This window comes from Castor canadensis, chromosome 4 (genome assembly GCF_047511655.1).
Source record: "Castor canadensis chromosome 4, mCasCan1.hap1v2, whole genome shotgun sequence".
NCBI lineage: Eukaryota > Metazoa > Chordata > Mammalia > Rodentia > Castoridae > Castor > Castor canadensis.
Genome location: NC_133389.1, coordinates 139,421,988 through 139,566,166, shown reverse-complemented (window position 1 = coordinate 139,566,166; position 144,179 = coordinate 139,421,988).

Below are 144,179 nucleotides of genomic sequence, written 5' to 3'. Positions count from 1 at the left end.
CTGGAGGGGGCTGAGGTGGAGCATATCTGGAGTTCCATATAGTTCTAAGTGTGTCTCCTGAGTGAGTCAGAGAGTGGGGGAAATAAACAGAGCACTGATCTTTGCAACGGAGAGGAAGAACTGAGAAAACCTAGCACCCTGCCTGCAGCCTCCCCTAGCGTAAACCACCCTGCAGAAGGGAGAAGCTGGTTAACCAAGTGATGTATTAGAGCTGGGCTCAGGCATTTCAGTCCCATCTAGCAGCAAACCACACATGGCAGGAATGCAGTGCTGTGGGCCCAGCAATCCACAGGCTATGGAGTCAGAGTTCTTTGTCTCCCCAGTAATACAGTTCAATGCCTTGTTCCTTGCCACAGAGAGTGGGGACCCTGACCACTGTAACCTGCACAGCTGAGCTACCTGCTACTCAAACTTCTCAGACTTTCCACATCTGACCTCTTCCCCTCCATGACTGCCTCTCCTAGCTATAGTATATTCAGACACTGTGGCGGGGTGTCCTCAGTCTCTCTGACTTCTGTTTATTCCTGGTTTTCAGATCCTCAGAGTAGGCCAATCTCAAATACTATACCTCTTCTCAAAATGGCTCCTTGCAATAGCACTCGGAGACTATATGCAATGGATTACTTCTGCAGTGCTGGTCCCCAGGAAGGAGAAATCACTGTCACACTCATGCTCCCACCGGATTTAAGGTTTCTGAGAACCGTGGGCTTCTCTGTAGCTAGCACTGCTAATCTGCTGTCATCAGGATAGCCTGCCTTACCTGCTGCTTTCTCCTCCCCTTCCCCACTCAGTGTTGGGGTTGTGGAATGTTTCTGGGTTCTCTCTGTGTCACCTTTCAATTTCTTCTTCCTGTTTAGCTGTCTTGTGGCCTCTTTTTTGATTCCCTATGTTCTTTTTCTCCTTCTAACCTCAGGATATAGTCTCTCATTTGTTATGCTGACTCTCTTCATTTATAAGGTTGAATGGAAGAAGTTTCTAATCCACCATTTTACCATGAATTCTTTTTTAAAAATGAGCTGTTGTGGTCTTGAATTGTACACAGACATGAAGTGAGATTCTTTATCTGTGAGAAATAAAGCATAATGAGTCTCTGGACAATGAAACACCCTTACAATGTATGGCTGTCCAAAGCAGAAGGCAATGTACTTTTTTAGGCTCTCATCAAAATATGTGGTGTATTTTAAGAGAGACAGTGGTCAGAATCCACATGCTGATCATTACTTGGCATAAAAGAGGTTGGTTCTGCATTAAAGGTTTTTTTTTTTTTTTTCTTTTGTAGAGCTTGCATTTAAAAAATTGTGCCCGGTAATTATTTTCCTTCCATCTTTCTAAAATTCAAGATAAACAAAACTTGAATATGATTAAATAATAAAGTTTAATAAATATCTCAAACCATCAACTATATTAGAGTTTATGCTTTCCTTTGTGTACAAATAATCCTTTTAGTACATTGGGCACTTTATTGCAATTATTTGGCTAGTTTAACAATTTTAAGTCTTTAGTGAAATGACTCATCACAACAGGTACCTGATGAGCTGGAATGTCAGAATTTTCCAGTATTTGCTATATTTATTAATTCCATCTTTGTCTAGCAAATAGAAAGAGTAAACTTATGCTCTTAATACAGAGAGCTCAATGACCAGATGAAGTGCTAAATTTCCATGTTTGGATCAGCAGTTAGCAAGGGGTGTGTGTGTGTGTGTGTGTGTGAGCAATGGAAGATATATTCTTTGGTATTAAACATATCTCCTGAGAAGAGTGAAAGAAATTACAACATTTACTAAAAATTCATAGTTAAAATCTGGGAATATCCCATCAGAAGAGTTAATTAAGCCTGCATTTGATATTTGTTATCCCCAGATAAGAGAAGCAAATAAGGATATAAATGAGAAAAAAACCTGAATCTTACACTTCATCAAAGCAGGATAATCCCATAGGAAAAGGAATAGTAGGTATGCTTTAATTGTTCAGGAAACAGTGGTTAGTAGGGTCTGTAGACAATTTTGGTTGGAAACTTCATTTGACCTGGGCCATGAGGGAGTTAAATAATAATAATGAGCACTTTTGCACATTACAATGCTTTTTATGGGACAGGTATTATTCTAACTAGGTAACACTCTGTATATGCATAGTCACTTATTGCTCAAAGCAATTCATTTGTTTGGTCCTGTTGGTATACTTTCTGTATAAATTTTGATCCTTAGTATAAATAATGAAAAATTATGGTGCTGGGCTTGGTGGTGCATGCCTATCATCTCAGTTGTGCACGAGGCATAGGTAAGAGGATCAGGGTCCAAGGCTGGCCATGGGCAAAAAGACAAGAACCTATCTGAAAAATAACTAAAGCAAACAAGAGTTAGAGGGCTGGCTTGAGTGGTAGAGTACCTGCCTAGCAAGTACAAGACTCTAAATTCAAATCCCAGGACTATCAAAAAAATTATGGTAATGAGAGATTAAGAAACTTGCCTAAGAATACAGATAGTCACAACCGACCATGTAGCTGATTTCGCACTAATGCTTTTCATTCCACATCTAGTTCTTAGATAAATGAATCAGCACACAGCTCTGCTAAAAAAAAAAAAAAATTGAACATTATAGGTAATGTTTCTTAACCATTAATCTGTTCCCTTCCGTGCTCTGAGACAGAAGTAAAGAGGTGAACCATGGATATCAATTTAGGACTTTGTGCAAAAGCACAAGCTGAGCCAGTGAGACTCTTTTTTTAAAAAATTGAATTAAGAAACACATGGAGAATAGGCCAATGAATGGAAGAGGTTAAAAACTAACTGTTGTGGTAAAAATAAGAACCTGAAGGATCTATTGTGACTGTGGACAGAAAATAAAAATAGGGTCATGATTTTGGTTGTCAGAAAAAGAGTTTAGAGAACACAATAGACCAGTCGGGAGTCAGAAACACCATGAAACAGAGCTGGAGAGAATAGATCATTCCATTTCAGATAATATGTAACCTTATGATACAAAAAGAAGTTGAGAGTAGGTCTGATTATTTTTGGGTCTTACCCTGAGTTATATCATTGAGCATTTGTGAGAGTTTTGCAATAGAAAGATGAAATTATGTGGAAGTTGATAAAATATGACAAGTCAAACAGAGGATGTTGTTTGGAAGGATGAGACTAAGAATAAAATATTCATTGTAGAAGTATGGCTACATATACATTATAGAAATATGACTGTATAGCGATAGTCAAGATGAAAGAGTAATGTCATTAAAAGTGGATCAGAAAGTGAGTATAGAGACATACATGGCTTCTTATATTGCTAATTCATTAATTCACTAATTTTCCTGGTCAGCATACATTTGTTACTATGCAGTTTCTAGGAACACCAAGTTGAATATCTGAGTCTTTACCTTCAATGAGTACATTTATCTAGTAACGATGTAGACTATTACCAAACACAGCAGCAACTGTCCTACAAGACAGTGCTTATGATAAGAAGTAGACAATAGGAGAATAGTTCATCAAGAACTTCTTTCTAGGAATTTGAAAGTTTGTTGAGATGGGGAAGTGAGGTAGATGACCTGAAGCATGGGTAGCTTATTATGTTAAAATATTTTCAAATTGACAAATAAAAACAGTGCACACTTATTATGTACAATATCATGTGTTGAAATATTTACACCCTGTGCAATGGCTCCAGAAAGTTAATTAACATTTACACTACCTAACATACTTTTATTTTTGTGATTAGCATACTAAAATATATCCTTCAAGCAGTTGTCAAATATAATCCATTGCATCTTTACCTTGTCTCCTATTATAAGATACTTGAAGGAGACATATGCAATGATTTAAGGACTAGCAAATGAAGGTTATTATTGGATTTAAAAAGTCAAATACCTGTATAAGGCTAGAAAGGATCAAATAGCATACTCCCTGCACTTATCAAAGGCAGGCCTAAGTTCTATCAGGGAAATGACTATTTTGGCTTTAAATGTACTGATCCTGTTTCTGATGGAGAAAAAAAAAACATTTAAATTGACAGAGAATAAGAATATGAACATGAGAACTAGAACAAGAAGGCAGATAATTTGCTTGAACACCAAGGCCTTCTCATGCCAGTCCCTCTCAGTCCAGGCTACCTCCTAGAGAGGACCACTGTTCTACCTACCTCATCTTACCAGTACTGTGGGAGAGATAGTACAAAGGGATTAAAAATAAAGGCCAAAGAGAAGTTTGTTTAGCTTATAGAGGCAAGATTGCCTGTCCTTAAGTAGACAGAAGCCAAGGAGAGTGAGAGACTGGATCTTAGTTCAGCAAAAAGCAGCATTCTTATCTCCCTCACCTTAATCGCCTCTCAAAAGTTCCTGATTTTTGGACATCAAGGAATGACGTGCATTTCAAAAGCAACAATTTCTAAATGTATTGGAAACAACCACATACCTCTTCAAGATCCTCACTTATTCTAGCATAGAAAAACACTAAAAAGTCCCAGAATAAATATACTTACTATTTTTCAAAATTCACTTGATAATGAACCTCATTTTCATGTTAACATATTAACATATGACAGAAAAAACTTTGGGAAATACTGCTATAAAGGAAGAGATCATACAAATTTCGCTGGGCTTTTTCATTCTAAAATAACATATATTCTTCATAAGTATGTATTTCTAGAGATAATATTTTTATCTCAAATTTTTATTTAGTACAAATTTAGTATAAAAGTGGGGTGAATCAATATCATTTTATCTGTAACACACATTTCTTATAGCTCTATGAAAATTGGGGGGGGCATACTCAAATTAATACTCCATAAATGGGTGATCTTAGAGCTGAAAATAAATTTACTTCTCATAATTTGTTAGGGCCAAATGACCTCTAAAACTGAGACAAAGGAAGCTTAATTGTCTCTCAGCTTTAGTAGCAGCGATGATAGTTTGGATTATACACTGCATTTGAATGTATGTTAATTCTTTTAAACTTTGAAGCAATTCTTGATTGATTCTGTTCCCTAATCCTTACAGTTCAATCGATCAGGAAATATTGCTTATTCTATCCAAATGTATTTGAAATCCATGGACTAATTTTCATTCTGCAGACACTGTCCCAGACTCCAGCAATAGACTTTGTATTGGCCTGTGATTCTATTAAAAACTCTTCACAAAATAGCCAGAGTGCCACTTTCTAAAAATAAATTTGATAGCTGCTTCCTTGCTTCAAGCTCTTAAAATACTCTTCCATTGCTCTAGAGTAAAAACCAAATTACTTTGGCCTACAAGTCTGTGCATTGTTTACTCGTAATGTCCTAAGACCTAACAATGTTCACGCTGCAGAGAAGGAGCCCAGGACTTTGTTTTGTTTGAGATGGTCAGTCATGACTGAGAATTATTCCCTTCCTCAGTGTGTGTTCATACAATTCCTTTATTTCTCACTTTCTCAGCAATGGATTCTGCTGGCTTCAAAGTATTGCTGCCTCCTGGCAGATACAGAAGATTGGACCATGAAAAACACTGTGGTTGAACTTGAAGACTTAGGTCTCTGCTACATCTTTTTATCTCATATGCTGAGCCTGTTCTGAGGCTATTCCTAGTCATTCTTATGCTACTGTTGTCATGTGGTCTGTGCTACTAGCATACCCACCATGGAAATTCTATACTTTTCATTGCTATTCATTTTCACAGTTGGGAGATGCAGTCAGACCTTGGCAGAAACGAAATTATATCCTAGTGCATGTTTCCAAATTTGGGAACTCAGTATCAAAGGCTAATAAATCATCACCTTCCCACAGCATGTCATTATTTCTCACGCAGAGTGCTGGTTGTCTGATGGTGACTGTGGTTGTAGCCCTTGAAGTATTCTCATGTGCAGAGAGAGTTCTATAACCCCGAAACCCTTCCCAACATACACAGATATACATTCATTCACCAGTGTATATGTATATGTTTATTTAAACATATTCTCTAATTATCAGAAGTATTAAAAGTACTTTTACTTTGAAGTATAGATGATAGCTTCCACCATTTTCAATAATAAATGTAGAATCTATTCTTTGGAAATGGTTGGTAGTAAAGAACACCCATTTAGAATGAATATGAGAATGATAATGATGAAAGAGTTAGTGAAAATGTACTTGACTGTAGCATTGGGGTAAGCTGTTGACCTAGGTTCCTCAAATAAGGCAGACTCCTCAAACCAAAACCACATGTAAACAGGTAGAGTGAGGAACAAAACAAATGGAACAAGGTGTCACTGGCAGTGAATTTAAGTAAATAAGTAGGCAGGCAAGCCAGGTGTTGCAGTTCATGTCTTTAATCCTAACATTAAGAAGGCAGAGAAAGGCCAGCCTGGGTTACATAGTGAGACCTTGTCTCAAACAAAACAAAACAAAACCAGGGAAAAGAAAGAATGAAACAAAAAAAAAGCAGCATGGCAAAATTCTAAAACTCTCTTATGACCGCTGGCTTCTATTTTGTCTGTATCTGTGTAAGCATAGTTAACAAAAGGATACTGTAGGTGTCCCGGACTATGAAAAATGAAAAGAGAAACAGGAAATAGATTTCATAATTCCCAGATACTTAAAAATTAAAGCAAAAATATTTTAATTTTAGATATTGGAGATAAAAATTTTGAAGAAAATGAAAAATGTCAGAAATGTGAGGCAGTATAATGTCCTTTATTTAACAAAGCAAATGAGTTTTCTACCTCTTTGATGAAAATAATATTTAACACATATAATTTTGTGTATGAATATTAATATATATTTTATAACTAATCATAATGGTTATTTCAGCATATGACTAATATGCTAATATATATTTGTAAACTATCAATTTTAATGTGTGATTTATATCCTCTAAAAGTCATATGGATAATTTCTTTTTTTTTAAGTTATCCTTTGAATTTTTAGAGGTCTAAAATTTTCAATATTGCTTTAGGGTTTTCTGCATATTTTTTATCCAAATCCTACCAGAACATCTATTCAGAATTCCCTAGGACTTTCATTTGTCATTTATAAACATATTTATGACATCAATTTGATTAATGATCTTTCCTTTCTTACAGTTTAACAGAATAGGATGTTGAAGAGGTTCTTGATTTTGGGATAAGACATGCTAATTATATTTTTAAGGTCAACAGTACATTTTTAGTCATATTTTGTGATACTTTTATTGGCTGGTTTTTTTAATGCTCAATTCCTCAACATTTTTCACTGTAATGATGAAATAAAATAGCTGTAATTGCTGCAGTTGTCTTTGTTGGCTCGGATTCTGACATTAAATCTATTTATGTTCAACCTCTTCTGGGGAATGGAGCCTAAACATGGTCATTACTTGCAAAGCTGAGTGATATGTAGTTAAACTATGTATTTTTCTCACTGCTAGAGTTAATTTTGTCAAGAGACCATATTCATTTTAATAGTTTACAACAATACTCCTGATTATAAGATAGTCTTGAAGAACTTTAAATTTGAATAAAGTTTTCAAAAGTTTACAAGCTAAAAAGGTCATATAATTATCTGTCATTTCATGACAAACCTATTAGAAAATTTTCTCCATGTACCTACCAAATTATCAATGTTACTGTAATATTAATTTTGATAGTAACAGTAGACCACGTTCAATATTATGTTCTCAGGTATGTGGTACTTACCAATTCTTACTGCCAGAAGCTTTTTTTTTTGTAATTTCCATGATAATGCAAATAGAGAATAAATACTGAGAAACAAACAGGTATGTCAAGATTGAGTATGAGTACTCAAAGAAATAAAAAATAGAGGTTATAGAGATATGATCAAAATTATTCTCATGTAGCCTCAGAATATATGGAAATCTAGTTATGGAAATCTGTTTCACATAGCAATATAACTGATAATATTATAGAAAGCACACTGAAAAGCTTTTTCTTATAGCACAAATTTTCAAATGCCCTCTGTTTTCCATTCTCATAAAATTGCCTAATATGGACAAGGCTAGTTAGTGTAGCTCCCTATTTTTGTTTCATTCACATGTTGCTCACTTTGAAAAAACGTGTATCACAAATATCTTAGACACACACATCCAGCATAGACTTCAAAGGTACATCTGGTTCAATATTTTTATAATTTGTGAAAGGAAACATTTTTAAACCAAATTATCAGGATGTTGTTTTCCATCATAGGATCAGCACATGAGGACACTACTTGATTGATGAACTTTGGGGAGAGGCATGAAAAGTTGCCTCTCTCAAATTACTGTATTGAGGATCCAGTGTTGTAATGTACGCTTGATGTTCTAAACAAAGAGTGAGAGGTGTAAAATTTTACTTTAATAACCTATAAATCTGGCAGAAGTGCCTAGCTATACTTAAATTTATCAAGGTAATGGCTTTCAAGTGCATGATGTAGTAGTGTGAAAAACAGACATGGTTAACACAAGTATGATATAAATATCTTATGCAAAATATTAAAAAGTAATTTTAAAAATTACTCAAAATTATTAAACTAAGTCTACATTTTAAAGGAAATTAAATTTATTTAAGTTTGTGAACATAGGATGGGAGTACTCTAAAAAAGAAAGCTTTCTATCTGATTTTCAGAATAAGAGAAAATAAACAAATATATGTCCTGGGCTAAAATAAAATGTGATATGGTCAAAGTAACCATTATATTTGAAGTAGGTAAAACAGTATAGTCTGTTTTTTTTTTCTATTTCACTTATTCCATGCTATATCTTTCAATGTAGTGTGAATGTGGGCCTACTACCTGCTTGTGATGAGTGAAAATAAGGTAAGTATTTATCCTTCAAGATATAGCTTGCTGGGCACTGGTGGCTTATGTCTATAATCCTAGTTACTCAGGCGGCAGAGATCAGGAGGATCATGGTTCGAAGTCAGCCCAGGCAAATACTTCTGCAAGACCCTATCTCAAAAAACCTTTTCACAAAAAACGATTGGTGGAGTGGCTCAAGGTGTAGGCCCTGAGTCCAAGCCCTAGTACCACACACACACACACACAAAAAGATATAGCTTCAATTTGATATATAAAAAGAGAATTTTTGCCTACATATGAACACATGAATAGCCATCAAAAATTTTATTTATTTGTCAGATGATATGAAAAAGTAACAGAACCTTGCTAACATTCATATAGTTAATTTATCAAGAATTGTTTGATGGCCATTTGTTTTTGATCATGCTCATCACTGACCCTTTCCATTTCCTCAGTTATATGCTAAATAGTTGTCTAAAAAAATTATAAAGCACAGTTTTTGTTTGTTTGTTTGTTTTTTAGTATCTGCTAGATTCAGCAGAGCCAATATAAGTCATGCCAAAAATGGTATAGAATGGTCTTGGTTTGATGCTTATTTTCTGTTGCAGACCCCAACATAAAGACAGATAAATATCATATAATCACATCCAAAGTCTATACCAAGCACAAAATCAGTTGGGACTTTCTGTGAGCCAGTATTAGAATTAGAAATGCAAAGGAATTAGTGAGACTGAAGCCACTGGTCAGAGGGCTCTGGGAATCTATGGCTTTGGTCCCTTTAAGATAATGACTACAAAAATCCTAAAGACATGATTGGTGGTATCCTGAGTTAGGACCATTGCTTACAGCTTAGGCATGGGTTGACTTGAAGTATTCTACTTACAAATAAGGCTGCAAAAACACCTGAGCCACTTCTGTTTAGGAAGCTGCTACCGAGAGAGGCAGGGTGAGATGGAGAGTGGAAGAAAGGTTTCAGCTTTGATTCCATCAATTGAGTCAAGTGATATCCAGCAGACTGAATATGTAATATCCCAACCATCACATGAAACTTTAGGTGTAGTTGTGAAATAGGTATAGAGACTAAAAGATATGTAGAGTAGGTGTGGCAAAGAAAACAAAGTAACAGTCCCAAATCTGTAAAAAAATAATCTGAAGAGTTGAAATTTTCAAACACATGACAAAATTTAGTATAAGTGAAATTTGCTAACAAAATAACACGAGAGGACATGTAACAATTCCAGAGGAAATCAATCTTACAAAATGATGTGATGGCAATTTTAATATAAATATATTCAGAATATGTAAGGATCAGTCTAAAAGGAATAACAGTCTAAAAAGAATAAGTTATTAAAGACCAAGAGAGGAAGAAGTATTACAAAACATTGGCAACAAAGAAGATATGAAAATAATAATCCCAGAAGTGAAAAAGTGACTGTCAGTGAGATTTTAAAAAAACAGTCAATATCATACAAGCCCTGAGATTGACATGTGTGAAGGAATAATTAGTCAACTGGAACATATCACTGACAAATTCACCCCGAATGCTGTTTAATAAGCAAAGATTAAAGAAGTGACATGAAAGTTAGATGAAATAGTTCCTGATTCTATCCAATATAATAAAGAAGCATTATTTGCATGGATGTTAGTTGCAAGTAATTCCCAAATTGAAGAAAGTGTGCTATTTGTATAAGTGTAGTTTGAATGCTTGAAAACTTTAAATAAAAAGTCCACACTTAGACTCATAATAAGCCTATATAACTTTATTGTAAAGAATAAAATTTAAAAGCAATAGGAGAGAAAATGCAGATTATATGAAATAATACTAAAAAGAAAAACAAGAGCAGATTCTTCCTACACAATAAAATGTGTTAAGGGAGGGTAGAGGCAAGTCTTCAAATTGTTGAGAAAATCCAAATTAATCTAGGATGATGTGGCTCATGAGCCATCTTTCAAGTGTAAGAACAACATTTTCAGAAAAAAAAAAAAGTAAGAATATCCATTACCCAAACATATTCATTAGAAAAACTATTTGAATATTCAGCATTAAAAAATAAAAGAAGCCAGAGGAATCTGTGTAATAATGAAACAATGGTGACCATAGAAGTTAAAATATCCTTTAGTAAACTCAATTACTTTTTGACCAAAAACATAACTAAGTTTCATGTTAATCAAAACACAAATAAGACTACAGATGAAAATGTCAAGATTGAAGGGCTACACACAAATAATTAAACATGCTGAGCTCCATGTAGTGTTCAGGAGGGGAAATAAAAATAGTGGTTAGCTTCAGATAATAACAGAAGAACTTATAGTTAAGAATGTATATCAAAAATCTAAAAGTAACCATGGAAATACTTGCCTCCAAGTATCACAAGAGGAAGAGGAATCTATAGAAAACTTTTATGATCATGTTCAGAGAATACAAGAAAGTAACAAAAGCAATAAAAAGAAAAGAATGATAAATAGCAACTAAAGTATATAATAAGATGAGAGAATAAAGCCAGCATATTTGAGTAGAGAAGTATTTCACTTATCTATTAAGTCAGAGATAATAGGTAAATTAAAAAAATAAAACCCTGTAATATGCTGCTTATACAATACCCATTTGAAAGGTCATACAGAAAGTATAAAAGTAAAAGAATAGAAAATATATAGCAGTGTTCTAAAGCTAAAAATAAACAAACCACCTGGTGATTAAATATGGAGTCTGGAAATGACACACATTTATATGGTAATTTGGTTAATAATGTCCATGATATGAGTGGATGTGATGATTGGGCTAGTGTTATTGCATGCATAGTACATGTTGGTATTTATAAATGCTTTCTGTACTTAGCTGATTTTCAAGACAACCATAACTATTTTAAAATCTATATTATATTTAGAGACCATTTCTTTTTTTGTGCAGAAGCCTTTTAATTTAACACAGGCCCATTTGACAATCCTTTCTCTTAGTTGCTAAGCCATTTACATTCTGTTTAGGAAGTCATTGCCTATGCCTATTAATTCCAATGTTTTCCCTGCTCTTTCCTCCACTAGCTTCTAAGGTTCAGGCCTTATATTAAGACCTTATATTAATCTATTTTGAGTTGATACTTGTACAGGGTAAAAGACATGGATCTAGTTTCAATTTTCTGCATGTAGATATCCAGTTTTCCCAGTAAAATTTATTGAAATGTCTTTTCTCTATCATTTATTTTGGCACCTTTGTCAAAAATCAGGTGGGTTTAGCTGTGTGGATTCATATCTGGGTCTTCTGTTCCACTGGCCTTTATATCTGTCTTTGTGCCAGTACCATGCTGTTTTTATTGGTACGGCTCTGTAACATAGTTTGAAGTCAGGTATTGTGATACCTCCAGTCTTGCCCTTTTTTGCTAGGTATTACCTTGGCTATTCCCAGTCTTTTGTGTTTCCAAATGAACTTTATGGTTGATTTTTCAATGTCTGTGATGAATGTCATTAGAATTTTGATGGGAATTGCATTGAACATATAGATTGCTTTTAGTAGTATAGCCATTTTTACTATGTTGATTCTGCCAATCCATGAGCAGGGGAGATCTTTCCATCGTCTGCTCATTGTTAGTGTATAGAAAGGCTACTGATTTTTATAGATTGATTTTGTATCCTGCTACATTGCTGAAACTATTTATGATATCTAGGAGTTTTTTGGTGAAGTTTTTTTTACAGAATGGGAACAAAATTTTGACAGCTATACATCTGAAAAGGGATTAATAACCAGAATCTATAGGGTGCTGAACTTCCCCCAAAATCAATGACCCAATGAAGAAATGAACAAATGAACTGAACAGAGCTTCTTCAAAGGAAGAAGTTCAAATGGCTAAAAAATACATGAAAAAATTCTCAACATCCCTGGTCATAAAGGAAATACAAATCAAAACCACACTAAGCTTTCACCTCATTCCTTTTAAAATGGCTATCATCATGAACAAAAACAGTAACAAGTGTTGGCAAGGATGTAGGAAAAAAAGAACCCCTATACACTGCTGGAAAGAATGTAAATTAGCACAACCACTATGGAAAACAGTATGGAGCCTGCTCAAAAAACTAAGAAATAGAACTGCTATATGATCCAGCAATTCCACTCCCAGGGATATAACCAAAGGAATGTAAGACTGGTTATAATAAAAGCACCTGCACACCCCTGTTTATTGCAGAACTATTCACAATAGCTATGCTATGGAAATAGCCAAAATGCCCACTACTGAGGAATGGATTTAAAAATATGTATTTATATTCAATGGAATTTCACTCAGCCACATAGAAGAATGAAATTTTGTCGTTTGTAGATAAATGAATGGAACTGAAGAGCATCAACTTAAGTGGAGTTAGCCAGGTTCAGAAGGCCAAAAGTCACATATTTTCTCTCATATGTGGAATATAGACTTAACACAAGTACAGCAATATTATGAAAAACTGGTCACATTAAGGCCAGGTCACAGGGGAGGGTCAATGAAAGAAGTTAAGAAGGTGAATATGGTTGATGTTTTCTCCATACATATATAAGAATGAATATAGAACTTCTAAACCTGTCAAAACCACCATAAGAAAGGGAGAAAGGTAGAAAGAAGAAAAATAGAGGACATGAACCAATTTGGGTTATAATGCATATATACATGGAACTGTCATAAGAAAACTGCTTGTGTAGCTATCTTAAGCAAATAAAAATGTCATTTTTTTTCTTTTACAAAAATCAGAGAACAGGAGATTAGAATAAGTCCTGCTTGGAGGGATGGTACCAGTGTGGGGGGGGGAGGAGGTGGGAGGGTGAATATGGTGCAAATACTGTGTAAACATGTATGTAAATGGAAAAATGATACCTGTTGAAACTGCCAGGAATGGGGGGAGGAGGGAGAAAGGAGAATGGTGGAGTGGATGAATTCAAGTACGATATTCTTGAAATATTAGAAGAACGTGTGCAAATCCTATAATGTTCCCCACTCAGCACAATAAAAAAGCCATATTATAAATTTTTATATGGTGCTTTACTTGATATAAATTGACACCTTTGCTTTTAGACCTTCGGTATTTAAAATATGCAAAGTGCTTTAAAAAATCAGACTGTCAGCTTGATAAAAAAAATAGTCTATGAGGCCAGATTCCATGGTTCACATCTGTAATCTCAGCTGATGGTAGGCATAAGTAGGAGGATGCAAAAACAAAAACCCCATCTGAAAAATAACTAGCAAAAAAGGCCTGGGCATGACTCAAGTGGTAAAGTGCTTACCTAGCAAGAACAAAACACTGAGTTCAGAACTGCCAAATAAATAAATAAAAAAGAAAGAAAGAAACAAGAAAACAAAACTATTTTACAAACTGGAAATACACACACAAGAGGGAGACAAGGAGGCTGATAAATCCACTAACTAGAAGAAGAAGGCCTGGGATGTGTCTCAAGGGATAGAGTGCCTGCCCTGACATCACACTTCAGCACTCCAAAAAAAAAAAAAAAAAGGGAAAAAGAAAAAATACTTTGCAGAATAAGAAATTACTGCTTTATTCTCATCAGCTTATACAATGTCATACAACCCATACAACATTAAATTGGTACTGTCACTTTGGAGAAGGCACAAAGTAAGTTGTCCTTATACCTTACCAAGCAATTTCATTTCTAGGAATACAACCTACAGAAATGCTTGTACATGATATCAGGAAATATATACAGAAGATTGCTCACAAAATCAATGCTTTTCCTAGGAAATGATTGGAATTAATTTAATATGAATAAACCTCAAGCGTATGAGGTTTATATAGATAAAGAATAAGATGCATACTGAAAGACTCTGTTTATAACTGCATGCAAATCAGTTAAGTTTTGTGTCAGGACTTTTATATTAAAAGTATAACAGGAGAATGGCAGCAATGAAACAAATTTTACGGTGTGGTAACTTCTGGGGTACAAAGTAGTTGGAGTACAGTTTTTTTCTGTAATGCTTTATTTTTTAAATGATGCCAGCAAATATATGAAAGTGTTAAATTACATTAACGCTGAGAGCAATGGGTACATAGATATTTGTTAAATCATTCCTTATATTAAAGGAATGGAAAATATGCACCATAAAATCATCAGAAGCACTTTATAATATTTTATAATAAGATAAAATAATATATTAAATAAAATAGATTTATAATACAGTTAGTACTTCCATGGTACTTTATATGCTTCAAACATATTAGCTCTTTCCCAATTGTCTCAGTGTTACTTCTGATTAGCATGAAACTTAACAAATATCTTAAATTCAGTATCTGTTCATTGAGTGAGAGAAGGATGGACTGACTATTACAGTTCCACTCATACTGAGTGTATAAATAACCAGCAAGAGTATACACTAGGTAAAAAGAAACACAAATATAGAAATTCCAGAATGTACTGTTCAGACATTTTCACAGGAAAATATTTTACCTTTTTAGTGTTTTTTCTTATAAAGTGTTCTCATTTTCTTAGAAATAGACTTTCACATATTTCAAAAAGTATAATAGATTATTTTATATTCAATTTGTTATAATCAATATAAATAAAAATTATTTTTAAAAAGTTGAAGAGTAATGTGATTGTATCTGTTTTGAAGGTTATATCAATATCTGTGGATCTTTTCTGACAAGCTAGAACAAATGAGAAACAATTTAATTCCACCTAGTAAATGAGCTCATTAGGAAATAATACAGTTGAAACAGCTACTGATTATAAATATGAATGCACCGGACAATTTAAAGGAACACAATTCAACTAAAATGGTAATTTAAATCATATTAATTATGCAGTGTAAGTAATATATAAATTTTAAAGTATTACCTAAATAGGACATTTTTCACAATATGATGGTATCTAGGAAAACATTTAATAACATAAATTTCATTTATTGCTGTGATTTTACATAATAAATCTGTTTTTCCTCCCTTCTCATACCAGTCTGGGGACAAATCTATTTTCCTCTGCCCTTAATTTAGTTTTGTCATTATGATTCAGTGACTTAAAGAGCATCTGAATCTGAACGAGGAGTTATACACTGAACCAAAGTCACAGATATTATGAAGCAAGCATACCAGTTTTCAGCAAAGAATCAATGTAAGTGACAGATGCTGCTCTCCTGTGAGCACTGATAGATAGGGTGAGGTCATGCCATGTGGCTAAAACTACTCACAATGACTCAACCGTGGTGTCATATGAAGGCATTGGGAAAAGACATTGAATATAATTTTTGCCATTTTTAAGAAAACACAATTAGAACATAACTACTTATTAAATAGCATAAAGTGACAGATGATATTAAATTATATAGAAGACATGGAGCTAACAAGATTGTATGTAAATTTGCTGGTTTTTGCCTTTTCTCCTTTTTAGTTTTTTGGTGGGACAGAGATTTAAACTCAGCATTAAACTTGTAAAGCAGGTGCTCTACTGCTTGAACCACACCTCTGTCCATTTTGCTCTGGCTATTTTGGAGATGGGGGATCTCAAAAACTATTTACCCAGGCTAACCTTAAATCATGACTCTCCTCATCTCAGCTTCCCAAATAGCTAGGATTACAGATGTGAGCCACTGGAGCCCAACGATGTGGCTTTTCTCTTCATACTAAACTTAGAGCTGACCCGAAATGAGGGAAAAGCATGTGCTTCTGAGGCACATAAACCTGCAGGAACCCTCCTCAGAATGTAGGAGGTCTTCAGGTATGTGTGTGACATTGAAAGGAAGCTGAGGGTGGGAGTGTTCTGTTCATGGGAGTCACCCATGAATAAGTTAGGGAAAGCTTTTTAAGTATGCTCTTTTTTTTTCTCCCATCCAAGTACTAACCAGGCCCGACCCTGCTTAGCTTCTGAGATCAGAGGAGATCAGGCATGTTCAAGGTGATATGGACATAGACTTTTTTTTCCTCTATAACTTAATCTTGGACAAGTTATAACCTTTCAATAAATACAATGAGACAAAATAAGTGTATGCATGCAGGTAGGTATGCATAAATACATATAAAATAGACAAAATTTATACAGTGTTGAGTCAGACTCCCTTAAGGAACTGGAACTGAGATAATGATCAATCAGACCACTGGCTTGACCAAGATGACCTCCCTGTCAGCTATGTAAACACTAACCCTCTACTTTGTTTGTTCTTCCATAAAATCTCAAAGTTCCTTTCAAAGAAAGATGTGGTGCAACCGAACCTCAGCCATTCTTCTCAATGTTGTCACATTGGTTAAAGCTCCTTTTTATTTCTTCTAAAAATAAATAAACAAAATAAGATAGACAAATATCTTGATGAATGATAATTATATTGATAATACAGAGTAGGTTAAATTAATTATAAATAATTGTAACAGCATGATAAAGACCATCTAATTTCCAAAGAGAATTGAGCTAGAGCAGAATCTGTGGGTAGGAGCGTTTTATTTTCAGAAAAGAGCTTTTTCATTGCCAAGTTCCTTGGGAAAGTTTTCAATGTATTGTAATATATTTCATGGAAGAGCTCATTTTGACACTGTTCATTTCAGGATGTGTCATTATAGGCTGAGGGTGTAGCTCAATAGTAGAATACGTGTTTAGCTTGTGTGAGGCCCCAGATTCAAACCCCAGCATCAAAAAAAAAGAAACACTGTGGTATTACTATTTGATCAACTTGCTATTCAGTCATTTCTATAAATTTATACCTTCCAAACTTTATTTGAGGAATTCTACCAAAGGAACATTTTAGGATGAACTACAGCAAAATGACCAATATTGATGGACTTATTTAACTTATTGAAAAGTGGAATTTAGTATTAATTAATGCTTCACTCATTCTATCAAAAATCATGATCTAATTTTTATTTACTGGTACTAAATTACTTTTTTTGTAGGAATAATTAGCCAGCAGTTTCATTTGTTTTTTTATACTGCCTTGGGTTTTGATAATAAACCAAGCCATTGACATGTAACACTTACTTTTGTCTATTTGATATTGGATATTAATCTTAAATATGTTGTGAGTTACACAGACATTTTAAAAGCAGGAGTGAGGCTAATTCATTCATCATAATAATTTTTATTGCAGAAGCATATAAATGCAACTTACAGGGATGATGTGGTACAAGCTCTGTTGATGCATTAATAGCATAAGATCTATATGTGAAGACTGCACTGTACATGCTGGAGGACAGTGAAGATCTATTTGTGGAATCATGATGAGATCAATGAGCACCATGAAGGACTCATTCTATTATTAGCTATTATCTTGATGAGATGCCAGAGAAGTTAGACACAGTGGTGGCATGTTTGTATCTAAAGTCTGCTTGCTTCTCATGAAAGACATTAAGTTGAATGATTCATTCTTATAAGAATGAAGCTTAACTACAAATATTAAGGTAGTATTTAACATATTAAAGCTTTTATAATTTGGAAAGATAAAGATTTATTTTCATGTAAATAAATTTGACTATAGTTTGGGAGTGTCTTAAAAGCTGATAGAAGAGTTTAAGTATGAATAGTTTAAGGGGAGATTAGAAAAATTATTAAAACCAAGAGTTCCTACATTTTGTTATTTCACCTTAAGGAGATTATGCATTTATTTTATTTTTTCCTTCTTTTTTATTATTGTTGTGCTGGGTAGGGTACATTGGAGTGTTTGCAAATGTTCTTACAATGTATTGAATATATTTTACTGAATTTACCCCCTCCACCTCTCTCTTTCATCTCCTCTCCCTTGGTTCCCGGAACAGTCTTAACAGGTATCATTTTTGCATTTATTTATGTGGGTATACATTATTTGTGCTCCACCCTCTGCTATCCCTCGTCTAGCCTCTGGGCAGAACCTGTTCTGCCCTCTTGTTCCCAATTTTGTAGAAGAAAAAACATAAAAGATAATAAAAAAAACATGACGTTTTGCTAGTTTAAGGTAAAGATAGGGAGATTCCTTGTGCTGTTTCCATGAATATAAACATTACAACCCAAATTGGTTCATCTCAACCAGACCCCTTCACTACTCCCTAGTCCCCTTCCCATAGTGGCCTCTGTCAGTTTAAGATTACTATATTCGTTTCTATACAATGAGCACATCAAACACCTTCAGGTTTTTGGTTTCCTTCTCTTGCTCTATCCTTCCTGTGCATTCTCCCCTTAGTGGGACCTATGGCCAATAATATTACTGCATTTGTTTTAGGTCTAAAATCCAAATATGAGGGAGAACATGTGATTTTTAGCCTCCTGAGCCTGACTAACTTTGCTTAAAATGATATTCTCCAGTTCCATCCATTAACCTGTGAATGACAAAATTTCATTTCTCTTTGTGGCTGAATAAAATTCCATTTTATATAAATACCACATTTTCATAATCAAGTCATTGGTAGTGGGGCATCTTGACTGTTTATAGCTTGCGTATTGTGGATAGTACTGCGATAAACATAGGTGTGCATTTGCCTTTCTAGTAACCTGAGTCACATTCCTTTGGTTATATCCCTAGGAGTAATATTGCTGGATCATATGGTAGATCTAGTTTTAGTTTATTAAGAGACCTCCATATTATTTTCCATAGTGTTGTACTAGCTTACATTCCACCAGCAGTATATAAGAGTTCTTTTTTCCAGCATTCTTGCCAACATTTTTTGTTGGTGGTGTCCTTGATGGTAGCTATTCTAACAGGAGTGAGGTAGAATCCTAGTGTGGTTTTGATTTGCATTTCCTTTATGATCAGGGATGGTGAGCATTTTTTCATGTATTTTTTAGCCATTTGGACTTTGTCCTTCGAAAAAGCTCTGTTTAGCTCAGTTGCCTATTTCTTTATTGCATCACTGATTTTTTTGGAGTTTAGTTTTTTGAACTCCCCGTATATTCTGGTTATCAGACCCTTGTCTGACGTATAGCTAGCAAAGATTTTCTCCCTTTCTGTGGGTGGCCTCTTGAATTTAGAAACCATTTCTTTTGTTGTGCAGAAACTTTTTAATTTCATGTAGTCCCATTTGTCAATCCTTTCTCTTAGTTGCTGACTAGTGAGTTTTACTGAGGAAGTCCTTGGCTATACCTATTGCATCCACTGTATTCCCTGCTCTTTCCTGTACTAGCTTCAAGGTTTCAGGTCTGATAGTAAGGTCCTTAATCCACTTTGAGATGATACTAGTAGAGGGTGACAGGCATGGATTGAGTTTCAGTTTTCTGCAGGCAGATAACCAGTTTTCCCAGCAACATTTCTTTAAGAGGCTGTCTTTTCTCCATTATATGTTTTTGGCACCTTTGTTTAAAATGAACTGAGCATAACTGCATGAATTCATATTTGGGTCCTCTATTCTGTTCCACATGTTTGTTTTTGTGACAGTACCATACTGTTTTTATTGGTATGGCTCTGTAGTATAGTTTGAACTTGGGTATTGTGATACCTCCAGCATTGCTCTTTTGGTTGAGTATTGCCTTGGATATTCCCAGTCTTTTGTGTTTCCAAATGAACTTTAGGATAGATTTTTCAATCTCTGTGATGAATGTCATTGGAATGTTGATGGGAATTGCATTTTACATGTACAATGATTTTGGTAGTATAGCCATTTTTGCTGTGTTGGTTCTGCTAATCCTTGAGCATAGGAGCTCTTTCTACCTTCTATAGTCTTCTTCAATCTCTTTCTTCAGTGATTTGTAGTTTTCCTTGTAGAGGTCATTTACATCCTTTGTTAAGTTTATTCCTAGGTGTTTTTTTTTTTTTTTGAGGCTATTGTAAATGGAATTGTTTTCCTATATCCTTTCTTTGTCTCCCCATTGTTGATGTATAGAAAGGCCACTAATTTTTGTAAGTTGATTTTGTATCCTGTTACTTTGCTGAAGCTGTTTATGGTATCTAGGAGTTTTGGGGTGGAGTTTTTGTGTCTTTAAGGTATAAGATCATGTCATCTACCAATATAGTTAGTTTGGCTACTTCTTTACTTATTTTTATAGCTTTCATTTCTTCTTCTTGCCTTATTGTTCTGCATAAGAATTCCAGGACTATATTGAATAGGAGTGGGGAAACTGGGCACCCTTGTGTTGTTCATTACTGTAGGGGAAATGGTTTCAGCTTTTCCTCATTAAGTATGATGTTGGCTATAGGTTTGTCATATACAGTCTTTATAATGTTGAGGTACATTCCTTCTATTCCTAGTTTATGCAGAGCTTTATCATGAAATGGTGGTGAATCTTATTGAAAGCTTCTTCTACACTATTGAGATGACCAAGTGGTTTTTGTCTTTGCTTCTGTAATATGCTGTATTACATTTAATGATTTGCTTATGTTGAACCATCCCTACATCGCTGGGATTAAGCCAACTTGGTTATGGTGAATGATCTCCCTGATATATTGTTAGATTCAGTTTGCCATTATTTTATTGAGGATTTTTGCATCAATCTTCATTAAGAAGATTGGCCTATAGTTCTCCTTGTTGGGTGTGTCCTTGTCTAGTTTTGGGATTAGTGTAATACTGGCTTCATAGAATGAGTTAGGCAGTGTTCCTTCCCTTTCTATTTCATGGAAAAGTTTAAAGAGAGTTGGTATTAGTTCTTCAAAGGTCTGGTAGAATTCAGCTGAGAGTCTGTCAAGTCCTGGACTTTTATTTTCTGGGAGACTCTCTATTGCTGTTTCAGTTTCATTAGGTGTTATAGATATGTTTAGGTGATTATTGTCCACTTGGTTCAGTTTTGGATGGTCATAAGTATCTAGAAATTTGTACATTTCTTCTAGAGTTTCCAATTTATTTGGATATAGGTTCTCAAAGTAGTCTCTGATAATTCCCTGGATTTCCTTGGTGTTTGTTGTTATCTCTTCTTTTCCATTTCTGATTTCACTAATTTGGGTCTTTTCTCTCTTCCTTTTAGTCAGATATGCTAGGGGCTTGTCTTGTTTATTTTTTCAAAGAACCAGCTTTTTGTTTTGTTGATTCTTTGTATGGTTTTTTTTGGTTTCTATTTAATTAATTTCTGCCCTTATTTTTATTACTTCTCTACTTCTGCTTGTTTGGGTTTAGGTTGTTCTTGTTTTTCTAAGAGTTTGAGATGTAGCATTAGGTCATTCATTTGAGATCTTTCTATGTTTTTAATATATGCACTGGTTGTTATAAACTTTCCTCTTAGGACTGCCTTTGCAGTCCCATAGGTTCTGATATGTTGTGTTTCCACTTTCATTAAATTCCAGGAACTTTTTGATTTTCTCTCTTATTTCTTCTATGCCCCACTGATCATTGTGCAATGTGTTGTTTTACCTCTAATTATTTGCATATTGTCTGCATTTGTTGCTGAGTTCTAGTTTTAGTGCTTTGTGATCAGATAGAGCACAGGGGGCTATTTCAATTTTCTTATATTTGTTGAGGCTTGCTTTGTGCCCTACAGTACAGTCTGTTTCAGAGAAAGTTCCATGGGCTGCTGAGAAGAATATATATTGTGCTGGTGCAGGATAAAATATTCTGTAGATATCAGTTAGTTCCATTTGATCTATGGTGTCATCTAGTTCTAGAATTTCTTTGTTGATTTTTTTGTCTACATGACCTATCTATTGGCGATAGACAAAGTCTACTTTGTCTGATATAATTATTGCTTCTCCTGCCTGTTTCAGGGTTCGTTAGCTTGGTAAATCTTCTTCCAGCCTTTCATGCTAAGCCAGTGTTTATTTTTGTCAATTAGGTAGGTCTCTTGTAAACAACAGATTGTTGCATTTTCCTATTTAATCTGGTTTGTCACCTGGTATCTTTTGATGGGGTAGTTGAGTCCATTGATATTCATTGTTAATATTGAAAGGTATATGGTGACTCCTGTCATTTAATTGTTTTTGTTTTAAAGGATTTTAGTGTGTTTACAGCAGAATCAATGCTACTCTCTGATTGCCTTTTCTTCTCCTGAGGTTTATTACTTCCCATCCTCTTATGATTTTGTTTGTTGTTAGTCTTCTGTATGTAGAATTCCTTTTAGAATCTTACGTAGCGGTGGCTTGGTGGTCATATATTTTTTTAGTTTCTGTTTATTGTGGAAGACTTTTATTTCTCTATCAATTTTGAATGATAGCTTTTCTGGATAGAGTATCCTAGGGCTGTAATTATTTTCTTTCAGTGCTCAAAATACCTCAGTCTATATGCCTTCCTTGCTTTTAAGGTTTCTGTTGAGAAATCTCATTTTATTTTGATGGCTTTACCTTTATGTGTTATTTGTTTTTTTCTCTCTTATGGCTTCAATATTCTTACCTTATTCTTTGTGCTAGTTTTTTTGAATGTTAATATGCTGTGGTGAAGTTCTATTTTGGTCAAGTCTATTTGGTGTCCCAGAGACTTCCTGTAACCTAAATAGGCAATTCTTTCTTGAGATTTGGGAAATTTTCTGCTATTATTTTGTTGAATATATTATGTTTCCCTTTAATTGCACCTCTTCTCCTTCTTCAATGCTTATGATTCTCAGGTTTGGTCTTTTGCTGGAGTCTCTGAGATCTTTCATATTTGCTTCATAGCTCTTGATTTGTTTGACAAAGTGTTCTTCTGTTTTTTCTTTAACATCTATTTTATCTTTGTACTCTGAGATTCTATCTTCTACTTGCTAGTTCTAGTCTGCTCCAGTGGCTTTCCACTGCATTTTTCATTTGACTAAAGGGACTTCTTATTTCCAGGATTTCTGTTTGATTCTTTTTTCTGGGTTTTCCATATCTTTCTTCAACAACACTTTCATATCATGTGTTGTCTTCTTTATTTTGTTTATCTTTTTTTTAGTCTCCTTTGTTTCACTTTGGTGTTTGTTGATGTCCTCTCTGAGTTCATTTAGTTGTTTCTGTGTCTTCTCAAGTTTTTAAGTTGTGGTGTCTTGATATTTCCTGAGTGCATCTTGTACTTTCTGTTTAACCATGTCTTGTAGCTTCTGTATGAGTTCCTCAGTGATCACATCCATAATTTCCTCTTTGAGAGACTTTTTTTTGAGTGTCACTGAACTCATTAGTAACATTTACCATTGTTTTGTTCAGGTCAGGAACTGGATATTCATTTTTTCATTTCCCACTAAATCCTCTATTGAATTTTTTTTTCAGGAGTGCAGTTTCCTTGACTTCTTTTTCTCTCCATCATTCTAATTGGCGCTGTGCAACTATGTTCCTGATTGGCTTGTTGACAGTTTTAATCCCTGTTTTCTCTCCCTTGATTTAATTTTTGTATTGTGATTGGCTTAGTTGTTAGCTAGGTTGATGTCCCTTTCTGTCCCTGGCCTGTAGGTGTAAATTAGCAATACCAAATCCAAAAGTTAATGCCAGACCAGTTCTTTACATATTATATAGAAAAATCCCTTTGTGATGATATATATAAACAGTAGGAGTTGGGGGCAGGTAATGGTTGTTTGATTAGAGATAGTAACTTGGGTAATTGGTAATGTTGGTGCTAAAAGGGGTGGGAATAAATGGAGGGTAGGATTGGTGGGAGAGGAGTTGTAGGAGCTGCTGGGTTTTGGGGCACTTGTGTGTGTTTGGGTGTGGTTCCACTGCTGTAGTGGAGGTGCTCCTGTCAGGGATTTCAGGGGGCAGGAGGTATGTACAGTTGGTGCAGTAGGCTATTCATCAGGTGGTAAATATGTATGAGGGAAGGGTAATGTGGTGACAGGTTGGGAAAGGCAATTGTAGGGCAGATACAGGGGGAGAGAGTGGATGAGAAGGGGCAGAAAGAATAGTTGGGGGTAGAGAACAATGGGTCATAACACAAGAAAGAGAGAGAGAGAGGGAAAAAGAGAGAGAGAGAAAGTGAAGGGGTTAAGAATAGGGATGAGAAAATAATAACAGTAAAATTAATAGTAGAAAAAAAAAAAACCCGGGTAAAACAATCACAAATGTTCAGTCATCTTGGCAAAAGTTCTGGACTTTCTCATTTGGTGTCCTATCCTGGTGATGGTGCTTGGTATTCTGGGCCATGTGGGGAAGGGTGCTGCCCCTCTGTCCAAAAGCTTGGCAGGGAGACAGCTGAAGGATTTCTTCCCCTTCTTTCCTTGGTCTTATGGGCTATCTGTCAAAAGTGGGAGTTCTGAGGTGGTCTCCTCAGACTGCTGGCTTTTGAGCCATATTTGGTTCCTTCTGTCCACTGGGCAGGTTGCAATTGGGACCTGAGGTAATTCAGTGCCAGTTTGTGTAAAGTGGTTCAATCCACTGTTGTTTTTGCCAGGTGGCAGCTGCATTGCTCTACCACTGCAACTCTGTCTGGTCAGCTCCTCCCCCAGCAAGGTGGGGCAATTCAGTTTTGAGTACTGCCCTCAGTCCCATTGGACTAGCTCAGGGATCTACCATGGCCCCAATGTGGGAGGTTGGCTTGTCGCCAGCCCCTGCTCTCAGTGCTTGTTCCACACTCCACCTTCACTAAGTGAGAGTTCTGCTCCTTGCCACACTCCTTTTCTCCGAGGTTTGTTCAGCAGTCCACTACCCCCACTGTCAGTAGTAGATTACAATTCACTGTTTTTGTTTCTCAGTTTTGTTCAGGGGTGGGGGTTGAATCTTCTCAGGGGCTGTGCTAGATTATGTTTCCAGGCGGTGGGTGGGGGAGTCACTTGTGGTGCATGGTCCTCACTTTTGGGTCAGCAGATTTATGCAGGAAGCTTTGAAACTAGCTAGGGCATGGGGAAATTGTGTGCCACTTTTCTCAAGGTACTTACTGGGACTGGGTTCAGCTCAGCAGGGTGTAGGAAGGCTTTTCATGGGTTAGGGTCCAATATGTCACAGGGTTTGGTTTTGTGCTTTATTTTCTGCTTTTTGAAAAAAAGAGAGAAAACAAAAAAACGAAAAAAAAAAAAAACAAAAAAACAAAAAAAAGGAAAGATATGGCCAGAAGGCTTTCTCCCAGGGCAGACACACCCTATTGGTTGTACTACAATGGGATTTTCCCGACTGTTAGGCACATGTAAAAGCTTTTTTAACAGTCAGTCACTGAATTTTATGTGCACCTAATGTCCTGGAAGTTATTATTTTGGCTAGAAGTAATCAGAATTACCTAAGTGTAGCTCCCACATCTTGAAGTGATCTCTGAAATCACGGAGCTCAGAAATTCTTGAAATCCATCTTGGATTTCTGAGATTATACATTTTAAAGTAGATAAGACTACTGAATCCAAAGCTTTGGAAATCCAAAGAGATCTTCAAAAACCATCAATTTGAATAAATTACCTAAAAGAACAAATAGCAGTTTTCATTGTGAAAAGATGGCTTCCAAATTGAACATTCATTCTATAGAGACTGAAAACAAAGACTTCACTTGCTATCTATTACAATAAAATAAATTTAAGTCATTTTGTGCAGTTTATGAGAACCTTATAAGTATTTTAAAATCACCCTATTTGATTTCATGTTTTTCTTTTCTTCTTGTTAGTTAAATCTTACTTCCAGGCTGGGCAAAAAGTTAATGAGACTATATCTTAATTAGTAAATTGGGAGTGGTGATGCACACCTGTCATTCAGCTATTTGGGAGGCTGTAGGAGGACTGCTGTCTGAGGCTAGTTCCAGGCAAAAGCATGAGACCCTACCTGAAAAATAACTAAAAGCATAAAAGGGCTTGGGAACATAGTTTGCTGCCTACAAAGCCTGAGGCTCTGAGAGTAAAACCCAGTAGTTCCAAAAACCAACCAACCAAACAAACAAACAAAACCAAACCAAAAGAACCAAAAAACAAACTTTATCTCATGGAAATTTAAGCCAGATGGAACTTAAAAACAAAAACACAGATACACTGAGAACTAATTGTGTGGTGTGGAAATACTAACTGTACTTTCCTAGGAAAATGTGAGACTTTCAGTTAATTTACCAAAGAATGTGAAAGAAGAATTAATGACCAGGTATAAAAATATACATGGCATGCTTTCCAGCACTTTCTCTCAGTTAGCTGCTCTTAGAGCCTCGTGATATATGATGTAATTATACCATGTTAGGGAGAGAGGTTAGTTGGGAGAGTTCATTAGTTTTATTGAGAGATTTAGCATATTTCAACTATGCCAGCAGAAAATGGTGGAGCCTCTTTAGTAACTTCTATTTTAGGCAAAGATGAAAGTAAGATTTTTTTTAATATAATGTACTATGGAGTCTGAAAGATAATATTGCTCTAAGAGTCAGCAGAAATTGATCTAGGTGAACTAGGTATTTAAGGTTCTAAAGTGTGATACTGGCTGGGCTTTTTTGAATCAACTATTGGAAACACTCAAAAAGGTTGAATTTTACCTTCTTAAGTCAATGGTAGTGCTGCATAGATCACAAGGTATATAGGAACTGATTGAAGACATTTAAAATTATCAAGACATTCCACTGGAAATATTATTTTGGCACTTGAAACTTTAGTATGCTTATTATTTTCAACCAGAGACACCTGTGCTGTCTTGGCTCAGTGTCTCAGCTGTAGACATAGAAAAGTTTAATAACACCTCTTTCCCACCAAGGAGAGCTCAAGGGTCCTTCTTGTCACTCCATTTCTGATGTGAATCAAGGATACAAATAAGGTCTGGGGATATTGCTAAGTGGTAGAGCACTTGCTAGCATACAAGATCCTGGGTTTGAACCCCAGCATTAAAAAAAAAATACAAATTATCTGGGTTTCTAGAGTGAGAAGAGGGACAAATAAATCAAGGGGTACTCTTTTCAGATTTCCTCTTTTATATTTGCTTCCAGTTTGTACAAGTACTCATCCATGTCTTGTAGCAAATGCAATAAGTAATCCTTCTCTGAGAGGGAAAGAATCCTGAATCCCTTATCCTCTATCTTACTTATCCTTTGCATTAGAACACATAGGAATTAAGATGGGGGCATATGGAGCAATTGTTCCACCTGCTCCCAATCTGCAGGCACTAACTCCTTTCCTGTGTTGTCTCCTTCAGTTCATCAGATTTTCTAGAGGACAAGAGCTGTGGTGGCATGGTCTGAAGGCAAAGAAGCTGGACTTAGGGTTGTGATCCATCACTTTTCCCATGAGATATTAGAAGATAAACTCTTTTCCCTCTCTTCCCTTTGTTCTTTTACTCCAGGTATTAATATAGCCCTTTGTTTGCCCTGATAAAGATGCAGTGAATTTTACTTTTAATCTGAAATTTTCCTTTATGAAATAAGTGACTGGTGTCATGGGGAAGGCACTTTATTGCTGTATCCTTTGATTTATCTGCTTCTAGTCATGACATTGATTGATGTTTATAAAATCCCTAAGCTTCTACTAGCAACTGTGATTATTATCTTAGAGCATATAATCAAAGAAGTGTGGGTGAGATTATGCAAGAAGGAAATTTTTCTTGACTTTAAAGGAAATTTGTGCTAGTAATGGCAATTATAAATGCAAGAGAAACATTTGAGAAAATAAAATTTCTTTTCTGTAGTTCTTTAACCACAAGTTTGCTTTGGGTAACTTTTTTTGACCTGCTAGCTTGCCAGTGTTTTAGTACCCATGTTATTAGCTTAATAATAGATTACTATTTGACTAACTCTGATTATCCTTCTACTTGCATTAACAGTGAAAATATATTAAAGATCTATTCCCTTTACATTTTTAGAAGTTCTGTGATAAAGCATTGAGATGGAGATATCAGCTAAACATCAATCATTTTAAAAGTTGATAGTCATATTAATGGCAGTCTTAACAGAATGTTCTTTCAAAGATAGACTCATGATCATATACTTTCTAGGTATTAAAATCACAGCTATTAAATAAACATTGACAAGGGAATTCCAATGGTTATAAAAATATAGTGTTCTTATCATCAGTCAAATAAACTAAATTCTACTCTGTTAGGTCATTTGTTTTCCTGTTCAATCATTCCAGAATGCAAAGCCAAGCAGCTGAATAACATTGTAACGAGCCATACAGTTATAGTCAGCAATAACACTCCAAAAACAATGCAGTAAAAATCTGTGCTAAATTGCAGCAAAGCATAAATTGTGTTGAATTTTAGAACAAGTAGGATATGAACATAAAGGTTTCTATTTCTTTTCAAATTATCTCTACAACAAAAAGACAAAGTGGGGCTTAGAAGTAGGTCAGTGATACAGGGCTTACCTAGCATGCACAAGGCCCTGGGTTCAATTTCAGCACCAAAAAAGAAAAGACAGAAAAAAGACCAAGTTAAGATTCATCAATATTCTGGGGAAGGGGTACTGGGAATTCTGGTTTACAGCTAGGTTCTCCTTGCCAGTTAAACCTGAGATAAGCTCTGGTTGCAAATTCCTTCCAGTTCCGGCCCTCATTTATAAAACAATTGGGTTAACTTTGAGACGTTTTGTGAAGAACTGAGCAAAACTAGTGAACTCCACTCTGTACCTACTGCTGATGTACCAGATTACTCCTAGATTGTTAGTATACACTGGCCTCCAAAGAGAAAAATGTATGGTTCTTTTTCAATCCTAATCAAGAAATAACTATCACCTTTATTTCCATCTCCATTCTCCCTATTTCAAGGACTTGGATTAACTCTGGAAAGGATAGGAAGAGTCATATTAACACTCTCAGGGATTTTTCTGGCCAATTAATACCCACATGGCAAAATTTAAACTCTATAAATGAAGAGCCCTGTGTAGTTTGTGTAGGATGCTGGTAGACCATTCTTCCAGAATCTGTAAGACATCACATTGTGGTGAACTGCTGGAGTTTGGTATTACCATTCATTACTTGAGCAACATTTTAAGATTTTTAAACAGTTCTCTGTACAAACATAACACATTTTGTTCCTCATGCTGTGAAATAGATTGAATGTTAATATGCACCTCACAGATAATTATAAGTTTTAAATGAATTATTAATCAGGAAAAGTACTTTAGAATAGTGCCTGTTTCACCATAAATTCCCCCAGAAGTGATGACTGCCATTAATGTTTATTATTGTTGGAAACAGCCCCACATTTCATGAAAAATAATAGGTATTAGTATTCACTGGTATATCATGAATTAATATCATGAAATATTTTCCTTTTGTATAATGTTTTTCCAAATTTCTAATTCTATAATAGGGAAAGTGACAGTCATGGGGAATATTTGGGATTCATTTAAAAATACTTATTAACTGGAGCAGTCTATTCTGTAAAATGTGGAAGGAAAAATATTAAAACAAATAAGAAACAATGCTCAATGACATTTCTATAGTCTCAGAAAAAATCATTACTATCTTGAACAAAAGCTATCATTGAGAAGTGTCCTGTGTAGTGAATACAGGGGAGCTTTATTTCAGATAATTTGATATTAGAACAGCAAGTTTCAGATTAAGCTAAAAGAATGTCTTTTACATTATGGGATTATTTTTAAAGATAAGAAATTATGTGTTTCTGTTTGACACCTACCATGCTCTATGTTAGCTCATTTCAGAGACTAATGATAGAATTAATTCATTCATTATGTATTTAACTTCTATTATACAGAAGGTGTTATACTAAATGAATGTAGACATCAAATTTCTCACTTCATTCCTACCTCTCTGGTTTTAGAATCAGCATAGATATAGTCACACAACTACTTTTAAGAAACATGGTATGAATAGTAGCAAGCAAACACAAAATGGTGTTACTCAAACTGAGAAAGGAGGCACTATTTTCAATTTTAACATCTGAAAAAGCTCATGTAGACAGTAGTCAGCTGGGCAGATTTTCATGTGGTCATCTGAGGGGAAGTTCTCTCAGCTCAGGGAAGAGAAGTTTGTGAGCAAAACTGCAGAGGCAGAGAAATACGTAGAGTTGTGTAGACTTTCCAACTAGTAACCAGCTGGCTTAGTTTGGCCTACAGAAATGTTTAGTCTATCCTGAATAATAATTAAAATTCTTTAGGATTTTAGCCAACATTAAAAACAGGAAATTCTGGGTTTCCAATTTCTCATGAAAAAGTGAAGATCTATCTGCATTCTACATAATAATTCTCCATCAGTCCCACACAACAACTTATTTAGAGCTGGGAAGTCAATCCTTCACTTGAAAGAAGAAATCATATTTCTTTCTGCAAATAACCAACTTTTTGCTTTAGTGTTTTTGCTTCATTCCTATAATTAAATTAGTTGCCCCTGGCCAGAATTACAAAGTTAACTTTGTGAGATATTAATTGTTGTCTTTGTTTTAAAATGTATTAAAACAATGAAAATAATAAATGTTCCAATGAAAATTGAAATAATTTTTGAAGGTAGATTAAAAATAGTTTTTTCAGATCTAAGCAAATCTGTATTTTAGTTTATATTTTTCTTATTAACACTAATAATCAAAATGGAGTTTTAAAAAAATCTCCATTTTAAAGGCAATTCCAGGAAACAATTACAGAATGTTTACAATTGCAGATTTGAAATAATCAGATAATTTGGTACAATTCATACTATTGATTAATTGACTGAATATGTATTTAAAGTAAAGACAATGGGTAAGATATGCTTTTATAATCTGATATGTGAATATCCTAAAATGAAAATTTGGGGTATTACATATTCCCAAATCTGTTTGTGCAAAACAAAACAAAATCATTGCTGTTTCTCTCTTATATTTCAGCATAAGGAGATCAGTAAGAAATTTTGACACACTTAATCCTCTCTAAGACTAAAAAATGTAGAATTATCCTACATTTGGTCATCCTTTTGCCTGTCACTTCTTTAAATCTATGTTAGGAATGACAGTGAAGAGTTCCGTCTAAGCTAAATTTAACAGATATTTGCCCAAATAATAACTCCACAAAAATGATTAAGCAATATTTACCAGGCATAAATAATGTAATTAAATATAATCATATCTTGAAGCCAATAAATTATACTGCTGCTTTAGGGATTAAAAATGGTGCTTAAGTATAATGCTCTATCACTCAGCATTTTTCTTACCTTCTTTTCTTCTTCTCTTCCTAATTTTCTCCTAAATATGTGTAGATACTCAGATTTTTATGCAATTTAAAAATTCTCATAGGATAGGTAAGACACCTAAAAAATTAGCTAGCATTTGTTGTCCTTAATGCAGAGAAACTAAAGCACATACCTTAAAAGCAACTGAGGCCAATAGGAAAAGGGGACCAGGAACTAGAGAAAAGGTGAGATCACCTTTAAAAGAATTAACCTAGAAGGTAACACACACGCACAGGAAATCAATGTGAGTCAATGCCCTGTATAGCTATCATTATCTCAGGCAGCAAAAACCCTTGTTCCTTCCTATTATGGCTTATACTCTCTCTACAACAAAATTAGAAATAAGGGCAAAATAGTTTCTGCTGGGTATAAGGGGGTGGGGGGGTGAGGGAGGGGGCAGAGTGGGTGGTAAGGGAGGGGGTGGGGGCAGGGGGGAGAAATGACCCAAGCCTTGTATGCACATATGAATAATAAAGTAATAAAAATAAATAAAAATTCTCATAATGAATTTAAGAATCTTTTATATACTATTCTTATGAAACTTAGTCTTCTTTAATTGGAAACTAAATCTATTTTAAATATATATATTATGCCCCTCTCAAGTTCAAATACATATTTAGGTCATTTCATTTAATAAGCAACTCCCAAACAGCTAACTACTTAGAATACATTGCAGATTAAAACTAGTAATATGAAATAATTAGTAACAGTAACTAATAATATCTTTATGTCTCCTAATGCATATTAACACACAATATTAACTGTCTATTTGCACACTTCACTGGAAAAGGTAGGCATTTAGGCTTAGTAAATAAGACTCTTTCTGTGATACGAAACTTCATGCCATATAGATGTTGCTGCCTACTTTCAAGTTGTTTCATAATTCTCATAAACTGTGGATTTCATTTCACCATATCACTATTGGGGCTTTTGAAATTAATAAATATATTCAACCTCTATAGTTCTTTTTTTTCTCATGTCACAAAGGCTACTATTTATTTAGTAATTTCTATGTGTCAAGCTTTTGTCTAAACATTTGCTATAAATTAACTTTTGAACCATCACGATTCCTTGTGATGAACACATTATTTATAACTTTGTCGTATAGATGGGGTAGCTGAACCAGGGAGAAGTTAGTTTATTTAATATGGATGGATAACATGTGGTGGAACAGGGTTCAGCTGCACATGATCCACTCGTCATTTCTTAATCCTGGTTATGCAAACTAGTGTCATCTCTTTAGCCATGTGCCAATGCTGATGACATTAGTGTAATTCATCATTCTCAGAAACACTAAAACTCCTAATGCTATGTGAGATGACCCTGCAAAGCTATTTCTAATGCTCTCCATTTTTAACACATGTATCTAAAGGACTCATAACTTTTTTTTTGATGTACCTTCAGCCAAGAGTTAAAGGGCAAGTGTTAGATTATTCTGTGCAAGAGAGATCACAGTTGGAAACAGTGATGAAATATTCTTAAGTTTTAAATTTTACCTAATGCCAGAACTGTAGCAACAGAGAGGATAAGTCACCTGCCCAGAGCTGTTAGGTTTTGTATAATTTGAGCAAGACTAGGTTAAGTTTGATAGGAACCTCCTCACTCCAGTACAGCAACCTGCTAAGGGAAGCCAAGGGACCTTCCACATTAGAGTTCATGCAAAAGATGCTCAGTAGGCCACCTGAAGATTCTTCAATATACAGTATGATTGTGACCACACCTTGGAATAGCCAGTTTCAAAACCAATCAGCAAACCAGAATTTTCAGCTGGACTAGGGCTCACCCTGAGCTAGTTCATGACTGCCCATTTTCACAGACATATCCTGACCCATTGTAATTTACTCTTCTTCTTTTCAACACCATTTCTCAAATATCACCAGTGAATTCTGAATTCTGTGAAATTAAGTGCACTACCAGGAAGAAGACTTAAGGGTGAAAACATAAGAAGATAAAAAACCTGAATAAAGGACTGAAACTAAACCCTCAATAATTTTAAAATTTTCTTTGTGCACTAAAATACATTTGGACTAAACTGGGTCTATCTGATAGATATTTATAGCTAACCAGACCAAAGTGAGCTTTGTGTTTGTGTTTGTCAGAATGACATTGGCTCATAATTGCTCTTTCATTTTCGTATGTATGTAGAAAGACCCTTTATGTCTGTGTTTCTACCTGTTCATTTCTCTCTCTCTCTCTCTCTCTCTCTCTCTCTCTCTCTGACTGTTGACTTATACACCTATCATCCTGGATACCTGTCTCAAGGATTTAGGATAATCCTGAATTTTTGGGGGAACAGTGAACACCCATGCTGTACTATGCTTCAATTGTCAACAAAATAGAGTAGATAAACTTAAAATATATTAATGCTCAATAAATGATTATATAGACATCTATATTTCTATAGTAAATGATCTCAGTACAAAATTATATACTCCCAATAATCATGACTTACACCCTAAATTAAGATTATTAAATTTGTGATGACATACAACTATTTCAAAAATCGTAGTTACTTTCATTATTTTAATTGTCTACATGGCCTTTGATTCATATTGGGATGGCTCTGAGATGGTCTTTTAATATATTGTTCACTAAATCAAAAGTATTTCTAAACAATGTGTAGTATGTTTCACTTTTTTCTAAAACACAAATGCTTTTTCACTCCTGCACTTACTTTTCTTTAAGCCTGTCCTCTCATTCTGTCATACTTTGTAATAAGGCAGAATTATATGAAATTAGCACCTGTCATTTTTTGACTTAGAAATGCATTCTGGTTTCATATGTTTCCATATGAAAAAATAACTATAAAAAATAACTATAAAATATTTATCCCTAGCTGAAAATCCACCTTAATGTCATAGTTCATATGAATTTTCTCCAAATTCCCTTTATATGAACACAACTGTGTAAGAGTGAAAAGTAGCAAGAGTCCAGATAAACAGAACTTAGGTGATGGGAGTGCTGTCACAATATGTAGCTGTACTTCTGATCGGTGGTTCTAGATATATGTAGAGATGACTTCAGGGATTAGAATCAATTTAGTGGATTAAAGAAAATTGATAAGTAGATCTATAAGAAATCAAGACAAAATGTAAACTAACCCCCAAATAATTTAATCAATTTGTTATAAAAATCATAAATACTGATTCTCAAAGGTGAAAATGGAAGAACACATTAATTTTCTTTAAGATTTATACTAAGTGTCCTACCCTTTATGGATAAATATGCAATATGTGGAATTCCAAGAGTGTCATAAATCTAATTTAACACTAGAATATACAGAGGGCAGGTTTGATTATCATTAAGTCCAGTGCACTATAAATCTTTCCTGTTTTATTTCTTAATAGAATTTAAGCTTAATAAATCTCTTAGGATTTCCCTTGAAGAATTTCCAGGTATCTGAAATAAAAGCTTAAAAGATGATTCATGTAAAAATGTAAAACTATTAGATTAAAAATGCATATGGTAATAGATTTTAGAGCTTGCTCTTTGTTACTTTGTAAATGATCACTGTTCTCTCACACATAATTGAAAGTCATTCATTACTTATTATATCAACAGAGAATGATGAATGTCAATAGCTATTTATATGTAGCAAATCTCCCTGCAATAGTGATTAAAATCAATAATATTTATTTTGTTCAGGAGTGTACAACTTGAGCAGGATTCTGTAGGAATCACCCGTTGCTGGTCTACTCAGTGTCATGTAAGCTTGTTTACTCAATTTCATGTGAGATAGTTTGAAAGTTAGGGACCAGACTTATCTGGGGTCTGATATAGTGATATGACTAGGAATTCATGATGCTATTTACTGGAAATTTAGCTGGGCCTTCAGCAAGAACAGGTCCACATTGTCTTTCCATGTAATTTTCTGTTTTAACAAAACAGGGGTTGAAGAGCAACATGAGAGAGAGAGGGAGCCAAGCAGTACCTATCCTTCCTAACTTACCCTTGAAAGACACAAAGCTACAAATACTGACCATTCTATCATCTAGAAGCAATTAATTAAGTTCAGATTATTATTTAATGTAAATTCTACTCTTTGATGGTGCAGGTACAAAATAAAATGTGGGTTATATTTTTGGCAGCATTATTGAAATCCAGCATACAATAAAGTGCGTATGTTCACAATGTAATTTATAGGGATTTACATATGTGTTAAATAACTGTCACTACAACCAAAATTGAATTAGCCATAACTCCTGTTTCCTGCATCTTTACAACATCTCCCCTTAAATCTCTCAGCTGTATATAAATATTAATCTATGTGCTGTCTGTCAATATATACATATATATAGTTTATTTACTTATGCTGAGCAATATTTCATTGATGGATATGTATAATCATTTCTTTTCTTTTGCTTTTCTTTTGGGGGGCTGGGCAATAATGAGACTTGAACTCAGGAACTTACACTTGCTAGATAGGTGCTTTAACTTAAGCCAGTACACCAGCCCCTTTACCACAATTTCTTTATCCACTTATCCACTTAACTGGCATTTGGGTTGACTCAAGTCTTTAGGTATAATGAATAATACTGGTATGAACATTTTGTACCAGTCTTTGCATAGATATTTCTTTTCATTTTTCTTGGACAAATACTTAGTAGTGGAATGCCTGGATTATACAGTAAACTCATATTTAACTTTTTAAGAAACTGCCAGAATGTTTCCAAAAGTGGATAAATCACTTCTGCTTTTCAGGTCTATCATGCAAGGAACCTGGAGGCTGTTACTTCCATCCTTACAAAAAAAGCTCAATTACTTTTCTGAGACCCATTATAGAACAGATGCCTCAGAGAAAACCACTCAGTGAAATCTGAGGAGACAGGTGAATTTAGAGAGAAGCAGTATCCAATATTTGATCCTCTACACCATCCATTGGTAGGATCACTTGGATATTGCCTGGTAATTTTGAAGAATTTGTGAAGACTGAGTTCAGGATAGTGTGAGAGTGGGTAACTCCTAAAAGCTGCAATTAGAAGAGGATTATCATACCTTCACAGGCTTTCCCTCCAGGAAAGGGTCTCATGGTGAAGAGTTGAGAAACAGCTCTTGGCCCTGAAGGTAGAAGGGAAAGAATAGCCATTGTGAAACCCACCTACATCTTTATTTTTAAAGAGGGAGTGTTTTACCAGAAGGCAATGCTAAAACCTGTCCCAATTGGCAAGAGGAAATTTCATTCACTCCAATGTGCTCTAGTCTCTCCATATCACTAAAAGGAGGAACTGAAATATGGTAATCAATAGGAGAAAGGGCTTTATGGCACTAGATTGAGAATATGTACATAGGAAAGGAGTATAGAAAAGAGAGAGCAAAAAATCTATACTCCTGAAGAAGGAACAGAAACAGAAAGAGCTTCTTTTGAAATACAAGACCACAAAAACATTGAGACCTAAAAGAAAATTATCGCACAGCCTCTCCCATCATCACACTTAGATGGGAACTCTTTCTAAGGAGCAATAGGAAGATAAAGCTTAATGCCAGGAGAGAAGACATGAACAAAAGCACTTCAGGAATTTGAGGGTTCTCATGTCCATAGCTACAAAAGCCATTAAACACAGCACATGTTCTAACCAGATTCACAGAAGTCTTTACTCTAATGTTTTATTGCCTCAGCATTTAAAATACATCCAGTTTTTGATAACAAAAGTATATCTTCTGAAAAGTGCAATAAAACATCGTTTGAAGACATAAAGAAATCATCAGAGACTCACACATCACACATGCATTGAAATTATTGATGATTAATATATTTGTGATTAATATAGTAGAACTCATAGAGCAAAAAACATATTATTAGGATGTCAATAGAAAGATGGAAACCATTCAAAGAGCAAAAGTACATGACAGAAATCAAACATCGTAATACAAAAGAATTTTAACAGAATTATCAGCAGACTTAAAATAACTGAAGAAAGAATTAACGAGTTTGAAATACATCAGTAGAAACTTCTCAAGATGAAATGCAAAGAAAAAGATAATTTACTTGAATGTGGTTGATGTGATCACTGTACAGGAATGAATACAAAAATCTTAAATTGGCTGGGACCACAAAACGAAGTGGACTAGGGAGGAGTGAAGAGGACTGAAAGAAATGAACTAGCTGGGGTTGTAATACATGTATGTATGGAAACAACACAAGGAAACTCCCCGAGTACCTATCTTTACTTCAAACTAGCAAAAACGTCATGTTTTTCTTTTTATGTTTTATGTTTTTTCTTCTACGAAATCAGAGAACAGGAAGGCAGAACAGGTTTGGCGGGTGTATTGACACTGGTGGCAGGGAAAGGGATAAGAGAATGAACACAGTGCAAATAATGTGTACCCATGTATGTAAATGCAAAAATGATACATGTTGAAACTCTTCCAGGAATTAGTGGAGGGGGCATGAAGTGGAATGATGGAGGGAGTGAATTCAAGTATGATATATTTGATACATTGTAAGAACCTTTGTAAATACTACAATGTACTCCCACCCAGCACAACATCAACAACAAAAAGAAACATAATGAGAACACCCAAGAACTCTGGTGACATTTCAAACAATGTAAAAATATGAACAATTGGAATACCAGAAAAAAAGACATGTTTGAAGTAACAATGTTTGAGAAGCTTTCCAAATTAATGATAGACAAAACCCAAAACTAGTTAGCTTTTTTTTAAAAAGCAAGATTAATATTTCAAATAGGTTTCTTTGTTCTATTTCATATAAGTATATGAAGTCCATCAACCATATACCCCCACTTTAATCTCCTTCATTCACCTTCTCCCTCCCATTAGTACCCCTACCCACCCCCCACGTTATCTATTGTACAGTCCTGTCTTTCATTATTAACATTTAAGTTGATGTTTGGAAGGGTATCCTCCACTGTGGGTATACTTTACTTTGGTCTATTCAACCCCTTCCATTACTCTCCTCTACCCCTTTACTCCTACCCCCCCATTTTTCAACAGCTTTCGATACACATCCTTATATCCTCTACCTTCACAGATGTTATGCTTTACAATAGTACTGATGCTTCTAAATATGGTTTTAACTAATACATGAAAAAATAAACATATCAACGGGCACCATGTGATATTTTGATACATACATACAATGAATTATGGTTAAGTCAGGTTAAACATACATATCTCCTCAAACTTTTAACATTTATTTATGGTGAAGACATTCAAAAATCCTTTCTTTTAGCTTTTTGAAATATGCAGTGCATTATTGTTATCCATATTTCCCATCATGCAATAATATATCTTGACTTTTTTCTATCTAACTATATCAAATATCCTGATCAACATTTCCCCACCCTACTCCCACACTCCCCAGTCTCTGGTAACCACCATTCTATTCTAACATCTATGAGACGTTAGAATCCATGTATGAATGAGATCATGCAGTACTTATCTGTCTACTTCTTGTTTCACTTGATGACCTCCAGTTCCATCCATGTTGTCACAGATTGCTTGACTACTTTCTTTACCATTGGTAAAAAAGACACAGTTGTGTGTGTGTGTATATATATATATATATATATATATATATATATATATGCCATGCTTTCCTCATCCATTTAGCTGTTTTCCATTTCTTAGCCATTGTGGACAGTGTTGCAGATATCTCATTAGCATTCTAATTTCATTTCATATCAAATGTAGGATCGCTAGATCTAATGGTAGTTTTATTTTTATTTTTTGTGGTACTGGGATTAAACTCAGGGTTTTGTTCTTGCTAGGCAGGCATCCTACCATTTGAGCCACACCTCCAGCCCCCTATTTTTAATTTTTTATGGAGCATCCATAAATGCTACAGTAATTTACATTCCCACTTAACAGAGCACAAGTGTTCCCTTTTCTCCACATCCTTGCCAGCCCACGTTGAATGAAGTGATACCTCACTATGGTTTTGTCTTACATTTCCCTGATGATGAGCAGTAATGCTGAGACCTTTTCATATATCTGTTGGCCATTTGTATGTGTTCTCTTGGGTAATGCCTATTTACAGTTATTGCCCATTTTAAAATTGTGTTATTTGCTTTTTTGCAATCAAATTTTTGGAGTTCTTTTTAATGTAGTCTAGATAACAACCTCTTGCTTTATGAATGCATTGCAGATATTTTATCTCATTCTGTAAGTTGTTTCTTCACACTGTTGACTGTTTCCTTTGCTGGGCAGATTTCTAAATTGATGTAATCCCACTTGTCTTTTTCTTTTTTCTTTTCTTTCCTGTGCTTCTGCGGTCTTTCCCAAAAGTCCTTGCCCAGTCCATTTTTCTGTGGTTTTCTCCAGTTGTCTCATCCTCTAGGTCTTATACTTATGTCTTTAACTCATTTCAGGCTAATTTTTTTTTTTGGTGAGATTGAGGTTTGAACTCAGGGCTTCATGCTTGCAAAGTAGGCATGCTACCACCTGAGTCATACCTTCAGCCCTTTAATCCATCTCAAATTTAATTTTGTGACTGTTAAGAGATACTTGTCTAATTTTGCTTATTTGCATGTGAATTTCCAATTTTCCAGCACCATTTTTTATAGAGGCTACTGCTAGCCCTTTTGTCAAAAATAAGTTGGCTGAAGATGCATGGGTTTACTTCTAGGCTCTGTATTATGTTCCATTGGTCTACATGTCTGTTTTAATGCTAATACCATGTTTTCTTGTCTATGGCTTTGTAGTATATTTTGAAGTCAGGTATTGTAATGTCCCTTGCTTTGTACTTTTTGTTCAAGATTGTTTTGGCTACATGGTTGATTATTATTACTATATTTTGGTTCCACACAAATTTAAGGATTGCTTTTTCTAGGTCTCTGAGAAAAGTCACTGCTTATTTTCAAAGTTCTTCATGTGGAATCCAAGGTTGTGGTTTGAATTTTCAGGCTTGTTTTCCATGAGGATCTACTATAACTTTTACCAATTAATTCTAGTTAGTCATCATGTATATAAAATAAAAAATATCCTTAGTATTTGTTGCCATTTGTCTGCATTCTAGTCATATTGCATTTGACACTGACATTTAATTTTGCACTGTTTGCCTTGTTCCCATGGGGTTCAGACCTGAGCTGAAAGAACTAACCTAGAATCCTGGGTCATCTAAACATTAATCTACATAGGGATAAGTTTTCAAATACCAAATAGGGTTATACTCATATCCTCCTAGACATGGTAAATGCATTAAATAATATATAATTGAGGTTTTACTCCCTTACTTCTAGCTTATAGGAAAACCTTCATAGACAGGATTCAGTGCTTTGTGTGGCAGTTGTAGGGTTTGAATTTAGGGCCTTGCGTTGTGCTTATCAAGCTTTCTACCACTTGAGCCATGCCTGCAGCTTTTTTTGCTTTATTTGTTTTTAAGACAGAGTCTAGCACTTTTTGCCCAGACCAGTCTTAGACTGTGTTCCACCTACTCAGTCCTCCCACATACCTGGGCTTACAGGTGGGCACCACCACACCCAATTTGCTCTTTTACCCTATCTAGCCTCAAACCAAGATCCTCCTATCTGTAACTCCCAAGTACCTGAAATTACAGATGTGAGCCACCATGCTTGGCCACATTTGCATTTTTATTTTATCAATTTTTAAAAATTTCATTATTGTTCCAATGGTTGAAATCATTAAAACCACAATTTAGCATATAGTAACTAATCACTCCTCTCTGTTCACATTGATCATATTTAATTGTTCTATTATGTACTTATTTCTGTAAGTCTAATAGTATTTTAAAATATTAATTAAAATTTATCCCAGGAAAATTTGTCCCAGGATTATTCAAAGATTTTCCTGCTCTATGATAAATAATGTGGAGATAGTTGTGTTTAACCAGTATTTTACCATTGCTGAATAGGAATCATCTGTGCTCTAAGATATATCCACATGGTACACAGAATCTTGAGGGAAGGAAAATCCTCCCACGTAAGTGGCTTGAAAAGTCCAAACACCATGACCAAGCCAAAATTGTCCCTTTCCTCAGTTATTTTGTCATCATGTCATTGTACCCTTTCTTATAAAATTGCATGATAATGTTACTGCAAAAAAGTTAGTGTCTTGCTTATATAGCATGAACTGAAGTGATATTTGTATTATGAATAGTTGAAATCTTATTTCATCTGTCTTTATTGAAATAAAAAGTCAATGTATTTGTTCTTATTTTTTCCCTAATCCATTTTAGATGAAAATAAATTCCTTAGGAAAATATTATAAACTATATGATGTTATTGATATACTAAGGAAATAAAATGAAGAACTTGGAGATCCACAACCAATTTTGAAATAAAATATTGCAGGTACTGTGATACAATATTTATCCTGAAATTATTTTGCTAAGTATGAATCAACTTAGATGAAAAACAATCAGGTTCTTGAAATTTTGCATGCTTGGATGAGAAGCATAATCTTTTCTTTGACTTGTTTCAAGGCATATAAAAATTGTCTTTGAACTCTCTATATTAATATATGGATTGACATTTATGATTAAATAATTGAAAGCTTGAAAATGCTAAATGTATTGTCCCACTTCATTTCTCCCTATCAAGCTAGGAAATTCTGGCAGAACTTTGTTCTCATAGTCATGTTTACATCGATGCATTATAAAACCAGGACTTGTTTCCTCCTTGCAATTGGAAGATGGTAGTGATTTTTTTTAAAAAAATGATAAACAATAGGCATGTTGCATGTTGCTCATATTACCATCTATTAGAATAATGGGTAAGAAAAGCCATTAAATACTTTAAATATTAAAATTGGCTTAGCTTCTGGGGCAATAGAATTTTATATATAGCTGCATTTTGCATAACTATTTGATTTTAGCACCGTTTGAAGAGAAAAATATTTTTGAGTAAGAAAGTGAAAATGGCCATAGATTTAGATGTGAAATAATAGCTAAGAAAACTAAGAGAAACAAGAAAAAATCATTATATTTCAAGGATCAGACAATGCTTAAAATATGCAAGACCAAATAAAGCACTGTGTGCTACTCTTAAGTAACCAGCTCGACAGCTGTTCAGTATATCTTTGAAATCTACAAGACTAAGACAACATGTACGTAGTGAAAATGAGTAGCCACATGTAGAAATATTCAGCTTTTCTTCATAAAACAAAACCCAAAACTTCATAGACTGACACTCAAGTGAGATCGTCTTGTGGAGAGATGGATGAATGATATACCAATGTTCATTTTCCTTCTTCTTGGGGTTGCTTATTACCAATGCCACTAACAAATTTATCTCAACATTGCACTCCCCTTAAATATTAGGCTTTGCCCTTGCTATATTCATAAAAGCTACAGAATTGAAGCTGATATACTTTCATTCATACAACTTTGGTCACAGAGGTAATATGGCCACACTGGCTTCTTAAATTCATTGTTTAAATAATCTGAAGCAATGTTTATGGAAAGCATGAAAATAAGTTAGTTTTCTTTTAAAAATACAAAAATGCTTAAACATATAAACAATAATTTATACATTTCAAAGAAGAGAATTTTTGCCTTGACACATGGATAGTTTTTTAAATTTATTAGTATGCAAATGATATTCTAAGTTATTTAGATGGCATAAAATTGGCTACTGTGTCTGTTTTAGACAATCTTTTAAAATAGAAATTGAATTTCTATAGTTTAAGCATTAGATAATGAAATATAGTTCTAGATGCAGTTTTGTACAGAAGTAACAAAACATTAGTTATACATGAGCTATCATTAGAATATATTGATCATCTCCATTTATAGAATATAAATGCATAATATGTTCTCTGTAGTTTTGTAGAAAAATATGGAATTAGGCCAATACATGTGGCACCAGGTTTCTTTTAAAAAGCCTAAGGTTGCAAGTAAGGTTGATAGAAAAAATACAAGGCACTCAGTTAAATTTGAGTTTGAGATAAACAATGAATATTTTTGTTAGTATAACTATGTTCCAAATATTGCACTGATATACATAGAATAAGAACTGTTTATTACTTATTTGAAATGCAAATTTAGCTGAAAGTTCTCCATTTTGTTAAGAATTTTGTATTATTTACTAAATCTAGTAATTCTAGTTTTAACATACCAAGTGACAAATGACAAGACATTCTTCCACTGGTTTCTGTGTAGGACAGTTGTGACAATTCCAACTTCTAAGACTTTTGAGTCCCCATTATTAGGTCCTCTATTCCTTCTCTTAATTTATGTATTTCAAGAAGAATCCTAGGAAGTGTGACTTTGAAAAGTAAGGCCAATGCTGAGCTGTTATAAAGTAAACGCTGACAGAGACTAGATGCATCAGTGTGTACAAGACTATAGAGAGAGAGGGCAGGCTTCTCGGTCTGTGCTGGAGCAAAGGAGTGTTTTCAGGAGTCATGAGGAGGTTCCTCTTGTCTCTTGCCTGGCATGTTTGTTCATGTTGTGTTGGTAAATATAAGTAAATTATATTATAAATATATTATAAAGTAGCTGTGTAAATCTTCTGTATCACAGAGGAAGAGAATCAGGAAAAGGAGACATACTCTGAATTACAGCAAAATATATTGAGCACTTAGTTTCAGGCAGTACTGATTATCTCTTTAATTTTCTTTGGAAGCTACACTTGATTTATTTTAATACAGATTTCATTTATTTACTTAAATGCTTTCCATGCTTCCATGTTCCTAGGCATTTAATATTTGATTTGGAACATATAATTTTTTTTACTTTACTTCTTTTTTTTATTATAAATCTAAGTCTGTATGTTAACTTCTAAGAAGATTATTTGTTTTTGTTACATATCTGATTAATTGTTCTGTCTTTTTGCATGAGAACACTAATTCCGCTTGGTGATACAGGTCCTTCATATTTTTTCTTCTATAAAACAATTTGAGTCATGCTTCAATCTCAGCTCAATAAGAATTTATTTATTAAATTGCTATCTGTGAAGGTAAGCAAAGATAAAATTTGAAGTTGCTTTAAACAAAATTTCTATTTTAATTTTGAAAACATTCATTAAAACTAGCCCTTCTCATTTGATTTGGTTATTTTTATTGTATTGTTTTAGTTTTGTGTCTCATACTAAAATATTATACACTGGCCACCACTTATCTACTTCATTCTTTATATCTTTCTTCTCTTTCTCTCTCATATCCATATGTCAGAATATCCCAGGACTTAGAGATTCATACCTCTTTTGCTTTTCTCCCTCTTTCATGCCTTACATAAAACTTTCAGTTCCATGGCTTCTCATTGCATTTACATGTCATAACTAAATTCTGAAAACTATCAATCTTTAAATCTAGCCCTGAATTTCCTTTTGAAATATATATATATATATATATATATACATACATATTCAAATAACTCTTCAACCTTTCCACTGGATGTCTAGTGGACAATTCATATCTGTCATATCCCAAGTGAAATTATTAATTCCCAATCTCCCCAAACACCACCTGAACAAGGTTCTTTATATTTTAGTGAATAACACTGCTATCTGCTAGTGTGCTAAAGTAATTTTTGAGTAATAGTTTTTCTCCTTATTCATATCCTATACAATAAGTTTTATGTGTAACAATTTCAAATATATAGTAGAACAAACACTTCCCACTATGCTTATTACTTTCACCATATCTGCATGGACTATTACACTAGCCTTTTCTGTGGTCCCCTTCCTTGTAATCTTGGTGATCCTCAACACCCTATAATTTATTTTTGCATATGAACAGAGTAATTTTTAACACATCAATCACTTCAAGTTATATTTCTGCTTTAATTCTTCAAACTTTTCCTTCATATTTCATTCAAATCCCTCAATGGAATACACGATCTGGCCTCTGCCTCTGTCTCATATCCAGCTCTTGGCTCTTTGTTCCCTGTGCCTCATTCACCATTTGTGATTCCTTGAGTGTATGAAGCCTACTTTTTCTGGGTTATATCAGAGGGACCACCTCTCCTGAGGACATTGGGGCAGGGGCTGAGTATTGTTAAGCATTGTTACATGTTGTTAAGCTCTGTTAAGATTATTAATTCCTTGATGGGTGTACTCCTTCATGTTTTGTTTTCCTTTGAATAATTTGATCTTTTGGGAACAAGGCACTCAATTGCTTGAGGAGCAGTTGTCAGATCCTTTCCTGTACCTGGCTGCCTCAAGTGAGGAGTTGCCATCCAGCAGTCCTTTGGCAAATAACTGGATTGCCTCCAAGGCATACCATCCTCTACTGCCATGCAGCTGCAAGGGCCACTGCAACTGAAGCCATGATCCAAAAGGCCTTGCTCCAGTCATGGCCACTCCAGACAACCTGCGCCATCCTTGGAGGCTATACTCTAATGTCCCCACAAAACTTGCAGTTATAGAGGAGATGAATTGGGGCTACAATACATCTATACATGGAAATATCACAAGGAAACTCCCTATGTAGCTACCTGTATCTCAAACAAACAGAAATGTCATTTTTTTTCTTTTCTCTTTTCTCTTTTTTCTTCTACAAAATTGGAGAACAAGAGGGTAAAATAGGTCTGATGGGGTGGGGAGAATGAAGGGGAGCTGGTACCAGAGGGTGGGGGTAGGTGGTGAAGAAAGGGGATAGGAAGGTGAATTCAGTGAAAAAAATGTATTTGCATGTATGTAAATGCAAAAATGATACCTGTTGAAACTACTCCAGGAATAGAAGGAGGGGATAAAGGAGAAGGGTGGAGGGGATGAATTCAAGTATGATATATTTGATATATTATAAGAACCTTTGTAAATGACACAGTGTACTCCCACCCAGCATAATAATAAAGAAAAAAAACAAAAACTTGCAGTTATTGTCACTCAGACCAGGAGTGGGACATTTCCCCTAGAAATTCAGTAGAAAGTTCATGATTCATGCAGTATGATTGGTCCTTATGTAAGTATTGTGACTGGTGAAACTGTGATTTGTGCTATGATCAGTACAGAAGATATTAACATTTATATGTCACCTCCATGTCACCCCACCTCCTGGCTATATAACTTGGCTATTTTGGTCACTTTTGAGTCAGTTGATAAACTCCCTCCCTTGTTGTCCTTTTATGTTCTAACATGAAACCCAATAAAAGGTTTCTCTTAGGTGACCTTTTTTCCTAGTTGTGATCTTGTTATCATGGGTAGAATGGGCTGAGTTGATAACACACAGAAGAGATTGTGGCAGTGGCAGCAAGTGGCAGCAGTTGTGGCAGCAGTGGTAGTAGTAATAATAGTAGTGAGAAGGCAGCTAAAGAGCTCCAGAGAGTGACCTGGGCAGAAATGGCATCTGAGATGATGAAGGACAGTGGATGAAGGTGAGAGAAGGAGGAAAACCAAGACTGGAAGGCAAAAAGTGAGTCCTGGTTGCTAGAACAGTTCCATGGAGCTGCCAAGCCCTAAGGACCAATGGACCTGGTATGCAAGGCCTGAGAGCAGTAACACTAGCTGCTCTTAGATGCTAAGGGTCCTGGCACTCAGGGCTTGGGAGTTGTGACACTGACCATCACCTGCTGCTGCCACACTAGCTGCTGCCAGTGGTTCACTAACTGCAGAATGTGGGGACAGAAAGTCAGAATCCAGCAGGTGAGCCTCTGAACTGGGCACTTAAAGATATGTATATGGCTTCTAGAGCTTGGAGCTGTAAGCCCTAGTTCTCAGGACTGAGAGCTATGGCTCTGGGCCACTAGGCCCATAACATGATGGACCCTTGACACACAAGGGCCTAGAATGGCTAACATGAGGAGGACACTTTTTACCTGTTTGTGATTTCCATCCAGATAGAGTAAAAGAACCCCAACCAGGTCATTGGTAGTACTGTCACTTTGCTTCTTCTTCTTTATGCCTGAAAACCATTTAAGCCAACATGTGGACTGCTACCTCTTCCCTTGCTGCTTAAATATCTCTTCCCCAAGAGCTGTTTGCTCATATTTAAAATAGCATCTCTCTTCTTACTATCTGACTCTGCCTTACTATTTTCTTTGTAACACATACCACAACCAATAAATACTATCTGTATTTGCTTACTTATTTTTTCCTTTTGTTTCTTTGTTGTATTTCTTGTTTGTTCTTTCTTATTGAATAATATAGATCTAGTCTATATTTCCATCCTAATTATCACTTCTAATTATAAGAAATTCTACCAAGTTAGACAATTGCATGATCATACGACACACTTTACTTTGTATATTAACTTTTTCCTCTCCTCTTTGACTTCATTTATATTTCTTGTTATGTGTAATCATCAATTATTCAAATTTATATTTGAAAGATAATTATTTGATAAAGATCTTCCCTAACACAACATCCCACAAACCCATCAGCCTCATTTGTACATTCTTAAAATATAGTACCTGTTATATTATTATTATTATTTGAATACTTTGACCATGTCTTTTCTTCCTTGTTGGAGTTGGGGACTCTACACATATCATCATTTCATCTTCTGTATCATTCTTCAAATACCAAAGATAAATCATTGCTTGGTTTTGACAAAAGTCCTGCTTTTTTGTGGCAAATTAAAATGGTCTATAAATTTTTTTTTGCTTTACACATCACATATATTCATCACCAAATAATTTTTTAAAAATACTGCATGTAGATTACTTTGCCTTTAATTATTATGTTTTATGAAAACATCATCCACCTAACTCACAAGTATAACTGAATTTTTTTGTAAGAATAATTTCTTGAATAACATTATTCAAGATTGTTCCAAAGATATTTTTGAAATTTTTTCTCTTCCCAAACTTTCTTCACAGATATTTCTATTATGTGTGCTAGAGAAAATGAGATGAGTACAATTTATGAGCCTCTAATTTCTAAGCAGCCTCAATCTCATCTGTGTTTCCTAATAGGAAATTATCTGCCAGCCTCTCTCTGTTTTATTTGAAGAGAACTAAGGCAATCAATAGCAAACCGGTTCAACCAAGAGGAATACTAGAAATGCTGGTCCTGTTTAACACATGTAGCTAAATCAAGTTTCACTTAGTCTCTGGGGCAAGATAATAAGGAGGAAAAGGATGTTCTCTACATTCTTAAAGGAAAATGTCTCACTGTTAGAAAAATAACCCTACATATTTACATATTTACCTATCTCCAGTCTTCAGGAAATGACTTCAATTTGTAAGTCAGGTTGCTGGAAACAATACTTTTCTCCTCTTCATCAGAACATTGGGCACCACTGGGCTTCATCAAGCACACCTCTGACTTTATAGCACTAATATGTAACAACTTTTACTTATATTATAATGTGCCTTTGCTCATCTAAAATATTATAAAGACATTTTAAGTACATAATACAATGATATCTTAATTCGTTGTGATGCTTTTACTAACCTACCACCTAAGCAGGCAACTCAATTGATGAAGTTTCCAAAGAACGATTAATTTCAGTACTTGGAGTTCAATGACTTCAGATGGATTTTCTACAAAGATCTTAATGTTATTGTTTTTTTCAAAGAAATGCTCAAAATCTTGTTTAAAACAAATGAACAAAGTCTGTTTCTCACTGAAACAGACTATTGGAAGGTACTGAAGTATTTGGGGACTCTAACACTACCTTGCTAACATTTCCCATTTCCAGATTCACTCCCTTACCCCCGCAGCAGGACACCCTTGAAGTTCCAACCTATTTTAAACCTGGTCTTAACTGTAGAGTTGGAATATTACATGTAAACGACAGGAAAATTTGCCAAGTATTGTCTATAAAGTTTCCTGAGCTCTTCTCTCTTTCTGTGTCCTTAGCATCCATCTGCAGGTGAATTCTTCCATTTTATTTACTTAAAAATGTATTTATTTTAGTTGTGCTCTTAAAAAGTACTTGTGCTTTGTATTCAGTCTTTTGTTGTCAATTATATCTTCTAAGTACTTCAAAGATACTTCCTGGTTTTCATTTTTGCTATTGAGAATTCTGCACATTGTCGGTTTGCATAGGCAATCAAATTTTTCCTGTCTGTTTTTACTATCATCTTATTTTCTGTAACATTCTGCAGTTATAACAGAACGTGTCTGAGATCTACCTATGATTTCTTTTTCAGTATCTTTTGTAGCTCACATAACGCCTTCTCTACATGCCGCATCATGTTTAAATAATTCTTGGTTATTACTCCTTCAAAAATTGTGTCTGTATTACTCCTCAGTTTTATAACTGGGACTTCAAGCAGGTATACATTGGACAATCTTATTCTTTCTACTCTATATTTTGAAAAAAAAAATTGAGTGGTACTGGAGTTTGAATTCAGGGCCTCATGCCTGCTAGATAAGTCCTCTACAGCTTGTGTGACACCCTGGTGCCTGGCATTTTAAAACATTTTATACATGTACAATTAATAACAATATTTCTAATTTTGCTGATTCTTCCTTAAAAAGATTTTCTCATAAATTTAACTATCTTTGAATAAAGTTCATATTTGTTTGATCTGAAAATGTGTAAAAACATAGGTATATATTTTGAAGACACTTTCAGTCATAGAAGATTTGGCTAAAGAAAGATTTTCTTTTTTTTAGCCCATGTCCCCTGTGGATTCCATGGTATAACCCAGTTCTCTGGTTCACCCCCTTCTCTTCTCTTAGACCACTATGTTGTTGGACTTTTGCCTACTTTTCTCATATATTCTCCCATCCAAGATCAGATTTCAGCTTTCTTTGGTCCCTTGGACGTTTCCTATCTCATCTCTCTAACTCAGTCTTACAACAAAATTTTACCCAAGGCCTAGCTCCTTTTCTACATTGATAAAGCCCTAAGTATACATGTTGCAGTGGAAGTAAAAATCAGTTTCCCTTAGAAATCTGAGCAATTCATCAAGTAACATTTTGCATTGGCAAGTATTATATTTACATAATCCAGCACAAAGCTAATTAAATTTTTTAAAAGAAAAAAACAGGAAAAAAAAAAGGAAACAAAACCAAAATGTGAATGGCTCATGACTGTTTCCAAGGCTTCCAAAGCCCTCAGGTTGGTCAAGAATGTCTCCTAGGAATGGTGATAAAATCTTCCTGACTGCTGTTTCTGGTTTTGTTCTACAATTTATTGCCTTTCTGAATTGCTAATTTTTTTCTGAAATGCTAATCTTGTTGCTAACGCTCCCAAAGTCAGTCTCACTGAGCCAATATCTACAAATATTTCATCTCGCTCCACAAAAGGGTAGTTTGTCCTTTTAGATTTTTTATAACCCTCCTTTATCCACTTAACAGTGTGGCACAATTTCCCTTAGTTGGGTCAAAGCAGTCTTGAGTGGTTATTCTTTAGACTTAGAATCTGACATGAAGCTCTTGTCCTTTGACAACGTCCCATGAATTTAATGAAAGATCTTACTTAATCTTAGTATCCTGACTTAGTGTCAAGACCTTCTACACTATTTGACAGGAGAAGGCTAAGAAATCATCACACAAACAAGATACTTGCCCGTCTGGTTTGATATCATGCTCCAATAAAAATTTATTTATTTGTAATGCGATGAACGCCTTAAATATAAAGATTTTTATGTGAGAATAAACTAAATTTGATTTTGAAAACAAGGAATGACTAAACAATGCTTCTATAGAGAAATTAAAATAAAAGTAAAGACTGAGATCAATTAAGAATAAGCCAAGGTGGGTAAAAAAAAAGAAGTGGAAAAAGAATCATTTTAGGCAGAGGGGAACACTATAAGGGAAGACCTGGAGAAAGAACAGTGAACCGATGGTGACGGACTGAGAGCATGAAATGTAGTTGGTAATGAGAATCAGAAGAAGTGATCTTGAGATAAGTGGGAGAATTTGAAGACCAGAGAGAACATGGTGAGAAAGTTAGACTTCAAGTCCTGGAACAATGTGAAACATTTAAGATACTTAGTTGTAAAAATAAAAGATCACATTTGAAATTATAAAAAAGACTAGGTGTGGGAAAGAGTGGATCTTAGGAGCCACTTGGGGGCTGTCAGTGTTGTCAGTGGGAGGAATGGCAAGCTGGATTATGTGCTTTGTGATACCAATGGACAGAAGAAGGTGGATTCGAAAGACATCAAGATGTGGATCCTACAGGGTCTGGTGACTCATATAAAGAATGACGATGAGTCTGCAAACCTGACATCAGTTTTCAGTCAAAACACAATGAATTTGTCCTTGATGGATGGAAAAAATTGACTCTATTCTGCTAAGACTTCCTTTTTTTTTTTTTTTTTTTGCCGTTGTTAGCAATGCTCCCTTTTCTAACCCCTGACCTTTCCTGTTTCTATCTAAATTACCTTTGCTATTTCTATCTTTCCATCTCAGAGACAAATGCTATCCTTTCCTCATTTCTGTACTAGGTGCAATGTGGCACAGGATTCTTGTCTGTAGCCACAATTCCCATCCCCATCCCATTTTTTTTTCCATCCTTTAAAATTGTTCTGTTAGGGGAACATTGTGGCATTTACAAAAGTTCTTACAATATTTCAAATGTATCATACTTGAATTCACACCCTCCACTATTCTTTATCTCTCTGCCTCCATTTCTTGAATAGTTTCAACAGGTCTCATTTTTTCCATTTATATACTTGTGTACACAGTATTTGCCCTATCTTCACCTTCTCATACCCTTTCCCCACATCCTTTTCCCTCCCACTGGTACCAATCCCAGCCCCATATCCTGCCCTCCTATTCTCCAATTTTGTAAAAAAAAAAAAAGTGACATGATTGTTTAAGATAGCTACACAGGGAGTTTCCTTATCTTGTCTGTTTGTTTTTGTCTCAGAAAACTAAACAAGAAATCTTTGTATTGGAAACCTCTCATATCTTCACTGCTGTGGAAGAAAGAGGCTGTGATAGTTTCTTTGTGTCTATTCAATTCTGCATTCTTGATGTGATGGACTTAGTTTAACCCCAAATATACTTGGAATAAGTACTGCAGTTACAAATTCAATATTAGGAAGTGATCATCAACTTAACTGTAGTTGTGAATTAGCAGGAAAATGCCCTTCCTGTTTGCCTAACCTATGAACTTCTTCCTTGCTGACATATTCTGATTGCCTAAAATATATTCATAAAGAAACTCTTCTGCTAGTTTAGAATTTTGTTAAAATTTAAATCTAGTGTTGGAACCATTTGCTATAATGTTTCTATAACACTATAATGTTAAGTAAAAATCAAAACACCTGATTGCATTTTATTTTGTCAAATATAAAAATGCACAAACAGAGATACCTCAGATCTGAAGATGAGAATGTCTTGGCAGGGTGAATTTGCTGTTGACTTTTATAAGTAGGAGTAGACAATTTATAGATAGGGTGATTTAGAGTAATTGCTTTTAAAATCAGGGGAAGTCTCACTCCTTAGCTGAGCAGGAAATGTTTATCCTTGTATCTACCTCGTTTCAGGAGAACAAATAGTTCTACCCTCAGCTGGTCATTCTTAAGATAAAGAAGAATTTAGAAAGTTTGTGTTTGGTCTTGTCACAGGCACTAAAGGAGTCACGTGCAAGTCTTATGGGAGTCAATAAGAGAGAGGGCAGAGAGTGTTACCAGTGGGATGGGGAAATGTGGTTCTTCATGGTGGCAGAAATGTTCCTGGAGCAGAAAAGACTGGGGACATTTCAGAAGACAAAGATTTGAGGGTAGATTTCTTACCTGCCACTGATCTCTGGGGACCTAGGCTCAGGTAAAATTCACCATTGTCACTATTTTAAGTGTGACTTACAAATCTTTGACATAAATAAATTTGAAGTCACAAACAAATGTATTTTCAATACTCCTTCTCAGCTGCTGCTTGTTTGCAAATAGCCACAATTGGAATTCACAGTTTTTTGAAATGTAAGGAAAAGTTCAAAGAAGTTAATTTAGTGGAAACAAATCTAGCTTTAGCTGGGATTTGCAAGATTATGAGGCATCTGCTTTATGTTCACATAGAGGGAAACACTACTTTAGTAAATCTGGTGTTTTATGTCTTTTGTTTGATTTACTGATAGAGCTAAAATACAGTTTTACTAATTGTCATTAAACTCACTCTGACCGAAATAATCCAGTTTCCTTATTGAAACAGAACAGTAGCTTGCTTAGAGAATCATTCATAGTGTGCGCTTAGATTTGACTTATTTCTATGATGTTGGTTAAATATAAATCATATGCTTCACAATGTTATTGTTTTAATCCTATCGGAAGTTTAACAAGAAATCTCCTATAGTAGTTCAGCAAAATTACATACAATTTTATGTTCTGTAAAACTGTGTACACTCCCACTCCCTGTTGATGAACGGCTTTCTGTTTCAAGCGAAATTTCAAATAAAAGCTTGAGCTGGAGCTTTTTCCTCAGTGGCTGCCTGTCACTAACTCTGGGATGGTTGCCAAGCAATAATGTGATTGCTTTATAGTCAGTGGGAAGTAATTCAGTAGCACTTTTCCATTTGTGATGCTTCTCAATGAGAAATGAGTTTGTGAGGCGACAGATAACATAGGGCGGGAACAGGAAAAAGACTTCTGAGTTAAGAATTCACACCAAAACCTCTCTAAGTCATTTTTTAAATGAAACAGTTTTAAATTCAAATAGAAGGTGTAGGAATAGTTCCTGGGTACTTTTCTCCCAGGTTCCCCAGATGGTAACAGCTTACAAAAACCATAGTGCAGTAGCACCAAACCTGTAAGTTGACATTAATACAATGCTATCAACTAAGCCACAGATTACATCCATATTTCACTACTTTTTATATGCACTTATTTTTCTTTTTTCTTCACGATTGATGTTTTTATTCCAAAGTTCTATGACATTTTGTCACATGTATAGATTGGTATAAATCCAACAAAATCAAGATAAAAACTTCTCCCATTCCAAAGAAACACCCATGCTACTCACAGGCATGTGGGAGGGCTCCTGCCCTCCTACCCTAACCCCTCCAATCCTAACCCCTCCCATCCTAACCCCTCCAATCCTACCCCTCCACTACTAACCCCACTACTAATCCCTCCAATCCTAACCTCTGGACACTACTGATCTGTACCACTAACATCATTTTCATTTTAGTAAGTGAGATGAATGAAATCATGATTTGTGCAATCTCCAGAGATTATATTTTTAAAATATTTTGTTTCAGGGCTGAGCATGGCAGTGCACATCTGTATTTCTAGCTTCTTAGGAGGCAGAGAACAGACAGTCATAGTTCAAGGCTGGTCTAGGCAAAAAGTTAGTGAGATCCTACTTCAACCAACAGGCTGGGCCTGCTAGTGTATATGTATAATCCCAGCTATGAGGGATGTGTTTTTGATGACTATCTTCTTTCTTATTTGCTTATAGTGAATGATTTCCATCAATCCATTTTCCACATGATGGATTCCCTCTATGTTCATTCTGCTTGCTGATCTTGTGAGCTTTTAATTTGGGTTAAGGTACTTTTTAGTCATAAATTTTTTTTGTTATATCCTCTACCCCTGTGCCAAGATTTCCTGTTCTTTCATTTGATTTAAGAGAGTTACTAGTGTCTTGTCAGTGTATTTCCATACCTGTTTTAAAAACCTCATCAGTTAATTACAGAATCAGATACATCTTGTTGGTGTCTGTTGATTTTCTTTTCTCACGAGTTGACATTTCCTTTTTCTTGCTATGATGAATGATGTTGATCTATGTATATAGCTTCTAATTTAAGGAGCAATAGTCCTATTAAAGTTTAAAGTTCAGATTGCATATCTTGTTCTACTTTTGTGGGCTATAGTTTAAGTGCGAACTGAGATTTCAAAACCTATATAGTGCCTGGTTGTCGTAATTATTCTGTTTTTCATAAATGACCACATCTGAGATCTTGTTGCCATTTTCATGCATGAGTCATTCTGGAGTTAGCTTAGAACTTCGTACACAGAATCCCATCCTTTCCCCTATGCAAATCTCCAGTTTCTATGGGTAAAGTTGGGTGTTTCATCTTTGCTGCCATTCAGTCACTGTAAGATTATAATAGTCAACAAGAGTCCACTTCACTGTCTCTGCAGACTGTGGTGGACAGGGAAAGATGTTGCTTCTTTTATAACATCCAGTTACTTCAGGAGTGAAATGGCCCACATAACTGTTTCACTGCAAAATCACCCCCGGTCATGATGCTCCCTGGGGATAGAAAGCAATGTACTCTCATTAGTGCAGTGTGGGATTGGGTGTCAGAACTCCACATAGTCGTGACAGTGAAGAGTAGAAAGACAGAGGGATGATTCTTCCTTGGTGTAGGGCAGGGGTGAAAGACAGGGTTTTGCACACAGCCTCTGGGCTGCAACATGCAGTGGGGAAGCAGTGAGAAACAGCTTTTACTTGTTGTATACCTGGGGAAGGGTAAGCATAGTCAAAAGAATTATGTCTTCAGGGCCATCCTTTTCTCAGTCACTCTCCAGAAAGACCATGATTCCATGGGACTTTTAAATTTTTTTCTATCTGTTTCCACTGATATTTCTCTTTCATATGCTCCTCTAAGTACCCAGGGCAGAATATTTACGAGGCAAAACAAACAAGGCACAGAAGATTCACTCCACGCTTACTCTTCAAGTTATTAAAATTTGCCTTCTTTTCTTTCAGAGTTCTCCGATGCTTATTTATTTTTGGTCTGGGATTTTTAGTTGTAATTAGTAGTAGAAATAAGGTAGAATGCACTATCTCCTGATCTGGAAGGGAAAAAGCAGTACAATTTCAAGGCAAAATTTTCAGTCTTAGTCTCATTTTCTGTTTTTCATGATTTGCTCAATATTTTTCTGAGTGGTCTTTTAGCTTTCCCATACAGTTTCTCAGGAACTGGTCTTAGTTCCAGCCCAAGGTCAATTACAATCAAGTTCAGCCAAAATATATTTATTGAAAACTTCCTGTGTGCCAGACACAGTTCTTAGTTGGGATAATGTATCCTAGTCTAGCTAGGGGATGATATGCGAACACATAAGCCCATTACAATGGGTAAAAGTGTGTATTAGGAAATGTTTTAAAAACATTACTAAAGCAGTGAGTACAACCTTTTTATATGTTCACATTAAGAAGAAGCATGACACACCTATGACAATTGAGCTGTTTTTTCAGACTTAGGTAGGAATTTGATAGGGTATTTGGAAAATAAGCCAAAAACATAACAATACAAATTTTCATGTAAGAAATCTATAATTCCTCCAATAAGCAAGAACGTGTGATTTTTGGCCTGAGATTGGCATATCTAACTCTACATGAGGGTTTATTTAAAATGACGATAGGCAATGAATGTATGTGGCAGACTGTCTAGGGGGACCAGTGGAAGTGCTTGCTTCTGAGCAGAACCAAAGCAGAGTATGCCACAGGGTATAGAGAGTGGGTGGTATTACCTGGTGGAATCAGAGTGAATTATGCTGAAGAACAGTATAATCAACCACAGTATAATCAACTGTGATTCACATTGCAAGAATACACAAAATTTCCACATGTTCAAGAATATGCTTCATTTCCTTGGGCTCCAAAAAACTGCTTACATTCTTGTCTCTTTACCCTTAGTCTCTTATTTTTATTGATTTATTACTTGTATTTTTTTTTCTCTTTTCTCCTTTAAGGTCTCATTTTGACTCTGAAATTTGATTTCTATATAGGAGAATTTTAAAACTAGTGTATTACCTCATCACCCTCTAGGTTTTGCAATATTTTGTCTGTCCCTCTGTGTTTGTTGCAAGCTATAATTATGGCAACCAGTGGCTCCCAGGCTCACATATTTTCAACTACACTACTACAAAGGGAAGGATTCTAGTTTTTTAAAGAATTTTTTCTGTTTGAAATATCCTAGAGAAAGACTTTCCTAGCATTATCTGGGTCTTGTACCTACTTCAAAAACCATGAATGTAGCAGTTATTTCCCCTGACAGATGTGAGTTTGTATGCATACATTTCCCTAAAAAATGAGCATGGATTTCTACAGCAGAATTGGGAGAAACACTAATAGAATAAGAAACAAGGATGCACACTGCTCTTCAATGTAAGGTTCCTTCTTTTTCTTATAAAATGCTATAAAATAATTTTGTGGTTGGTATGGAGATATTGCTTGAAATTATTTTCTAAAATTGTTGCATTAGCTTTCAGTTAACAGAATCAAGTAAGCATTTCACAAAAGATCCCAAATATCACAAAGAAATCCTCTTTTCTAGTAAGTCAGATTCCAGATTGCTAAGTTTAAAATGTAGATCTGTGTTTAAAGATAATAATGGAAGCAAAAAATTGGTAATGTGAACATAGCTGATCCTACTCAGCAGGAATAGGATGTATCTTTGTAAGTTCTGACCTATAGTGGATGGAACAGGAACTGGTCTGGATACCAACTATTCTTGAGAAATAAGATGAAACATATTTTACATTTTATATGGTTAAATAGTTTTTTTTTTCTGATAAGTATTGAATTTGAGTGTGCCTGTGAGAATATCATGCATTTGTCCCTGTATTCTACCTAGCTAGAGTTCCATTTTGACCTTCTTTAAATGTGTGACTATGATTTAGCAAAAAAAAAAAAAATCCATCTAGATGCACTTCAATCTCATTATCGCTGAGAAATAACTGTTATTGCTCTTTGATTTAACAAATGGTACTTGATGGTATCATTCTAGATGGGCAGTAAATAACCAATATAATGATTTGTTTTTCAAAGTATAAATGAAAGATATTCCCAGATGGAGAAGAACAATAACACTTTTCACCTGAAAGCAATGGCACCTTAACCTTCATATAAAACAATTACTAACAATCACTTCCTCCTATGCCAAATCATTTAATTCAAAGTATGCCTGTGAGATAGAAAATAATTTCTTTATAGAAACAAGTAAATCATTACCAGAGACAATATAGTATAGTCCAGAAACTCAAGTCTACATATTTTGAACCTAGTTCAGTAGTGCTTATGTGCCACAGCTGTTCCTTTGAGCATAAGAGGAAACATTTTTTGTCTACTCCATGACAATGACACGAAGGAAGTTGAAGTAAAGGTGCAATGTTGTTATCATCTGACAAAATCAGAGGGTGATTTGTCCATTAATTTTAATAATATTTATCATTAATCTCTTAGCAGATTCATCCTTAGTACACCAAAGAATGCATGACACATATACTAGGTTAGATAAATGAAAACATAAGATTAATGAATGAACAAGTCCAGCAAGTGTTATGTTTCTAGCCATAAGGCAGTGAAAGTTAAAAACCCTGCTTTCAGAAGTCTGCTGGTTAATAGAAGAGCTTACATATCAGTAATAAAAGGCCATACAAAGTGATAAGTGCTGAGGAAAAAATAGGCAAGATGTTCTGGGAATATATATTGTAGACAAATTGAAAAATCATTCTAGTGATATTTGAGATTGATCCTACAGGACTAATCACATCTTTCTCTTTTTCTCAAAGAGAATTTTAATGTGAAAAGTTATCAAATAGCAGAAATATGGCCTTCATAATTAGAGTTTAACATGAATATCCTGGTCTCTTAGAACTATAATTTTTTTTAAAGAGTGTCTGGCCAAGTAGCCCAGGCTGACTTCAAACTTGTTCTCCTGCCTTAGCCTTCCAAGTAGTGTCAATCACGGGATCGAGAGTTTCACCATGCCCAGCAAGAGAAAGCATTTTAATGTCCACTAGTAAAAATAGATTATAGGTATCTCATATAGCTAGGCACCCCCTCCCCCAGTTATAATGTTAGCTAGCTTGACTCCTGAACACAGCTTCCAGAGGATATGAGCAATGACACCATTTCCCAAGGACCTTGCTTCATATTATCTTATCTTAAAGCCAGCATTCCCTCATCTCAGAGCTTATGCTTTTTAAAAGGTAGCTACCTGTTCTAGTCAACAGAACTGGTATGTTCAAATTAAGATGATCTGGTTCACTATGCTTCATTTATATAAATTTGATCTAATTAATGCATATTTTTCCACTGTAAGTTAAAACCATGTTTCACACCCAAGCAATTCATTACAAACGAAGATTAAAATGAAAGACTCCAAGGAACTAACATGTGATACATCATTGTGAGCTGTGAAAGCATTTGAAGACAGTGATTTTAATAAACAACTCAGTGTTCTGTTTTTTAGATTGTGTAATTCTAAAAGCCAATTTAATTTATGATTTTAATGTTATCAGCTGAATGATTCTATCAAATCTAATGGCATCTGAAACATTTTTAATACTTTTTTCTTTATTCATATATTCATATGTGCTTACATTGTTTGTGTCATTTCTCCCCCTGCCCCCCACCCTCTCCCTCTCACCCCATCCCCCTCACTTCCATACAGAACATGTTCTGCACTTTTCTCCAATTTTGTTGAAGAGAAGACATAAGCCATAATAGGAAAGACAAAGCGTTTTTGCTAGTTGAGATAAGGATAGCTATACAGAAGGTTCCTAGCATTGCTTCCATGCACAAGTGTATTACAACCCAAATTGATTCATCTCTACCTGACCTCTTCACTACTTTTGATACTATGTGCTTTAAGGATGCCAAGTTTATTAATTAAAAAAATATGTTTAGGGAGAATCTAAGTAATTGGAAGATTCTAAATAATAGTTTCCAGATACTAATTTTAAAAGCATACATAGCTCTTGGCAAATAAGGAAAGTCATATCTGGAACTAGTTCTCTAAGGTATAAAAAGCTCAGTGAAATATTTCCAAAGGCCATAGGTTATTCATTTACCTGGGCGGCGTTCTGTATAAAGATGGAAGAGTAAGGGAATAACACATGGTTAGAGCTGTGGGTAAGAGACAAGTCTCTTTTGGCATGATAGCACTCAACAGTGATAAAACTGTTGTAGAAAATGTATCCTTTGAAAAATTTAACTTTCATGACTACAGGAAGTTGAGAATCTAGGACCATATCTTGTTAATCATATTACCTAAAATTAATACAATAATACTAAAGAGTGTTCATTTATGATAAATTTGTATCTGGTTCCACAAAATCATATTTATGCCAATTCTGAAATCAAATCCTTAGGAGATTTTGTTTTTATTGTTTGGCTCAAGATTGTTCCCTGCATGCTGTCCAGGATCCAATTAAGGATGCTTATCTCCAGTTCTTTGATTCAAACAGTTGACTAATCATATCTTACATCACAGAGAGGGCACCTTCTGCAGAAAAGCTAATTGTGTAAGAACGTGAAGAGTTCCACATGAGGCTGAGTTTCTACCCAGGAGGGTCAAAGGACCTTGGGATAGCAAAGGGTAACTGAGGAGTTTTGCTGACACCTTATGAAAGATGTAGTTTTGAATTCCACAGTGATAAATGAATTTGGACTTTAGAACATTAGCCCTGGCGGCAGAAGGGAGGATTGACTGGAGCAAGGAGATGTGAATCAGATGTTTTGTTTGGTACCTGACTCAAAAGTGACAGAATGAACACCTGAGCCAATGTAAAGAGGATAAAAGAGGAAGTAGATTCTAGAGAAAAACACACAACAGCAGGGGCAAATCAACTTTTGTGAGGCTTGAAATGAAACCAAATATATGGGCTCTCTTTGAGGAAAAGTGTTTAGAATTACAAATCCAAAATTAGTTAAGAACACAAGAATTTATAACACAGAAAGGAATAATAAAGCATCATTAACTTTTAAAAGACTGCCAAATATTACAAGTTTCAGATAACCCAGAACAGTACCTTTGTAACACATTTTAATATAGATATACAGACCTTTTTGATGTGTGCTTTTTAACAGCTTTACAAGACAATGGCTTTATTATGGTTATTTTCTATACCAAGATTAGGAAGGAATTAAAACTTTCATATTATAATTGAGCAAATTTATTTTATTAATACTTTGGATACAAAACAATTGTGGCATTACATACAGTTTTATCTGCTGCTTATAGTACTGCTATAGGTTGTGCCCTATAAACAGATATTCTGAAAAAGTTCATTTCAAAGCTTATTCGTCAAAGAGGGAAGAAAAATTACGGTAAGCTTCTAATTATACATGTTGCATTATAACACACATTTCTACTTATAAATAATGTTTATTTTGAATGGGAATTTATGTGAGCCAAGCATTTGTTTTAAATTATACATGTTTGATAAGTGGAAAAGTTGTCCACACATTAGCTGTGAGTTTTACACACATCAAACCATGACTGTCTTCCATTTTCATAGTTCCAGTGAAAGATGCTAGAGGACAACTTCTGACAGTGATAAATGCTTGGACTTTCGCTTCCTTTCTATGATGCTGGAGGAGTCTAAAAATGCAGTGGTAGAAGTAGTGTGGAAGCCATTCCAACAGCAGGAATGCTAGCAATTATGGAGCCATTCATAGAAGTGACTGAAAACCACATCAATATGTTCCAATAAAACAAAAGTGAAATAGTTCCATCTCATCTTTCCTTTAATTAGATTCCAAACATGCTTTGTGGTCACCTACCACTACCCAACATGAAGGGAGGTATGATGGAGGGCAATGACTACCTCCCTAATGGATAATTTCATTTTTGAAAGTTTTAGGAAAATATGTAAATGCATAAAACCTTGGCAGGATCCCTCTCAGAGTTTTGGAAGGAGTTTGAGCATGCAAGAGACCATGAAGTTTGCACTGGATTAGTTTAGGGCAAATCTGCATCTGGGAAAAAAATCCACCTCTAGAGACTGGACATAAGAAATAAAAGACTCAGGAATCATGGAAGGCCAACAGATTTGTATAGCTTGTCTTATTGGTTGGATGATAACATGATAAGAAAAAAGTAGGTAACCAGTTTTTCAGGTTTGATTGTCATGCTTTTAGCACTAAAAGTCTCACATCATGGGGAAACACCTCCCAGGATACAAAAATCTGTTTTAAGGAGAGGGAGGGTTAGAGATTGTACCAAACTGAAAAGGCAGCTCCAAAAATCGGGATTGAAAGAAAAATTGTGTTTAGTGTCAAGTGAATACAGCATAGATCATCTGCCTTTCACAGTTGCTGTTGTTTTTACTTCTGACTCCTGATATTGGTAGTTAAGATTCATTTCCCAATAGTGGATTATACTTTTTTGGGATCACTCCAAGTGATGAAATTTAAATGTGAAACTTTACTACATTATTAACTACGAACATGAAAAAAATCTGTGTTTGACTTTGTTTATAGATTTGCTGTCATACTTTGTATTGAGATACAATTCGTGGAAAAAAACAAAACAACTCAATTGAGGACAAACAGAGGCTATTTATTCAGGGCTTGCTATAGCAAGAGAGTCAGCCACCATCACTTCCATATGGCAGTGACTCAAAGGCAGAGATTTGAGCTGAAAAGCTTTATACTAGGGCAAAGACAAGACTCCAAGTATATCTTGTTGAGAATTTATTAGCATAGAGGGGCTACAGGCAAGCTAATTAGGTGCAGGGTATCCTGTGTCATTAGTTAGAGAATGTATTTGACTCTCTTTGATAGGTCCTGAGGTGAAAAACCAGGACAAACATAAGGGAAACTGGTAGCTATAGACAAAATCTTGGTCCCTCTAGGCTGATAGATACAGACGTTTTAAATTAGAATTCTATTGTCATACATGGTCTGACCCTTGTCTATTTTATGTTCAGAAGCTCACACTAGTTTAATTTTAACATTGTGAAAATCATGACTAAATTTTCCAAGAATTCAGATAATGAATTCTTAACAACATCACAATATTAACATCAGCATAATCCAGGCATGACAGGATAAGAAGTTTCAACAGCTTTGATGTATTAAGACAAAAGGAAGGACATACACAAGTGTATTAGGAAGATAAAGAAATCATTTTGCACAATATGAAGAAAAGAACTTGGAATTGTTCATAGTAGAGAAAGGGATGAAAAAGTGTACATGGATGAAGAATGTCACAAAACTATATTAAGACAGTATTTTCAAAACAATTGAAAATATTCTTGTGTAAACCAAATACTGATGATAAGGTAAAAATATTGACTACTGAACCAATTGTCAGCATACCACAATAATGAGTATGTACTATTGTGTTTTTGTTTAGATGGCTCTATGAAATTGGCATGGTTTTATTAAAGGATTCTGAAGTTGTAACTAAAATGTCTCTTATATCAAAAGAAGAGATTTTGATAACACACATTGACCTATTACAGTATAGATCTGATTCTGTCAGATATTAGCAAGAACCAGGCCTCCTATAGTGGGTAAGTGACTTGTGATAACAGTAACAACAACATGTTCCTCTTAGCTCTCAGATACTTGAGATAAATTTAAAACAAATTTTAAACATTGTTTTAATTTCTATAAAGATTCTAATCAAAGGAGGGAATGTGAATATAATAGAGGGGCAAACTTGTTCAAAGTACGCTGAATACACATATGGAATGATTAGAATGAAATACCCTTATATTGATAATGTATGCTAATTCAAGAATACAACAAAATTACTAAAAAAGAAAAAAGTTTCTTTCAGTGGAGTGGCTTAAGCAGTAAGTGCACTGCTTAGTTAGCAAAGAGCCTTGCTGCCTAAAGAACCTCGGTGCTGCCAAAGAAAAAAGATTCCAACAAAATTTCAAAAAATATAAAACAAAGTACTGTTGATATCATGATTACATACAAACTACACTTTGTTCCTGTACTTGTATGTTTAGCAGACTATGGAAATATAAATTTCGGTAATTCTAGTCAGTCAATTCCACTACCAAAGGAATAAAAAGATCTTGCCAAATATATGGTCCTGTACATGATCTACAAATAGTCCTAAAAGGGGTGTGATTTGCTTGCCTGCCACATTGAGGCTTTCATGATGCAGGTTTCTCAAAACATTAGAAAGAGCATAATTGTGTTTTCTCTTTTAAACATAGAAGCTGGCAATCATTGTCACTCAACACGGAAATGAAATAAAATGTTGACTTTCCTTAAAAGCAGAATTCCAAAGTGTGGAGCAAGAGAAAAAGAAAATCTTTTCTAATTTGGAGACAATATTGGGCATAAGAATTGATAAAAGTAAAATAGACATGTATATGCTGTTTCCTCAAAATGTTTGATGATCTTTAAAGAAGGCATGGGATAACTAGCAAAGGAGAGTAAACTCTACCTGAATCTTGTAAGAATGTATGCAGGAGAAAAAAAATTCATACAGAGAAATGGACTCATTTTTAGAAATAAAACTGTCTGAGAGTACAAAAAGGTATTTCCAGAAAAAGGCAATGGAGTTAAGCATAACTTTTTCAATTTCTTTATGAAACTGCAACTTATTTAGAATTCAGATTCCATTTGACAAATTCAAATTAACACTTTAAAACAATTTCTCCTGAAAAAGAATTTACCTGATGATAACATCTAGTGTGCTCTGAAATGTTCAAAATGATGACATTTGATGCCTGGGAGGCTGTATGATGAATTTATACATGCAAAGGAACTTACTGACATAGAATTGGCCTACGTCAATATGCCTGTATATGCAAATAAGAAGGGTATTGTAGGAGAAATGAATCCTTGCAAATGTAAAAGTTCACTGTTGCTACCAAGTAGTACCCTAATTAATCCATGCTCAAATACTTTTGTTGAGAGTATGTTTACTTTGAAGTCTACACACTTGACTGACACAGGAAGCAGATGGGAGCACAATGCCAGTCTAAGGGAATTTTCTTATTTGGCTGCGTTGAGTTTTCCTGGGACATAAAAGCCACATGAGAGAACAGAACAATGTCCTCCCTGAATCAGGCAGTGTAGTGTATAGCATTAAAAAAGGGTTAGAACAATATACTACAGTCTCATATGACAGATAGAAACATACCAAAGTTACTTTTATTAAATACAGGTAGCACCTGTTTACTTAGACTATATTTATTTTCTTCTTTTAAAATGTCTTCTATTTAAGTTTTTTAAAAGCCATGTAAAATGTACTTACAAAATTTAAATAACCAATACAAAACTAATAGAAGATTCAAATTAAGGTACTCTATCACAGGACAAAAAATTATAAATCATAAACATATTGTCATATTTTCTTCATGCTATTCTTTATATTATGAATCTTTTTTCTCTTTTTAACATATATTAATTGCACAAAGTAGGATTTTTACAATATTTTAGTTCATTCATTAATGTACTTTCATCAAATTGACCATCTCTGTTATTGTCTCACCCTTCCCCTTGTTAAACAATTTTTAATGAGCTTCATTATTCTATTTTCAAACTTCATCTTCTTCTTTCACCCTCCCACTCCCTCTGGTTCCCACCATGTATTATTAATCTTAACTGCCTAATTTATTAAATTACTTCTAATTTTAGCTGTTAATCGCTCTCTTGCTGTTTGGTTTAAATTACAGCAATTATATAACAGAAAAGTAAGTAATAAGTAAAAGCCTATTGGTTTGTTTTGATTCATAAATAAAACCTCTGTAACTTTGAAAATTTATGGAAATCTCTGTGAAATTCTTTGACAGTACAACTTGGAAAATTAAGTTGACTATATTTAAAGAACCCTAAATTTCTGTGCTTTTGAATAAATGCCTTCGATTAACCTATTTATAAATCCAAAGATCAGAGTAAATATGGCCTTATTAACATGATATAAACCACTGTAGTTTATGCATGTATATATGTTTGTATATGTATTTATTTTTCTTTCAACATATTTTAAATATTACTTTGCCTTTCTATTATGATTTTTGAACTTTCAGATTTCATTTTCATACACTATCCTTCCATGGAAAAGATTTGATTATTTTTTTCAGATGAGAGAGTGTTTTATTATTCACGATGTTTTATCTTAATATACTAAAGACTCTTCTAGGTAATCAACATTCTAAAGGCTAGGATTTGGCTTTCCCTGTGTAAACCTGAATTAAATCATTGCATCATCTATTTTATCAATGTGTATCTTTAAGATACTTGATTCTAAGCTTATGTGTAAATATTGAAGAAAAACATCTGTGAAAGAGCAATGTTGAATGGCTCTTACATTTTTCATTTACTTAGTACAAAATGATTGTAGCTCCATATGGAGCTGTAAATTAGCAAATTATTTATAAATTATTTATAAATTAGCAAATTATTTATAAAATAAGACATATTTCAATGTTATATAATCAATTTTATATATCTTAAACATATATATTAAGTTTCTTGAGACCTGTATTCACAGCATGAATGTTATCAATTTCACTTTTGGACAATTGAATAGTATGGTTTCAAATGAGAATTAATCAGTAAGGTCATGCTATACATCCAAAAGTCAAATAACTCTAAGATGAATTTTGATGACATTTTTGACTGGGATTCTTGTGCCCAGCTAAGTTTAGATACAAGTGAAATTATTATTATTTTTTGTTACTTCAACAAAATCTACTGCATCTCAGAGATCTCACCTAGGACCCATATGCTTTAAGTAGAACACAATAAAAGAATGATGCAGAAAAGAGCAATGGAAACAAAATGACACTTGCAATCTGAAGACCTGGCTTTCCTACACATACCTGTGCCTTTCGTACTAGATAATTTTAGCTGAGTCATTTTTTTTCAGTGATTTCATTTACAAAATGGAGCTACTGATTCTTAATCCATACAATTTTTGAGAGAAGTAATTAAGATTACATGTGTGACAATTCCTAACATGCATTTTGGCATGCTCATTTTTCTTTTTTTTCATTCGTTATTCATTATACATTTCTCTTTGTAATCCCTTGAACTAATTATCATTCCCAGATTGGATCTTTGTTCATTCCTTCTTTTCTCTAGCATCACTTCAGTAATTTAGTTTGCATATTTATTTTGCCCCTTTTAGCTGTTCTATATAAAGGGGCACACTTTGTAAAATATCTTATTCTTAAGAGGTATTGGCAAAAAAATAATACATAAGCTATTCGTAGACATTTCTTAACAATGAATTTTCCTAGGCTTCTCTTCATGTTCTCTTTCTAGGATTTTTGGGGATGAGGGAGATAATGTTGAAGCTATTTTCATATAGTTAGTCAGTTCAACCAAATCTTATGTCTACGATCAATCTCTGTGATGAATATGACTTACTAGTTTTCAGTTTAAAATAGGTTCTCATTAAATGTATGCTAGAGCTGATAGAATCCTTTGTTTCTATCAGGATACTATTCATTTTTTTTCCTACCCAGCTTTAATGTCCCAACTCTTTCTACCACCTCATTGATTTTTCTGATTGAGTAGTGGGTGAATGACTACCTACTGGATACCTTGAGAAGTTAGGAACTTGCCTTTGCCTGGTTTCCTAATTAAGAATAAAGACTCTACCTTAGCTGTTCACATTTCTCCTGACCTACTTTGTTGCTCCTGAAAGACCTCATGGGTCAGGATACTGGAAACCTTCATCTCTCTTGACATGTTTTTATTTTTATGCAGTTTTCCAGGATTATAATCAGTGTTAAAGATCATAAAGTTATTTGTGTTATTTATTTCTCATGATTAATATCCATGAATTCAGTAGTCATGACTTTTCTTTCAGGTCTGATATTAGCAATTTGTGTCTTCTCTCTCTCTCTTTCTTAATGTTGATAGAGATATATTGTATTGATTTTTAAGCAGTTTTTGATTTATTGATTTTTCCAAATTCTCTTCATTTTTATTAAGTGATTCTTGTACTCTAAAAAGACTAGCATGCCAGAATTTGTGGAGTAAATCAATGTTTTCATGCTATGAAGTGAAAAGTGAAATAAGGGTCATTATGTGCTCACAAACACCCATGGGAATGAGCATCTTAATGCTTTGTTGTTGTGTGATTGTTTTTGATAAAGAGGGTAAGTCAAATTTCACAAGAAATTTATCAAATTGCAAACATGGCATGCCCTTGTTTACTTATTACTGTTCCTGTTTGTTATATAGAGTAATAGTAGAACTTATCACACAAAAATATTTATCCAGAAAAACTCCTAAATTTAGCCAAAAACAGAGACAGAATTGCCTAAAATATCATTTTACTCAATTGAAAATTTTCCTTTATTAAATACTTGGCCTTGGCATTGAATAACAGTTTGGTTCTCTGAAATAAGATGGAATTTACATATTTTGGGTACAAATCCTTTGAGGACAATTATTATAAAAGCATAAATTTGAAAGCATGAACTACATACACATACTTTCAATAATTTTCTAGTTTCATACCTCATTTATATATATATGCATATATATCCATGAATATATTTTATGTGCATGTATGTATGTATAATGATTATAAATAGAACAGTATTGGTTAAAAACTCAAAAAAATGTGCTCAATTGAGAAGCCTTTCAATTGGGAACCACCTGGAAGGCAAAACACTTTAGTATCCAAAAATTATTTCATTTGGGTTATGTTATTTATAAATCATATTAATATAATATTCCAATTAGCTTACATACATTTAAATCTTCATTATTTCTATGCTTCCATTGCATTATAAATTAATGATAATGTCTTTTCAAAAACAGAAGTAGCAATACACAAATACATATGTAAACTTTAGGTAATGATTTTTTTTTAATGATTTTTTTCATGGAGATTACAAACAAGATACATGTATGAGTAGTTATCAATTTTTTTTTTGCCAATGATCAAATCTGTAATGTAGATGAGCACTTGTGTTCCTATATACAACTTCAAATTTCTTTCCTCATTTTCCACACTGAGCTTGTTCAGCCCTGAATGGTCTCTCAGGTAGATTTGGAAAAGCATTTGGTCCCAACCTCACTTTTACAAGACTTCAAATTTAGACTTTAGTCTTTCTTTCAAATGATTGCATGAATATGATCTTTATATTTGTGAGTGTATACATACAAAAGAATTAAATCATCTGTAAAAATTTAATATATCATAAATGTAACCATGTTTTCTATGTCTTTTTATGATTTTATTGACATATAATGGTTCTATAGGGTGATACATTGTGATATTTACATATGTGCTTTTTTATCTTAGTTTGACTTACCCCTCTATCGTTCTCCCTTCCCCCTTCTTAGAAAAATTTCAATAGGCTTCATTCTTCTACTTTCATATATTGAAAGAAAATACATCCACCATATATACCCTCACTGCCCCTTTCCTTGTCCCACCATCCCACTAGTACCCTCCCCCAGAAAAGATTTACTTTTCCTTTCTGCCCTTCATTTTTTATTAAGTGTATGTTGATAGTCCAAGGGAGTTTTGCCTTGTTACTTTAGGACTCTATATGTCATGTTTTAATCAAATTAACTCCCTTCCTCCATTATTTATTTTCTATCACCATGCTCCCCTAATATTCAATAGCTTACTGTACAGTACATTATATTATATTCATATATAGATGGTTTGTTCCCATATTTTTCATTCTCTAACATTTTCTTTATCTGTCCCACCTCCCACAGTCTCACTAATATAATTTTGTTCTCTCTTTGTAGTTGTATGCATATATATGTATATATGAGATCATATATGTTTTTCTATATATATTTAACTTACAGGTCTAGTTTCCACATATGAGAGAAAACATGGGAACTTTGGGTTTTTGAGCCAAGCTTACTTTGCTTAACATGAAGTTCTCCAGTTCCATTCATTTACTTGCAAACAACATAATTTCATTCTTCTTTATGGCTGAATAAAACTCCATTGTGTATACATACAGCATTTTTTAAATTCATTTGTCAGTCTTGGCACATCTGGGTTGATTCCAAAGCTTGGTTATTGTAAATAGTGCTTCAATAAACATGGGTGTGCAAGTGACTCTAACATATCCTGGAGTACATTCTTTCAGATATATTCCTAGGAGTGATATTGCTGACAAAAATTTAACTAAATCACAAATTTAACCATGTTTTCTATGTCTTAATGGTTGCTTTATTTTAGCATACTGAAATCTTTAAAAAGCAAAACATCTTAGGCTTCCATCCAGCCTAGATTATGTTGTATGTCACCTAAATTCCATAGGATAATGAAAATGAGGGATGAGGCTTAAAATTTTCCTTCTTTCAGGAATTTTCACATTTTAACAGCATTAGAAACCAAGGCAAAAGGAGGCAAATTGTCATAGATGACCTAGGAAAACTATTAAGGGGATAAAGAAGTCACTAGGAAGTTCATCAGAACAGCAAAATTAGTTAGTTGTAATGTCTTATCTCTGTTGCTCCCAAACTAGTATCAATTGATATTGGAATTATTGTTATTATTTACTATCATAATGTGTTAAGTTTTAATGCTTCTAAAGAATTCCAATAATTAAATAGCTATTAATGTATTATTTTTTGAAAAGTATTCCTCTGTAAACCACCAAAACCTAATGCCCAAACTTTGTATATTGTTTTGTTTTAAACAAATAAATACAAATAAATTACTCTAATTTGGGTTATTAGCTTTAGCATATATTAATTTTAGAAAGGGGTTTTATTGTGATTTTCCATAGATGCATATAATTGAAGTTAATCAGCCTCACCCCCTTTATTACTCTTTGTTAACCCTCTTCTCTCCTCCCACTTTTCAACAGTATTTAGTGGGTTTGTTATATGATTTTCATACATGTAGACAAACTACTTCAACAATACTCACCCCCAATCACACTCTCCTTTTGCCCTCCCTCTCCTACTGGTTCCCATTGCAAATAGTCCCCTTATATATTCATGTCATTTTTTAAGGTCTAGATTCCACGTATGAGAGAAAACATGGGATTTATTTTTCTGAAACTGGCTTATGTCACTCAATATTATGATCTCCAGTTCCACCCATTTAAGTAAAAAATGACATAATTTTGTTCCTTTTATAGCTAAATAATACTATATTGTGAATCTTTACCGTATTTCTTTATCCATTCATCAGTTGATGGTCATTGAAGCTGATTCCATTGTTTGGTTATTGTGAATAGTGCTACAATAAACGTGATGTGCAGGTATCTATACTCTATGCTGACTTACATTACTTTGGATTTATTCCCATGAATGGTAAAGTAGGATCATATGATAATTCTATCTTCAGTTTTTTGAGTAATTTCTATATCTATTTCCATGACAGTTGCAATAATTTATACTCCCACCTACAGTGCATAAGAATTCCTCCCCTCGTCCTACCAATATTTGTCTATTTTCCTGATGGTAGCCATTCTGACTGGGGTGAGACAGAATCTCAGTGTTTTTTTGACTTGCATTTTCTTTATGGTTAAGAATGTTGAGCATTTTTTCATGTGTTTATTTGCTATTTTTACTTATTTTGAGAACTATCTGTTCATTTACCTATTCATTAATTAGATTATTTGTTCTTTTAGTTTAGTTTATTAAATAATAAATCATTTTTCTAAAGAAAGAAACATTATTTTAATAGTATAAAATCAACTTTATTGGCACATACACATTACCATTTTTTAAATGCACCTTGTCTTGGAAAGAGTTCAGTTTTCTTTCATAGTGTCTTACACTTCTTAATTGCATAAATAATGATTAGCCTGTTGTGACACTCTTCAAATTCAAAATTACTTTTGGCTATTAATAAATCTCCATAGCCTTATGATGTAAGTAAACAGTAAGAAGTATGGTTAAGAAGGCTCATAAGGCTCATAGATTCTGGGAATCCACGACTTACTGTTAAATAAAAGTGAAGTTTTAACAGCAATGAAAAGGAGACATTGCGTGACATAACGAATGGATATTACAATAAAGTCTTTAACGAGTGTTTGTTTCTTATCATTTCCACTCATAAAAAGAGAAAATAATATTAGAGAACCTCACATTTTTGTGAGTAAAATGTATTTCATGTTTGTTTTTGAGATATGATTTGATTTCAGAGCAGAATTCTAATCAGAGAAAGCAGATGAATGAACAGTTTAGTGTACTTCTTACTTTAGTTATCTTAGAATATCAATCATTTCTGTAGTGCTCTGTGCAAGACCTAGAAAAAGATTAAAATATTAGCCATCCTGAGATTATCAAAAACACAAGAATTCTAAGTGGTTGATTGTAAAAATAAGTGCATTATTTATGTAAAATCGTATAAATGCAATGGAGATTTTTTAAATCACTTTTGTTTGAGTTATAAGAATTTAAACCTTGACATGTTTTAGCTTTAAAGGAATATTATTCAAATTCTATACTGATGAAAACTATAAAAAAGCAGAGCGAAGTTAAGTTTTCCATTCTGAAAAGTCTGTTTTGCATGTAGTGAAACACTATGAAGATTTTGCTTGGAAGAGTGTGAAGGCAACAGGACCCCTTTATTTGAAAATAACATTGAGGAAAGCAAAACTTGATAAAGCTGCTGAAAATTGTTTCATTTTAGGCACATCACAGTCATGTTCTTGCTGGATGAGTTTGTGAAGGAAAATTACATATTTCCTACTAGATTTGCATAACATTTAGTTTTTTTCAAAGCATCTGGACAAATAAGATATTATGCTGACAAAGACATGATTATTTTAACTGAGCTCTATTTCACATGTTTGTGTTGTTTTAGGCTGAGTTGTGGAGGGATAAAAACCAGGCTTGGGCTATCCACTTCTGGAATGCCTCTGTGAAGAGCTCTGTTGTCCAGCTCCTCAAAAAAGAAAATTACGATAATTACGGGGAAAAAACCCTCACAAACATTTAAAAATCTATCCTAAAGGCATATAACAATCTCATTAAGTACAATAAGAGCATGTTGTAATTGTGCCACGATCTACTTCCCACACCCTCTCCTCACTCATCATGATACAAGCTCTATTGTAAGAGTGTATGTGTAAGCCAGCTTTCTGACACTGTAATACATATCTGGGTTAATTAACTTGTAAAGAGAAAAGGTTTATTTTGGCTCACTGTTTTAGAGATTTTAGTCCATGTTCCACTACCCCCACTTTTTTTGGACCTGTGAAAGGGCAGCACATATTGTAGGACACATCACATTGTCAAAGCATTCATCCAATGGCCATAAAGTAAAAGAACAGAAGAAGAAAGGGCTAGGGTCTCCATACCCCCTGCAAGACATAACTCCAAGACCTCCTAGTAGGCCTTGCCTCTTAAAGTTTCTACCATAGTGTAGAAACTTAAAGTTTCTTAATAGAGCTAAGCTGGGGACCAGGCTTTCATTGTATGGACCTATTAGGAGACATTTAAGGTCTAAACTATAGCAGAGTATATGGCCAAGAATATGGGGTTTGTTCTCCTCCAACTCCTGGTCAAAGATTTTGATATTGTATTAGTTTCTTGGGATATTGTAGCAAATAACCACAAACTTGATACCTTCAAATACTAGGAGTTGATTTCTTCACAGTTGTGGATGCTAGAGTTCAAAATCTTGATGCTAGTAGAGCTGTACTTCCTCTGAGGATCTAGGAGACAATCCATTCCTTATTTCTTCCAACTTCTGTGGTTTCAATTGTTCCTTGGCTTGTGTCTGTATCTCTCCAGTCTCTGTCTTTATGGTCATACTGCTTCCTCCTCACTGTCTGTCCTCTGAGCTTTACTTCTAAGAATACTTATAATTAGTTGAAGACTCACCTGGATGATCTGGAATGATCTCATCTTAATATGCTTCACTTAATTAAACTTACAAAAATTACTTTTTTTTTTCCAAATATGGTATGTTTCACAGATTCTAAGGATAATTGTGTGGACATATCTTTTGGGGGACACCACTTAGCCTGTTGCAGTCTACTTTTTTTTTTTAAGTTTTTTTCTCTTTTATTTATTTATTTCATTTTCTTGTGTGTTGTATATTTTCAAGATAGGGCCTTGAATTGTTTGCCTGGGCTGACCTCAAACCACAATCCTGATCTCTGCCTTTCGAGTAGCTAGGATTTTAGGTGTGTGCCACCATTGTCCCACAAATATTTAAAATCCTTTTTAGCCCAAACTAGAATTATAAAAATGCTTACCTAAAAACATTAATTTTGACATTCAAGTACATAATCATGATACAGCCCTCTTGAAAATTATGGAGAGCCTTTTTTATAAGGACACTAATCCTATATCATGAGGTTCCAACTCTCATGACCTCATCTAAGTCTAACTATCTTCTTTTTTTTTATTGTTTTATTATTCATATGTGCATACAAGGCTTGGGTCATTTCTCCCCCTGCCCCCACCCCCTCCCTTACTACCCACTCCACCCCCTCCCTCTTCCCTCCACCCCCTCAATACCCAGCAGAAACTATTTTTTGACTGCTTTTTGATGGCTAAAAATTTTCATCTTTCCCAAGCACAAACATGCTCATTCCACTCCAACATCCCCAGAAGTTTCAAATATTAAAGGATCAACTCTATGTTCAAAATATTACCTAAATATTGTCAGGGCAAAATCCCCAAATGCCATAACCCCAATTATTTAAATCAGGTATAGTTGAGATCTTGGGATTAATTTATCCTGGGACAAAATTCCATCTGTGAACCTGTGAAGGCAGAAGAAACAATGGTGGAATAGAGATGTGATAACAGTTAACCATTTTCATTTCAAAAGGGAGAAAATAGAAGGAATACAGTGGCTGCTATTCTCAGGTCATGGGGATTCATGTAGTAATATACGAGGGTTCTCCACAGATCTTTCTTGGATTATTTATCTTTATTTTTCTGGCTTCAGTTTAAAGATCTAGGAACCACAAACCTCATCTCTTCAGTAAATGCTTGCCTACCTCACAGTTGGTCTTCGCTCCAAGGCATGCTTTCATAACAGTGAGTTTGATTGTATGTCTTGTGTAGTTTTTCTACAGTTTGAGAAATTTCCAAATTTCTTGTTCCATTTTGCTTAATATTTTTCAACTTTCTTGTATTTTACTATAAGCCACAAGAAAAAAATCCAGCTATACTTTTCAACACTTTACTTGGAATTCTCCTCAGTTAAAGATACAAGTTTATCAGTTACAAATTTTGCCTTCTGCATAATAGGACGTAGTTAAACCCTGTTTCTCTGCCTGTGAAGAAAGAATCAACTTTCCTTCAGTTTCCAAAAATATTTTCCTCATTTCCTTCTAAGCCTTTATCAGAAATACCTTTAACATTCATATTTCTACCATCATACAGTTTGTGACTATATATTGAAACTATTGATGGGAAAAAATATTCCTTTCTTATTTTGTTTCTCATGCTTTCATTCACTTGCTGGATAGCTGAGGCCAGATATAAGTAGTCTTCAATTCTGTCTTGCAGACAAGTGTGGAAATCTAGAGATCATTGCTGGAGAGAATATTTCCCATTGGAGTTGAACTGTGCTTTTATAGAATACCTAATAGAAAGCTGTTGCCAGTGGAGACTTCTTTCATGGTAAGTATTGATGTTTACTTAGTGTGAAGTTTGGGAGTTGGTGAGATCTAGTGGAAGGTTCTTAGGTCATTGGGACTGTGCTCTTGAAGGGATTGTGGGACCCCAATCTTTTCCACTATTTACCTCTGTTTCCTGACTCATCCAAGCAGTTTTCTGAGCCATGTGCTTCAAGTATTTCATTATGGTAATACAAAGCTGACTGACAAACTTAGTGTGCTGACTTAGAACAAATTAATCCATGTATTTTGTAGACAGTAAAATGTACTCAGTGGGCCACTACTTAATTCCCTAAGACCTATTTTGGAATAAGTGCTGATTACACAGGCTTTCCTATGAGTTAGTTAACTTACTCCTCCGAAACATGAAATAACAATATACTTTGAGGGAAGTCAATGAACTAAGAATGTTCAGTTACTTCTATAGAAGATGGACAGGAGTTGTTGAGATTATAAGCCAGGAAATCTAATTAATCTAATGACAATAGTAATATTAGTTTCATAATGAAATTTAAATGCCTTTATTGAAAATTTGGTATATATACACACAGAGATATAACTATGTGTGTGCATATACATAAAAATATAGATTATGACTTACAGTATTAATTTATTGGTTTAATATGTAATTACATATATAATATGTCATATATTATGTATTATATATAATCAATTCATAGTTATCCATGCCTCTAAAATGGATATATATTGGTTATATTTAATTACTTGGGCTATAGTGGACCAGATGTTAACTGTCTGAAGTAGGATGTTTCAGGAGTTTTTTCCAAGATGAATCTGCAAACTCCAATGTCTTCACAGTTTTGCATCTAATTCTATGGATATGATTTTGCTTAAAGAAAGATTTAGGTGCAATCATTTTATCTCATTTAATTATTTTCTCTCTTATAAAATAAAGAAATACATCAATAACTACTTATTAAAAATAAGAAATAAAAATGACCTTTAGAAAAGAAAAAAATTGAGCTATAATTCTACTGCTTTGAAATAATTAACAAAATCATTGCAAAAATTTCCAAACTTTCCACATGTCTATTCATTTGGCCCTTCACAACAATCAAATCATATTTTAACCGGTTTTTAAGATGTATGTTAAAAGTAATATTTTCACATGAGTTTTTATTAATCTATACAATGTTAATAATAGCAGACTGTGCCATTTTATGAACATAGAATAACTTTTAAATTACTTTCCTAAGACTCTTATGTTTTGTTATTCCTTTTCATGTTAGCGAACACCAGTTCTCACTTATGGTCAGACTGATTGGGCCTGGGAATTAGAAATAAACAGGCTGAGAAGAAAGTTAGGGCTGCTGGCTGTGCATGGTCAACCAATGGATTGTGAGTGGGGTGAGGGAGCAAGATGAGAACCAGAGTGGAACTTGATTTCATTGCATAGAATAGCATAGAGGATGGGAATATTAAGGTGAAATAATAAAGCAGAATAATTCAAAGTCTTGGAACTTCTACTTCTGATTCTTGACCCACTTAGGTTTGGAAGTTGGAACACATGGGTGAGATGAGGTGGTGAGATATGTGAAATGTTCTACTTAGTACCAAATAAGTGAATGAAACTCAAGAAAAAGAATCTTACACAGAAGAAGGTAGAAATGCCCTTATCTCTACTCTCTCATTCATCAGATTACATATTGTATTCCACCTCAGAAAGGAAGAGCTCACAGAATAGTCTTTCCTTCAATTATTCAGTTGTGTATTTACAGAGATAAAAAGAAAATTGCAAGCTTAGAGCTTTGGCTCTGGTTTCTGCTGTGTTAGAATATGCAGAGAACTTGTACATTTGGGGAAGTTTATTCAGTGAAGAAGGTGACTGTGCCAACTACAATGTTATATAAACATATTACTAATTAAGTAAACTAAGGTCCATCTTTAGTTAATAAGAGCTGGGTTATGTATAGGAAAACAAGTCATATGGAGATAAAATCTGGTTCTTAGATGACAGTACATGTTAAAGTTCTGTCTCTTATATAATGATTTTCATTAGCTACTATATATCATATGCAAAACAGCTAAGAAGTCATACTTGCTTCCCAGATGAGAGATATCTACGACTATATACATGATATAAGTTACTATGACATTGTTACTTATTTTTAGATCGTGCTTCATGGTTTTCAAAGTCTTTTTGAAGTGGGCAATATCTGAAAATTGGCTAACAGTCTACTCCTTGAGGTCCTTAAATAAATTGTGTCTAAAATGCTGTTGAGAATTTTGTTAACCCTATGAAAAAAATTCAGACAAATGAACATAGGCACAGAAATAAACATTTCTGAGTATAGTGTCAGAGAGTACACAGATCCTTGCTATCTATCAGTAGATCTTCAAGATAAGAATATCTGTTTGGAAAGGTTTTGGACTTCTCTACTGTATCAGGTACCAGGATTACAAACAGACACTTTCATATCTAAAATTCATGTTTTATTTCATAAAGTATGTCTAAAGGACAGATGAAAGAATTATTAAGGAAAATGAATCAAACCCATATTATATAAAAGCTATTCACAATTTAATAAACATTTATAGTAGACAAAGCTGTTTGCATGTAAGTATATATACAGAAAATTGATAATAAAGGAATATTTTGAAAAGTGTCACCAAGATTCCAGTCTTTAACCTTTTACATATAGTGATACATTAGTTCTGATTTTCAGAAACTCAGGTGGCATAAACCATGCAAGTGCTCTTATGTATGTTTCTTGAATGAAAAAATCTAATGTTAAACTGTTTGTTAGATTTCGTAGAGTAATCATTGAGGAAAACAAAGAGGCTTTCTGCATCTTTAAACAGGTATGTTACATCAACTACTCTTTTTTCCTTGTTTCTCATGATCTATGCCACCATAATTCATATTTCTCAATCTGAAAACACAAATTTGTTTCTAAATCTATGATTGAACTAGAAACACAAGTATATTTGAATCAAATAATCAGGGAAAATGAAGAGACTTTACAATCCATTAGTACTTAACAAGTTTGCTATGTTTTTTTTAAATGGATTCTCCTGTCAGTTTAAAGAATCATGTTTAATTTGTAAAATTTAAAATGGCATTTTGTGATTTCTCTCCATTTATCTTATATTTCTGCTGATAAAGAACTTAAATTACTACCTTTGGTGGGTTTCAATACCAAAATATTTATTTAAATTTGGGTTAATTTTTGTGTTGTATAAACATTTGAGGTATGGGATTATATACTTCCCTTTTGGTTTGTGTCATAGAGTGACAGCAGCAATTGACCTATCAATTAAGAAAAAGAAAAAATATAACTCTAATGCAAATTAATTTTAAATTCAGTGAACATAGTTTTTTTTCCTTTTTGGTGGTACTGGGGCTGAACTCTTGGCCTCCTGTAGGCAGGCACTCTAGCACTTGATGCACACAACCAGCCCTTTTTTCTTTAGTCATTTTTAGGATGAGGTCTCACACTTTTGCCTAGGGCCAGTGTTGGAAGCAATCCTCCTTTCTATGCTTCTCATGTAGCTGGGATTACAGGTATGTACAATCTTGCCTGGTTAGAACATAATTCTCTATATCACCTGGTTACATTTATATTTGAACAAGCAATTTCATGTAGTCATATAAACATGCAGTCTCTTGAATATTATCTTATTAACTTTCAATTATGTTGGACTCTTAAAAATTCATTTTGATTTTTAAAGGGTGAGTGGGGATGGGACAATGAGAAAAAATAAAAGATACAAGAAGCAAATATTAGTTAATGTACATTAATATAACACAAAATATGAAGGAAAATTATTTTCTGATGAATTTGATTAATGTGGAGAATAATTAGAATTATTCAAGGTATCAAAATTCTGCTCTTTCCATGTACATATGTCTTAAAAATATTAATTGAACATTTTAAAATTACTTGTGTGTGTTTTAATTTATGCAATGCTTACCAATACCCACGTATTTGACCTTCTGGTGATTGCCTTTTTAAAAATCAGTTTCTTTTTTCTTTAGCTTGCATAGCTTCTTTTAGCAATATTAATACTGCAAATGCTGGTGGTAGACTTTTAAAGTCTTGTTTGTCTGAAAATGTCTTTGGTTTTATTCCTGAAAAATATGTTCCCTGGATTTAAAATTAGGGAGTGAGGGTTGTTTCTGTTTATGCTGTTAGGATTGCTGTTCACTTGGTTTTTTCTCTCTTGTAATTTTTAAGATATTTTCTCATGCCTCCAGTTTTTATAGTTTTGATGTGAAATTAGCATATATTCATATAATTGTTCCATTCTGCACTCTATTTCATTTTTCCCATCACTGTATGATTTTCCTTTTATCTTTGGCAGGTTGACTGTGCTCTAGAAGCATTTCCTTTGGCTATATCTTCCTTTGCTTTGCTAAGGTTCTTCTTTTGTCGTTATTGCACTGGGTGGGGGTACATTGTGGCATTTACAACAGTTCATAGAATATATCAAATACGTCATATTTGAATTTTCCCCCTCCACCATTCTCTTTTATCTCCCCTTCCTCATTCCTGGAATAGTTTCAGCAGGTCTCATTTTTCCATTTTCATACATGTGTACACAGTATTTGCACCATATTCATTCTCCTATCCCTTTTCCTTCCCTCATCCCCCCACACTAGTACTAACATCCTTGACAGGATCTGTTCTGCCCCCCTGTTCTCTGATTTTGTAAAAGTAAAAAAATTAATATTTTTGTTTCTTTAAGATAACTACATTGGGAGTTTCCTTGTGACACTTCTATGTATATATGTATTATAACCTGAATTGGTTCATCTCTATTTTTCTTCTTTCCACGCTAAGGTTCTTAAATGTATAAAATTTTTCAACAAATTTGGAAAATTTTTGGTCACCAAAGTTCAGATAATTTTTCTTCCCCATTCTCTTTATTTTCTCTATCTGGAACTACAATTGGATGTATAATAGGCCTCATTATATTTTTCTCCAATCCTTAAGACTTTAATAGTCTTCTAATTTTTTTCCCTATTCTTTAGATTAGATCATGACTGTTATTAGACTTTTACCTTTGCCTTCTCCAATCTTCTGTTAAATCCTCCATTGATTAACTTTATCTCTTTGAAATTGCATTCTTATACTTCAGAGTACCTATTTGTCCAAGATTTTCACTTTGTTCATTTATGGCAATGTATTTGCTTTCATTATTTGAGTGTAGTTATAATTGTTTTAAAATCTTTGTCTATTTTTATTGATTTTTGTCTTGAATATTAACTACACTTTCCTGTTTCTCTGTATGCGAGTAGTTTTAAAATGCATCCTGGACACTTGGATGTTAGACATTATAGATGCAGTAGATTCTGTTATGGTCGTCTGAAGATTATTGATGGTTTGCTTTGATTTTTATCAGACAGTTAACTTAGCTGACTACAGTCTCCAAACCTTGTTTCACCTATGGCACAGAGCACTGAAATCTCTGTTTGGCTAATTTAGCTTTAGTTGGGCTGCCCACAGCCTGGCCTACTCATGTATAGTTTAGAGTATCGGCCAGACATATGGACAGAGTTTATGCCCTGAACATAGGGCTTTCTTTCTTTGCCTTTCTGGATTTCTTCATTTTCTTTCTCTTTGCCATGGTAGCTCTAAATTTTTACCTTTTTTTTTCTTAAACAGCCAGTAGCACTATGCACTTCCTGATTATCAGCCACTCCATATGCCACAGACTGGTACTGATTCTCATTATAGAACCTTACAAAAAAGACCTTCCTTAAGGTTTTTTTCTTTTCTTTTTTTCCTCAAATGTCAGTCACATTCCAGTTGCTTGCCTGATTTGGTTACTCCTCCATGCTTTCAAGTAACTATTACAATATTTTGTGTAGTGTTTCTGTTTCTTACCTCTAGAGAGACTAGTGCATTAGGGAAATCCATCATGATTACCAGAAGTAGAACCTCAGTTTAAAAATCTTAGCACTCTATTTAACATTGATGCAACCAAGCAGTCTACTTTTTCTCTTCTGTATTTGCCAAACATTTTTTGTTTCGGTGGTACTGAGGTTTTAACTCAAGACCTTGCAATTGCTAGGCAAGCATTTTACCACTTGAGTCAGGCCTCACAGCACTGCTTAACATAAGAAATTACTTTCATTTGTAGTGACTCACAAAATGTTAAACCAATTCTCCTTTAGATTGCTTACTATTGCTGATAGACAAAGAAAACTGCAGAGAACAGAAGAAAATTATTTGGCATGACTGTCAGGAGAAAATGATATGAAATATGGATATTAGCCAAGATGAAACAGCTTTCATAGTGGATCAGTTAAATTTAGACAGGGATAAAAACATGTATACACACATTGCTTATAGGAAAATAGATAAGATGTATAATACAATGTCATCGTTAAAACAATACATGGTTAAAAGTGGTGCCTGAGTACTTGAATTTTGTGAGAATTTTATTAATTAAAGGCAATTTTAATACATCAGAAATGTGACTTTCAGAGACTGTTGTAAATGTTTCATGACTTTTTTCCCTCAAAACAGTTTCCCAGCAGTTTCATAGATCAGCATTTTGTTCTAATTCATTGTACTTTTTAATAAATCAAAAATATTTTAAACATATGTGCCCTAGTCCTTTTTAACTTTATCAGCAATAACTATAAATCTCAGGTATACTATTTTATTGAAGGTCAGCTTCATGCTGTTGAATGAGAAAGTGTCCATTTATTGTTTGTGCCTCAGGGAACTTCATTCCGTTGAACTAATGTGACTTTAACACTGGGAAGATAGAGATCATTTACTAAGAAAGGCCCATTTATTATGAAATCTAAGAAAATTAGTTTTATTCTATCATTTAGTCAGTGTATTTTAAAACAACTTATCAGACATTTTCTATTTCATATACTGTTACTATCCAGAATTAAAAACAAAGGACCAGTAGGTGCAGGTGGAGATTAAAATTAAACTATGTTTTGATGCTAATTTACATGAGGTCAATGGATGTGCTAATTGGACAAGAGATAAGATGGCCTCAATGAAGTAATTCCCTGTGTGTATTCCTTAGGAAAGGTAAGTCATCTAATTTCTCCATCAAAAACGAGAATCATTGTGTATCATATCATCCATAAGGTCCATAGTTGATACTAGCGTGTTGGCATAATAAAGATTATTTTGTAAAGAAACATTGGTAACTATGATAATCCAGTGTTTCCTGAACATATCTGACTCCTAATGAAACAAAGATGCAAAACTGGATATTTGATATGTTAATGAGACCTGACACCTCAAGAGATTAGGCACATCAAATGAAAATGCTAGGAATCTCTCTGTATAGCTATCCTTATCTCAACTAGCAAAAATGCTTTGTCTTTCTTATAATTGCTTATGTTTTCTCTTCAATAAAATTAGAGATAAGGGCAAAACAGTTTCTGCCTGGAAGCGAGAGGGGTTGGGAGGAAGCTTGGGGGGGTGGGTAGCAGGGAGAAATAACCAAAACAATGTATGCACATGTGAATAAATAAATTTTAAAAAATGAGCCTACTCAAAAAAAAAATGAGCCTACTCAAACTTTTAATTTGAAAGTTTCTGAGTTTATGAAAACTCCAATTTATGTGCCCAAGGAAAAGCAAGATTTCAAACCAAACTATGTTAGATTTGATAATATTCTAAATATGTTTCTTTCTCCTGATTTTCTGTACATGGCTATATGTGAGTAAGTATGGGTTTGACCTAAAAATGAAGACTCATTTTTTATATTCTGTGAATTAATTTGCAGCAAACCCAGAGAATTAGCACATAAATATGGATGTCGTGTTAACTGAGTGGATTAACCTGGTTAACCCTCCTAGGTGTTCCTACTTTTGAGGATAAAAAGGGGCCCTTTATACCAGAGAAGATGAGGAGGTCAGACTCAGTGGATTCTGAGTAATCCTAAAGGCAGGTTATTCTAATAATTCTTACAATGGTATTTTCTCCTTCATCATAATGTTATGAACCATGGCCGTTTTCTATAATTCTCTTTCCTGTTTATGCCAGCAAATATCCAAAAGGACTCAGCCGTTACAGCAGTTTTTATGTAAAGCCTTCATCATCATCCACATCAATTGAGTAATCAATTTGTTTGCTTCCTTAGTCCATTCTTTAATTGTTCAGTAGTGGCTTTTTCACACATGGAAAGTGAAAGATTTTCATATATCATTTCAACCTGGCTTAAATTCATATATGTATATGTATACGTATATGTATATACACACAATGTGCAGCACATAGCTGTACTCAATAAATGTTGATTGATTAATGAGAAAGAAACCTGGGAATTTGCTTATTTATTATTTTTGTTATTTCATTGTAGACCAGGCCCATGTTTTAAGACTGTCAGCACATTCCTTCGAGATTTACATCTCCAACTGTTCATCAAGACAACATTAACAATCTTGGCCTCTGATTTTTTTTTTTTTTAAGAGTATAGGGGAAGGAATCATAAAATAAGCAACATGAGAGTCATAGAGCTAATATAAAAATCATAGAATGAGTCTTCTTGGGCTGCTATGACAAAATATTACACACTAGGCAAATTAAACAACAGAAGTTTATTTTCTCACATTTCTTCAGGTTTATAATCACAGCATCAAGGGGCCAGCAAATTTGGCTTCCAGTTAGCCAAATTTGAGGCTTATGAGAGCCTCGTTCTTGACTTCGAGCTCACTACCATCTGCCTGTGTGCTTTTTCTTATCGGAGAAGACTCATGTCTTCATAATGTAATTTAACCTTAATAACTTCCTTAGATGTATCTCTAAACACAACCACACTTTACCACATGGATTTTGTGGGGACACAAACATTCGGTTCAGAAGAAGTGGGTATTATTTTTGGATGTGTTTTATATATATATATATATATATATTTTGGATGTTTGCTATGTATTTTTTGTGTTGGGTATTTTCTAGATAGGGTCTCGCAACCTGTTTTCCCCAGGTGGCTTCAAACCTCAGTCCTACTGGTCTTTGTCTCCTGAGTAGCTAGGATTACAGGCGTGAATCACTAGTACCTGTCATTACACTAAAATTTATGAAGTTGTTGACACTGAATAAATAAGCAGCAAATGCTACTTACTTTCCTCATATGATAAATGCAATACCATATTTGGATACTTGGGAGAATATAGGAACAAAATAAAGCTTCAGTTGATTAATGTTAACATAGTTTTAAGTAGGCATCCTTATGATAAAGCAAATACTGGGTCTGAATTCTGAATGTCTTCAAAGCCTGTAAACTCTGTGGAACTGAGAAAAAAAAAATCATTGTTGGATGTTCTTGGGTTATCATTCTTACACTCCCTGTGAACTACTCTTATTCTAGCATATCCATAGGTTGATATAGATCAATATTATTGTCCTATCTCGAAATCACTAGAATCTGAAAAAACTCAAAAAATAATTTACATTAAATAAGATAACAAAGGTTTTAGACTCTTGATAAGAAATCAATATTGTAAAGAAATTCTGAAGGAATGTCTTAAGTGGTCAAGTGTCTGCCTAGCAAGTTTGAGGCCCTGAGGTAAAGCCCCAGTACCACAAAAAAAAAAAAAAAAAAAAAAAAAATTCTGAAATTTGATAAATCCATTATCATCTCTGAATTAGGGTGCATGATATGTCTTGAAGGTTTGTGTCAATTTAATTAGAATGTAAGTAATGAGGTTATGACCTTTAGCAAGTATTGTATTCAAAAAATTTTAAATGTTATAGAAATCAGCCAAAGACATTTTAATTTTATCTTATGTTTCACAAATTTATGCACCATTCATTTTCAAGTAATTTAAAAAAATGGGTGCAGCTTTGGGGTTATTGCAGAAGAACAGATTGAAACAGGTTCTGTGAGGAATAGATATGCCAGAGCGAGGAAATCTTAACTTGCTCACTCTCTACATATGAAACTTTGATTTCTAAAACACATCAGGTTTAGAATAAAGATTTGGATTCTAGGCTCAATTCTTTTAGACACTGACTTATTTTTTTCTCATTTAAAATAAATGTCATAATGCCTATTCTATCTATTCATCTCATATAGCTATTGATAGGATATTATATAAAGGTCAGGGATTTAAAAGGAAAAATAAAAACAATATAACTTTTCTTTAAAAGAGTAGTCAAAGGGCATAGGTATCTGGAACTCTGAAAACATTTCAGTTTATAAACCCCCTTACATTTTCCTATAATGAAGTTTGACTTTCTCAATCCTATATTTATAGCTTTTTAAAAAGTTATTGGTGACTTGTTCTAAAAATAAGCATTGACGATGCCCTTAACACTGTTTTTAAAGCAATAATTATGTGGTCTTTTGATTCTCATGTAATTAGGAAGAAAAGATTTGGAAGATAATCTTACTTTGCTATAAATATTTTATTTTCTCCTTCCTTAGCCATTTTAAGTAGTTTTACCTATGAAATATGTCTTTTATTTTGGACATAAAATATATGTCCATCTCATAAAATATATGAGCATATTGAATATAATTAAGAACAGTTGCTAGCTCTTCGTACAGACCTATGCCAAATCAATCATGGAATTATAGAATTACATTATTACAGACTTGAAGTTTTCATGTGTTAGAAAACCTGTGATGATATAATAAATTTGGCTCTGTATTGGATGATATAAGGTATGTGGAAATGAGATTCCAAAAACTCTTAATGGATTATTTGTGGTGTCTGTGAGATTTTAATTCAATTTAACCATGAGGTTATTTTTCTGACAAGAAAATTTATTTTTAACACCTTTTGAAAAGGGTGAAAATAGGTTTCTAGACACTAATACTGAAATCACAAAGGCCCACAGCAAGAAATAGAAAAGTTATTCCTAAATGTTATTGCCAGTAACAAAATATATAAAATTTACCAAACTTAAAATCTATAAATCCAAAGAAATATAATGACTTAGTGATTTGGTCATAGTTAAAACATTTTAATAGTTAAAACATTTTCCAAATGAAACACTTTGTATGGGTTTGTGAGTTTCCAAAAGGTATCTTGAACTTCCATTTCTTAGACCCGTCTTATGACATTGGGGTCTGTGTTGGTATCTAATTATATTCCACAAAGTGAAAGGCATTGTGGGAGACAATATGAACATGCTTATGTGAAGGAAGTACTTTTTCCATGAATATGGTATTGAAGCTTTTTGTTTGTTAATAATTCTCATATTTGTAGTGAATGATTAGTGATACCAGAAATGAAATAGGCAAATGTCCATCAGTTAACCAAGATTTCAAAGAAAAATGTACTTGTTTGTTGGCTTTCCTAGTCTTTTGTGCTGTTATAACAAAATATCACAGACTGGGTAATGTATAAAGAACAAAAATTTATTTCTTACAGTTCTGGATGCAGGGATGTCCAAGACCAAGCTGTCAATATCTGGCATCTGGAGAGGACCTTGCCATGTCCCCACATGGTGGAAAGAGTAAGGACAAATGCGATGAAAGCTGTGTTCTCACGTGGTACAAGAGCAAAAAAGGGTCTTCAAGTCCCTTTTTATAGTGATATTATTCTATCCTGCCCTCAGGACCTAAGCACTTCCTTTCAGCTTGATTGGTTTGTTTCCTGATATTTTGTGGTCTGATATTTAGTGCATGTATGTATTTATAATTGCTATGTCTTCTTGTTGAATTGATCTTTTTATCAGTATGTTATATCTCTCTCTTGTAATTTTCATTGTTCTAAGGTTTACTACTCTGGTTAACACCTGCCCACTCATGTTTGTTTTTATTAGTTTTTATGGTATATTTTTCCATTGTTTTGTTTTCAAGCTCACTATATAGTGTTATATTAAAAATAAGCTTATTGTAGCATACAGTTGGTTCATGTTTTCAAACTCCATCTTCCAATCTCTATTTTTCAGTATTTTAAAACCACTTTTTGTCTGGTTTTGGCAGTGCAGGGGTTGAACCCAAGGCCTTCTGTATGCTAGGTAAGCACTTGACTACTCAGCTACATCCTTATGCAGAAATATTTTAATTTAATGTAATTATCAATTTTTAAGACCTAAATAATAAATTTTATAGACCTAAATAAACCATTTATTTTTCATTTTCTATTCACTCTATACTTTTTCTATTTTTTTCCTGACTTCTTGTGAATTTCTTGAATACATTTAGCATTCCATTTTTCCCCTCTGTAAATCTTTTGAACAGCATTTTAAGAATTTCTGTATAAAAGTGTGTACATGGTCAGGTACTTATATAAATATATGTACATACTTGGATATAAATACCATTCAGGTTTGGATGCTGTTCTTTAACTATTTTTCCCCATTTAATTAAATGTCTTAAATAGTGTTCCCTGTAGTCAATATTAATATTCACTTTACTATTCTTTTTGACAGTGCTAGGGTTTTGAATTCTAGGCCTTATGCTTACTATGCAGGCGCTCTACCACTTGAACCACATCCCCTGTCCTTTGTGTTTTACTTATTTTTCAAATAGAGTCCCACATTTTATGTAGGCTAGCCTGAACTGGGATCCTCCTATTTATGCCTCCTGAAGTAGCTGGGATGACAGGCACATTCCACCACTCCCAGCTTTATTGGTTGAGATGGGGGTCTTGCTAAGTTTTTACCCAGACTTGCCTTGAGCAGCAGTTTTGCCAGTCTCTGTCACTTGTATAGCTAGGATTTCAGGCACGAGCCACAACACTAAGTTCATTTTACTACTTCTTAATTTTTAATATTTACGCTTATTTCAAGCTTAATTTAGGTATTTGATCTCCAAGTAATTAATACTTAGGGAGTTATGAATATTTAATATTCTTGTGTGAGTTTGACATTTTGGATTTTAGTACTTTTGTCAATGCTTTGCAAAAAAATTCTTCCATTTTGTTTATTCTACCTAACTATCATTGTGGTTATCTATTTTATCTGATTATTGACTTTGTATTTCATCACTGTGATTGTCGATTTAACGTATATTTTCTCCTTTTAAAATCTCTTATTAAAATTATTAACCAATTTTTGCTAATTTCTTTTGTCTTACACTAATAACTTTAAGAAAATGACATACAACATTGTAAAAACTTAAAAGAATCAAGACGTACAGAATAAAATTGAAAGCTCTCATTCCATTCTGCTCATTCCCCAAAATACTCATCTTTTCAGTCATTGATTATTGATTTTGTGTGTATTTTTAGATAGTTTTCAGGGTTACATATATATAATTGACAGAATAACAAACATAATTCAGAAATATGTTAAAGACCAGTTCATTGGGTGTGGTAGCTTATGGCTGCAATACTAGCTACTCAAGAGTTGTAGGTAAGGAGAATTGTAAATGTTATGGAGATCCTATCTCAGTCAATAAGCTGGGTATATGGTACACATCTGTCATCCCAATTACATGGGAGGTATAAATAGGAATATTGCCATCCAGACAAGCCTGAGAAAAATTAATTAAACAAATAGGACTGGGGGCCTGGCTCAAGAGGTAGAATGCCTGCCAAGTAAATGTGAAGCCCTGAGTTCAAACCTCAGTGTCATTAAAACAAAACAAAAAAAAATCAGTAGATCATTTCATGTATTAAAATAATTTAAAAGTTATAGCAATTAAAAGATAAGACACTTGCACAATAAATAAAAACATAAAAAAACCCAAAAATAAACCCCAAACCGTCTAGAAACAGATTGAAACATCGAGAAAAAGTGGCCCTATTCAAGAGGTGGCTGGCTAATCAGCTGGAGAAAGCATGAGCACATGTGCAAATGTAAAAATATACCTGTAAAAGGAATACTGAGTTGGGGATGCAAGACTGAAGAATTTTACTACTATAAACTTTCCTCAAACATCTCATCTGTAAGTCCAGAGCCCTACAACAGAAACATGGTGGAAGGAAAAACCAAGGAAATCTGTTCCACTCTGGAGTGAGATAAAGTAAAAAGATCACTTTCAGAGTAGAGAGTTCTGTGTTTTGAGCAGCTCCCTCCTTTGTTATTTGCAGTTTAAAAGGAGCACCCTCACTGAAGAGTATGCCCTCATGTCCACAGAGGCAGCAGAACTCCTCACATGCACGAGGAAGGCCAGTTGGGTAAACATATGTGCACGATTGCTAAAAACTCCATGCATCTGCTGAGCAATCTAGCTGTGACTTATACATATGAACAGACAACCTGAGTCTAGTGTGACCAAACAAAGAATAATGAGAATTAAGATGGAAAACAAGATGGCTGAAGCAGAAGTAAAGTTTTTGTTTCAGAAATACCATTTTAAAATAATGTGATTTCCTCAGACATGTATGATTCAGAAAATATTGCACTGAGAAATACTAATAGGCTGCTATGTGTAATAATTAGGAACAATAATATAATAATAATATTAGAACAAAGGCTCCATCTAGGAACGTAAACTGTATGCACAGATAAAATTGTATATGTAGGATAAAAACAAATTCATTGAACTCTGACAGAGCTTAGGCATTTAAGCAACACCTACAACCACAAAATTAGAGACTATCAGAGGCTAGGCCTTTCTGCTGTTCCTTGGCTTATTGGTTGTTATATAAAACAACCCCAAACTCCTTCAAAATTAAAAACAAAGGATGTATCCCAGAATATAGGTCAAAAATACAAGAAAGGAAGGTTTAATTAAGTAATTTATCTGAGAGGTCAGATCTAGTAGGTCTGAAATTTGTTTATAATAATATCAGGAGAGTACAAAAAGATGAAAAAAAATTTACACATAATTTTCCAAAAGTAAAAAGTAGTTCTGGGTGTCAAGAAAGAAAAATAACTAGACCCTACTCATGTTCATGTAAAAGTGAAAAATACTATATCTTCTTATACAAAAATTGTAATAAATTAAAAGTTTCTTTAAAAAAAGTCCTTAATTTTTTCTTATGATTAAAACCCAGGCAAAAACAAAAAAGAAAATTCCTAATAGTGGACTTCTTGAAGGCAAGAGTACAGTGATGAATTACAGTAGGAAATCAACAGAGCCATAACCTCAAGTTTGCGAGTTGACTTAATTTTGAACCTAAATTCCTATTCCCAACTAAAGTCTTATTCAAATATGAAGACAAATTGATGAATATTTTAGTGTGACAAGATCTAGAGAATTTATTGCCCACATAATCTAGGCAAAAAATCATTTAAGAATGTATATACAGCAGAGAAAAGAAATGCATTCAAGGCAAATTATTATTAGCCAAGATCTTCAGGCTATTGATCTCCACTTTGACCTCACATTGGAATTATAACATCACGAGTGCTTCTGTGCACGTCTTCCTACGTCCATATTTAGTAATGCATTTGGGTAGCTTGAAATCACAATTGCTGTGTAGATCAGGACTGGAACCAATATTTTTCTCTCTGTATAGTTTGAAGAAAGTGATAGACGAATTATTAATGCATACTGACTGAAGTGTGTCATGTCTGGTGCTGAAGCTTAAAGACTTTTTATTTGAATTGACATAAATCAGGTGTAATGACATTTGTTGTGGAAAAGGACTGGGTGATCAGGATACAAATCCATTTGTTGAATTGTGTTTGAATTGCAACCACATATTGTCTATTGATAAAAGAGTTTAGCCACAAGGCATGGAAACCCTGTAAAAATCAGCAGAATTTACAACAGAGTGTATTGTGTATTTTGTTATTACTTGCATGTCATTCAAATTTTTAAAATAATATTATTTCAACACATACCTTTTTTTTCCCAAGAGCTAGTTGTTAAACATTTGCTAGTATAGTGTACTGGTTATGGGTGATTTTAATTCTTTTTAAAAATTGCTTTGCATTAAATATTATGTTTGCTTTTATAATCAAGAAATAGCGCATTCTGTTGAAACCACAAAACACTGGCATACTGTCCAGCCTTTATTAGTGGCATTAAATTTTTCCATTTGAGGTTGAAAGAGAACCAGAATGCCACAATGTTAAAGTGGTTGTTTTATGAGCTCTCTTGAGTTCAGAAGGAGGAAATGTAATATGAGCTTTGGATAAAATGCACCAGGCCAGGCTTGTTTTGTACATAATCCTCTTTAACACCCATCACAAACCAACAAGGTAGGCAGCTTTGAAATTTTAAAAATAGGTGGACAGTGAGGTCAGAGGTTTTTTGGAAAAGTCCAGTTCTCAGGAAACTGAGAGAAATTATATTTACCTGATCAGTTACCTGACCTTTGCCAGGCACATTTCAAAATGTTATTTTTGCCAGTGTACCAAAATGGAATGATTCAGGGAGATTCAACCTTAAGATAATAAACTATCTATCAGGATTCCAGTATAGTAAATCAAAACAAGAAAAAGTCTGCCAGCAAGCTGTGTTTATAAAAGCCTGACTAGCCTGAACTATCTCTGTAGGACACTACTTAATTCATCAGACAGGTGCTTGGTAAATACAAAATGAAAATAAGGATAGTGAATTACATTATTCTAATGTTTAATAGCTTTGTACTCAAATATTGTAATATATCTATACCCAAACTAGAGATAAATCTGTTGTAAGGCAAGATATGGTGTGGATGTAGTTTGAAAGACCTCAGTAATGGTGAGTCAGTCATGGCTTCTCTTGTCACTATATAATGATTGATCTCTTCTTTCTTTAGTAATATTGATACTTTCAATCTTGCTACCTTGGCCAGCTGGGAGCTATTGTGTTGACTTATAATTTGTCTCTCAAAAAGTAACCTGAACACACATATTTGAAAGATATGTCCATGTGGTTGGAAGTATGCTATTTTCTCCTACAAGCTGGATATAAATTCTTCCATTTACCCATGCAGAGGCAGGGAGGTTGTTCTGGGTGATATATGTTTTACATGTGTGTTTGTGATAACTCTGTGTTGAACTGAGGGTCAAGAGCATATGGACAGAATGGGTAGGAACTTACCATGCAGATTTCTTATAAATCAAATGTTGTAGTATTGGGCACTGCTTCTATAATTCTAATACTTTTTATCCACTTTTGTCCAGAATTTGTAGTTTTTTCTTAGCCAATTCTTGATGAATAAAGAAAATTAATAACTTGCTTTTTGAGTATTTCTTGAGGTTTAGGATTGGCTTTTAGTGATTCATGCCAAAGTTACTATGCTGGTTCTAGAAATTTCAAAGTATCAATATACTTATTGGCAGTGAAGGTAAAGACCATAAAGTCCAAAAGAAAATGTAATGAATTCCTTTATAGATTTTTTCCTATTGATTTTTGGATTCATAATCTGATATATTATTTTTCATGCACAGAAACACATGCATTGTTAGAAATGATAATTTTAAAAATAATTCAAAAGTATATTTCTAGAGATCATTCTTCTAGAGAGACTCCAAGAGTGTTCATAAATATAAGCATGAATACTTAAAATGATTACATATCCTGTATATGACATTCTCCAGGTCAGTTGACTATAATATACTTTTAAATGCTTATATGAAGAAAATGTAACTTTCACTGTTAGAAGAGTGATCCTGAGTAATAACCTCTCCATAACTCATGCAGAGCCCACATCATCCCCACCAAATACAATCATTATTTATATATCATATAGTGCAATTACATTCAGTAGTTACTCAGTGTACCTGATTAAAGAATTAATAAGAACAGTAGCTGTATTATATCACCTAGATAAAATTAGAATTGATAAACCTATTTAAAGTTAGGGATTATTTGGTAATCACCTGAGTTATCTGGATCAACTCAAAACTGAAATTGCCACTGGAGAAAAATCACTGGGAAATTAGATACTTAGGTAAAGAGATAAGTCATAGATGACATGTGCACTTTTTCTTTCAATAAAAGGACCTGTCAGACATATGAGTTGTTTCATTTTTTTAACTTTTAGAAAGCTTCCCCCTTCACCCTGCTCCACTCAATCATTTTGGATAGTCTAGGTTTTCCTTGGAAGGAAAATCTAGCAATACAATCAATCTCTACCACCTCTTCCTTAGGCCTCCTGAAAGAGGGCTGATGAAGGATATGAAATAAAGAACAAGGCCAAATATCAGTGTGCTTTTTCACTTGATTTTCTACCCTGCTATGGATTCAGCCGTTTTCTCTGAAGCTGATGCTAGCTCACAGATATCTTTAGATTATAGAACAAGGGTACAATTTATTTATGATCAAATATGCAGTCCTTCCTATATCAGACTATAACATTCATGACATTGAAAAAAAACTTAAGTGAAATATATTGTATATACTAAGCATTCAACTTTTTTACAGTTAAATGTTGCTGTTGCTAAGATAACTTAAAATATTTTACCAGCGTTATCTCTGAAGTCTGCCTATGAGCGATCAGATGGTGGATCATTCTGAAATAGAAAACCACCCCTAGCTCCCTGCTGGTTTGGCCTACCAGAGTTTCTAATAGGTTTAAATATAGTAGGCAGCCACTTTTCAGGCTGTTTATGTCACTTCCATTTCATCATTTATTATAAAATTACTTCATATTTTATGGTTCTCGAATTTTAATTTCGTCCACTATTCCTGTTGCTGACATATATTTTTTATCACTGCACACTAATGTTGTTAAGTATCTTCATGTTCCTTAAGAATCAATTTTTCAAAACCTTAAATAAGGAGAGATCTGAGATGGTGACTAGGGTGCAGAAGCAGACAATGTGAGCTCCATGACTCCAAAACCTTGCTGAGACACTGGAGCCACACTTGGTGGAAATAAAGCATCAAGGAAATCAAAATTTTAACACCCTGAACCCCTAGCCCATGGAAAGATTCTCCATGCCAAGTTACACCAAGAAAACAGGAGGGTTGCCAAGCCGCCAGATGCTGGCTTCAAATCTGCTTGGGAGACATTCAGCAAACCAACAGATGAGCAGCAAGTGTCATGCAGTATTCCACCAGTCATCCTTAGGGTAAACCAGCATAGTCCCCTGGTCAGACTGACCCTCCCCCCAGCAAAAAACAAAAAACTAAACAATAAACAAGGAACTGAAAAATAACACACAGAAGAGAAATGGATTTGCCAAAAGTGCACCAGAGAAAGGGGGAGGAGTAAGGAGCAGATCTCTGCATGAACTTTCAGTAAACAAAGGCTGGAAAGGTAGAAGGGCTGACAGTGGGTGGGTGATAAGATGCTGCCTGAAATAGGGCAGGTAGTGGTCCACAAAGCTCATCTCCTGAGCCAGTGAGCAACATTTAAAGTCAAAAGATACTACAAAATTGAAAAATAATCAGCAAACCATCACAACACACTGACATCAGGATGTCAGCTGAGGCATCACTGACCTTGCCCCAGAGAAAGGAGGTGAGGCAAAGAAAAAAGTCCACAGTAATCAAGCACAGTGAAAACCCAACACAAAAGCAGGACAGCTGGTGGGCTACAGAGCTGATTCTGGAACCTGAGGACAACATACAAACATAAATTGCCACACCCCACTGAGGGAGGAGCTGACCAAGCAGCTGCCTCTGAAAGACAGAAGAAAAAACAAAACAAAACAGAAACACTATCCAGCCACCTGGTGAGACTACGAAAGAGCTTCTACTTAAATACCAACAGCAGGAGGAGTAACACCAGAACTTAAACTAAGACTGAAATTCTATTGTTCCTGAACCTGGAGGTTTTGTTTGTTTGTTTTGATCCTTTTTGTTTGTTCATCTTTCCCTGTTGATTTCTTTGGATTTTTTGTTGTTGATGTTAGTTTTATTACTATGAATTAGTTAGTGCTAAATTACACCCAGACCAGGGACAGAAATAACACACACACACTTAGCTAAAAACCCAACACACCCACAAAACAAAATTAAACCAAGGGAAAGAAAACAGGTGACTGAAACCACCAACAGCCTATGAAGAACATAGTTACAAAGTACCAAGTGGAGTGATGGGAAGAAGAAAAAGGGATGGAAACCATTCTCTCCACAAAAATAATTTAATACAAGATTCAGAGGGAAATGAAGAAAATGGATACCCAGTTCTAGACTCCAAAAAAACAAAGATAAATGAGCCAAGGAACCCAATAATGTCCACAAGAACTACCTCAAAGAAGAAATCCTGCAAGAAATCACTGAGAATTTTATGGAGATTTTACTAGACATTGTTAATCAAAACCTACAAGAGGCACTCAAGAAATTTCAAGAGACCAAAAATAAAGAATATAAGAAGATACAGAAACAAATTAATGAACACATAGGAGCCCTAAATAAAACCAAAGTGAAACAGAGAACACTATAAATAGAGAAATAAATGAAAGACAAAAACAGACAATATTAAAGAGGAAGTGACCCACGATATGGAAAACCTCAGAAAAAAGAATGAAACAGAAACACAAAGCACAGCAGAAGGCCAATCTAGCAGACTAGAACAAGTAGAAGACAGAATCTCAGAACTTGAAGATAAAATGGAAATTAAAGGAAAAACTGAAGGGCTATTAGTCAGACAACTCAAGACCTGAAAAAGGAATATGCAAGAACTCACTGACGCCATCAAAAAACCAAACCTGAGAATCATGGGCATTGAAGAAGGAGAAGAGGTACAAGCAAAAGGGATTCATAATATATTCGACAAAATAATAATAGAAAATAACAAACCTAGAGAAAGCTATGCCTATTCAGGTACAAGAAGCCTCCAGGACACCAAATGGACTTGACAAAAATAGAAATACACCACAACATATTATCATTAAAACAACAAGCACAGAGAATAGAGAAAGAATATTGAAGGCTGTAAAAGAGAGAAAACAAATAACATACAAAAGTAAACCCATCAAAATTACAGTAGATATCTCAATGGAAACCTTAAAAGTAAGAAGGGCATGGAGTAAGGTATTCCAGGAAATGAATGAAAACAGCTTCAACCATAGGATACTCTGCCCAGCAAAACTATCATTCAAAATAGATGGAGCAATAAAAGTCTTCCACGATAAACAGAAACTAAAACACTATATGACCACCAAGCCACCACTACAAAAGATTCTTTAAGGAATTCTGCACACAGAAAATGAAAGCAAACAAAACCATGAGAGGAAAGGCAACACCAAACCACAGGAGAAGAAAAGACAAGGAAACAGAGAGTAACATTGATTCAGCTGCACACAATCAAACAACAAAAACAACTAAATGACAGGAATCACCACATACCTGTCAATATTAATACTTAACTCCCCCATCAAAAGGCACAGTCTGGCAAACTGGATAAAAAAGGAAGATCCAACAATCTGTTATTTACAGGAGACCCACTTCATTGACAGAAACAAGCACTGGCTTAGGGTAAAAGGCTGGAAGAATGTTTACCAAGCCAATGGCCCCCAAAACAGTCAGGAGTAACAATACTTATCTCAGACAAAGTAGACTTCAGACTTAAACTGATCAAATGAGATAAAGGACACTCCATACTAACAAAAGGGGAAATACACCAAAAGGAAATAACAATTATCAACCTATATGCATCCTATGTCAGTGTACCCAATTTCATCAAACATACTCTGAAGGACCTAAAATCATATATAGACTACATCATAGTGGTAGTAGGAGACTTTAATAACCTCCTATCACCAATAGATAGGACATCCAAAAAAAAAAATCATAAAGAAATTCTATAATTAAATCACACCATAGATCAAATGGACCTAACTGATGTCTACAGAATATTTCATCCAAATTTTGCACAATATACATTCTTCTCAGCAGTCCATGGAACTTTCCAAAACTGATCATCTTAGTGTACAATGCAAGCCTCAGCAAATATAAGAAAATAGAAATAACTCCCTGTATTCTTTCTGATCACAATGCATTAAAACTAGAACTCAACAACAAAAACAACAGCAGAAAACATGCAAACAACTGGAAGCTGAAAACACATTGCTCAATAATCAGTGGGTCATCAATGAAATAAAAGAGGAAATTAAAAGATTCCTAGAAGTTAATGAAAATGAAAACATGACCTAGCAGAACCTACAGGACACAGCAAAGGCAGTCCTAAGAGGAAAGTATGTAGCCATGAGTGCATATATTAAAAGGACAGAAAGATGTCAAATCAATGACTTAATGCTACATCTCAAACTCAGAGAAAAACAAGCACAAGCAAAACCCAAAACAAGCAGGAGAGAAATAATAAAAATAAGGGCCAAAATTAATGAAATAGAAACAAAAAACAAAGAATCAATAAAACAAATAAGTGTTTCCTTGAAAAAATAAACATGATTGCTCGATCCCTGGCTAACCTGATTAAAATGAGGACAGAAAAAACCCAAATCAGTAAAATCAGAAATGCAAAAGGGGAAATAAACAACAAATACCACAGAAATACAGGAAATCATCAAAGACTACATTGAGAAACTATATTCCAATAAATTTGAAAATCTTGAAGAAATGGACAAATTTCTACATACTTATGACAACCCAAAATTGAACCAAGAGGATATTAATCACCTGAAGATCCATAACACAAAATGAAATTGAAGCAGCAATAAAGAGTCTCAGAAAAAAGAAAAGTCCAGGACTTGATGGATTCTCTTCAGAATTCTATCAAACTTTTAAAGAAGAGCTAATACCAACTCTTCTTAATCTTTTCAACAAAATAGAAAGGGAGGGAATACTGCTTAACTCATTTTATGAAGCGAGGATTACACTCATCCCAAAACCAGATAAAAAACACCTCCAAAAAGGAGAACTGTAAGCCAATCTCCTTAATGAACATTGATGCAAAAATCCTCAATAAAATAATGGCAAACCGAATCCAACAACACATCAGAAAGATCATTCACCATGACCAAGTCGACTTCATCCCAAGTATGCAGGGGTGGTTCAACATATGCAAATCTATAAATGTAATACAGCACATTAATGGAAGCAAAGACAAAAACCACTTGATCATCTCAATAGATGCAGAAAAAGCCTTTGATAAGGTCCAAGACATCTTCATGATAAAAGCTCTAAGAAAACTAGGAATAGAAGGAAAGTACCTCAACATTGTAAAGTCTATATATGACAAACCTATAGCCAACATCATACTTAATGGCAAAAAACTAAAGACATTTCCCCTAAAATCAGGAATAATACATGGGTGCCCACTGTCCCCACTCCTGTTCAACATAGTACTGGAATTCCTAGCCAGAGCAATTATCAAAAAGAAGCAATAAAAGGAATACAAAGAGATAAAGAAAATATCCAAATATCCTTATTTGCAGATAACATGATCCTATATTTTAAAGACCAAAAAAACTCAACCCCAAAACTCCCAGACACCATAAACAGCTAGAGCAAGGTGGCAGGATACAAAATCAACTTACAAAAATCATTAGCTTTTCTATACAGCAACAACAAACAAATTGAGAAGGAATATATGGAAACAATTCCATTTACATAGCCTCAAAAAAACAAATACCTAGGAGTAAACTTAACAGGAGAACTACAAACCCCTGAAGAAAGAGATTGAAGAAGACTACAGAAGGTGGAAAGATCTCCCATGCTCATGGATTGGCAGAATCAACATAGTAAAAATGACTATACTTCCAAAAGCAATCTACATGTTTAATATAATTCCCTTCAAAATCCCAATGACATTCATCACAGAAATTGAAAAATCTGCCCTACAGTTCATTTGGAAACACAAGAGACCATGAATAGCCAAGGAAATACTCAGCAATAAAAGCAATGCTGAACGTATCACAATATCTGACTTCAAATTACATCACAAGGCAATAGCAATAAAAACAGCATGATACTGGCACAAAAACGGATATGAAGACCAATGGAACAGACTAGAGTACCTGGATATGAATCCATACAGCCATGCCCACCTTATTTTTGACAAAGGCATCAAAGATATATGATGAAGAAAAAACAGCCTCTTCTACAAATGTTGCTGGGAAAAGTGGTTATCTGCCTGCAAAAAACTGAAACTAGATCCATGTGTATCATCCAGTACTAGTATCAACTCAAAATAGATCAAGGACCTTAATATCAGACCTGAAACTCTGAAGTTAGTATAGGAAAGAGCAATAGGTATAGGCAAGGAGTTCCTCAATAGAACCCCTTCAGCTCAGCAACTAAGAGAAGGGATGAATAAATGGGATTTCAAAAAATTAAAAAACTTCTGCACAACAAAAGAAATGGTCCTTAAACTGAAAAGACCACCACAGAGTGGGAGAAAATATTTGCCAGCTATACATCAGACAAAGGACTGATAACCAGAATATATAGGGAACTTAAAAAACTAAACTCTCCCAAAATCTGACCAATTAAGAAATGAGCAACTGAACGAAACAGAATTTTTCAAAAGAAGAAATTCAAAAGGCCAAAAAACACATGAAAAAATGCTCATGATCTCTAGCCATAAAGGAAATGCAAATCAAAACCACACTAAGATTCCACATCATCCCTGTCAGAATTAAAATTCAAAACACCACCACCAACAGGTGCTGGTGAGGATGTGGGGAAAAAGGAACCCTTGTACACTGCTGGTGAGAATGCAAGCTGGTGCAACCACTGTGGAAAAAAATATGGAGGCTTTTTAAAAACTAAACATAAATCTGACATATGATCCAGCAATCCCACTCCTAGGCATATACCCAAAGGAATGTGACTCAGGTCACATTCCAGAGGCACCTGTACACCCATGTTTATTGCAGCACTATTCACAATAGACAAGTTATGGAAACAACCAAGATGCCCCACTACTGACAAATGGATTAAGAAAATGTGGTATCTATACACAATGGAGTTTTACTCAGCCATGAAAAAGAATGAAATCTTATCATTCACAAGTAAATGGATGGAACTTGAAAAAATCATCCTGAGACAGATTACCCAGACTCAGAAGATCAAAAACCATATGTTCTCCCTCATATGCGAACTTCAGATTTAGGGCAAAAGCAGTAATGTTATTGGACTTGGGTCACCCTCTAAGGGTGGGAGGAATGGGGATAGGTAGGAAACCCAAAACATGAAAGTGTTTGATGTCCCCACTGTAGAGGAGCTAATACAATAACCTTAAAACAACAGAGGTCAATATGGGAAGGTGACCGGGAAGTAGTGAAGAGGTCAGGTAAAGATGACTCAATTAGGGTTGTAATACACTTGTGCATGGAAGCAATGCTAGAAATCTCTCTGTATAGCTATCCTTATCTCAACTAGCAAAAGTGCTTTGTCTTTCTTCTTATTATTACTTATGTCTACTCTTCAACAAAATTGGAGAAAATGGCAGAATAGGTTCTGCCTGGAAGTGAGGGGAGTGTGGGAAGAGAGAGGGGGGCCGGGGGTAGGAGGGGAGAAATGACTGAAAATATGTCTGCATATGTGAATATATGAATAAAGAGAAAAAAATAAAAGAAAATGAAAGGAACTAGAACATTATCCTATGTTCTGGGAAAACATTTGTTTTCAGATAAAAAAATAAAACACATGATTAATAAAGATATGTCTTATATTCTGAATTCCACTTTTCTGTTTCAAAAGTTTTATTTTCTATGTATTATCTTAGCCAAATGATACATCAAAAATTAAATTGGCTTGTAATGTACATTTTCTTCCTCTTAGCTTCAATAATTTATTCTAAGATACAGATAACTTTCTAATAAAAATGGGATAAATTCTCTTAAAATTTTGAGAGTGGGATACATTCACCATCAGTAGCTTTTAGGTTTCTATTATCTCTCAAGAAATTTGGGTGCTATAGAAACATTGGCACACAAGTCGTAGTTTCTGTCTTACAAGACTGCATGGTTGGAGTACAGATAAGTAAACAGGTCCTGATACTGCAGAGCCCTAAGTGCAGCTGCAGCAGAATGTAGAGAGAGAACTAACCCAGCGCAATTATCAGTTTTCCTGAAAACAGTCATGTTTTAGCCCAAAGCACGAGATATTTACCTTTGTTTGATGTAAAGTTCAGGAGAATACATGTGCCAAAGCCAGAAGGCAGGAAAAAGAATCCTGAAAAATAAAGTGTTAATGAAATAGAATGGACAAAGTTAAGATATTTAAGGAGAGAGAAGAATAAGATTGGTGATTAATTCTTTATGAAGGGTGAGGAGAATGGAGGAGTGAAAGATTGTATAGTGGACATTTGAGATAAAAAGGAGGCTGTTTTAGGGGTGAGTGGCACTGGATTTGAGGAGTCTGAAGCTTTTCAAGTGAAGAAGTCCAGTATGAACTGGAAATGTGAGTTTGGAGCTTAGAGATAGAGTAAGGTAAAGTTGGAGACCAGAATCCCAAGCAGATGTACAGGTATCATATTAAAAGCTGGGAGTGTGAAGAGAATTTTTCCAAAGGAATATGAGAAAAAGAACATCAGGATTAAGGAAATGACAGAAAAGAGACATATTGAAAGATGGTCAGAACAATAGGAATGATTATAGTAATATTTACTTCTTGCTATTCTTCTAGCACACTGTATAACTTAAGCTGATCACTTTTCCACTTGGCCTGTTTTTTCTGCTTTAAAATAAAAGAGATGTCCACACATTACATTTTATTAATTTTATGTCACTGAAAAATCAACACTTTTTTAGGCTGAATTACAGTCCCTACAAATTCATATTTTGAGGGTTTAACCCCTAGTACCTTGGTATGCAACTGTATTTAAGGAGGTTTTTAAAGAAGAAATTAATTTAGGACTGGATGCATGGCTTAAGTGGCAGAGCATGGGGCCTTGCAAGCTCCAAGTCCTGAGTTCAAACTCCCAAATTGCCAAAACAAAACAAAACCAAAAAGGATTAATTTAAAATGAGATTTTTTGTATGATTGCTAACCCAAATCTACTATGACTAGTATCTTTATCAGAAGAGGAAATTTGTACTCATAGACAGAGATGCACACACAGAGAGACAACTATATGAACACTGAGGTAGAATACAAATATCTACAAGCTGAGGGGAGAGATCTCAGAAAGAAACCAACCTTGATGACACATGGACTTGGACTTCTAACCTCCAGAATTATGATGAATTAAATTTTTGCTGTTTGATCTAGACCTTGTTTTCACAAATCATCATTTATCTCTCTAGTCACTATATTATTTATTCCTTGATAATGAGTTTATTTCTCCTAAGATAGTTTGATATAAACTCTTTTCTAGGATCATCGCAGGCAATTCACCAATCATTTTTCCATAGAGTACATAGCAATAGTATTCTCTATAAAATTTATTAGCTTTTGACAAATCAGGGATTTGTAGATCTTTGAATATTAATTAGCTAAACAAGTATTTAATAAGAGCCAAAAATACTCCTTGATATTAAATTAGTAGATGAATGAAAATTCATATTACCAGGATAAGCCATGAAGGCACACACAGCCTTGATATACAGAGACTAAGATTTAGGAATGAGTCTAGAAAAGACAGTTCAGAGAGGTAGAAAGAGAAATCCACTGTGTCCTGGATGTGAAAAGGAAGACGTTTTTTTGAGAAGAGAGCAGTCAACAATGTTCCAGCGAGAAAAATGAGTACTGAAAGTGTTTCACCCTAGAAATGGCCTTAGATACCAACTGGGTCTATTCCTTTTAATCCTATCCTTTACTAATACAGAAAATATTTTTTTAAAGAAAACAGATATGGCAAACCACAGAATTTCACTTAAATTGATATTATTCTCATTTATACATTTCTTTATCTTGCCAAGTCTGGTGAGTACCAGCATTAACTTCCTTCCTCCAAGAATCTTAGATATTGGGTTCCCCCTTGCTGATCGTCTCTTAGGATTTCCATCAGCATTTCCTCTCTTTTCTGAACTTCTACTCTCTTCACATCTTTAACACACTTAATCCTTTTCTGTCTAAATAAAAAATAAGAAAAGAAAGAACACAAAAATACTTTTAGTAAGACCTTATTGACCTATTGACCTTACATCTTCCTCCAAATTAGGCAGGTTTAGCTTTCAATGTGGAAGTGGAAATCATGCATGATGATGGACGGTGTTGATGCTGGGTTCATATTGCTTTGGTTTCTACTCCTCAGCTTCATTCAACACTTGGGCAAGATTCTTAACATTCAGCCCTTCAGTTTTCTCATTGAACTCATTTCACAGGTATCCCTATCTCTTACAGTGATTGTAAATATTAAATGCAGAAATAAACATAAATTCTTAGAACAGCTTCTGGCACTCAGAAGTAGTAACCTGACAAATGATAGGTATTATTGCGCTAATCATCACTACCTTTCTGTAATTTCTTTATCACACTAGGAAAATTGAATCTTTTCACCCGCCCTCTTACAAAAAATGAGTAAGCTCTTCCAGACAAAAGGGAAATTTTTTCAATTGATTTTGATTCTTGGTTTAATGGACTAAAGATCAATATGTAAAAGCAATTATAGATTTAAGTTGGAGAAGCATGATACAAAAATGAAAGTAATATTGGAAAGAATGCAAAAGGTAGAAAAAACATATTTAATCTAGGGTGAAACACCATCTCAATTTGATTATGTCTGTCCTGCTTTTAGCATTGAAACTTCCACATCACAGGAAAACTCTAAGACTTGGGAAAATTGAAACAATTACCTTAATTTCAGCCAGTTTATAAAGATTAGCATAATTCAAACACATAGCAATGTTTGCCCTGGTGAGTTCATGGTATTTCTTCTGACTAGGTATCTATTTTACTCTTAATTAGAAAATTTTGAAAATCAATGTTCAACCTCTCAAGATCTAGTGACTATGCCCTTCCTTTGAGATATTTTCTCTAATCTTCTTAGGCAAAATCATATGACTTCTGTAAATTGATACCTTCTACATGGTGCACATACCACACATACACACTCACACACACTACCATGAAGTACATGTTTGTAAAAATGTCTGATCCCCAGTTAGCTTGCAAGGAACTTATAACCAGGGACCCCATGTCATGCTGTTATTTCACCTGCAGCATTCTGTAGTTTGCTTAAAGAATACATTCTCATTTGTGTGACAAATGAATAGCTAGAAATATAGGGATGCCAAAAACCGCTACACTAGAGGAGAGACTTTTAATTGAAAAAACAAAAACTGTTGTATTTTTGGAAGTCATATCATCCTGATTCACTATGGGATGCATTGCTTGACTTCAGCCATTATCCTGCAGCAGTGCAAACTAAAATAAATCCAAGTGAGATGAGAAACTGCAAGGCACTATTTAGGACACCAAGAAAATAATGAACATTTTTGTGTAAGTGGCCTTTAGCAATTTTCCTTTCCTGCTGTTTGAGAATGAAGATAAATTTGTTTCTCTGCCCTGGCAGGTTTTTATATACGGAATAAAAATAATATAGAAAAATAACATTTCATTGTTAATTAAATGGGGTAATGAATTAAAAAGGAGTGAGCAACATAGGCCTAGTAGAATCTTCAATGCTGTTTTAGCTTCTAGAATTTTGGTCTAGGAGGCTCAAATATGGAAAGGTACTTCAATTTTAAACCTATATGTAAGAACGGGTATATGTATGTATGCTGTTGATGAGAAAATACCTTTGAACAGGAGGCTGAGACTTGTGAATTTTCAGAATGTATCATACTTTACTCATATAAATATTCAAGATTCATTAAACTATTTCTCCCCCCAAGCTGAACTCATATTATTGATAATGCTTGATTCTGAATAATTTTACTTTTATTGGACATACATTAAAACAATTGGACTGAATTTATTGGTGACTGCCATTTAATATTTTCCAGTTATTTGCCAAACATCCTTATTTGTCTTCTTTACCAAAGAGACAATAATGGACAATAATGAGAGATGAGTTTTACTGCTCAAATACTGCTAGTAGGATTATAAAATTCCAATGACTTATTTTCTAAGCAAACTTTTTTTTTCTGCTTCTTTCTTTTTTAAAAATCTTTTTTATTTATTTTCTTATTGCTGTGCTGAGTGGTGGTACATTATGGCATTTACAAAAGTTCTTACAATATAGCAAATATATTACACTTGAATACACCCTTCATACCACTCTCCCCCCATTCCTGGAATAATTTCAACAGAAATCATTTTTCCATTTACATATATGTCAAATAAGCTTTTTAAAATGTTTATGGATAGGGCTTTCTACTGAAGTCTTACCTAGTAATATAATATTGTAAAGTCTGTCCTAATCCCTAGCTAGAAATGAAATCTGAAAGTAAGTTGTTTGCTTGTATTTTAAGAAAAATAATTAGGCACAAAAAACAGACAGGAAGACCAATGGATCAGAACAGAAGAACCAGACATAAACTAATGCATCTTCAGCCAACTGACCTTCATCAGTGGAGCCCAAAAAACATGATGGAGAAAGGATAGCTTCTTCAACAAATGCTGCTGGGAAAAGTGGATATCCACATCTAGAAGAATGAAACTAGATCCCTGAATTTCACACTGCACCAAATCAAAGTGGATCAAAGACCTTAATATAAGGCCTGAAACTTTGAAACAACTTCAGGAAACAGTAGGAAGTACACTGGATCAGATAGATATGGGGAACAACTTCCTAAACAGAGCTCAAAAGGATCAGCATTTAAGAGAAAGAATGAACAAATGGGACTTTATCAAACTAAAGAGCTTTTGCACAGCAAAGCCGTCATCAGACTCAAGAGACAGCCCACAGAATGGGAGAAAAAGCTTTGCAGCTACTCATTCTATAAGGAACTAGTATCCAGAATCTACAGGGAGTTAAAAAAACTCAGCCCCCAAAGAATCAACACTCCAATGAAGAAATAAGCAGTTCTTAAAAAGAAGAGTTACAAATGGCCAGTAAATACATGAAGAAGTGTTCAGCTTCCCTCTTTATAAATAAGATGCAAATCAAAACAACCTTTAGATTTCATCTTACCCCAATTAGAATGGCCATAATCAAGGGCAATAACAACAACAAATGCTGGCAAGGATGTGGTGACACAGGTACCCTTATACATTGTTTTGGATAATGCAAATTAATACAACTACTATGGAAAGAAGTATGGAGATTCCTCAAAAAGCTAAAGATAGAACTGCCATATGATCCAGTGATACCTCTCCTGGGCTTCTACCCAAGGAATGTAAGACAGGATACAACAGAGACACCTGCATACCATGTTCATTACAGCACTGTTCACAATAGCCAAGCTTTGGAAACAACCCAGGTGCCCTACAACTGATGAATGGATCAAAAAATGTGGTATATATACACAATGGAGTATTACTCAGCCATAAGGAATAATGATGTGGTTTGAAGGTAAATGCCGTGTTAAGTGAAGTAAGCCAGGCTCAGAAATACAAAAGCTGCATGTTTTTTCTCATATGTGGAAGATAGATCCAAAGATAAACATACACAAAAACAAGCATGATCATATACAAACTCAGATTGTAGAACATGTTTGTAATAGTGGAACTACTCTATGGAACTTGGGGAAAGAGGAAAAGAGAATGATAGAGCATCAGTAATATTGCATAACATAAGATGTGAAGGTAGAGGATACAAGGATGTGTATTGAAAGTTTTAAAAATTGGGGTTGGGAGGTAAAGGAGTAAGGGAGAGAAATGAAAGGGGTTGAACTGACCAAAGGAAAGTATACCCACAGTGGGCATATATTGAGACACACCTGGGAATGTCAATTAAATATTAATAATGTAAAACAGGACTCTGTGTGTGTGTGTGTGTGTGTGTGTGTGTGTGTGTGTGTGTGTGTGTTGTGGGATACTAGTGGGAGGGGGAGCGGGAGTGAAGGAAATTAAGGGGACAGCATACAGTAGATGGACTTCATATACTTATATGAAAGAGCACTAAGAAACCTCTTGCAATTGCTTTAAGTGGGGTAGCAAGGGAGATGAGAGGGGAGCAATGATGGGGGCAATGTAACTAGTGTATAATATAAGTCTAATGGGAATTGTCACTATGAATTCCCCCCCATAATGAATATATCCTAATAAATATATATATATATAAAGAAAAATAATTCAAATATGTGAATTATGCTTTTTACTCATTATGTGAGAAAGTCCTAAAATATAATTAGCCATGTTTAGTGAGATGCTTTGGACTTTGTTCTTTGGAGTATTGAAATCTCAAGGTTGAAGGTACCATTCATCACTGTCACTTGAGCTACTAAAGTACACACATAACACCAAAATTTTATTTCTCAGTTTAATGAAAACTAGTTGTGGTTCTTAATGCCAATGGTTTCACAATTAAATAATTCGTACCACAAAGGAAAACTTTAACGACTCATAGATAAGATTACAATATAATTTCTTCATCAAACCCTACTTACTCCTCAAGAGAATTTATTATATAAAATGCCTTTCAGCAGGAGAAAATAATTTTGAAATAAAGACTTCTGAGAAAAATTCCATACTTTTTTTCTGCCTGTGAGTCCTCTTACAAGTGAAAATGTAGTTTATTCTGTACTCACTTTGCTGCAAGTATATGAAAAAGTGACAAACCCTTTCCTATCTCTAGAAGAAAGCCAGTCATTTTGACTTAGGAACTTTGAAAACAAAAACACTGTTGCCTTACTTCTGGAGAGAATTTCCTCTGGACTTTTATTTTAGAAAACTATAGACAGAGGCTGTTTGTACTGGTCTGAAAGTAGTATAGAAAACAAGGGTTTGGCATTGATGAAATTGTTTACCTCTGTCAAAAGTGCATGCATTGCAAAGTCTTAGATAACAGTCTCCCTGAATTGATGATAGTAGAAGGAGGATGGAGTGAAAAAATAAAGTGGAAGATGCCAGGTAGAACACTAAAAGCATCTCTGTGTTCAACCTTGGCACAGGAGCAATGAAAATGCTATAAGAAGTTAAGTAGTTTTGTACAAGTACTGTTCAACATGAACTAAAGGGCAAATATTCTAGGTTGGCTAGGACTCTGGAGAAGAAGAGGCCACATAAATTTTTGACAGGAGAGTTTTATAAAGCATTTGATTTATTTTTATTATCCACATTTATTAAATTGAAATGTGCCTACTTGACACAGTTGGAGACTTTCTACTTCAATATTTAAATCATTTCTAATACCTGAAAGCCACAAACTAATGTTGATGTTCAACCCTAATTAGATGATCAGGGATTACTTTCCCTATTTTTCAGAGGACAGTCTACTCACCTTGGTTTAAGTGATTTGGCCTTGGAAGACATTCTGATACCCTAGGATCTGGAATCTTGGTAGCACAACTAGAAAACTACAAGCACAATCACAGCTGCTGTAGTTGCCTCTGATGCCAGGGGTTGCTTATCTTCAAGTTTCAGGAGCAAATGGAACAGATGGTCCAATATATCTCCAACAAAAACTTTTAGAAGCAACTGCTCAATTTTTGCTTATGGGTATCAGAAATAAGGTATCTTGACTGACAGTGAAGAAAAGTGTTATTTTATCCTCAGCATTTAAACAGAAAGCAAGCTGTGTTAGGTGAAAACCTTTGAAACTTAGACCATGCTTATGTAATCCTCCAGCAACTAGCAGGTGCAATTGTTCTTGTATGAGAGTATTATGATTAAACTTATCACCAAATAAGATGGAAAAATTAAAACCAGGCACATTTTCTGTAGCTAAAATACAAACACCCTGAAATTTAATACTTTCTCACTTTTATTGATGACCTTTTTATGTAGTTTTACAATTGTGACTATGCAGTTTCTAGAGGTCTGGGTGTTTCTCTAGATCATTTTCTGCCTGAAATATTTAGTGTACATCACTAATATTATTATGTCAAAAAAGTCCTCAAATGTTTAAAATCTTAGATTCTTTGAAAAGAAGACTATGAATACCAGTGCCTTAAATAGTTGCAAAAAAGTAGTGCTTCTAATTAGAAACAACATTTATTTATCAACTTATTGGTACAATAGATATGTTTTGAATCCCTATTGTATGCCAGAAACTGGGATACAAACTGTGTGTGTGTGCATGCATGCACATTTCATAACTTTCAATAGTGGGGCACAAGATAAAACTCACAGAGAAATAAAGCAAACAGTAGAAGACATGATTAAATAAAAGTATAAGAAAGAAGAAGCTATATAGCAGAAAGGAAAGTATAGAGAAATCACATTCCATGGGAGTATAGGAGTGTACAACTGGAGACAGGGAGGCTGCCTTTTATGTGGGGAATTAAATTCCAGACCTCCTATCAAGTCACTAATGCCACTAAATACATGTGAAGCAGCACATATTAATGGTAGCCCACACTCTTAAAAGGAAGGAATAAGGTGCAGACATTTCTATTAGATACATAGGCATATCTGAAGAATATGCATGTCAGCATTTTATGAGCAGCAAAAGATTTCAAATGATACTCATTTTCCCACTTCCCAGTTCCCTGGATGAGACATTGACCAATGACTATGTTTGACAATGTTCAACTCCTCTGATACTTCAGTGGATTCCTGCTAACCAAATACCAGTTTAATCACGTTGTATAACAAGGTTTCTAAAATACGACATTAATCTGTGTCTGTGTGGTTTCATGCTTTCTTTTCTAAAGATGTGTACTTTACTTGGCATCAGCTTCTCTCTAGACGTGACTTTCTATTGACTCTTAGGGTTGTTAGAGAGATATTGTATAGTGTGTGTAGCCCTTAGTATGTTTCCAGAAACATAGTACTACCTCAAGCTCTCTTTGTTTACTAATTAAATGTATGACAGTTGTTAATAGCTTTATATAATGTCACATGGAAGACAACCCAGATTTCAACATGCTGAATAAGAGCATATAGCATAAGTGGAGTAAGAGAAACCTGAGTGTACTTTCCAAAGACCTGTGCTTAGGATTCAATTGTCTTTTCACTTTGCCACTGTGAAGACTTTGATAACTTGGATAACAGAGCTAAGTAATTTAAGATTGAGCACACGGACAAACATGAAAAATAAAACATGGGGCCTCCTTGATGCCATAGAATACATAGAAAACTCGTTGGGTGGACAGACTTGTCTTATAATTGACAATAGAGTAACTCCCAGGAAAAGAACAAATGGGAAATCTGAGACACTTTGTAGTTTCTAATTAAAAAATGTAAAGTTTTAAACAATGAAGACAACAACTCACTGGTATTTAAACAGTAGGTTTAAGCATCTTCTTAGAATTTACTTTGCTTAGCTTGACTGCATTTACTGGCAATGAAAACAAAGACAAGTATCTCCTGGCAGTCATAGGATAATAATCTTAAAATTCAAAAATGGTATCACAAGACTCTATTGAAAACTTTTACCAAGAATGTGGCAATATTTACAAATATGGCCATAGGAGAAAAATCAAAATATTTTGTTCATAATGTCAAAAATATTTATTAATGACAACATTTGACTACGTATTACCATACAGATACTCATTTAAAATGGAGAATAAGTTATCCAAACGCTGTAGGCATATGTTTTTATATTTGTGAGGAGTGGTATGGTAACTTTCCAATAATCTCAAAAACATCAGATTCATTATTGTGAGTAGTTCAGTTTTCATGAGCATAAAATAAATGGTTTATTCCATTCATTTGGCAGCTACTTATACTAAAGTATTATAGTTAGTATTCTTTCAACATTTGAAAATGCCGTAGTTAAATATATATACTAAAGACAGTTTGTAGAATTCCAATTACTTATGGATTTTAAATTACTTAGAAGAATTTCATGTTACTTTTAAATTGTATTTATTCATTCATTCTGAAGTTTGCCTTAGTTCCAGAAAATGGGATTTTGTCTAAAGAAACATATTTAGTATTTATGAATCATGACAATTTTGTTTAAGCCATGTGTTGAAGAAAGATATTGGAAATTAATCCAATAGAGAGCTCTACCAAGATCTGTATATGCCTCAAGGTTCAATTTCAGGCTGCTTCTGTATCATTGTGGCTTCCTATTCAGTAGAGTCTAAAATTTGTACCAAAACCCCATAGAAGTACATTTAACTGTGATTAAAAAAAGTCCTCCTTATGTAATACTTTAAAATTTCTTGTTTTGTTTCTATAAATTTATAATTACTCTTGTTTTCTGTATTTTGCAGGATAGATAAATTGAAAACTAATGATTTCTTTGATTTATCATTTTCTTACTACTAGTTATTTTGTGTAGGAATGGAACACTTTCAAAGTATTTTAAGATTCTGAGTCATGTCATTTTTTTTTTACCATTTTATTGACATTTATATCACTTCATCCTAATTAGTTTTTCCTTCTAAAGCATTCTGCAGATTCTTGTGGTACCTTTGGAAGTAGAATTCACTGGCTTCTTTCTATAGGCACTTCAAATTTTTAACAGGCATTATGTCATATTTTAATTATTGAGTCTTATCTTGTTTATTGATCTTATAGTTTTCCTAATTACTTTCCATGGATTTATTAAAATGTCGTTTTAGATTTCATCTTTTCCTTAGTAATAAAATACATTTCTGGGATGTTGTGCCTCTCTGAAGCTTTGTTATATACAGTATCTTCCTTCCTTCCTTTTCTTCATCCCCATTTTCCTCTGATCTCCTTGTTCATTCTCTAAGGGGGAATTCTACATTGCAGCCAGCATAAAGAGTAACTAGAGTATTGATAAGAAACATCTTCAGGGTTTTCACTATGCTCTTTACTACCCATGCCACCTGTACAAGTTAATCTGAATGAATTTATCTAGGTCACTCCTTATCATGAAATATTTATCTAAAAGTTGTGCTATACACACAGTGTTTAAAATGGTGTTTTGTAGACAAGGATTCTCATGAAATAGTAACTGTAATTATTGAAATGATACTATACTTACTATGTAGACTTAGTATGTGTAAATAAGAAAGTAGCTTCAGATATTTTCAAACGTAAGGGCTTTGTATTAATTTGCTTTGGTTCCAGCACCCCAAGACTTAACAAAACTTGTCCTCATGGCTTTAAAGACCAATCTCACAGCTTCCTGCATAACCATAGTGTGCAATTTTTTTTCCTTTTCTCTTTTCCTTTTTTTAAATCTGAAAGCATCGTTATGTATTCTTTGGTAATCACAGAAAAAGGGGCTTCTCTTGCATGTTCAAGGCTTTCCAGTAATTCCTCCTCAGTTTTCTGAACTTTAGAACCTTGCTTATTTCCTTTCCATTTTGGTGAGATAATTGGAGATGTTTACGTTATGTCTTTGGTAAATATGAAGATAAAAGAGATAACTGCTTACCTTGAGACAGGGACAGAATTTATCTTCCTATAGAGTTTTTTCATTGATTCCAGTAGGAATAAAAAAAGCATATTACAGAATCACCATAAAAATTAATAAATCTTAGCAAACCTCTATAAGTAGCATTTAGTGTAAATTTGTTTCAGGTAATAAATTAAGAAATAATTTGAAGAGAAAATGTTACTTAAGAATATAACTTAATTTATGAATTGGAAATCAAAACACAGTTGAAAATAGGTGACTTTATTATATTTTGCCTTCTTTCTTGGAAAAACAGAGAAAAGGAACAAAAACCAAACTCACTTAGCAAAGAAGTTGGAAAGATGCTCAGCAAAGGATGAGAAACTGCAGAAACCCTGAAAAACAGAGGATGGTGGTGGAATATGTAGAAAATTATCTGGGCCTATAAGTCTATAGCCCAAAGTACATTATGGAGAACCTGCAGAGGAGGTAAGAACTATGTTGCCACCATAATCCCCAGCAGCTCTGAGCTCAAAGACAGTGAGCAAGAGGGGTGTGGCAAGAGGGCACCAGTAGGCAAACTGACTTGAGATCTGAGTAAAGCTCTACTTTGTTAGTCAGTTTACCCTTCCATTGCTAACTCACAATGTGCTAGAAGTTGGAAAACTAGCACTTTATGTGTGTGTGTGTGTAGGGGGTGTGTGTATGCGGCTAGTTGGCCAGTTTTCACCTCTTTGCCTTCTCTGTCCCTCACTATAGAGCTCTAACAGCAAAAGTTCTTCCTCAAAGATAGATTTGATGTGAGGAAAAACAAATCATCACTACAGCAGAAAAAAATGTACCACAGCTACCTTTTCTTTCTGAAATTTAAGCCAGACCATGGAGGACACCTGATGCAGTGCACATCAGTAGCACAACTTTGGTCAGCCAAAACCAACTGATCATGGAGAAAATCTATAATTCAGGGATATGAACCATGATTACCCTCAAAGAGATGTGGTACCTGTACAATAGTACTATGACAATTAGAAAAAGGGAACTCAGGTTTAAAATAGAGTTACTGCTTCTGAAAACAAAAATCAAAGGACTGAAAAATAAGTTCAGTAGACATCCTAGAATATAGAAGAAATGAAAAAAGAAAATTGTGAGGAGATGAACAAAGAAAACCCTCAGATGGGTTTTTTAAAAATAGCACAAATTTACATGTCCAAAGAGTTTGATCAATAGGAATCATAGTGAAAGACAGCCAAGCTGTTGGAGGGTAAGAAAATTTCAAGGGCTAATATTAAAGAATTTCCTAATATGAAGAGATAGTGTATCTTCACACTGAGAGGACCTGCTGAATATCCAGCTCATTGAATTAAAAATTACTTATCTACACTTGAGCACATCATCTTGAAATTTTATAATACTGAGGAGAAAGAAAAGATTTTAAAAGCTTTCAGATAAGAAAAAAATACATATTGCTTTGAAGAGAACAAAAATCAAAATGTCCTTAGGCATCTCCTTATTAATACTGGATGCTCAGCAATGGAGCAATAATTCTTATTTCTGAGGAAAGCTAAATAAAAATGTAGACATTTATACCCAAGAAAACTCAATGAAGTGTGAAAGCAGAATAAAAATTATTTCAGACAAGTGAGGATTTAGCAAGTCAATCTTCACATGAACTTTCTACGAATAACTCGACAAAAAGCTATTGGAGTGTAAAAAACAGTAGTTCAAAGAAGTCAGGAAAGGGCAGGCTCACTGAAACCAGTGCAAAGGGTATAGGGGTACACTAATCCAGTCAGACCAGGAGGCTACTGGGAAATGTGAGAGAATCTATGAAACAGTTAATGTAAATAAAATGAGTGATACTGAAGGGTCATGATAAAGGCCACATAATGTGAAAAAAAGTCAATCCAAATCTTAAGAAGTAATTTCTTATAAGAATGTAATAATTCACTTATGAAAAATCATGTGACATGATTTTAAGCAATTGACTGTGTGAAAGAGTAAAGGCTATGCAACTTCAGAAATAGGAGTATTGAGTTTTAGATGACACCAGGTCGTGACTGACATTAAACACAAACAGAAGATAATGTAATCCAAGAATTAAACTTGGCCAGGTGGTAGAACTTGCATACTCATACCAAAACAAACATTACTTATTGGTTTTCAACTTATAGGTTTAAGTTATTGTCAAAGCACAGATAAAAGTGTAAAGAAGTGACAGGATAATAACACAGATGGACAAAGAAGAAGGAAAATGAGAGAAAGACATGTTTCTTTCTATTACAATATGAGGAGTTGGGAATCTTAGTGGAACATTAGAGGTTTAAGAAGAGAATATAAAAATTATAAAATAATACAATTCTAAACAATTATCATGACTCTGCTACTGAGAAGAAGTCTCAGTAAGGGAAAGTAAACCTTCTGTATAGAAAAATTTAAAACATGACTCTACAATTTAGCAAAATAAAATCACCGTCTGATTTTCTGCAAAAAGAAGGATGTCAAATGCCACATCCCTGAAAAACCCCTTTTGGGTTTCTGAGGCTCTAGCCAACCCAAGGGAGCAATGGAAGTGGACCAGGTGGACCAACCAGAATGTTCAGGTAAAATTAACTACCCACAAGCACATTTGGAACTAGACAAGCAAGCGTATTTATAGGAAGACTCAGCCTCCTGCATATACATTAAGTCAACTACTGCTTGGAATGCAGGTTAAGAAAAAGCAAGTTAAGTGAATGATGTCACTACTTATGCAGTCTAGTGTTTAAGTCTTCTCCCTTTGTTGTAAGCAATGTAGCATCCTGTGGCAGGGGTAGTACATCTTGTACTGCTACGGAAAGGGTAAGCACTACCAGTCTGACTGGCTACCCCTGGGCTTTCTGGCCAGGCACCATAATGGATGGAGACGATACCTGTCCTGTCAAGTTCATCAGCCACTGTAAAGAGTATAGCATTATCACTTTGACCTTTTTTTTTTTTTTTAGTGTATATTGATTGTACAGAATACTGGGTTTTCATTATGATATTTTCAAGGATGAACTAAAGGTACTTCGATTGTATTTATTCTCCCACTACCCACACTTATCCCCCCTGCGCACGGGTCCCCTTCTTATTCCTTAATATCTTTACCCTTTTACTTTCACATCTTTTTCTTTCCTTTATATACTTTAAAAATTTTTTTCTTAGATTCTACATATGAGAGAAAACATGTGATACTTTTCTTTCTGAGCCTGGCTTATTTCATCTAACACAATGATCTCTAGATCCATCCATTTTCTGCTGTCTATCTTTCTGGCAGAGAAACACTGTGGAGAGTATAAAAGCTACTGGTCCAGCCAGCCACCACTGGACCTTCTGGCCCACTGGAACTTAGTCGTGCTGTTGGTGCTCTACACATTCCTTGTAGACACCTGCTGTTAGTAATTTTGTCTCGTCTCTTACTCAAACTCCCTCTGACAGTAAAGAAGCATGAGAGAGAGTCCTTTTAACAGCACTGTGGGGTAGGCTGGGCTCAGACTTTTCTGTGGCAACTTCCCTGTTAGTTTCACTAATCCTTATGTCTCATGGCCCTAGTACAACTGGCCTGTGGACTCTGCAGATACAAACATCACTTAAGAGTTTTCAATGCAGCTCCCCAAAATATTAATAAATGCCTAAAACAAACAGTCTGTAGAAAGTGACAGGAGGTTTGACCGGGAGTGGAGAATCTCACGTCGTGAGCTCCTCTTTGCTATGTGATTATCGTGTATATGGTTCGCTCTGATACTAAAATTTTGAACATATATTAATCTAAAGATTTTAACAAGGGTTTCCAAGTTATATAAATAATTTCTTTGATAGATTTTTTACTTTTAGTAATCATTCTCTTGTTTGTTCCTATGTATTTTTTAATTTCTTTTTTGGCAGTAGTGGGGTTTGAACTCAGGACCTCACGCTTGCTAGGCAAGCACTCTACCACTTGAGCCACTGCACCAGCCCCATGTGTTTTGATTTCTTACCATACTGCACACATTAGCATACTGTCCAATATTGTCAGTTATTTATAAAAATATTTTCTTCTTTTCTTTATTATGCATATATCCTTAACAGATGTAAGCACTATTTTTATATTTCTTAAGGTATATAGTACAATATAAAAGGAGTAATTATTTAAATGAGTAGCTGTTAGAAAAGTATATTGTATTCTGAAACTTCATAACAAAATTTAAACACCCTATGCAGCATTTGAATTTTAAATGAATTCAACTAAACTGGGAAAGAATTTAATATGGAATAATTGCATTTTCGAGAAATTTTTAGGTTCACTTTTTAAACTACATTTTAAAGAAACCATGTAAAATAGTATGTCTTTGACAAAAATACTAGCAATATTCAATATCTAATTTATACTTTTTATGGCATAAATGATAACTTATGCCCAAAATGATAATTACACATGTATCTTAGTGAGCACTGATGCTGTTAATTGAAATTCTTTGCTCTGGACTATGTTATTAGTATACCACATTTTGGTATTGAGCTTTTATTATGCATTTGGTGTAGGTTAGGCACTAATGTAGAAAGGTTTTCTTAGGAAAACCTTAGCAATTTGAATCATGAAAATGAAAGATAGTAGAATATTAATTTCCGTTAGACATATTTGGCATTTGACCCATTAACTGCACTTTCCCCGTGTAACTTAAGTTCTCATGCCGTGCTGTGAGAAGGCAGCGAGTACACTAGTGTTTAATCCTGCCACGCAGAACTCCTGCTGCCTAACTTTTTATTTTTTCAGCTAAGTACTCTGATGCCAGCTCTTTAGCACCATCCTGATTAGAAACATAACCAAGACCTGGCACGAAGGCTGGAGCTAGTGGAGAGTGAGGCCCGTGGTACAGACCATTTAAGGAGATGTAGTCCAGGCCCTGATACACAGGCCCAAATGACAGTTTACCAATCACATTCCGTTACAGGAGCAAAACACAGTAGACTAGCACCATTAAAGTTGAGATACGTGTTTCAGCCAAAGGGTTTCCTCACGGCATGGAGAGACGCTGGGCTCAATTCTAAATCTCCCTTTTTGGTTAGATCAAAAAGAATTAACCTAGAAGGTAACACACACACACACAGGAAATCAATGTGAGTCAATGCCCTGTATAGCTATCCTTATCTCAACCAGCAAAAACCCTTGTTCCTTCCTATTATGGTTTATACTCTCTCTACAACAAAATTAGAAATAAGGGCAAAATAGTTTCTGCTGGGTATTGAGGGGGTGGGGGGGAAGGGAGGGGGCGGAGTGAGTGGTAAGGGAGGGGGTGGGAGCAGGGGGGAGAAATGACCCAAGCCTTGTATGCACATATGAATAATAAAATTAAAAAAAAAAAAAGATTCTAACACTGAAAAAAAAAAACCTCCCTTTTTTAAAGACGTCACCGAGTGCTTTGTAACTTGAATTGATCAGCTGGAATGTGTAAGGACCCTCGGATGCCCCCCAAATAGAGTTTCAGCGCAGGTTTCTTATACTCTGATTACCTAAATATGTCTTTGCCACATAACGAGCCCAGTTCTTTTGGGAGTCTCTGAGCACATCACTGCTATGAAGACCAGGTACCTATCATCAGTCACATTGTTACCTATGAACAATGCTAGCAAGCTGGTACACACTACCTGCAACTCCTCAGACTCACGATAACAAAGCTTACCTTATTGATCAGTGTGTTTCACACAATGAACAAAGTTCAGTATCATGAAATTCTCATTTCAGTAAAAAGCTCAGACCAATTTCAGGCTCGCTGGAATGTAGCCCTGAGCCTAGCAAAACAGACATAGGATTCTTTGATGACATCAATAACATGATATCTAACTATTTCTGGTATAACTTCTCCCTCTGATTTTTTAATCTATAAAAAAAGGAGGATTAAGAAGAGCAATGGAGTGAATCTGATCAAAGTACAATATATATACATACATTAAAATATCACAAAGAAACCCCTCTGTACAGTTAATCTATGCTAATAGAAAATAAGTGAAGCCTTTACAAAGAGACAATAGATTTCTTTGTTGTGTAAACTGGTTGATTTGGCGTTTCTATCTCTGCAGCTAAAAGCATTTTAACTTGTACAAAGGGGAAACACCTATTTAATGGAGGAAAAAATCTGTAAACAAGGCAAAGTTCTAATCAAAAGAAAAGACTGTCTCTAGGCAACACTGACTCCTGTTTGTTAAATACTTGTCTTTGGTATTCTTTTATCTAGGAGTAAAAGGTTTTTTTCCAAAGACAAGTAGAGGCTTCTGAAATAATCCTACCATATGTAAAATGCATAGAATTATAAATTATTTAGTTCCAGTGTATCATTGCTTACTATGAGTAGGTTTTTTGGAAGCGAATACCTAAATCTAACTCTGATCATTTTAAACCTTATGTCTACTTATTTCCCTTTTTCATTCTTCTATTTGGACAATAGTCCATGTCATTTAATTTCAGCCTAGTCCGAGATTGATTTTTAAATTACAAATTGATTATTAAATAACAGTTCAACATTCCTTTACATTCAGTAACTGTTTGCACCACTAAGTAACAACTTGTTTAAAAATTCATATATATATATATATATAATATGTACATATAATTATTTTCTCTGAATTCAAACTTTTTTATTTTAGCCTTCAGACAACCAGATCAATGAAAAAATTAAACATTTTTGCCTATTTTGCTGTGACTGAGTCATGCTAGTGACTTTTAATGTAAACTATTTCAAATCTTATTTTTTTTATTATTCAAAGGGGTTTTGCCATGGCATTTAACCCTCAAAAACATCGTACTTTAATCAGATTAACCCCTGTATTACCCTCCCTAATCTCTTTCCCCTTACTCCTTATTATCCAATAGCTTCCAGTGCTATGCCATCTTTGTACACAGATGCAATGTGTTTCAATGTTACTCACTGCTATCATTCTCTTCCCCTTTCTCCTTCCCCTAGTCCCCTCAGACATGTTTTGCCTATGTATATGTATGTATGTTGTATTTGTGTATTCATTTATCTTTTGGATCTATCTTCCACATGAAAACAAGCAAGTGACCTTCGTCTTTTTGAACCTAGCTTACTTCACTAACATGATCTCTAGTTCCACCCATTTTCCTGAAAATGATATAATTTTATTCATCTTTATGGCTGAACAAAACTCCATTGTGTATATATACCTTGTACATGCTAAGCAAATGCTCTACTACTAAGCTATATTTCCAACTTCCAAGCTTTATTACAAATAAGAAGAGTTTTAAAAAGGAAACCACCTTAGAAAACACTAGAAATGAATATTTCACATAGGAAAACAATTTGGAAATGGCTGTCTGCTAGAAGTTCTCCTCTGGTGGAAGGGACATGTGCACACCGAAAAGCAGAAAGCTTATAATGACACATTATTTGGTTTCTCTTTATGATAGTGGTTTTGGCAAGAAATAAAAGGATGATGTGAAAGTCCTTTTAATGAATCCAGAGTTTTAGATAAAATATAGAAATAAGGAAAATCTTGCTACTAAATCCAGACTGGGTTTTAAAAAATGTGAATTTTACTCCCTTATGAATTTTAAGCTTGCATAACTCATTTGAAAAATTTGGCCCCAAATAAATGTCATAAATGAGGCTTTATTTAGAGTTGTTGGCTACCGAGTTCATCTGATGGTATTAGCTAACCAAATGTTGCTTTTAGAAACTCCAATTGTACATGAAATGAATAGATATTTGAGAAAAATAATCTATGGAATGAGTTAATATGTAAAAGCAGTATATGGGGCAATATATTATTCAAATTTTCATATCATAGTTATAATTAAGATCCAATTTTAATATGGGTCTACATTACTATGTATATTCTGTATTTTTTATTTAAATATTAAAACTAGAAGCTAGTTTTTTTAATGACAATATTCATATATGAGATCTACAAAACTCTTAGTATCTACATTATTCTAAAAAAGTGATGCTACATGCATGGTAAAGGATTTCCTGTAAGTAGGCAATAAAAAGAATAAAGACTCAAATTATGCAGGAAATAAAATGGGTAAAAAAAATTACTTGGAAATCTCCTGACATCATAAAATATGGGATTAAATTAAACCTCAGAAACTTGGCTTAGATCCTGGCTTTTCCAGTGATCATCTGACCTTGTCCAAGTATATACCTTCCTTAGAATTCAAGTTTCTTATGCTTCCAAAAGAAAGGACTAAATGATATATCTATTGCCTTCTGTAGGTAACTTTTTATTAAGTCTTAGCTTTTATTATTTATTCTTATGACATGCTTTTCAACAGTTTTTATCATTAAACTGTGCTTATGAATATCATAACTTTATAACTACCAATTTCTCAGTTGTATTTCAGATACATATCAACAAGGTAGAATTTATCATGACCATGGAAGCCTAATGCCCTTCTCCATCTTCCAACTCTCTCAACAGAACCCCCAATCCCTACGCCATGTAGCTGCTAATGCTGCCTCAACACTATCATTACTGTTTCTCCCATTAACTGGCTCTAACCAAGTATCCTTGTCTCATGAGATTAATTCCAAATTGTCTTCTGTGGCCTGAGGTGTGTGGTGGTAATGCCTTTCCTACCAAGCCCCATAACAATGATGGGAGAATAATTCCCTTAAGGTACACCATGGAGCTCATGGAAAGAGGTCAAATGCTGAGACGGCCAAACTGGTTGATGTCCCCTCAAACATTACTTTATTCTGGTAAATGTCAAAACATGCACCCTTCATATATGTGCACACATCTTTGTTGTTGTTGTTTTTGTGAGGATCAAATTTGAAAATGGGTATGTGTCATATACAAGGTGTGTTCTAAATATATGACCAAGAATTCCACGTCTGCTCTGCATTTCCACTATGATGTAGCAGCTCTCAAATGGAACAAGGAAGAGAGGTACAAAACAAGGAAACTATAAAATCATATTGTAACACAAAGTGGAAAGTGATGACCAGCTTCAATTAAAGTCAGGATAGTTGTCCCAGAGGAAATGATATAGGAGTGTGAGTTATGATGAATTTTAGCAGTTCAACAATTAGGCAAGTGTCATGTAAAATATTTGAAGATAGCAAGGACAGCATTGTTAGGTTAGGGAATTTGACATTACCTAAGAGGCAGCAGCAACAAAAAAATAATTCAAATTGTGTGGAAGATATGAAAAGGAGAATAGAAAGGAGAAGTAGTTTGGGAGATAGAAAAGTGAAAGACTTTTTTGTGTTATCTTTGAAGGACATGATCCAAATGATTCATGTGAAAACAATGAAACATTTTTTAATGAAATTTGCATTTCTGAAAGAGCACACCTTTATAAACAATAGATTTCTTTGCAATGCTCAAAGCATATGCATACCATAAACCTTTAACATAAAGAAAGAAAATCAAGTTGTAAATACATTCTTGATAAAAACATTATAAAAATTTCCAGTGTATAATTTATGTACTGACCAGGATTTAGTTCATTAAATTATAGAGTTGATTCTCGTTATTTGTGGCAGTTATATTTTATGAAGTTGCTGTCAACGTGGAATTAGTAAACAATGAATTTGCAAGGAAAATATAGGGTTAGTTGTTATGAGACTGGGCAAAATGTTTTCATCAGCAAATCAATTAATTATCGTAATTTATATGTATTTCTCTTTGAAGATGTCTTATTTAATGCATATTTTGTTGATTCATAAACATTGGTAGAAAGCACTATAACTCATACCTCAAAAAAGCTTATCCAATCCAACATGTAAGTTTTCACTGCAAGACATATCACTGCCCTGATGTGCTTAAGAACAGTAGTCACCACTGTGCTTGAAGGGCATTTTAAGTAGTGAAGTCTCCATGCTCCACAAAAAAGGAAAGATGGAGCACTAAATACAGTCAAACAATATACTTGTATGAAAACTGAAAAAATAGATCCTTGCTGGGTATGACGTTAGCTAGGGGCATGTAAGTTGCTGCTCTGCACGTGTTCTTGAATGAGTGCCAAAATCTCACAACTATTGATTTTGAGATTATAACTAAATCTTAGTTTAGGTGCAGTCACAAATATAGAATGTGATGAAGAATGTCTTGTATTTATAATGCTCCAAGAAATACTTCTTTGAATTTGACAGGCATACCATTAAAGAACCACTGCAAAGCACTTGCTAAGTAACTCTACATTAAGTCAGTTATCTTCCAAAATCTGATGTAAAAATTATTTAGTTCACAATCTGGGCCCCAGTGGCTCATGCCTGTAATCCTAGCTACATGGAATGCTGAGGTCAGGAGGATCTCAAATAGCTAATGCTATTTGTGAAGCAATGGCTTAGCTGAAGTATAATTCTCATCTTGCTCAGAATTACCACTTGCATATGCTAGTGAAAACAGTAGGAGCACTAACCATGCCCATTATGTATGCAGCAATGCCAATTAAGTTATGTTCCTAAGTAGGTTACCTTGCCCTGAAATGCTATAAAATAATAATCATTCCAGTTAGCTGTTGAAATATTTACATTTCTTGAAGTAATTTGGCTTTGAAAGATTCAACTTAATTTTTGGAGCATAATTCATTTATAAGAATAACACGTTTACAACAATTTCTTAACAACTATGATTCTCTCCATGTTCATTTATGAATTATTCATTTTTCTAATAATAATATAAAAGAAAGTGTAAGTACTGGAAACTGAAGAATTGGGAAATATGAAGAATGTATATTTATATTTTAAGATTTTTTTTTTTGTTTGGGCTTTATGTTTTTCTTTAAATGTCAAGCCAGTAAAGGAAAATGCAAGAATTATATCATTCTTATTACTATAAAGAAATAAGCAACCTGTTTTTTCAGTTAATCCATAAAGGAATTTCTCAAATGGGTTTTCATAAGCAAGTCACCAAGCATTTTTCAAAAAGAATTTATTTATTTATGAGAAATTACAAAAATAAATTCAATATATGTACTGTTAGCATATGTAACATGTAATTTAACATATGCAATGCACAGAAAATAATTGGAGAGAAATAGAGCAGGAAATACAAGTATAAATTGTATCTTCAATATTTCACTTGAGAAATTACAATTTCCTCTTTTTTTCCAAACACAAAGTGTAACTATTGTGCTTTCAGTGTCAAAATGTGCTACTTATGCTCACCAGAAAATCCAACAAAGAAACTTCCCTTTTTCTATCTAATGGCACCCCTCCTGTTTTCATCTTCTGAGGACATATTTAGACTTTGGAATTCTTGTGGTTTCTAAAATACTTTCAGGAACTTTTAAAAGAAAAATATAGTATAATATAAAATTGTAAATCACTAATAGAAATTTGCCAGGGTTCCTTGAAGGGCATTGACATCCTAAAGCTTAAGTTTCTTCAGCTTTGAGTCAACCTCTGTGTATCTTCTTTTTTACTCAAAATAGAACTGGAACTCATCACTTAAACATGTTCTTGTGGAATCTGACGCTCCATTTCCTCAGGCTCCATCTTTAGACATTGAAGCCAAGGTGTTGAAGAGTACATAACTTTGAACACTGTTACCACTATTGTTTTATGATCAATAATCTTGTCTGAGCTTTTAATCTTGACTGTAGATTTCACAATATTCCCTTAACTAACGTTTTCCAAGTCATGAGGTCTTTCCAAGCATTTTAAACTATTTAAAACCTTTAATTCTCTCAGTTTTTCACTTCAGTCAGCACAAAATCTTGTCTCTTAAGTTTAGTAAGGAAAGAAGACTTCACTCAAGATATCTCTCCGTCTCTTTTCCCAAACCTACTTATATAATTCATATGTACTGCTCTGGTTTCACTTCTTCTTGTGACAATGGATCTGCCTTTCCTTTATTTTGTCTTCATTTTATCATTTTAATATTTACTCACATGTATATACATTGTTTAGGCCACCTCCCCACCATCTTTGTTTTAGATCACCATCCCTTCTGTGTTTTTAGGCATTCTATCCTCTCATTCATCCTTCCCTTCCCTATATCTTCAACTTCTCTCTTTTAGCTCTTGCACATTTATTCCAGATATGAGCCTATCTCTATTCTTCCTTTTAAGGCCATTTTGAAAAGTTTTTTTTTATCTTTATTAACTTTTCTACAACTTCTTCCCTATGCTTTTATTATGTGTTTTAGATTTGCAGTATTTTTGTCCCTAAATGGAGTGGGCACGTTGATTTGTATCTTATTGACATTTTTACAACACTTTAATATTTTTATTTAATATCTCTCTGCTTTTCATTTGGCTCAGTTTTCTTATCTACTCTATTGAAGGATTCTTTGCTGAATCTTGCCATGTTTAAGTGGGGAAATATACATATTTATTTATATTAATAATTATTATAATACTGAGATGTGTAGGTACTAACGAAAAGATGTGTTACAATGATGGATTATTCATAATATATATTCCTGTAGGAAAAAGTTAAAACTGTACTTTAATTAATTCTAACATATATAAATATGTTGTAGAAAAAGAAAGAGAAAACATGGATAGTAAGATAAGCAGCCATGTACCTATTCATGCCAAATTTGACAGAAGTCCCCAAGGTAGTTTGGAAGAGATGATTCCAGCGAGATGGTGGTGTAAGATTCCAGCATTCATCTCCCTACAAAAAGCAACAATTAGACAGCTATCCACAGACAAAGCTCTGGGGAAAAAGGACAGAAGCTTGAATGAGTAGTTTTCCTAGCCTTTCAGGACACTAACCAAAAGACTCCCTTTGGATTCACCCCAACCATATTTCTAGGGACTCTAACTGCTATGGTTTCAGTGTAGTTTTCCCTCAAAAATCTCAGTTTGGAACAAATCTCCATGGTATTAAGAAGGTAGAAACTTAATCTGTCTATGGTGTCTAGAGGTGGGGCCTTTGTGGGATGATTGGGATTAAAGAAGGTCTTCAGCATGGATCTCACATGATTGAATATTGGTAGCTCTACAAGAAGAATGAGAGAATGTGAGTTCTTGAATCAGAACCATGTGCTCAAATAGACCTCTTTTCTTTATAATTTACCTAGTTTGTGGTATTGTGTATTATTAGCAACAGAAACCAAACTAAGGCACTAACATAGCTGAACTATCTGAAGATGACTAGGAACAAAAATGAAGAATAGGGGTCATCAAAATCAGCCACAGGACAAGTGCCACTGTGGTCACCAGTGGCTTCTCTGCAGAGCACCCCAGCAATCTTCATGATGAGAACTTTACTACTGTGAAACTCTGACATTTTCACCATGAGAGATCAATTTTTTGCTTTTTCTGACTCCAGTTGTATAAGTCTCCAACCTTCTTCATCCCCACTCCTTGAAGTGCCACCCCCCCAGAACACCACATAAGTGTACCCATAAGTGGCAATTATGGACCTTCCCATAAACGAGTCGCTTGTGCTTGTGACTCAGTCCATAGTTACACAGCACATGAAACTAATGCTAACTTTCAGAGTCTCACATGCACCTACATCTGGCCCTAGATCTTATTAGCCTTGTCCCTACCACTGTGCTTGTGCCTGTAGCTGGTCCATGAAGCTAACTGTTTACACACCACTAGTAACAGTTCCCACTGCTGTAGGTCTCAATATGTCACTCCTGGACCTGGATGTGAGTCTGAGGATTCCAAAAGCCCTTATACCCTCCACAATTTCTGCCAGTTTTCATTGTCAAAGCCTACACAGTTTCTGATACCATTGACCCTATCTGACTGAATCAAGATTTTCCCTCACCCTTGTGACCTCAAGCTACTGCCTGTCCTGTACTTGATGCCCCTGAAGTATTTTCCAGTGAGGCCTCTCTTCCTTCCTCCACAGATGAAGGAGACTCTTTACCAAAACCACTCCCTAAAGTCTGAGAGGTGTCTGCTTGTTCAAATGTGCAGACACTTCCACAAAGCTACAGAGATCACAAAGAGTCAGAGAAAACTGACACCAATGAAGGAACACAGTAAGTTTCTAGTAACCAATCCCAGTGAAATGGAGATCCACAAATTGCCTGATACATATTCAAGACAATTGTTATAAATAAGCTCTGTGAGTTATAAGAAAATGCAGATGACATCTTAATAAAATCAGGAAAATGATTTTGGAACAAAATGAAAAATTTAACAAAGAGATAGAAGAGTAGCAAAGAACCAAGCCAAAATATTGAAACCAAAGAACACAACAACTGAACTAAATAATGCAGCAGAGTTTCAATAGCAGAAAGTTTCAACCACACAGAAGAAAGAACTAGTGAAATCAAAGATGGGTTACTCGAAGTTACCCAGTAAGAGAAGGAAAAAGAAAAAGAATTTTTTAAAAAATGAACAAATCTTATAGAATTTATGGAGCATAATCAAGAGAGCTAACTTTTGCATTATTACAGTCTTAGAAAGAGAAAATAATAGGGAAGAAAGCTTCCTTAAGGAAATAATGGGTAAAATCTTCTCAAATTTGGGGTAATGTATGGACATCCAGGTACATAATGTTCAAGATTCCCAAATAGTTTTAACCAAAACAAGAGTACACCCAAATAGTCCAAAGAAAACACAAGGAGATATGTTTTATAAAGAACAACTATCAGCATATTTCTTAGCTAAAACCTTGTAGATCAGGAGAAGGTAAGTGATATATTCAAAGTGCTAGAAGAAAATAAATTGTCACTCACAAATACTTTACTTTGAAAACTGTCTTTCAGAAATCAGGTAGACTTACAGAATTTATCATAGAAAAAAAACTGAGGGAGGTCCTTACTACTAGACCTAGCTTATTTTTTTTTTTTTTTCATTTTTCTTTTATTATTCATATGTGCATACAAGGCTTGGTTCATTTCTCCCCCCTGCCCCCACCCCCTCCCTTACCACCCACTCCGCCCCCTCCCGCTCCCCCCCTCAATACCCAGCAGAAACTATTTTGCCCTTACCTCTAATTTTGTTGTAGAGAGAGTATAAGCAATAATAGGAAGGAACAAGGGGTTTTGCTGGTTGAGATAAGGATAGCTATACAGGGCATTGACTCACATTGATTTCCTGTGTGTGGGTGTTACCTTCTAGGTTAATTCTTTTTGATCTAACCTTTTCTCTAGTTCCTGGTCCCCTTTTCCTATTGGCCTCAGTTGCTTTAAGGTATCTGCTTTAGTTTCTCTGCGTTAAGGGCAACAAATGCTAGCTAGTTTTTTAGGTGTCTTACCTATCCTCACCCCTCCCTTGTGTGCTCTCGCTTTTATCATGTGCTCATAGTCCAATCCCCTTGTTGTGTTTGCCCTTGATCTAATGTCCACTAGACCTAGCTTATAATAAATGCTAGAAGGAATTCTTCAAGCTGACATGAAAGGATAATTAAGATCATAGAAACAAATTAAAGATAAAAATCAATGGTAAATGTAAATATCTAGTCAAAATTCCAAATTCTTTAATATTTCAATGGTGGTATTTAAATGACTTATAGTTTTACCATAAAAGTTAAAAGACAGAAGGGTAAAAAATAATAATAGCTATAATAATTTGTTAGTGGACATATAACTTAAAATGTAAATGTAGCATCTAAAACACAAAATGATGGGGAGTAAGTAAAACTGCAGAGCTTTTGTATGCAACCAAATTTAAGTTGCTATAATATTAAAATACACTATATGACCAAAGTTGTTTTATAAGCCTAATTGTAACTACAAAGCAAAAACTCCTAAAAGGTACACAAAAGATATAAAGACAGAAATCAATTAATATCATATAGAAACTCATCAGATCAGAAAGAAATATAGCAAAAGAGAAAGCAAGGAAAAAATGTGCTATAAAATAAATAGAAACAGTGAAGAAATGGCAACAATAATGCTTTACTATATTTACTTTAAATGTAAATAGACTGTGTTCACCAATCAGTAGGCAAAAGTAAAACTGAAGGGATAAACAAAACTGCGGCCAAACTATGTACTTCCAACAGGAGATACATTGCAGTTGTAGGAACAGAGACTAAAAGTAAAGGGTTCTAAAAGTATACTCTATGTGAATATAGCCAAGAGAGGCTAGATAGCTATATATTTAAACAAAACAAACTGCATTTCAAGCAACATAACAATATACACTGAAGATCATTATCTAATTATAAAGGTATCAATTCATAAACAGAATATAGTAATTATACATGCACCTAACATCAGAACACTTAAGTATATGAAATGAATACTAACATACAACATACTAAAGCAGAATGCAGCAAAAGCAGTTCTAAATGGAAGTTTATACTAACAAAAACTTATTTAAATAAAAAATGATCTCAGATAAGCAATCTAATTTTATACCTAAGGAACTAGATAAAGAACAAAACGAGACTAAAGGTAATAAAAGGAAGAAAATCACAAAGGTTAGAGAAGTAAATAAAATAGAGACTAGAAAAATAATACTGAAGGTCAACAAAACTACAAGCAGTTGTTTTTGTAGTAAAGGTAATAGTAAAGTTTATTAGAAAAGGAATATAGCTATAACAGCACAAAAGTAGAGAGAAATGGGCCAGTTTCCCAAAAATGAAAATTCTAGGGTCAGGTGACTTCATTAGTGATTTTTTCTGAACAATTAAATAATAATTGACTCCAATCTCCTCATCTCAAACTATTCAAAAAAAGTGGAACCTTCCATTATGAAGTAAGCATTACTCTTACAACAAAGGCAGATAAGTAAATTATGCATAAAGAAAATTATGCCATAAAGCATGAATATTATATTGCAATAACAATAAAAGTTTAAGATTTGAGGTTATTTTCTACCTAAATTCTTTGGAAGGTTTAATTATCATAAACATTGTGTAAGGTTATGAACAGGAGTAAGTAAGGACAATGGATATCTAACTCAGTCAGAATGTTCCACATTTCCTCTTAGAAATGTAAAATAGATGATAGGTATAGACAGCTTTCATCTCTAGGTTTAAGTTTAAAAATCATTATGTAACTATTTATACAGATTCTTAATAATACGTGTGAGGTGAAATAAAATGGATATAGATGTAAACATTATCAACAAAAGAGTAGCAAACAAAATTTAAAATTACATTAAAATGATGATACATCATAATCATATAGGATCTCTCTCTGGAAGGCAAGGATGATTTAACATAAGCAAATCTATCAATGTAATACACCATAGTAACAGAATGAAAGATAAAACCCTATGATGACTTTAACAGATGTACAAAACACACTTGGTAAAATTCAATGTCTTTTCATGACAAAACTTTCAACAAATTAGTTATAGAAGAAATATGCCTTAACACAATAAAGCTACATATGAGAAATTCACAACTAACATCATACTCAGCAGTTAATAATTGAAATTGCTTCATTTAAGACCATGAATAAAATCAGTTTCCATTCTTGAGACTTCTATAGATGTTCTACACAGAAAAATTAGGCAAGAGAAAATACTAAAAGGAATCTAAATTAGAAAAGAAGTTAAGTCATCTGATCATGTTCGATCTTATATATAGAATACTCTAAAGACTCCACCCAGAAACTATTAGAATTAATAAATTTAGTAAAGTTGCCTAACAAAAAAAATCAATATACAAACATCCGTTGCATTTCTATACTTTAATAATGAACTCTGAAAGAGAAATGAAGAAAACACAATCACACTACACATAACTACAAAAAATACTTAGGTATAAATTTAACTATTGAGTTGAAAGATATGAATACTAAAAAATTATAGAACACTGATGAAAGAAATTGCAGAATTCACAAATAAATAGAAGAATATTACGTGTTCATGAATTAGAAGAATTACATTGCTAAATGATCATACTATCCAAAGCAACCCACAGTTTCAATGCAATCCCTATAAAACTTCTAGTGGTATTTTTCAATTAACAGAAAAAAGAAACCCTAAAATTCATATGGAACTAAAAATTACCCCACACAGCCAGAGCAATCTTAAGCAAGAAGAACAAATTTAATCAATCATTCCTTATTAAGAGAAGCCTGTTTCTTTAGATCATGGAAACAAAGGTTTGTCATACTAAGCCAAAATAATATCACCAATATGAGAATATAATTTTACATCCATCTGAGTTTAAGTTTTATAAAATGTCAGGTGCAGTGGCTCATTTCTGTAATCTGAGCTTTGTGGGAGATGCAGGTAGGATAGTGGTTTGAGGATCACCCTTGGTAAAAAGCATGAGAACTCAGTTGAAAAATAACTAAAAGCAAAAATAGCACTTACCTAGCAAGTGTGGGGCCCTGAATTCAAAATCCCATTACCACCAAAAAAAAAATTAATAAATAAAAATAAAGTTTTAAAATTTAAAAAGATGCATACACTTTTCATCTTTGATCCAGTCTCTTAGCTTTAAAAGAAAAATAAAACTGTGACAGAACCAAACCAAAGGTTTTATCAGATAACAGCTGACATTTTTGTCTGTGGGACTATCATATAAACAAATCAAATGAGATAAAGTATGTAAAGTGCCTAGCATAGTGTCAGGCAAATATGTGTTCAGTAAATGTCTGAATTCATTATCAGATAAGCATCATTAGGACTTGAAAAAAAAATAAAACTTAGAAAGGAAATCTAAAACTAGCATTTCAGTCTATGAAAGTCATAAAATTGATCATTTTGTCATTTGAATTATTGGAAATACATAAAAAAGAAATTTCAAAGTAGACAGTAGTAAGAGCCTCCAATGTCACATTAAGTATGAAATTTTTCAAAGATGAAATAGCATTTTCTGAATTTTATCCTTCTTTTATTTAAAGACTCACAGCTGAGTTTTTTCAAAAATTCCTTCGATTACTGTCACAGAATTAAACAAGAGAGTGAATATATAAGACAGTAAGTTATGCTTGGCATAAAATAGGAGTGTAGTTTGGGAATGTGATTGACATGACCTTTTTTGCTAAAATTTACATGAAGTCACCTATGAACAAGCTACCTTGACTTATGCCATAAAGTGTGAAGATTATGTAGTAATAATGAACAAAAATTGAGATTTTAAATCACTTTCTATCTAAATTCTTTGTAAGGTTATGGGCAGGAGTGAGGACAATGTATGTCTACTTCGAGTCAGATTCTTCCACATTTTTTCTTTTGAAAATGTCAAATGGGAAGATGATCCAAGATGCAGTCAGGGTAGGGAATCAGAAATCCTGAGCTCCATGACTCCAGAAACCACCTTGATGCGTGAGACTTACACTTGGGTAATTCTGGTTGCTTCTAGCCAAAATAACCACCATCACATTAGGTGCACATAAAATTCAAGGACTGACCCTTAAAACAACTTTTAATTACATCTAACAGCCTAGAAAATCCTGGCACAACACAGCCAGCAGGATGTGTCTGCCCTGGGAAAAAAGCCCCTGGATGTTTCTCTCTCTCTTTTTTTTTTTCTTCTCTCAATAAGAAAAATACAGAGCATCAACCAGAATCTAACTCTGCAACATCCTGAATCCCTAACCTGTGGAAAGTCTCCCTACAACCCACCATGCTGAGAAAAGTGGCCCACCATTTTGCTCTGTTGGCTGGTTCCAAAGCCGCAGAAGGAACAGGTGAGCAACATGTACCAAGCATGACTCCCCTACCTGCCCCTGGGAACATAATACAGCACAGCCCCTGTGCAGATTGAAACCCTCCCACAAAGCAAAACTGAAAAGCATAAACAGTGAATTGCAATCTAACACTGACAGTGGGGGTGGGTTTGAATGCTGAACCTGCCCTGAATGGGGGTGGGGCAAGGAGCTGAACTCTCAGTGAATGAAGGTGGAAAAAGTAACACAGGCTGAGAATGGGGATGGGGTAAAAGCCAATCTGCCACAGGAGCCAAACTAGCACCAAACAGAGGTAAGGCAAGGCACAAATGCTGAGAGCTGGGGTGGGGAGGGGTGGCGACAGCCAGTGGTGGATCCCTGAGCTAGTCTGTGAGACTGAGAGTGGTACTCAAAATTGAATTGCCCCACCTTGCTTGGGGAGGAGCCAACCAGATAGACTGTTGCAACTGTAGGGCAACACAGCTGCTGCCTGTTGAAAACAACAAGTCTGAACACCTTGCATGAACTGTAAGTGAGTTACCTCAGGCTCCAATTGCAACCTGCCCTGTGGACAGAATGAACCAAATACCACTCACAAGCCAGTCATGTGGTGAGACTACATCAGAGCTCCTGCTTATAGCAAAGGCACATAAGACCAAGGAAAGCTGGGGAAAAAAAAGAAAAGAAAAAGGAAAAGAAACACCAGCCATCTCCACCCCAAGCAGCACCCTTCCCCACAAAGCCCAGAATGCCAAGTGCCGATGCCAGGACTGAATGCCAAAGGAATAATTCCAGAACTTTTACCAAGCAGACTGAACTTTTTGTTGTTGCTGTACCTGTATTTTTTTTAATTCTTTCTTTCTTTTTGTATTATTAACTTTGCCAGTATTGTTTTATTATTCCTATTCTTATCTGTTCACTTCCTCCTTTTCTTGTGCTATGATCCATTGTTCTTCCTCCCAATTACTCTTTCTGCCCCTTCTCATCCATTATCTCCCATCTTTCCTCTCGTTCCTATCCTTCTTCAACCTGTCACCACACTACTCCTCCCTCCTACACACTCACCACCTGCTGACTAGCCTACGGTACCAACTGTAGTCCCTGAAATCCTTGACATAAACACCCTCCACTAAAACAACAGAAATACACCCTAACACATATAACGGCCACAAATCCCAGCAGATCCCACAAGTCTTCCCCCACCACACCCCCTTTTCTGCCTCCTATTTTAGTACTACCTTTACCAATTACCAAGTTTCTATCTCTAGTCTAATAACCATTACCCCCTAACTCCCAATTCCTACTATTTCTAGCTAGTGTCACCCAGGGGTTTTCTACATAATATGTAAACAACTGGTCTGGCATTTAACCTGTGAATTTGTTATTCCTAATTCACACCTCCAGGCCAGTAGCTAACAACCAAATCAGTCACAACACAAAAATTAAATCAAGGGAACGAAAACAGGCAATTAAAACCACCAACTAGCCTATCAAGAACATAGTTGCACAGCACCAAGTGGAGTATTGGGGAGAAGAAGAAAGGATAGAAACCACCCTCTGCAAAAAAAATAGTTCAATAGGGGATTTGGTGGGAAATGAAGAAAATGGATACCCAGTTCCTGACCCCAACAAAACAATGATAAATGTCACTAATAAGCCCACTGATTCCCACAAAAAATCCCTCAGAGGAAATCATGGAAGAAATCACTGAGAAACTTATGGAGAAGATACTAGACATGGTTAACCAGAAAGTACAAGATGCACCAAGATATTTCAAGACACCAAAAACAAAGAACATGAGAAGACATAAAAACAAATAAATGAACTCAGAGAACACAGAAACACCAAAGTGAAACAAAGGACACTATAAAAAAATAGATTTATATATTAAAGAAGACAACCCAAAATATAAAAGAGGAGTTGAACAAAGAAATAGAAAACCTCAGAAAAAAGAATCAAACAGAAATACTAGAAGTTAAAAGTCCCAAACAAAAAGCATAGTGAAAGGCCACTCCAGCAGACTAGAACAAATGGAAGACAGAATCTCAGAGCTCAAAGATAAAATAGAAATTAAAGAAAAAACGGAACTGGTAGTCAAACAATTCAAAAGCTGTGAAAGGAATATGCAGGAACTCAGCATCAAAAGGCCTATTCTGAGAATCATGGGCATTGAAGAAGAAGAGGTACAAGCCAAATGGATACATAATATATTCAATAAAATAATAATGGAAAATTTCCCAAATCTTAAGACAGTTTTGCCTATTCAGGTACAGGAAGTCTCCAGGAAACAAACAGACTTGACCAAAATAGAACCTCTTCATGGCATATTATCATTAAAACAACAAGCAGATAGAACAGAGAAAGGATATTGAAGGCTATAAAAGAGAAAAAAATCAAATAATGTATAAAGGTAAACCCATCAAAATGACAGCAGATTTCTCAAAAGAAATCTTAAGAGCAAGAAGGGCATGGAATGAGGTATATCGGGCACTGAATGAAAATAATTTCAGCGCTTGGGTACTCTACCAAGCAACACTATCATTCAAAATTGATGGAAGAATAAAGGTATTCCACAAAATACAGAAATTAAAACAATATATGATCCCCAAGCCACCACTACAGAAGATTCTACGAGGAATTCTGCACACAGAAGATGAAAGCAAACAAAACCATGAAAGGACAGGAAGTATTAAACTTCAGGGGAAAAACAGACAAGTACTTAGAGAGTAGCATTGAATTGGCTGCACACAATCAAATCCTTAAACAACAAAAAGAACTAAATGGTAGGAATCACCACATACCTATCAATAGTAACACTAAATGTCAATGGATCCAACTCCCCAACCAATAGACACCATCTGACAAACTGGACTAAGTGGAAAGATCCAACAATCTGTTGTTTATGAGAGACACACTTTATTGACAGAAATAAACACTGGCTTAGAGTGAAAGGCTGGAAAAAGTTTTACCAAGCCAATGGCTCCTGAAAACAGGCAGAAGTAGCAGTACTTATATCAGACAAAGTAGACTTCAAACTTAACTTGGTCAAACAAGATAAAGAAGGACACTTCAAACTAATAAAGGGTCAATACATCAAAAGGAAACAATTATCAACCTATATGTACCCAGTGTGATTGCACCCAAACATACACTAAAGGACTTAAAAGCATATAAAGACTCTAGCACAGTGGTAGTGGGAGACTTTAAAACACCTTTTTCACCAAAAGATAGGTCATTCAGACAAAAATTCAACAATGAAAACCTAGACCTAAATGACTCCTTAGATCAAATGGACTTAACTGATGTCTATAGAATATTTCATCCAGCAACAGCACAATATACATTCAAAAAAAAGTCCATGGAACTTTCTCCAAAATTGATCATATCTCAGGGCAGAAAGCAAGTCTTAACAAATATAAGAAAATAAAAATAACATCCTGCATTCTGTCTGATCACAATGCAAAAAAACTAGAATTCAACAACAAAAGCAATAGCAGAAAATAATAATTGGAGGCTGAATAAAACATTACTCAATGATCACTGGGTCATAGAAGAAATAAGAGAGGAAATCAAAGGTTTCTGGAATTTAATGAAAATGAAAACACAACCTTTCAGAACCTAGCAAAGGCAGCAAAGGCAGTACTAAGAAAAAAGTTTATAGCCATGACTGCATATATTAAAAGGACAGAAATATCTCAAATAAATGACCTAGTGCTACATCTCAAACTCTTAGAAAAACAAGAACAAGCAGAGCCCAAAACAACCAGAAGGAGAGAAATAATAAAAACAAGGGCTGAAATTAATGAAATGGAGACCAAAAAAACCATACAAAGAATCAACGAAACAAAAAGCTGGCTCTTTGAAAACATAAACAAGAATGACAAGAGCTCCTGGCAAATCTGACTAAAAGGAGGAAGGAAAAAATATAAATTATTAAAATCAGAAATGAAAAAGGAGAGATACCAACAAAACCAAGGAAATCAAAGGAATCATCAGAGACTACTTTGAGAATCTATATTTCAATAAATTGGAAAATCTTGAAAAAATGGACAAATTTCTTGATGCTTTTGATCATCCAAAACTGAACCAAGAGAATATTAACCATCTAAACAGATCTATAACATGCAATGAAAATGAAGCAGTAATAGAGTCTCCCAAAAAAGAAAAGTCCAGGACCTGATGGAGTCTCTGCTGAATTCTATCAGACCTTTAAAGAAGAACTAATACCAACTCTCCTTAAACTTTTCCATGAAATAGAAAGAAAAGGAATACTGCCTAACACATTCTATGAAGCCAGAATTACAATACAAGACAAGACACATCCAAAAAGGAGAACTATAGGCCAATCTCTTTAAAGAACATCAATGCAAAAATCCTCAATGAAATAACGGCAAACCAAAGCCAACAACATATCAGGAAGATCATTCACCACAACCAAGTTGGCTTTATCTCAAGGATAGAGGATGGTTCAACATACACAAATCTATAAATGCAATACAGTACATTAATGGAAGCAAAGAAAAAAAACCACTTAATCATCTCGATAGATGCAGAAAAAGACTTTGATAAGATTCAACATCTCTTCATGATAAAAACCCTAAGAAAACTAGGAATGAAAGGAATGTACCTCAACATTATGAAGGCTATATATGACAAACCTATAACAAACATCATACTTAATAGAGAACAACTGAAACCATTCCCCCTAAACTCAGGAATGAGACAAGGGTGCTCACTCTCTCTACTCCTACTCAACATAGTCCTGGAATTCCTAGCCAGGAATTCCAATAAGACAAGAAGAAGAAATAAAAGGAATACAAATAGGTAAAGAAACTGCCAAAATATTCCTATTTGCAGATGACATGATCCTGTACCTCAAAGACCCAAAAAACTCTATCTAAAAACTCCTAGACACCATAAAGAGTTTCAGCAATGTGGCAGGATACAAAATCAATTTACAAAAATTATTAGCCTTTCTATACACCAACAATGAACAAATTAAGAAAGAATATATGAAAACAATTTCATTTACAATAGCCCCAAAAGAAGTCAAATACCTAAGAGTAAACTTAACAAAGGATGTAAACGACCTCTACAAAGAGAACTACTAACCACTGAAGAAAGAGATTGAAGAAGACTACAGAAGGTGGAAAGATCTCCCATGTTCATGGATTGGCAGAATCAACCTAATAAAAATGACTGCAGTACCAAAAGCAATCTATATGTTCAACGCAATTGCCATCAAAATCCTGGTATCATTCCTCACAGAAATTGAATAATTTACCTTAAAGTTCATTTGGAAACACAAGAGACCATGAATAGACAAGGTAATACTGAGAAATGTAGGCGGTATCACAATACCTGACTTCAAACTATACTGCAAAGTCATAGTAATAAAAACATTATAATACTGGCACAAAAACAGATATAGACAACAGTAGAACAGAATAGAGGACCCAGATATGAATCCATGCCCTTATGCCCACTTTATTTTTGACAAAGTTGCCAAAAACATATGATGGAGAAAATATAGCCTCCTTAACAAATTTTGTTGTAAAAAGTGGTTATCTGCCTGCACAAAACTGAAACTATATCCATGCCTGTCTCCCTGTATCAACTGTCACCCTGTATCAACTCAAAGTGGAGTAAGACCTTAATATCAGACCTGAAACCTTGAGGCTGGTACAGCAAACAACAGGGAATACACCGGAAGAAAAGGTGTAGGCAAGGACTTCCTCAGTAGAACTCAAGTGGCCCAACAACTAAGAGAAAGAATTGACAAATGGGACTACATGAAATTAAAAAGTTTCTGCACAAAAAAAGAAAAGGTCTCTAAATTGAAGAGACCACCCACAGAATGGGAGAAAATCTTCCAGCCATACCATTCCTAGGGTTATAACCAAAGAAACGTGACTTATTACAAAGGCACCTGCACACCCATGTTTATTGCGGCACTATTCACAATAGCCAAGCTATGGAAATTGTCAAGATGCCCTACTACTGATGAATAGATTAAGAAAGTGTAGTATTTGTACACAATGGAATTGTATCCAGTCTCAAAGAAGTATGAAATTTTGTCATTTCCAAGTAAATGAATGGACCTAGAGAACATCAGCTTAAGTGATGTTAGTCAGGCTCAGAAGGCCAAAAGCCAATGTTTTCCCTTTTATGGAGATTACAGAACTAAAACAAATGCAGTGATGTTATGGGATACAGGTCACATTAAGTGGTGGCTGCACATAGGAGAGATGGGGCAAGGGAAGGGAAACAAAAATTTGAATGTGATTGATATGCTTTACAGTATAAAAACAAATATAGCAACAAATGGAAGCAACACTAGGAATCTCTCTGTATAGCTATCTTTATCTCAAACTAGCAAAAACACTATGTCTTTCTTATTATCTCTTATGTTTTCTCTTCCACAAAGTTCTTCCTGGAAGTGGGAGAGTGAGGGAAGTGGCCCAAATAATGTATACACTTTATGTAAGTAAATGTAAAAACAATAAAATAAATTTAAGGAAAAGAAAATGTAAAATGGATGATAGTTATGGACAAATTTCATGTCTAGGCTTAAGTTAAAAATCATTATGAAACTGATTGTACAGTTTCTTTTTTTTGGCAGCACTGGAATTTGAACTCAGGGCCTCACAATTGCTAGGTAGGCGTACTAACACTTGATCCACTCCACCAGCTTATATAGGTTCTTAATAGTGCATGTGAGGTGAAATGAAATGTTTAATAAAAGCAAGCTTTAAAAATGTTTACTTTGATAATGTGCTCCAAAATAGTTAAAATATGACAATGTATTCTTATTTTTTCTTATCCTCTTCTTTTAACATTACATGACATTGAGTTATAAATTATCCTTAATTTTAAATCTTTAAATATTTATGATAATGCTGAATATAATTTTAAATTATAATTCCATTCTAAAATTATATATCTCAATCTTGTGAGTTTCTTTTAGACAGCTGAGTTACAGTTTAAGCTTTATGCAGGCTAAGAAATATAGTGGAATAAGGTAGAGGTTTCATACATAGAGTTGCCTGAATGTAATTCCCTGCTTTGTCACTTATCCTTAGCTTTGCAATTTGTGCTATTACTTAAGCTTTTCACTGCGGAAAAGGATAACTAGTTCCTACTTTTTATATTTTGCTAACAAATAAATGATAAGTAGATATGATGCCAGATCATTCACTTGTTGAAAGAAAGCTCAGCAGTTGATTACCCTGAATGTACTCCATAATTATGTACAATTACTATCTCAGTTAGCTAGAAAAAGTTAAAGTGGGAGCTCAGATTAACTTCGTTGTTATAATGGTGTTGATATTGATGCCATTATCCTAATGTTTTAATTAACTAACAATCACAAAAATATTGAAAACTAATATTTAAATTAAATTATTTTTAAGAAATATTTTAATATACATTGTGAAACAATTTTATATGGGTGTCAGGGTAATTTTCTTTCTTTTATTGTTCTGGGTGGGGGGACATTGTGGCATTTATAAGGTTCTTACAATTTATCAAATATAAAGGAGAGGAGTGGAAATTAAATATTTTATTGTGTCATTTATTCATCATGCTCTTAAGTCAACTGTTACATTGATTATATCTGAGTTTATAATTACAAAATTTTAGCACCAAAATTACTTGTTATATGACTTTTATATCAGGAATAGTGATCATTTTAATGAAAATAATGATGAACTATGCATTGTTCCTCCCATCAAATAGTTGTCAGTACAGTAGTAATTTGCAATAAAAATACAATCTTAAAATTTACACATTTTATGGTCATGACTTAAATATTAATAGCAACTTTGATATTTCAACTTTGGTGGAACTAAGAAAATTTGACTGTATTAGTGTATGTACTGAACACCATAATCAAATTAAGACACATATATGACTCTACTATTTCTCTTAAGTGTTAGTTGATGCTCAGGTTAAGTCTGTGACTAGAGAATGGTGAGACTGCTGTCTGGGTCTCTCAATGTTTCAGAAATCCATCATCCACAACCCATTGAGAGAGAGCATAAATCACTTATACTCTACTCCAACTTTAATTTGCAGCAAACTAAAGTCTCAGAAAGTTATTTTTCTGGTTTACATATGACACAGAATTCTAAATTCAAAATGCTTTAAATTTTAATATCCACTTCCAAAACATCTTAAAAAGCAGTTATTGATGTTTAATTAAAAATAAAGCATATAGAAGTAAAACATGTGTAATGATTTTGTTCAAGTGGTGAATGATAAGAAAAAATCTGATGGACTCCTTTGGTAGCCTTACTATAAAGAGATAGGAGATGAGAATTGGAGGAATAGGTGATTAGCTTCAAGAAAAAACACATTGTTCATGAAAAAGATATTATTGCCTCAGTTTCCCCTTCTAAATCCAAAAGAAGGTGATGCTAAGAAGATCATTCAAAAAGGTTGGATGTGTTGGAAAGAAGCAAAAGACTCCTTTTTCTTACTGCTTGGGATATCAGCATGATCCAAGACTTGTTGATTTGGGTGCTCTAGTTCTATGAAAAAGTCAAGGAGCCTTGGAGAAGGTAGTGTGTTGGAGTCATCAGGTCTTCTACACAAAGACTATCTCATAGAAAAGATCTCCTGTGCCTACAGCACCCACTCTGGGATCATAACAGATGGTGTTGAGGGATGTAAGCCAGCCACAGACTGTCATCATTTTGGAAAAGAAGTCTGAAATGCTTGGACGCCAAGCTTAGAGTGGCCATAAGAGTTCACAACAGAGTTCATAATTGCTGGTTAATGATTTTTGGTCATTGCTTATTGATATACATATCTGTTTACAGTCAGCCCATGATAGCAAGCTACTTAATACTAATGGTAACCAAAAGAAAAATGACTAAATCTTGCCATAGAACATAATGAAAATTAAAGATCATTTTTCCTTCTTTTCCTCATCCTCCAATCCCAAGAATGTATGTATAGGGAGTAAGACCTCAGATTCCAGCCTTCCTTGATTTTACCTCACAAACCAAACTCAATAGTCCTAAGTTTAATTGAATAGAAATGCAGTATAAAATGAACAGGACTCTGCACATCAAGAGGACTAATATTGGACTGAATAAAGACTCTCTTTCTATAGAATATCACTGGAAAGAATTTAAAACAATCCAAGGATTCCCAAACCTTTGCCCCTAGAAAAGTGGTTCAACAGAGCACATTTAGCAAAATGTTAGTGTTTCTTTTTAAATGATTCTTTATGTTTGTCTTTCAGTAGGTCGGCTTACAACTAGCTGTTGTATAGGTAGGAAGCCAGTGAAAAGCCTTATTCTTGATCAGCCCCCAAACTAGCACAATGCAGTTTATAAGATGTTATTTTGTCTACTAATGGCCTACATCTAAACTACACCTGTATATATTACTTTGCTTTTCTATAATTAGAACAAAACTATGTGGGAAATATGTTGCAATGCTATCCAATTAGCTAGGAGCTACATTTTTGTTATTGTTGTTCACATTACGTTTAAGTTCCTTCTCTGATATAGTTTAAGTTTGTTTCTTCTCTGCCAAGGAAGATTTCTTCAGCATGTGCCTCAATTGACCTTCTTTGAACCAAATAACACATCAACTTCAAAGCAAGTCGAATTGCTGACAATTACCGTGTCACAGTGTTAAGCAGCTACTTGGAATTGGATACAGGATGCAATAGAGTCTGCTTTCAATAATTTAACTGGAATCTAAATTAATGCAAATACACTATGTAGTCTAAATCTTTCTCCTCAGTGATAAATGGCTATTTATCACAACCATACAAGCTCACTAGAGAAAGACAAGAATATCATAGAAAGCATAATTCTCAATTTTTAATTTCACAACATTTAATTATTTGGAGTCCTGAACATCAAATGAGAAGGATACATATGTTCCTTTTATTAGAGCTGTTCAATCACAAGTGACACCATCACCAAGGTAAAGGAATGAGTCCCCTGTACAGCAAAAGAACCAATTTCCATTTGCTAATGTGTTATCAGGAAAGTCCAGGGACCAGCCTGACTGCTGTCATACGTAGAACCAGTTGTCAGGTAAAATTAACAGGACCATTTTTCTTTCTTGATATGAACTGTTTGTAGCTTATAAAGAAGGAGAACAGCATTTAAATGCATTATTTTTTAATGGAAATGGGAAAGGCAGTGGAGCCAGCAGATTGAAATGTACTTTCTCTTTTTAACACCAAAGCACAAAAATGAAACATGCAGTAAAACATAAAAAGGCCTCTATGCTTGCCATTTCTAGGTGGATTCACTCTCCTTCCTAGAAACAATCCATGTCATCAGTTTTTAGCCTTATTTTTTGTCAGTCTTTCACTTTGATATTATTTTTGATCAATGTGTTTGGGCACTCACTTTAGCACCTGCATAGCCCATAATTTTACTAATACCATATAGTAATTCCTCTATGGACATTTATGGTGCCTTAGTTTTCCACCAGTATTTATTCTTCAATCACTCAAATACTATAAGGAGGACAATGATATTAAAGGAAGATAATGTGAATATATGAAAATAAATTAATGAAACCCAATAAAATTATAAAAAATGGAATAGAGTAAATAAGAAACAGTAATTAGAGGGGATGAATTTGATCAAAACACATTATATGTATGCAAAGACATGTCACAACAAAACCCTTCTTACAATTAATATATGCTAATAAAAATGTATAAGTAAAAAGAAGTAGTTTGAAATACACTTTTGCTGTTCCCTAGATATGAGCATTTGAATGAGTTATTTTATTCCTCTGAAACTTCAGTTTTCTAATCACCAAGAACAGAGAAAATAATGTGCCTAAGTATGGTAGTGTAACCAAATGCATTATAAGAAGAATTAAAAGTAACAAAATACCATAGATTTTATTAAAGAGGGGAAAAAAAGGAACTCAAATCACTAAATGAATTGATCATTTTTGACCAGCCATTTTGAAAATGGATTTCTTGGTCTAAATATTTGTATATTTGAGATAAGAGTGGTAGGCATCTAATATTCATGTTTTTCTGACTATATTAATGTTTTCTCAAAATGTATGAAGAAACAGTTTTAAAGGAAAAAGGATAAAAGCATTTTTTTCAATATTAAGCTTGAGAGTGAAATAAGGAAGAAACACCCTACAAAGGGTCAGCTCTCAGTTGAAAAAACTGCACCTTCATAGAAAGTGCATATACTTATCAGAATATTTTTATTTATAAATTATATTTAACTCAGAAGGCTTTGGCAGTATTTGATTTGAACTCAGGGTCTTGTACTTGCTAGGCAAGTGTTTTACCACTTAAGTCACATCCCCAGGCCTTTTGTTTCAGTTATTTTTCAGATAAGGTCTCGTACATTTTGCCCAGACCAGCCTGAAAATCTTCCTATCTATGCCTCTGACACAGCTGGTATTACAGGTGTGTGCCACCATGAACAGCCTCTATTTAATTCATTTTGAAAATAGAAATGATTTGTACTACACCTGTCATAAAATGTACTATGTAATACATATATTTAGATAAAAAGTGGAGTAGTGGTAAATCACTTCTTAGGAAATTCTGAGACTCATAGTAATATACAATATTGATATATATTAGTTATAGATGTAACTGAAATATCATTTTTCAAGTATAGTTTCTGTTTTCTCTAGGTCAATCATAAGATCTCAATTAAATAAGCAGGTAGGCAAATATAAATCTTATTTTTATGTCTGGGCCAGCTATGTCTACATGCAGCAATTATACATACTATGTATTCTAAAAAAATTTGTACCTTAAGAATAATTCTATGATATGCAATACAATTACATTTTAGGAGTAAGCGTGTGTTTGAAATAAGGTATAAGTGCTACTTGAATGAAGGGTAAATTCTTAGTATGCAGATAGGACTTTTCCATGCCATTACCAAAATATATCCTCAAGAATTAATTGGACTCTGATTGCCAGAGGTTAATATAATTCTCATTTCTCTTCTAGATAAGGAAAGGATGTATTATATGATAAGAAATAAATAATAAAATGAATGCCATAAAACATCACTGTTTTGTGGCATTCATTTTGCACTCTTTTCTGATGCATGTAGTATTTTTGTTTCTCTCTTGATGATTACCTTGGTCCTGTTCTCAGAATCCCATATGGTGGCCTTTTTTTTCCTTCCTCACATTTCCCCAAGAGGTTTTATGTCTCTTCTCCTCCCAGTGTTCTGTGCCCTTTGTGATGGTGACCACGTTTGGAAATGTAAGCATGTTTGAGGCAGAAGCATAGGGAAGTAGGTACATCTTTAGAGAAGACTCCACACTCACTTATTTCAAGTCCGTATATGCCTCCTGGGACCTATTCAAATAGTATTTTACCTAGGGTAAAGAAATTAATTATCAAAATTTGGGTAAATATAGAGTAAAAGGACGCACTAAATATGT